Source organism: Trichomycterus rosablanca, chromosome 13 (assembly GCF_030014385.1).
Source record: "Trichomycterus rosablanca isolate fTriRos1 chromosome 13, fTriRos1.hap1, whole genome shotgun sequence".
Lineage (NCBI taxonomy): Eukaryota > Metazoa > Chordata > Actinopteri > Siluriformes > Trichomycteridae > Trichomycterus > Trichomycterus rosablanca.
This window is the reverse complement of record NC_086000.1, coordinates 3,431,147-3,574,634: the sequence shown is the minus strand read 5'-3', so window position 1 is coordinate 3,574,634 and position 143,488 is coordinate 3,431,147. Positions and strand designations below refer to the sequence as shown.

Sequence of the window (143,488 nt, the reverse complement as noted above, 5' to 3'; positions counted from 1 at the left end):
TCTCCCTTGTTGAGTGTTTGAGGAGGAGGAGGAGGAAAAAGAGAGAATTAATGAAGAAGGAAGGGTACGGAGACGAGAGCGAAGGAGGGTACGAGACCAACTGGTGCTACCCACCACCCACAGTTCGCAGATGTGCTGTCCAGAAAACAGTAGCTTCAGTAGGCAGCACAGAGAAAGCAGTGTGTGTGTGTGTGTGTGTGTGTGTGTGTGTGTGTGCCCAGTCACCAGCGCAGCACGGGGCCTGAACAGTGTGATACACTCCCACAGATGCACTATAACAATGCAATGATACCCATTCACACGTTCACTTCGACAACTGGACTCAACATCTGGTTTGCCATTGTAATCTACAGCTGTGCACTGATTGGCACATCTGGCCATCGCACGTTTCCACCAGGCACAATGTCACACCAGCGCAGAGGCTTTAGGTGCCAGTCTGTCACAGAATCAGGATAAAAATCTAATAAACGTGCCTACACACACACACACACACACACTCGCCTTATTTTAAATTAATTTGACGACATCTGGTACTTTATGGAGTCCATCTGTAATAAACATGCCTACACAGAGACACATGGACAGACACACTCCAGAAACAACAGTGAGTCTTATTCCAAATTCATTTGACATCTCCTGGTACTTTATGGAGTCCATCTGTAATAAACATGCCTACACAGACACACATGGACGGAAATGGAAGAGGTGTGCGTCTTATTCTATGTTCATCTCCTGGTACTTTATGGAGTCCATCTGTACACATACAGACAAACTGACACACACTCTCAGAAAAGTCTCAGAAAACCCATGTCAGTAAACACAGTTAGATGCTGCATCCACGTATGTAAGGTCTGTTGTACCATGCAAAACAGATGTCATTCATCAACAACATCCAGAAACGCTGCCAGGTTCTTGGCTCTTGAGATGAACTAATGCGAAGTGGGAAGGTGTGCTGATGCACCTGATATGTAGTCAGATACAGTAGTCAGTTGTGCTGCCCCAATATTTTTGGGTCGTGTCGCAGTCCTCGGTTTTTAAATGAGCTTATATGGTCGGGAGGGGCGTGCGCTAGTCTGTGGCTCTCCTCAGCCTAAACCTTAGTGCAAGTAGCAAAAGAATTGCAATCAGGAATTGGAAACCAGATTGGAAAAAACTGTCGCCCCCTTTTTATCAAAATTCCAGTAAGTATAACAATTGGTGTCCTTCGTTTAAAGCGAGACATGCCCCTGTCCCAATATTTTTGGGACGTGTCACTAGAATGAGCTTATACTGTTGGAAGGGTGTGTGTGCTAGTCTGTGGCTCTCCTAGGCCTGGTGCCAGTAGCAGAGGAGTTGCAGTCGAGAATTGGAGACCAGTAACGACAACAATTGGTGTCCTTAGATTAAAGCGAAACATGCCCCGTCCCAATATTTTTGGGATGTGACTCAGCTATTGATTTTTAAATGAGCTTATACTGTCTAAAGGAATATGTGCTAGTCAGTGGCTCTCCTGGGCCCTGGTGCAAGTAGCAGAGGAGTTGCAGTCGGGAACTGGAAACCAATAACTACAACAATTGGTGTCCTTAGTTTAAAGCGAAACATGCCCCTGTCCAAATATTTTTGGGATGTGTCACGGCCCTCGATTTTTGAATGAGCTCATATGGTCTCTATATGGTCTTATATTGGCCTGACCGGGGGTGGTGCAAGTAGCAGAGGAGTTGCAGTCGGGAATTGGAGACCAGTAACTACTGTAACAATTGGTGTCCTTAGTTTAAAGTGAAATGCCCTCCTAAGTGTCACAGCCCTCGATTTTTGACTGAGCTTATATAATAAAAACATGAAAGCTGATTGGCTGAAACTTGAAATATGAAGTGGACTTTGTGCCATTACAGTTTAATACAGGTCAAACAGAAATAGCACATGCTGTCCCAACTTTTTTGGATTCGGCTCTGTTTGTGCAGTTTTCGGTAACGTCTGCTCTGTACCTTTCTGTACCCCTCAACATTTTCGAAAAAAAATATATATCAAAGTGGAACGCCTTGTTGCCAGGAGAACAATGCAACCAGATATCAGCACAATGAGATGTTTTGATGTGTGGTTACACAGAAATGAGTGACAAATCTTACAACACACACACACACACACACACACACACACACACACACTTTGCACCAGGCTGCATGGTGCAGGCTGCAGAGATGCGTGGGCGAACCTCTGTAAAACTGCACTGCGTGGGATGTGTGTGTGCGCATGTGTGTGTCTGTGTGAGAGAGTAGGATGTGTTTGTCTCTATGGGTCAGGTTGACAGGGGTACGGGGTGCAGAGACTGCACCTCTACGAAAGCACCCTGTGGGGAGCTTTTTGCAAATGTGCAAGGCACAGTATATGTAGCACCCCTTCCTTTCTCCACAGTGACCTTTGGTCTGGTGTGCGTGTTTTACTCCTTACACCAGAGTCCAACAGTCTGTGCTTTACACCCCAGTCAGCTAAACTTGTTTTTGCTTTTGGAAAGCTTGCTTGACTGTAAACAGCAGCTTTTAATCCATGGTAGACGTTGTTTAATGAGTCTTGGAATACATCACTGTCACTATCAGTATCATGTGACGGGCTGTGTTTTCTTTCAACCTGGGTGAGAGACCACTGTTCCATGCAGCTCTATTGGATAGCTTCTTGTTTCCAAAGCTGTTGATGACAATTACAGCTTCGAGAAGTCTATAGCAAGAAAAAAAGAGCTTTCGCAGCATCGTGGTTCAATTTTGGCCCAAACGATTAATTCCTTTAATTGATTCCTTCGTGCATTCATTCATTAAGTGTTCGTCTGCTACAACGACATTACCTAAAACGTCAGTATGGTTAAAAAAACGTCAAAAGATTTCACATATCTCTCTCTCTCTCTCTCTCTCTCTCTCTCTCTCTCTCTCTCAGACATCTGATCTACAGGTGCCAGCTTTTTCTGAACCCAACCCACCGCTGCCCTCAGGTACAGATCGAGAGGTGGAAAGATCACACACACACAATCTTCAGTGCCAGTCTATTTTCTGTTTTTTTTTTCCCCCGACCTCAAAAAACATCCGGCGAGAAGAAGCTGGTCTGACATCTCGCGAATGGAAAAGTTAGAGGTGAGTGTGTGACCACACGTGGTGAAGTTTGAAGAACATCTCGCACACACACACACACACACACCTAGGCGTTCTCTGTTGCGGTCTGCAAAACGGAAGTTTCCATGACGACAACGACTTTAGTTTTCGAGTGAACGGTCATCTAACGATCTGCCTGGTTGGTGTACGGGACACTGTATGGCTGAAGGTATGTGGACACATGACCAGAAGCTTTCCGGCAAGGCTTTCCACAAGGTGGGAATACGTGTGGTCAGTCACTGATGTTGGGCGAAAAAGCCTGGCAGGCACTCGACATTCAGTTCATACCAAAAGCCGCCCTTATGGACAATGCTTTTTTTTAGAATGCAAGTGACACAGTCATGCTGGAACAGGAAAGGACCTTCCTCAAACTGTTGAGAATTTATTTGATTTGTATATGGCTAGTTTAACTCCACCTATAAGACTGAACCACAAACATCATGATGGGAACATCTAGGGAGCTTAGTATTAATGCCAAAAAGAGCGTGGAGCACTTTGTCTAGGGTTGGAAAGAAAACCAACCAAAATCCAAGAATTAGCATTAATAAAAAGCTGCTGGAACAGGTCTTACTGCCCACAGCCAAGCCAGCTTTACATTTCCACTGTATGTTAGGACAAAAGAAAAGAAATTGAACCAAATTTTGTGCTCAGTGCATCGAAAAAAAAAGAAATTTGTGAGTTTGGGCACCGAACGCCGGGCGCAAACGCCTGGCTCACAGTTGGCGTTCCAATTAATCCCCAAGGAATTTACTGTGGTGGAAGTCAGGGCTCAGTGTAGGTCTCCTCCCATTTATTTTTTATTTATTATTATTTTTTAAATCTTTTATTAATTCGCCCAATCGATTTGTGTCCAATTAGAGCTTAGATTTCATGCACATAGTCGGCGATCGCTTCTTTTCACCTACCAGGGACGTACGGAAAGCTACACACTGCCATCTGTGATCACCCACCCCCCGTGCAGGCGTCACAACTGGTCAGCAGAGGTCATATTTTCCCCAGCAACCATGAACCCTTCTCAGTTTCAGTTGTTGTCCCTCCCCCTACTGACACACAGCCTGTCTGTGTAGACACCAGATCGGCTGATAGCAGAGCTGAATTAGTTTTATATTTTACCTGTTAGCAGCCTGAATCACCTAAACTTACTAATTAACAGTGGTGTCCATATACTTTTGGCCACACAGCGTACACCTGTGAGCCGACTTGACAGAAATGAGTTATTTTTGTACGTGAGAGTGCGCGCCGGACCGGCAGCTCTGTGAGAAACGAACATGTGTGTGAACGCTGTGGTAAGCCGCTGATAAAAATAGCTGATGTACATTTCTGACACATGTGTGCACCCTCACACATGCACCGGCCCAGCTCGCGTCTGATGTGGGTGAGGGTGAGAGCGAGTCGGCGTCAGTTCCGCTGCGCTGAGAACGGGGGTTCGGTGGGCCGCGCGATCTTTCCGTCCTCTCAGGCTGAGTAACACTTGAACCTGAGGTTTGTTGCTCATCACATGGATGAAGAGGAGTCAGAGCCTTGAAGCTTGTTTGTGTTGTGATATAAAGCTTGCTTGACTGTAGACAGGTTCACCAGTGTTCAGTCTGCTTAAACTTACACCGAGTGTGGTTAAGGGCCTTGCACAAGGGCCAAACAGTGGCTACCTGGCAGTGGTGGGACTTAATCCAGTACCTTAACCCCTGAGCTCTGAGCTCCCACTGACCTTCATAATAGTGATGTCCGTCCTAAAAACATGCTGAAGGTGGATTGGCTATTCTACAGTACAGTGATCATAGGTGTGATTGAGTGCCTGTGCCTGTGTGTGTGTGTGTGTGTGTGTGTGTGTGTGTGTGTGTTTCTCACTCCTAAAACATGCTGTAGGTGGATTGGCTATTCTACAGTGATCGTAGGTGTGATTGAGTGCCTGTGCCTGTGTGTGTGTGTTTCTCACTCCTAAAACATGCTGTAGGTGGATTGGCTATTCTACAGTGATCGTAGGTGTGACTGTGTACCTGTGTATGTGTGTGTGTGTGTGTGTGTGTGTAAAACATGCTGTAGGTGGATTGGCTATTCTATAGTAATCCTATGTGTGATTTGAGTGTGTTTATCTACATCCTAAAATGTGCAGAAGGTGGATTGGCATTTCTGAATTGCCTCTAGGTGTGAAAAACACCTGCAGGTGGATTGGCTAGTCTAAAATGCCTCGAGTGTGTGTTGCCCTGTAATTAATTGACACTGTTTACATGCTGTATTCCTGCATGTACCCTCTGTTTCAGGTGGAGGCAGAAACACTGTGACCCTGACCAGGATGAAGCAGAACTTGATGAGCTTTTTCTGACTCCGTGGTTGCTGTTGCCAGGTGTTGGCCTTTAGGCGTTAGTTTCCATAGCGACAGTTTCCAGGCCTTGGTCCCCTTTGGGGACGGGCACCCTGTCATGCTGGCACAGTGGCATCATTCTAAAATGGGTATTAGGCACTTCCTGATGGGGCCGTTGGTGGGTGGAAGTGTGTGTGTGTGGTGTGTGAGTGTGTGTTGGGGTGGAACGCACCTGGCTTGCGCAGCTGTGGGTCTCCTAGTGGGGGGGAAAGGGAGGAGGCGAATGAGGCTCAGCACTGTTACACCCAGCATGCGTGTGTGTGTGTGCATGTGTGTGTGTGTGTGTGTGTGTGTGTGTGTGTACATCTCTTTAAATATCAATTCTCTTTTTGAAGAACCGGGCTGGTCTGATGTTCTAAACGTCTCTGATGGACGTGTCTCTCTGAGGTGATCTGGACATCATCGGGTCACCTCTTTTCTGTGATGTGGACACTTCCAGTACCCCCCAACCCAACTGTGCCCCCCTCGTGCCCCCCGTCATTAATGTTCATGGCATTTATCACACCAAATAAAGCACAAACAGAGCAAATGTCAGAAACAACACTGTCCACAGACATCCAGTGAATGTTCAGAGGTATGTGGACACCTGACCATGAGCTTCTCGGAAATCCTGTTCCAATTCAATAGGCTGAAGTATGGAGTTACGCTGGCTTTGCATCTATAACAGCACTGACTCCTCTGATAAGAGTTTTGTAATCTAGAACCCTTTGCATTGAAGATCCCCTTTGTATTCTGATCCCCTTTGGCTACCAGAACACTTTATATGCAAAAAGCCTGAATTCAGGAACCTTTTGTGTTCTGTAACTTTGTGCTCTAGAACTCTTTACATTTGAGAATATTTAGAACCCATTGCATTGTAGACCCCCTTACATTCTAGAACAGAAGTCTGTTCTGGGGGGGGTAAAGTAGAACTTTACCCCCCCCCCATCTTTGTGTTCCAGAATGTTTTGGAATCTAGAACCCTTTGCATTGAAGATACCCTTGTATTCTAGAACACTTTGTATACTGAATTCTAGAATTTTTGTGTCCTGTAACGTTGTATTCTAGAACTATGTACATTTTAGAACGTTGGATTCTAGAACTTTAACCCTCCCCCCAAATCTTTGTGTTCCAGAACGTTTTCTAATCTTAAATTCTTTGCATTGTAGGTACCCTTGTGTTCTGGAACAGAAGTCTGAATTCAAGAAACTTCTGTGCCCTGTAAATTTGCGTTCTAGAACCCAAACCTTTCTGTTCTAGAACTCTTTGAATTCTAGAGCCATTTGTATTTTAACTCCAAAGACTCTGGAGTCGTGTAAATTGTACACAACCGTGTTAAATTCTAGAACTCACACTCAGCTCTACATCTCTGAGCCATTTGTCCGCCTTCTATGGGAGCTAATTCAGCCTCGAGCGTGGGGGTCGTCCCGCTGACTGCCATTATTAGAGCAGATGTTCTTATCTTAATACACCAGTCTACACTTTCTCTCATCAGCCCCGTTAGCTCGGAGTTAAATGCCCTGCTGGGAGCTTCAAAACGTCTCCCACTACCACATGCCTGCCTATTCAAGACCTCAGCGCGTTAGCTGAACATGTTGGGCTGCAGAACGTGGAGTAATCACACAGAGTGTTCTAATTGTTTTGTGTGTATTTATTCAGATTCGAGAGGATCGGGGGAATGTGATACGACCCCTCGTGCACTGTGAGCAGCTTCTGTTATATCTAGCATGATCTGCAGAGCAGAGAGATATCAGTATTCTAAAGCGCCTCATGCACAGAGGACCACGCTAGTCTCTACAAATTCCTCCGCTGTTATTCAGCAAGGTGGTTAAACCTCATCTGACCCTCTCTCCTTCAGACACGGTCAAAAGTGTCCATTGATTGCTTGGCCAGGCTGATGGTACCACCTATACTCGAACCCCAGACTCAAGACTTGTGGTGGTGGGCTGGCGTTTGCTCTACATAAAGTGACAGTTTGAGGTTTTTTACCTGACTTTCCTTGCAAGTGACAACTGTTCCATGTACTTTTTGATAAGGGCTGTTAAACGAACCCTATTTAAAGTGTATGTGGACGGTTGATTCCAGATGTTTTTTACACTACACACCTCTCCTCCTCCGTTCTCCTACACGCTCAGCGCTCATTTTACACATGGTCGGACGCTCGACGAAACATCCTCGGGGCGCAGTGCATGACTGGGTCACAGGTCAAAGGTCCATCAGCTTGTCACCTGACCGTGTTGACCGGTGTAATTGAGGGTGGGTTTTATAGTGAAGTGCATGACTGGGTTTAAAAGAAAAATACAAAATCTTCACAACCAAACAGTGTTGCAGTTCTCGAGACCAAACCTCTGTACCATGATTTTTTTCTCGTCTCTGTCTTCAGCTCATTTTGGCTTAGTCTTGTCTCTGTCTTTTTTTAATTGTATTTAATTATACAAATCAACAAATTCATGTGAATCAAAAATAAAAGTGTAACCAATGACCATGAAAAGTCAAAATTAGTGCACATACATTCCGGTAGGGTCATAGTCTTGTCTTGGTCTTGACTTTTCTGTGTCTTTTACTTGGCTGGTATGGATCTTGGTTTTTATCTTGACTTGGACCCAGTTTGTAAGGGTCTTTTGTCTTGGTATAGTATGAGATGTGTCATAGTCTTATCTTGGTCTCAGTTATATGGGTCTTGGTCTTGTCTTTTTCTAGACTGGATCTTGGTTTTTATCTTGGTCTTGGTCTCAGTTAGTATGGGTCTTTTTTACGTCCTAGTATAATTTAAAATGTGTCTTGATCTCCATTGGTCTTGTTTTGTACTAGGTTTGTATGGGTCTTGGTTTTTATCCTGTCTTGGTCTCAGCTGGTATAGGTCTTTTGTCTGGGTAAAGTTTGAGATGTGAATTGGTTTTTGTCTCGTCTTGGTATCAGTCCCATGGGTCCTAGTCTTGTCTTTTTCTGGGTAGGTATGAAACTTGTTTTTTCTGGTTTTGGTCTCAATTCATACAGGTCCTGGTCTTGACTTTTGTGTCTTTTTCTAGGTTTGTATGGGTTTTATCCTGTCTTGGTCCCAGTTGGTATGGTTCTTTTGTCGGTGTAAAATTTGAGATGTGTCTTGGTCTTGTCTTGTACTAGGTTGATATGGGTTTTGGTTTTTATCCTTTCTTGGTCTCAGTTCAGACAGGCCTTGCTCTTGTCTCGATATAGTTTACTATGTTTTTGTCTAGTCTTGGTCTCAGTTAAATGGGTCCTAATCTTGTCTTTGTCTCAGTTTGTATGTGTCTTTTGTCTTGGTATAATTTGAGAATTGTCTTGCTCTTGTCTTGGTTTTTGTCTCGTCTTGGTCTCAGCTGGTATATAGGTCTTTTGTCTGGGTAAAGTTTGAGATGTGTCTTGGTTTGGTCTTGTCTTGGTCTTAGTCCCATGTGTCCTACAGTCTTGTTTTTCTGGTCTTGATCTCAATACAGGTCCTGGTCTTGACATTTTGTCTTTTACTAGGTTTGTATGGGTCTTGGTTTTTGTCCTGTCTTGGTCTCAGTTTGTATGGGTCTTGCTCTCATGTTGGTGTATTTGTTATGTGTCTTGGTCTTGTCCTGGTCTCAGTTTTATGGGTCCTGGTCTTGTCTTGGTTTTGGTTGGTACAGGTGTTGTTTTTTTCTTGATATCACCCTTTGATATATGAAGCTTGCATTGGTCTTGTCATGATCTTGGTTAAAACAGGTACTAGTCTTGTCTTGGTTGTGTCTAGGACTTGGATGGTAAGGGTTTTGGTCTTGTCTTGGTAGGAGCTGGTATGTGTTTTGATCTTGTTTTGGTCTTCTCTTGGACTGGTCTCAGATAGTATGGTTCTAGATCTTTTCTTTTCTTTTTTTCTTGGTCTTGTTTTGACAATTTCTGGCATTTTATTCCTAACCGTTTTTGAGGGAAAATGGGCGTGTTTCAGGCGCACTTTGCTTTGTATCTTCTCGCCTTCATACATCCAGCTCTGGAAGATTTATCAAGACGTTTGTTCCACTTGCCGCGGTTGAACGAGATTCTCTCACTCTTGTCTGAACGACCCTCTCTCTCCTTATCAGAAGATCCCTGCTAGGTTCACCAAGCCACGCCAGACTGTAACTCGTATTCGCTCATCCATACACAGAGTTCTTTTTCACAGTGGGCAATTACTGTGACCAAATGTTCCTCGTCACCCCCCCCCCCCCCCCCCCCCCCTTTCTCCTTTCCTCATTCTGACTTATTTGAAGAGGAGCAGCAGAGTGGGAGTCTGAGGGAGGGATGGAGACGGAGAGGAGAGGAGGCCCGGATTACGATGACCGATGGGGCGTTTAGATAGAGAGATAGTACGAAGTACTGAATGACTTTTGACCTTTGGTGAAGCCACTGCTAGAAAGATGAGAACAGCCTGTTTCCTGTGTGTGTGTGTGTGTGTGTGTGTGTGTGTGTAGGCATGACTTTGGGTCCTTGTAGGGACCCCATGATTGGGAGTTTGGAACATCTGGCTGATCTCCATGAATAAAACGTTGTTTGGATGGACAGATGAGAAAAACCTCTTAATTGGTCTATTTCAGTACTTTATTCTGGTCAGGGTCAGGGTGAGTCCAGGTTCACACATGTGCCCAGTGTTTCCAGTTGCCACTTGACCCACTGATTCAAATCATATTTTATTTATCCTCACTGACTGCTTCATGGACATCCTCTTGGTGTAAACAGTTGTATAATGTCATGAATGTTATGTGGTCACCTGACCCTAACACCCCACCGGACATCATATGACCAGAAGTATGTGGTCACCTGACCATGAGCTTGTTAGACATAAAATAGCGTGACCATTATGTAATCCTGTCAGCTATATTGACAGACACTTTTAGGGCTTCTCACTTCTTTGAAGTACAGTGTATCACAAAAGTGAGTACACCCCTCACATTTCTGCAGATATTTAAGTATATCTTTTCATGGGACAACACTGACAAAATGACACTTTGACACAATGAAAAGTAGTCTGTGTGCAGCTTATATAACAGTGTAAATTTATTCTTCCCTCAAAATAACTCAATATACAGCCATTAATGTCTAAACCACCGGCAACAAAAGTGAGTACACCCCTAAGAGACTACACCCCTAAATGTCCAAATTGAGCACTGCTTGTCATTTTCCCTCCAAAATGTCATGTGATTTGTTAGTGTTACTAGGTCTCAGGTGTGCATAGGGAGCAGGTGTGTTCAATTTAGTAGTACAGCTCTCACACTCTCTCATACTGGTCACTGAAAGTTCCAACATGGCACCTCATGGCAAAGAACTCTCCGAGGATCCTAAAAGACGAATTGTTGCGCTACATGAAGATGGCCAAGGCTACAAGAAGATTGCCAACACCCTGAAACTGGGCTGCAGCACAGTGGCCAAGATCATCCAGCGTTTTAAAAGAGCAGGGTCCACTCAGAACAGACCTCGCGTTGGTCGTCCAAAGAAGCTGAGTGCACGTGCTCAGCGTCACATCCAACTGCTGTCTTTGAAAGATAGGCGCAGGAGTGCTGTCAGCATTGCTGCAGAGATTGAAAAGGTGGGGGGTCAGCCTGTCAGTGCTCAGACCATACGCCGCACACTACATCAAATTGGTCTGCATGGCTGTCACCTCAGAAGGAAGCCTTTTCTGAAGTCTCTACACAAGAAAGCCCGCAAACAGTTTGCTGAAGACATGTCAACAAAGGACATGGATTACTGGAACCATGTCCTATGGTCTGATGAGACCAAGATTAATTTGTTTGGTTCAGATGGTCTCAAGCATGTGTGGCGGCAATCAGGTGAGGAGTACAAAGATAAGTGTGTCATGCCTACAGTCAAGCATGGTGGTGGGAATGCCATGGTCTGGGGCTGCATGAGTGCAGCAGGTGTTGGGGAGTTACATTTCATTGAGGGACACATGAACTCCAATATGTACTGTGAAATACTGAAGCAGAGCATGATCCCCTCCCTCCGGAAACTGGGTCTCAGGGCAGTGTTCCAGCATGATAATGACCCCAAACACACCTCTAAGACGACCACTGCTTTATTGAAGAGGCTGAGGGTAAAGGTGATGGACTGGCCAAGCATGTCTCCAGACCTAAACCCAATAGAACATCTTTGGGGCATCCTCAAGCGGAAGGTGGAGGAGTGCAAAGTCTCGAATATCCGCCAGCTCCGTGATGTCGTCATGGAGGAGTGGAAAAGCATTCCAGTGGCAACCTGTGAAGCTCTGGTAAACTCCATGCCCAGGAGAGTTAAGGCAGTTCTGGGAAATAATGATGGCCACACAAAATATTGACACTTCAGGAACTTTCACTTAGGGGTGTACTCACTTTTGTTGCCGGTGGTTTAGACATTAATGGCTGTATATTGAGTTATTTTGAGGGAAGAATAAATTTACACTGTTATATAAGCTGCACACAGACTACTTTTCATTGTGTCAAAGTGTCATTTTGTCAGTGTTGTCCCATGAAAAGATATACTTAAATATCTGCAGAAATGTGAGGGGTGTACTCACTTTTGTGATACACTGTATGTCTGTGGGAATTTGTGTCCATTCAATCAAAAGAGCGTTTGTATGGCTGGACCGAAGTTTTCTTCATGTCTTCATGTCTTTCTAGAACAGGATAGGACCTTCCTTAAACTGTTGCTGCTGCTAAGCTGGAAGCTTAGTGTAAACTCAAGACCCCAAGAACATTTGTCAATGTAGTGCAGGTCCCCTTTGTAACCCGACAAACTGCCATGTGGTGCCTATAAACTGACCTGGAACATTGATGATTTTGTGTGTGTGTGTGTGTGTGTGTGTGTGTGTGTGTGTGTGTGTTTGTGTGAGGTTTCCTGAATGTTACGATTTCCATGCTAGTGCTTTCTCCCCGGCAACACCCTCTCTGTCTCAGACCCCCTGCCCTCTCTGTCTCCTACGAGTCTGCCGTCACATCTGGATCCGCCATCAGAGGGTGAAGGAGAGAGGGTCGAGGCTCCTGTACCATCACCGGCAGACCGCCTGGGTCAAACAAACACTCCCATCTCACATTTATCATGCTAACACAACACACACACACACACACACCGACTGATGATGAGATCCACCCTTACGTTCTATCAAACACACACACACACCCATTCACCTATAGGGCAATTCAGTGTCTCCAGTTAACCTGACTGCATGTTTTTGAACTCTGGGAGGAAACCGGAGCACCCGGAGGAAACCCACACATACACGGGGAGAACATGCAAACTTCACACAGGAAGGACATAGACCGCCCTGCCTGGGGATCGAACCCAGGACCTTCTTTCTGTGAGGCGACAGTGCTACCCACTGTGCCTATCCCAGCTTTTCAACGGGCGCAAGGCACACAGTAACACCCTGCACAACACACACTAACACACCACCACCATGTCAGAGTCACTGCAGTGCTGAGAATGATCCACCACCTAAATAATACCTGCTCTGTGGTGGTCCTGTGGGGGTCCTGACCATTGAAGAACAGGGTGAAAGGAGGCTAACAAAGTATGTAGAGAAACAGATGGACTACAGTCAGTAATTGTAGAACTACAAAGTGCTTCTATATGGTAAGTGGAGCTAATAAATGGACAGTGAGTGTAGAAACAAGGAGGTGGTCATAATGTTATGCCTTATCGGTATATATATATATATATATATATATATATATATATATATATATATATATATACAGTATATACTGTATATATATATGTGTATATATATATATATATATATATATATATATATATATATATATATATATACAGTGTATCACAAAAGTGAGTACACCCCTCACATTTCTGCAGATATTTAAGTATATCTTTTCATGGGACAACACTGACAAAATGACACTTTGACACAATGAAAAGTAGTCTGTGTGCAGCTTATATAACAGTGTAAATTTATTCTTCCCTCAAAATAACTCAATATACAGCCATTAATGTCTAAACCACCGGCAACAAAAGTGAGTACACCCCTTAGTGAAAGTTCCTGAAGTGTCAATATTTTGTGTGGCCACCATTATTTCCCAGAACTGCCTTAACTCTCCTGGGCATGGAGTTTACCAGAGCTTCACAGGTTGCCACTGGAATGCTTTTCCACTCCTCCATGACGACATCACGGAGCTGGCGGATATTCGAGACTTTGCGCTCCTCCACCTTCCGCTTGAGGATGCCCCAAAGATGTTCTATTGGGTTTAGGTCTGGAGACATGCTTGGCCAGTCCATCACCTTTACCCTCAGCCTCTTCAATAAAGCAGTGGTCGTCTTAGAGGTGTGTTTGGGGTCATTATCATGCTGGAACACTGCCCTGCGACCCAGTTTCCGGAGGGAGGGGATCATGCTCTGCTTCAGTATTTCACAGTACATATTGGAGTTCATGTGTCCCTCAATGAAATGTAACTCCCCAACACCTGCTGCACTCATGCAGCCCCAGACCATGGCATTCCCACCACCATGCTTGACTGTAGGCATGACACACTTATCTTTGTACTCCTCACCTGATTGCCGCCACACATGCTTGAGACCATCTGAACCAAATAAATGAATCTTGGTCTCATCAGACCATAGGACATGGTTCCAGTAATCCATGTCCTTTGTTGACATGTCTTCAGCAAACTGTTTGCGGGCTTTCTTGTGTAGAGACTTCAGAAGAGGCTTCCTTCTGGGGTGAAAGCCATGCAGACTAATTTGATGTAGTGTGCGGCGTATGGTCTGAGCACTGACAGGCTGACCCCCCACCTTTTCAATCTCTGCAGCAATGCTGACAGCACTCCTGCGCCTATCTTTCAAAGACAGCAGTTGGATGTGACGCTGAGCACGTGCACTCAGCTTCTTTGGACGACCAACGCGAGGTCTGTTCTGAGTGGACCCTGCTCTTTTAAAACGCTGGATGATCTTGGCCACTGTGCTGCAGCTCAGTTTCAGGGTGTTGGCAATCTTCTTGTAGCCTTGGCCATCTTCATGTAGCGCAACAATTCGTCTTTTAAGATCCTCAGAGAGTTCTTTGCCATGAGGTGCCATGTTGGAACTTTCAGTGACCAGTATGAGAGAGTGTGAGAGCTGTACTACTAAATTGAACACACCTGCTCCCTATGCACACCTGAGACCTAGTAACACTAACAAATCACATGACATTTTGGAGGGAAAATGACAAGCAGTGCTCAATTTGGACATTTAGGGGTGTAGTCTCTTAGGGGTGTACTCACTTTTGTTGCCGGTGGTTTAGACATTAATGGCTGTATATTGAGTTATTTTGAGGGAAGAATAAATTTACACTGTTATATAAGCTGCACACAGACTACTTTTCATTGTGTCAAAGTGTCATTTTGTCAGTGTTGTTCCATGAAAAGATATACTTAAATATCTGCAGAAATGTGAGGGGTGTACTCACTTTTGTGATACACTGTATATACTGTATATATATATGTATATATATATATATATATATATATATATATATATATATATATATATATATATATATATATATTATATATATATAACAAAAACAAGCACCCAGAACCAACATCACTGAGGCCAGAGCAGCGCAGTCATGTGACATAAAGGTGTGGAAAAACTTAAAAGACTGAACCGCTAGCTTGCTTGCTTGCTGGTGTGTGTGTGTGTGTGTGTGTGTGTGTGTTATTAATACTCCACTCTGCACTAAAGCTGTTACTGGTTAGCTGCTGTGGTCGCGCTTTTGCAGAAGCAGGAAGCAACGCTGCCTTTATCTTTGCAAAAGCTAATGGAAAATTAGTTCGAACAGAAAAAGTGTGTGTGTGTGTGTGTGTGTGTGTGTGTGAGCGTGATAAGCATCATGCATCAAAATAAAAAGCTGAGCTGCTAGATCACTGTCGGGTTGTTTTGGACAGGGATGAACGGATAACGTTTTTTACTCACTTTCTGTTTGTATCTGTTTATATCACGTTAATGCATAAACATCGTAAACGTGACAGGGCCTTCCCCAAACTGCCACCAGTTTCTCTAGAATATTCCGTATTCCATATCCTACAGCATTAAGAATTGCTGTTACGGGAACTAGGCTGGCAAACTGTCCAAAAACATCCCAGATAATCATTCCTCCTCCACCAGACTTCGCAGTTTGCACAGTGCTTTAGTGTTAGCATTAGCTGTGTTTACTAGATTTGTCCAGCAGACTGAAGCATGGTTTGAGATAATGTTCCTAGATCCAGAGTCCCTATGCAGAGTTCTTTATACCATTACATGTAATTCTCAGCATTGAGCATGTTGAGCTTATGTTTTATCTTTCCTCCTCCACCAGACTTCACAGTTTGCACAGTGCTTTAGTGTTAGCATTAGCTTTAGGCTGTGTTTACTAATCAAAGCTTGATTTGTCACCTAAGATAATGTTCCTGGATCCAGAGTCCCTATGCAGAGTGCTTTATACCATTACATCTCATTCTCAGCATTGAGCATGTTGAGCTTAGGCTTGTGTGCAGATGTTCTTGTGCTCACATTGATTTCAGGTTGGAGCTCTAGGGACTGTAGCTTCTGTGGACCATCGAGCAGTTGTTGTTCTCTTTATAGAGATAGATTTGGATTTTCTGAACCTTTCAATAATGTTATGGACTGTAGATAGTGAAATGTGGTTCGACTTCAAACCGTCTTTGCTTATAAACAATTGAGATTTTTATTGATGCTTCTTTTTTTACTGTTAGTGTTTATTTATTATTCATTTATTTATTATTTATTTATACAGTTCTTGGTATTAAATTGACACCCAGTTTTTCTGGAATATGTGATTTGTATGAAATTAGTAATTTGCATATGTTTAATCATTCTCCCTCCACTAGACTTCACAGTTTGCACAATGCTTTAGTGTTAGAGTTGGCATTAGGCTGCGTTCTCTAGATTTGTCCAGCAGACTAAAGCTTGATTTGTCACTTAAGATAATGTTCCTGGATCCAGAGTCCCTATGCAGAGTGCTTTATACCATTACATCTAATTCTCAGCATTGAGCATGTTGAGCTTAGGCTTGTGTGCAGATGTTCTTGTGCTCACATTAATTTCTGGTTGGAGTTCTAGGGACTGTAGCTTCTGTGGACCACCGAGCAGTTGTTGTTCTCTTTATAGAGATAGATTTGGATTTTCTGAATCTTTCAATAATGTTATGGACTGTAGATAGTGAAATTTCTGTATTCTGTAATTGTGTGTGGAGAAATGTGGTTAGGAGACTTTTATTGATGCTTCTTTTGACTGTTAGTATTTATGTATTGTTTGTTTATTTATATATTTTGTTTGGCGATTTGATCGTCATTTTACCCTTAACTTTTTGGAATTGGGTTCATATAATAAAACCAGTAAATCCAGTGGGACTGAGTGAGAACTGAATGAGCACTCGTTCACCTTCTTTTTTATTGACTCCATTGTATCATGACATCCTAACAGCCTTTGTTCGCTCCTCGTGCTCGGCGTATGCAAATCAGGTGCTTCTGTTCTTAAAGTCGGCTGTTAGCAGATGTTTCTTGGCCCCCCGCCGCCCCGCCCCGTCCTCTCCCTCAACACACACATGCACTTCCCATCCCATCTTCCTCACAATAGCACTGATACAAAAGGACAGGAAGTGACAAGTCACTCGCAGCCGTCCAATCAAAGCCATCATTATTCCCCTGTGGATCCCTCCCACAGGAAGTGGCATCTCCAGCGCTCGGCAGCTGTGCGGGAGCGAGGGTTATTATGGGCTGCTTTTAGTTTTCAGTCGCTTGTGTCACTTCTGCTCTATTGTGCTCAGACTGAATGCTCCTGCTCTTAAAAATAAAGGTTCTAATTGGAACCTAAGACGAGTCGTTTGGGTCGACGCTTCAGAGGAATCCGTTTTGGTTCTTGAAAGAACATTTGAAGTGTTTTTGGTTGCTTGATGCAAAGAGAACGTTTGTCCAGATGGTCAGATGTTATCCAAGAACCACTCGGATGGTCTCACATGAATTAGAAGCTGTTGAGATAAGACTGACATTGTCCACAGTCAAGTAAGCTTTGTATTGCATTGGGCCTTGAAGGCCGCTGCTCCAAATTTGGCACCTTAGAGCAAGACTGATATTAGGTAGGGCTTCACTAATAAATAAATAAATACATACATAAATATTATATTTATATTATCAATTATATACATATTTATTTATATAATGTATTATAGAAATATATGTGTACTTATATTCATTCATTTATTTCTATGTACATTTGTTAATTAATTTATATATATATATTTATTATATATTTATTGGCGGAGCAGTCACAAAAGCATTTCACTGCCAGTTGTACTGTGTATGACTATGTATGTGACAAATAAACCTTGATTTGATTAGATTTTTTTGATATATATATATATATATATATATATATATATATATATATATATATATATATATATATATATATATACATATATATATACATATATAACATATAAGGGAACAAAAGCATATACTGTATATTTATATCATATGTATGTTATAAATATATATACTGTATATACGTATGTACATTATATGTACATATACATAATATAAACATAATCATTAAATATATACCCTTACCCTTAACGGCAGCATTATATATGTACAACATATACATTTATATATACAGTGTATCACAAAAGTGAGTACACCCCTCACATTTCTGCAAATATTTCATTATATCTTTTCATGGGACAACACTATAGACATGAAACTTGGATATAACTTAGAGTAGTCAGTGTACAGCTTGTATAGCAGTGTAGATTTACTCTCTTCTGAAAATAACTCAACACACAGCCATTAATGTCTAAATAGCTGGCAACATAAGTGAGTACACCCCACAGTGAACATGTCCAAATTGTGCCCAAATGTGTCGTTGTCCCTCCCTGGTGTCATGTGTCAAGGTCCCAGGTGTAAATGGGGAGCAGGGCTGTTAAATTTGGTGTTTTGGGTACAATTCTCTCATACTGGCCACTGGATATTCAACATGGCACCTCATGGCAAAGAACTCTCTGAGGATGTGAGAAATAGAATTGTTGCTCTCCACAAAGATGGCCTGGGCTATAAGAAGATTGCTAACACCCTGAAACTGAGCTACAGCATGGTGGCCAAGGTCATACAGCGGTTTTCCAGGACAGGTTCCACTCGGAACAGGCTTCGCCAGGGTCGACCAAAGAAGTTGAGTCCATGTGTTCGGCGTCATATCCAGAGGTTGGCTTTAAAAAATAGACACATGAGTGCTGCCAGCATTGCTGCAGAGGTTGAAGACGTGGGAGGTCAGCCTGTCAGTGCTCAGACCATACGCCGCACACTGCATCAACTTGGTCTGCATGGTCGTCATCCCAGAAGGAAGCTGACGCACAAGAAAGCCCGCAAACAGTTCGCTGAAGACAAGCAGTCCAAGAACATGGATTACTGGAATGCCCTGTGGTCTGACGAGGCCAAGATAAACTTGTTTGGCTCAGATGGTGTCCAGCATGTGTGGCGGCGCCCTGGTGAGAAGTACCAAGACAACTGTATCTTCCCTACAGTCAAGCATGGTGGTGGTAGCATCATGGTCTTGGGTTGCATGAGTGTTGCTGGCACTGGGGAGCTGCAGTTCATTGAGGGAAACATGAATTACAACATGTACTGTGACATTCTGAAACAGAGCATGATCCCCTCCCTTCGAAAACTGGGCCTCATGGCAGTTTTCCAACAGGATAACGACCCCAAACACAACCTCCAAGATGACAACTGCCTTGCTGAGGAAGCTGAAGGTAAAGGTGATGGACTAAACCCAATTGAGCACCTGTGGCGCATCCTCAAGTGGAAGGTGGAGGAGTTCAAGGTGTCTAACATCCACCAGCTCCGTGATGTCATCATGGAGGAGTGGAAGAGGATTCCAGTAGCAACCTGTGCAGCTCTGGTGAATTCCATGCCCAGGAGGGTTAAGGCAGTGCTGGATAATAATGGTGGTCACACAAAATATTGACACTTTGGGCACAATTTGGACATGTTCACTGTGGGGTGTATTCACTTATGTTGCCAGCCATTTAGACATTAATGGCTGTGTGTTGAGTTATTTTCAGAAGACAGTAAATCTACACTGCTATACAAGCTGTACACTGACTACTCTAAGTTATATCCAAGTTTCATGTCTATAGTGTTGTCCCATGAAAAGATATAATGAAATATTTGCAGAAATGTGAGGGGTGTACTCACTTTTGTGATACACTGTATAGACATATAACAGCAATACATTGGACTTGAAACAGCTAATTCCATATCTGACCGAGGCCCAAATCTTTACGTTGTGCTTCACTGTTTGAAACCCTCGTCTCTGTATTCACATCTTCAGTTTTATATTTAACTCCATGTTGACTTTGAGACGTGAATCTGTGAAGATCTTAAATATTCAGCTCTGGTAACCAGATCCAGTCTTATCAGTGTGTCGCAGACGTCTGGAGGCTGATAATTAACTCAAGACGTTGACACAGGTGAGCAGCCCTGAAAATTGATTGCACACTCAGTTAGACGGTGGGCAGTTTGTTTACTGAAGTTGTTCTTCACTGTGCATCTTATCTAACCACTCCAACTCTTTAATTATCTCTGTCCTTTATGTTCTGTGTCTTTTTTACCATTTGTTTGGTATGCAGGGGTCTTAGAGAACCCAGAAATGCTATAACCTGTGTAGCATTATATGCTTATTTTTAAATTTAGGGCTGGTTAAGCACTTTGTTCTGTCTTTAGTATTTTGGCCTTTCTCTTTATGCACAGAGATTTTTCCAGATTCTATGAATCTTTTAATTATATTTATGGACTGTAGATGGTCAAATGCCTAAATCCCTTGATTGTGCTTGGATAAACTTTGATCTTAAATTGTTGGGTAAATTTCTCACCCTTGCTCATAGACAAATTAGATTTAATGTCAATGTTAATGTTTCGTGGGTGGCACGGTGGCTAAGTGGGTAGCACTGTTGCCTCACAGCAAGAAGGTCCTTGGTTCGATCCCCAGGTGGGGTGGTCCGGGTCCTTTCTGTGTGGAGTTTGCATGTTCTCCCTGTGTCTGCGTGGCTTTACTTTGGGTGCTCCGGTTTCCTCCCACAGTCAAAAGACATGCAAGTGAGGTGAACTGGAGATACTAAATTTTCCAAGTCTATGTTCGATATAACCTTGTGAACTGATGAACCTTGTGTAATGGGTAACTACCGTTCCTGTCATGAATGTAAACTAAGTTTAAAACATGACGTTAAAATCCAAATAAACAAACATAATGTTTCGTACCGAATCATATTGTAATTGGTCTTGATTTTGTTTTACATTTCACAGCATGTCTGGTCTGAATTTTTCCCCTGTGCCCCCCTTCCCAAATAAAACCACTTCACCAATTGTGTAGAAAGTTCTAAAATGTAATTTACCTAGGACTAGTTGCACCTATTCGAAGGAGCTACTAGCACAGCAATGGGGAAGTCTAGAGAGCACTGTACAGATCTCAGAAATCATATCATATATTTACACATCTCACAAATGTCACTTTAACCTTTTCCTTGTCTGGAACAGTGGACTTTTGCCAAGGATGGGAAGAAAACCCAAAGTGTCACCTTGTGCTGAGTGAAAATGGGTCCAGATGGCCACCTTCAGAAGACCATCGTCTGGACAAATCTAATCTTTGACTGGAAAGACGAATCTTAACAACTGATACAAGATATTTTATATCATGTTGTTCTGAGAAGAGCCAGTTTGTTTTGGATTTCCTGACTGCAGGATCCTTTGCTTAATTGGTTAATAATTGATCCAAGTAGAGAAAGCTGTCCACCACTTTGACACCTCCATCAGTAGTGAAGTTATTGGTCTTTTCTGTAGTCAGAAAGCATGCAGAGAAACAGATGGACTACAGTCAGTAATTGTAGAACTACAAAGTGCTCCTATATTGTAAGTGAAGCTGATAAAATGGACAATGTGTGTAGAAACAAGGAGGTGGTTTTAATGTTATGTGGCACTTTGTGTGGTCAGTTGTGGCCCAAAAAGGTGGACAGGGCTGCATATTCCAGAAACGTTGGGTCTCAGCAGCGTGAGGATCAGGTGCCCTCGTGCTCCGCTCCGACGAGACAGAAAAACACGAAGGACAATCGGTGCTCTTTCTTTATTTCGGCGGAGGGGCAGAAGGAGGGGGGTGGAGAATTCCACGATTGGCGTCAGTGTGTCTGCCCGGCTCTGTGTTTTCCTCTCGCTCGTGCTCTCGACCTTCCGCGTGCAGCTGGACGCGCACAATCGAGCCATCGACAATCGGCGCGCATAATTAGTGCCTCCTCCTCCCAAAGTGAAACCTTTCAGGGCGTCTTAACCCTCACCCCGTACAGAGGGGCTCTCTATGTACCCCCGTCTTAGTACGGGACATGCAAGGCTGAAGGAAAAAGGGCATGAAGGGAGAAAGAACGGACACCAAAGGAGGTGGAAGAGCTGTTTTTTAAAAGGTTTCTCCAAGCTACAGGGTCATGAGCTGAATCTGATACTTGACTCCCGATTCACAGCCACCCAGTTTCGAAGAACTATAGTTGTTGACTTCTCTGTGCCCATATAAATAGGTGGCAGTAGTGTGGTGAAGGCTGTCTTTTGCTCTATCATGACTGTAACCATGTGCACAAAGCTAGGTCCATAAGGACAATGTTTGACAAGTTTGTTAACTAAATGTACAGTTAAAGGCCTGGTCTAGACATCGTGTCTGTAGTTTCAGTTTTGACTTCTTTGAGAAAGAAGAAGAAAGATAAGATATCCTTTATTTGTCATATATACATATACAGGTGTACAGTACAATGAAATTCTTTCTTCGCATATCCCAGCTGGTGTTGGAAGCTGGGGTCAGAGCGCAGGGTCAGCCAACTTACGGCGCCCCTGGAGCAGACAGGGTTAAGGGCCTTGCTCAAGGACCCAACAGTGGCTACATAGCAGAGCCTGGATTTGAACCGCCAATCTTCCGGTTGATAGCCCAAAGCCCTACCCACTAGGCTACCACAGGCCCCATTTGACTGCCATACACACTGTACAATATATGACCAAAAGTATAAGGACACCTGATTATGACCTGACCTTATTGGACAAATGATCCAAAACCATGGGCATCAATATTGAGACTACAATACTGAGATTTGGGACTGTGGCTGTGGGAATTTGTTCTAGATAAATATTGATACTATAAGATTTTGGAACATGTATGTGGGATTTTGTGCATATTCAATAAAGGAGTGAGGTTAGGTCAGGCACAGATGTTAGACAAGACGACCTTGCATTGTGTTTGGTCTTTCTGGGTCTCACACACACACACACACATATGTACTTCATTAATGAGATGTACTTTCCATTGAGAAGCTAACAGCTGATTTCTGTACCACATCCATCCCCCTCCTACCTCCCACAATTCCTGCATATCTAGGTCATCCTACCCTACCCCCCCCCCCCCCCCCCCCGCCCCACACACACACACACACACACACACATTTACACCTCAAGATGCTGTAGACAGACACACACTGACTGAAACATCAACTGACATAATTATAATTACAGACACATTAAATGGGGTGTCTGTGTGTTAATAGAGAATCACCTAATTTACAAAACGCCTGGCATGCTTTTCCATGTTTGGTGAAGCTCTATGGAGGAGTCTGCAGCTGGTCAGGGGGTAAAAACGGGCTGTACACGTGCCACACATGCAGCAGAGTTTGCAAGTGCAATGGGAAACTGGACATGACTTAACTGGGAGAGCAGCAATGCACACCCATCGAGCCACTGTGCATCCCAATGTCTACTGCGAACCGATCTTGGCTCGCAAATCATGGAACGTGAATCTTCTCACTGATCTTCTGCGGAATCTCTACACTGATCAAATGACCGAAAATGGACAAACAGACCGGGTTCCATCCACACTGGCACAGGAGTTAAACAAGGCTGTGAGAAGATGGTTGAGGATCCAAGATTGGTTGAAGTAACATTATAAAGCTTCAACAACATACACCGATCAGCCATAACATTAAAACCACCTCCTTGTTTCTACACTCACTGTCCATTTAATTAGCTCCACTTACCATATAGGAGCACTTTGTAGTTTTACAATTACTGACTGTAGTCCATCTGTTTCTCTGCATGCTTTGTTAGCCTGCTTTCATGCTGTTCTTCAATGGTCAGGACCCCCACAGATAAGTTATTACTTAGGTGGTGGATGATTCTCAGCACTGCAGTGACACTGAAACTCCATCAGCGCTGCTGTGGAGTCTGATCCACTCATACCAGCACAACACACACTAACACACCACCACCATGTCAGTGTCACTGCAGTGCTGAGAATCATCCACCACCTAAATAATACCTGCTCTGTGGTGGTCCTGTGGGGGTCCTGACCGTTGAAGAACAGCATGAAAGGGGGCTAACAAAGCATGCAGAGAAACAGATGGACTACAGTCAGTAATTGTAGAACTACAAAGTGCTTCTATATGGTCAGTGGTGCTGATAAAATGGACAGTGAGTGTAGAAACAAGAAGGTGGTTACTGTATGTATACTGTATAATTAGAATCAGTGTCAAGCAGATGCGTACTCTAAAGCGGAGGCACCAGCGCTGCTCTCAAAAAGTGCTTTGCATTCTTTATCCATAAAGAGATTGGAGTGCACGTGAGGTAAAGGACGACCCTCGTTATTATGGAACATCAAGGGCAGGCTATCACTACATCTAGACAAAATATTATGCTACATTTTTTGAGGGTTGCCAACTAGACCTATTAGAGCGAACGCTCTGGAGGACACTTCACTTTCAGATAAACACTATTCTGAAACGGACTGCGTAGAGTCTGCTACGAGTAAAAAAAAGCATATGTATATTAGAGAGGGTGCCGCTGGTGATTTAGGTCGTATGGATGCAACCATGTGATTGTCATCTCGATGTGGCGTCCAAGAACAAAGACGCCCATTCAAGTCACACTTTGGTCAATCCTACAGATAACCCAACCACTCGGGTAGGGGGGGGATGGGCTCTTGTGTTTAACATGTGTGTTAGGTTACAGGGCGTGACATATCATTTAAGGATAATTATCTTTGGGTACCTACGCTTATCCCACACTAAACCAAGAAGCGTGAGTCATCACATGCAGCTTTTGTATGGGTTTGGTTCACCTCCCAAACCAGAGAACCTGGTTTCACACTGATGTCTTTATTTACCAGTATTAAGTATAGGTGGTGACTTCTCAATGACCGTACACATTATACGGCAAAAAGTATGAGGGCACGCGCCTATAAGACAAAACCACGTGCTGTGGGAATTTGTGCCCACATTCGTGAGGTCATGCAGTGATGTTGGCTTGCAACCGACGTTCCAGCTCACTGAACTGACCTCAGGTCTTTGTGTGGTCATACCACGGCTTTGCTTTGAGCAAACCGGAACAGACCTTCCCCAAACTGTTACCACAATGACAGAAGCATATAATCTATTGTATTAAAGTGGACCCCTCCTCTTGGTTCCTACAGCCCTGTCTGTTTGAATTTTAATCATCTGTACAACTGTTTTCCTCTTTGACTGAAACAGATAATATTTATAGTATATACACTATATGGCCAAAAGTATTTGGACACCTGACCATGAGCATGTCGGACGTCCCACTTTAAAAATGAGGGGTAATAAAACAGAGTAACCTGTGTGATCTGTTTAGCTGTAACAACATCCACTCTTTGAAGAATGTCTGTGGCTATATATATATATGTGTGTGTGTATATATGTGTGTATATATACCTACACAAATATGTGTATATATGTGTGTATGTATGTGAATATATATGTACAGTGTATCACAAAAGTGAGTACACCCCTCACATTTCTGCAGATATTTAAGTATATCTTTTCATGGGACAACACTGACAAAATGACACTTTGACACATTGAAAAGTAGTCTGTGTGCAGCTTATATAACAGTGTAAATTTATTCTTCCCTCAAAATAACTCAATATACAGCCATTAATGTCTAAACCACCGGCAACAAAAGTGAGTACACCCCTTAGTGAAAGTTCCTGAAGTGTCAATATTTTGTGTGGCCACCATTATTTCCCAGAACTGCCTTAACTCTCCTGGGCATGGAGTTTACCAGAGCTTCACAGGTTGCCACTGGAATGCTTTTCCACTCCTCCATGACGACATCACGGAGCTGGTGGATATTCGAGACTTTGCGCTCCTCCACCTTCCGCTTGAGGATGCCCCAAAGATGTTCTATTGGGTTTAGGACTGGAGACATGCTTGGCCATTCCATCACCTTTACCCTCAGCCTCTTCAATAAAGCAGTGGTCGTCTTAGAGGTGTGTTTAAGGTCATTATCATGCTGGAACACTGCCCTGCGACCCAGTTTCCGGAGGGAGGGGATCATGCTCTGCTTCAGTATTTCACAGTACATATTGGAGTTCATGTGTCCCTCAATGAAATGTAACTCCCCAACACCTGCTGCACTCATGCAGCCCAAGACCATGGCATTCCCACCACCATGCTTGACTGTAGGCATGACACACTTATCTTTGTACTCCTCACCTGATTGCCGCCACACATGCTTGAGACCATCTGAACCAAACTAATTAATCTTGGTCTCATCAGACCATAGGACATGGTTCCAGTAATCCATGTCCTTTGTTGACATGTCTTCAGCAAACTGTTTGCGGGCTTTCTTGTGTAGAGACTTCAGAAGAGGCTTCCTTCTGGGGTGACAGCCATGCAGACCAATTTGATGTAGTGTGCGGCGTATGGTCTGAGCACTGACAGGCTGAGCCCCCACCTTTTCAATCTCTGCAGCAATGCTGACAGCACTCCTGCGCCTATCTTTCAAAGACAGCAGTTGGATGTGACGCTGAGCACGTGCACTCAGCTTCTTTGGACGACCAACGCGAGGTCTGTTCTGAGTGGACCCTGCTCTTTTAAAACGCTGGATGATCTTGGCCACTGTGCTGCAGCTCAGTTTCAGGGTGTTGGCAATCTTCTTGTAGCCTTGGCCATCTTCATGTAGCGCAACAATTCGTCTTTTAAGATCCTCAGAGAGTTCTTTGCCATGAGGTGCCATGTTGGAACTTTCAGTGACCAGTATGAGAGAGTGTGAGAGCTGTACTACTAAATTGAACACACCTGCTCCCTATGCACACCTGAGACCTAGTAACACTAACAAATCACATGACATTTTGGAGGGAAAATGACAAGCAGTGCTCAATTTTGACATTTAGGGGTGTAGTCTCTAAGGGGTGTACTTACTTTTGTTGCCGGTGGTTTAGACATTAATGGCTGTATATTGAGTTATTTTGAGGGAAGAATAAATTTACACTGTTATATAAGCTGCACACAGACTACTTTTCATTGTGTCAAAGTGTCATTTTGTCAGTGTTGTCCCATGAAAAGATATACTTAAATATCTGCAGAAATGTGAGGGGTGTACTCACTTTTGTGATACACTGTATATGTGTGTACATATATTAACAGCTGTATATATACATATGTATGTATATATAAATTATATATATATATATATATATATATAGCTGTATATATGTATGTAGACATAAGTGTATATTATATATATATATACATATATGTGTGTATGTATGTGAATATATATGTACAGTATTTTTGTGTACATGTATTATCAGCTGTATATATATACATATACACACACACACACACACACACACACACACACACACACACTAGTTCATCCTGGTGCAACTCTTCCATCTGTAAACAATGCATCTGGGAGATAACAGGTTTTGGCAGACCAGTTGGCCTTCTTCCACTGCTTTGATGTCCAGTTCGGCAGCATGACCAGGCAGTCCTACACACAGGAGGGTTGAATGAACTGTTCAGTCACCAGAACCCTCTTCATTCCAAAACAATTCCATCCTACTGCACACCCGTATCTGTAGATATAACAGTAAACTAATGACCACACCCTAAACTTTCTATCCTGTATCCTGTATTCGGGACCTCTTCGGTTCCATCCTGACCGACGTGCCGGCTGACCAATGAGCGCGGCCGCGTCCGGGCTCTGACCGGCGGGGCGCGCAGGAGCGGGTGCACGGCTGACGTCACGAGCCTGGCGCCAGGCTGTCTGGGACTCGCGCGTTAGATCAACACAGCTGGAGCGGGCCAGGACACACAGCTGGGCCGCGAGCGCATTCCTGCACAAAAACAGGATTGTGAGAAAAAGGGAAAATGGGAACAGAGGTGGTGGCTGGAAGGGGGGGGGTAAACTAAAAATGCTTGCGTTTAAAAAGAGAAAGGGGCAAATGTCTGTTTCTCTCTCACGTGAAAGTTGGGGGTGTTGGGGCTAATTTGGGTTGCGTAATGACCGTGAATGGTCTTCTTTACTATAGTGACATGCTTCTCTCTGTCTGTGAGCTTTTATACTGTTGAGAAATACAAGGATTTTGAAGAACCTTGCGATAGATGATCTTGTAATCCCTGTACATACAATCAGTGTGTGTGTGTGTGTGTCGGAGGAGTGTGTTCCTGACGCCAGGGTGTCTGCTGGCCATGGGAGGAACCGTGTTCTAACCATAATTGCTGGAGTCTGTGTGAAAGTGAAGCCTTTTGCAACTGTGCCATTATTGTTTGGGCTATTTAGATCACGAGTGTCCAGTTCATCATTCGTCCATCCAATCATTTTTAACAGACCGTTTAATCACGGTCCAATTCGCAGTGGGTTCAGAACCAGCACAGAAGATGGAATACACCCTGAATAGGGCGCTAATTCATCACAGAGCAACATACTTACTCCACGTACTGAATTATTTGCACACTTAGGCAATTTAGAACAGCCGGTCCACTGGGAAACACACTGGGAGAAGTATATGAGGAGAATATACCAAACTCCGCATCTGCAGTAACAGGAGACGGTATATGCATACTGACAGCCTTATCCTGCATCCTGATAAGGATCATGGTGTGCCCAGCAACATCTGGAAACACCCCAAACTTATCTAATTCAATCTATGGGCGATTTAAAGCAGCCAATCTACCTACTGCATGCTTTTTAAAGGTAAAAGGAAACCAGAATATCTGGAGGACATTCATACACACTTAAGGAGACTATACCAAATTTCTCAAATTCCTCACATTACATTCAGAATCACCATACCATGCACATATCATTTGCTCCGTCCCGATCAAGGTTGCAGGCCATCCAGTGCCGATGAAAATAGCTTTATGACAGGGTGCTGTAGCACACACTTGCATGTTTTTAGACAGAGGGAAACCTAGAGGAATCTCACTCAAACATGGGGAGAAAATACCAAATTCCAAACAGAAACGCTTTTAAAAGGTGAAAGGCGACCAGAATATCTGGAGGAAATTCATACACACTTAAGGAGAATATACCAAACTCCTCAGGAACCATAACAGGAGCTGAGGATCTGACCCAGCCCCCTTGGAACAGTTTGGCTGTGCAGCACCCACATTACATGCTGCATCCGCATACCATGCACATATCATTTGCTCCGTCCTGATCAAGGATGCAGGGTGTCCAGTGCTGGTAAAAATACCGTTATGACAGGCCACTCACTCAGTCACATGTAGGGGGTAAAAAGAGCAGCCAATGAATTTTTTGCATGCTTTTAGAAGGTGGGGGGGGGGGGGGGAGGGGGGTAGAGGAAACCTATTCAAACATGAAGAGGATATACCAAACTCCTTACAGAAAATGAATCCTGGATCCCGCAGCTGTGCAGCACCTACTCCACCACTTGTGCCACCCTGTTGCCCTGTCACTAGGGTAAAGCCAGTCCTGCCTATTGCTGCTGGTACAGTGGGTGCTGCACAGCAACGTGGATCCTGAGAACCTAGGTTTGATCCTCGCCCTTGGTCACTGGGTTTGAAGTGTTTTGCATTCCAGTTCACTTCCAGTCGTGCAGAAGGTGGATTGACTGTTCTAGGTGTGTGTGTGTGTGTTGTCCTGAGACAGACTGGCGCCCTATATGTGGTGTATGTTTAGACTGAGTCCAGAATGAAGCGATTATTAATAATGAATGACTGAATTGTGTCTTTATTCCTCCTTTATTCCATCAGGAACGTTTGACTGACGAGGCGTATTCCAATGGTGATTGAACGTCCCGCCCCTCATTTGCATAAAACGCTTTTCATTGGCCGAGTCTCACATGAGGGTTTGTTTATGTTCGAGAAGGGGCGTGGCTACAACCGAGCAGCGTATATAAACGAAGCTCGACGCGTCTTTGGCGTGTCACTTGGCGATACTCGGGTCGGATCTCTTCATCTCTGGATAATATCTGCTCGGATTCAGGGTTTAAAATGAAGGCTATCAGTCCTGTCCGCTCGGTGAGAAGCTGCTACAAGGCCGTGTGTTGTATTTCGGAGCAGAGTTTGGGTATATCGCGGAGCAGGAGCCCCGCGGAGGAGTCTCTGGACGACATGAACGACTGTTACTCCAGACTGAAGGAGCTGGTACCGAGCATCCCTCAGAACAAATCCGTCAGCCAGATGGAGATCCTGCAGCACGTTATCGATTATATTTTCGATCTGCAGATCGCTCTGGAAGGCCAGACGGACTCCGACATGCTGAAGGTACTAAAGGTGAGTCTACAAACCTACCCAGAGGCGCGTAATACGCATGCCAAGTCATGCCATGCCAGCAGTTTGGTAGATCTGGGATCTAAATCCTTGTTGTGTTTCGTTTTCTGTTTCAATCAGAGTTCCGAGATCAAGCGAAGTTTGGCGAAAGAAAACGAAGGAGCTCTGTGCCACTAGAAGAACCAACACCTCGTTTTCACTGGTGAGATCACTTTACCCAAAAGTTTTCTAATTCTTGAAAATAAACCTGCTATAAATCTGCAATCTGGTGCCACTGAAGAACCTTTTTGCCACCTCTGCTGCTGGAACTGCTGGCAACCATTAAATTAAATGATTCTCCCTTAACCATCACCTCCAACAAATTATTTTTTACTTTTTCTAAAGATGTTTCCACCAGCCAGTTCTCCAAATCTTGTTAATAAGCTTCTAGTATGTTCTTGTGAGAGCAGCTGAAGAACCAACCCTTCGTTTTCCATGGTGAGATCACTTTACCCAAAAAAAGTTGCCAATTCTTGAAGATAAACTTGCTATAAATCTGCAACCAAAGTTTTTTTTTTTTATCGTGGTGCCACTGAAGAACCTTTTTTGCCACCTCTGTCATGTATAATTATAATAACCTGCTAATAATACGATTTTCTGCTACTGGAACGTGGACACTGTCTACAGTCAGGTTAGATTTACTCTACTGCTGGGCAAGTAAGATGCTTTGCCTATTTGTAGGTGGTTCCAATTTAAAACGACAGGCCTGCGAAGAGTGTCACCGATGTCCCAGCTGCCATTTAATGATTTTCTTCCTGACCTTAGCAGGACAGTGCAACAATGAACTGATGTTCATTCAAAAGGTATTCTGTGGCACCAGAACCATCCCTGAAAAGAAATGTATCATTGTGTTTCTAACATGGTCAGTAATGACTACATTGGTAGGCATCTAAACCTACTTAGTTATTCAACAGAAAGGCTTTTTGTACATCTCTTATGGCCTGTAACCACTATAAATCCAACAAATAATGAGATAAAGATGCAGTTTAACTTTTCTACTGGTTATTAGTAAGCTGGGTTGCTTTGTAAATGCCTAGGATGTGAATTCAAGGGTGGTGGTTGGACTCAAACGTTAATGTCAGTCCAATCGAGGCTTGGGTGATGTGGTTGAATTTCTCTATCATAATACGTTCTCTATCATCATCCATGTCTTGTAGACGTTCTCCACATAGAGCCAACATTTAATATGGCAGTTGTCTACAAATGGTAGTAGTGGGTTTCTATTCATGTACTGACTTAAACACCCTAGAGAATAATAAAACTGAAAATAGAGAATATGCCAATATTAGCACATGTCAGTTTTTCCCAGGTGTATTATGTTCAGTGTTCTATCACATCTGGAAAATCTGGTTCGTTCTCTGTGAAGGATCTATTGGCTAATCTTAGTAAACCAAAATCTCTGATGATAAAGGAAAAACCCTCAACTGGTAGACAGTGTATGGCTGCATTACCAAACCTTAAGGCACTTTGACACTCCACCTGGCAACCATCAAATGATTCCGGCCTTAACAATCACCTCCAACAAATTATTTTCACTTTTTCAAAGATGTTTCTGCCAGCCAGTTCTCCAAACCTCGTCAATAAGCTCGCGGGAGCAGCTGAGTGCCGCGTGAGCTCAGAGTCCAGCTCTTATCAGCTTGGGTTAATGAAAGTTCTTCAGCCGGCGCCAGACTGTCTGCAGCTTGAATAGCTGGTGTGTGATTGAGGGGGTGGAGGGAAGGAGAGAGAGCGCTGACTTCACTTTTTTTTTTGCTCTTTCTCATCGTGTTGCAGGTGCAGGACAAACTTCTCCACTCATGGGCGAGAGCGAGGGAGTGAAGGGGTCGAACCCACACACACAAGGAGCGACGCTTTTCAGAAGTGTGGGAAAAGAGCCAGCTCTCCACTCGAACCGTGCAGCCTTTGGTCACGAAACACTTGAACACCAAAGCTTAAAGATTTGCTCTCATTTGGCGGGAAGAAGCTCTGATGTGTTACTTCTTTTAAAATCGTTTCTTTTTTTGTGATTCTACAATCAAGCCTCGTGTACTGCTGACCGATTACATTCCAAGCCGTTCGGACTACACACACTTTACATTCCATAGATCTTTTAGTGATGCACCCTCCACCGTGTTTTATCTCTGTGTTAACAATGTAGTTTTTGTAGTCGCCCTTTTTTTTTTATTTACAGATGATTTTGTTTTATTAATTCATTGTGTACATATTCTTTATCAGTTTGGGTATAAAGTGGGTGGGCTGGGGCATGATGTATATGGATTATAGACAGATTATGATTTGAACTCTATACATATAGGGTGAATTTTTAATGTTTGTGGGGATTCGATATTTCTGCAGACTGTAAAGATATGCTGAGTTTTATAAACTCCAGAATTGTTTTTGTATGCATTGAGATTTTTTGCATAAGTGAAATAAATATCTTGAAGAAGAAAATGAAGCCACTTGTTATTTTGCATATTTAGCTTAATTAGCGGCCGCAAATTAAAACGTTCATTAAAATATTTTACTGTAACATTTAACCAACGTGATCAACCACAGACGATCAGGCACCCTCTAGTGGTCTGTGGTTCTTCACACGTGAAGACAATGAGATGAATTGGGTCAATGATTAAATGGCAATATTGAAACACAAGCAAACAGTTTAGACTATCACAAGTGCAAATGAATGGTCCATTAATATCTTGACACATCACAGATGTTATTAAATAATTAGTAAGTCTACTACTAATCTCACATGGACTGACCATTACTTTGATAGGATTAAGTGTAGCCTAAAGATGGGTGGGTACAAATGAGTTTAAATTGAAAAGGCCAGTCAGGTAGAGCCCAGATGGCAGTAAAGTGGTTGTGTCTCGAATTGTGTATTGAAACTTCTAATTAGTGCACTTCAAATGAACTCTATAGCACACAATGCATCCAGACACTGATTAACAATATTTGCATGAACAAGCAGTTAAGGTCCTGGACTAGTAGTTGAAAGGTTGCTGGTTCAAGCCCCACTACTGCCTCTGTTGGGCCTCTGAACATGACGGTTATCCCTAAATTGCTTGAATTGTATATTATCACATTTGTGAATCACTTTGGATGAAAACATGTCTGCTAAATGCTATACACATTGTTTAGTCATAATTTGAGTCTAGACTGTGATGAAAAATTGCCATAAAACAACCTGGTTGGCCGATAGCACACTGTTATCAGAACAGCCCCCTGTATTGCATTTGAGCTAAATAGTGCATTGTTACTAATTAGAAAGAATAAAACAAGAATGTTTGCTAACTGTTGAGGCATTATGCGGTGAGTTTTGTGGGTTAAACGTTTTCTGGCTGAGGTTGGTTTAAGAAGAACCGTGGGCATGGCTGTTAGTGCCTTTTATAGTCAGTTTTTAGTGACTCTCTCCAGATGCCAGATCTAGAAGATGGGTTGCTGATCTAAGTAGACTAACAGGAAATGAGACAATATTACTCTTTGGTGTTTTCCACAAGTAGATCCATGAATTCAAAGGGTTTTTAAACAAGATTAATAGCTAAACAAAAAGTTCAAAATGAGGAGTCTGATTTGACTCAGTTAAAAACCTGCAGAACTAAAAAGGCCTCTCAAAACAAAACTAGAGTAAGAAAGAGTGGAAAAATTAAGTGTTGGATAAAAGCTATAGACCAGCTGAAAAACCCCTGCTGTGAATAATTACAATACAACTCTACAAAGCTTAATTTATACAGTTATCATTTAAGATATAAAGATGCATTATGGAAAGAGTAAGATTTAATTCCTATCAGGACCTGATACTTGTAAGATTGGGGTTGGATTTCTGAAAGCTGGACATTATTAAATGCATTATTATGTACATCATGTACATTTATCATGTAAATATGTATAATACAATCATTTTTTACTACAGTATTTTATTGCAATATAAAGTATTTGGCTGTATCCCTTGCCACTAAATGGGGATACGTTTAATAAATCAGAATTTTAAAAACACATAGTCATTTATAGAAGAACACCAGATATTGAAAATACAACACAAACAATGAATGTAGTTTATTAATAGCAGCATGGGTCCTGGGGATCTTGGTTCCATTATCACCTCTATTACATGTAAAGAGTTTTGTTCTTAGGGCACTTCATCCTACTTTACCTCATAGGGCTAAGATTCTCAATACTGGCAGCATTGTATTAAGTAAACCAGATTTAGTCATCTACCTTCAGTAACCTTTTCAGTGTGATCACGGTCACAGTGGGTCAGGAACCTAAACACACACCAGTTCAGTTGCTTAGCCAAGGGGCAATTTAGGTGGCATGTTGTTGGGAGATGACATGAAACTGGATAACTTTGAGGACACTCAGGTGAAAGACATGTCAAAAGAATGATCAAGGTTCCTGTCCCCTAAAACTTTCTAATACCAGCTGTAGCCTAGTGGTTAAGGTACTGGACCAGTGATCAGAGGGTTGCTGGTTCAAGCCCCACCACTGCCAGGTTGCTGCTGTTGGGCCATTGAGCAAGGCCCTTAACCCTCAATTGCTCAGACTGTATACTGTAACTGTAATGTAAGTCACTTTGGATAAAGGCGTCTAATAAATGCTGAAAATGTAAATGTAAATGTAATACTGTGTTAAAGATGGAGCAGGAAAGATAAAATGAGCCACTACCGACATCTAGTGGCCAAGAATGGAAAGCGCATTTAGAGGTCAATCCGTTTTTTACAACCTTTATTCAGGCTGTAAAAAACCTTTATATATTTAAAAAGTACTTCATTTTTATCCCTATTTGCTTAAAGTTTTGCCTGCGTTCAGTGTTTTTGGGTGAAAAAGGGTGAATAGGTTAGAAAAACATACAAAATAAACTAAATAAATGAGTTTTCATCACAGCACTGTGCAATACCTTGCTTTTATTCAGTGTTTTACTTCACTTCATCCTTTTATTCTAATGCATATTTGCTATATAAAACTATATTTAGACTAAAAGTAAATTATCTGCATGTCCACTAGTTTATACAATAGGAAATACAGAAAAATGCACGACTATGCACATTTTATTAGGAGCAAAAAGCAGCAAAAAAGAAACAAACTACATAAAGATAAATTCATGGAAAGATAAAATAATGATTTCAAATATTTCTATATGGAAATATGGAAATATTTCTATTTTCAGAATGATTAAATGAGCTGTGCACTTTAACAACGTTATATTGTTTACATACAGTCCTGTAGTTTGCACACATTTTGTTTTAGATCACCTGAATGCTTGTACATTTTACTTTTGTATTGTGTTATTCCTTATTAATTACTTTATGACTTAATAACACGACTTTTATTCGTTTATTGTATCCAATAATACATGTCACTGTATGGGTGGTATTTATTTCCCACCTGTTTTCTGAATGTTGTTTTTTTTTACCTACTTATTAAAGGTTGTTGTATTTTGTGAGGACTGCATAATCTTTATTTAAGCCCTTTATTTATAAATATAAACACAGATTATTATATATCAAGTGAAAATACTGATATATTTGAATGTTTTGATGTTTGAATGTGGGTGGTTTCTGAAAGAAAGACAGGCGCCATGTTTGGCTTTATGACTGGGCGGTCTATTCAAACTGAAGAGTTTCTGGTTGGCATAGATTTTGTAAACACAGCTGTTGAGCCTGTTTTTAATTCGGTTTTTATTTATATTGGAGCAAATTTTTCACCTCAGAACTGGTTAGAAATCGATGATTATTGATTATTGATATCGACGGAATTATGCTATGCTAACAAGCTTAGGTTGAAATGAACCGTTATGAAGCTAGAGGCTATGCTAAGCTAGCTACAGCTAACTGTCAAGCAGAACAGAAGCAGCTGGTCTGTGGTGGATATTTTGGTATAATTTTCTTTTCTCAGTGTTTTTCTTTTGTGAGTAAGTTTTTATGGACTAATCGGGTTAATAACTGTGATTATAAATAAGCAAACTACTTTATGAGTTGGGTAGCTGGTTGTTAATTCATATTGTAATTGTATTACAGAATACAGGTGGCACCAGTACCATCCAGATATGAAAAGAAAAAGCACAAAGGTGAGCAGACTGAGTCCCAATGAAGAGGCTCAACTCGTTCAAGAAGAACTACAGAGAAGAAGGAAGCTGAGATTGCAACAGGTGAGCAGGTTCACCAAACAATATTGGGTACATCACGATATTAAAAAAGTCACAAAGCGATAAAAAAAAGTTGCTTGGGTCCATTATTAAGAAACCTACACTCATCGAGCACTTTAAGGTGCACTGTTATCCTCTCAGCTTTGCTATTGATGTATTCAAAAATCCCAACAACACTGCTGCACCTGCTGCACCTGCTACACTCTACATTTATTGCCCCTGATCTGGTCCTGAACCTGTGGTGGAACTTTTCCTGTAAGAAAGCAAACTCGGACACAAGAGATTCCTTTTAGCTGGATTGAAGTTTAATGAAAGCACAATTGTGGATTCTTACATACAGCATTTCTATGAACAACTAAATAAATGTACATAGGTCTTTTATACCTCTATCGCCCTCTCCAGCGCCAACCCATCCTCCTCGGAGTCGGACGCAAGAGAATCATCAGGAAGATGATTCTTACATACACATGTGTTATTCAAAATAAGAAGATACATATTGGTGCCATAGAGTCTGCTATGTTCTAAATAATTCTGGTCTTGTTATTTCTTAGATATCTTTTGTTTTTACATCCTTGTTATGTTAATGCTTGCACGTTCACACTGTTCTTCTTACTGGATATGTGAAAACCATCTTACACTTCAAATATGTGAAATACCTTTATATATGATTTTCATAAGAAGCCCCTTACTCATAGTTTTCTATCACAAACCCTAAACAGATTGTTTCCCTGAATGTTGATGAAGTATCGTGAATTCTATTTTTTGTTTGCAGGTGCGGGAACAGGAGCGATACATCGCTTTCCAGGTTCGGCGGGAGGTGCAGGAGAGGAAGGAGAAAGTGCTCCAGAATCTGGCAGCAACTCTACAGGATGAATGGCAAAAGGAAAAAGAACAGAAGATACAAACCCTGGAGAAACTCTACAAAGAAAACGTCCAAGATGTTGGTCAGGGTCACCGCAATGCCAAAGAAAATGTGAGTTTTTTACTTGATAAAATGTTTTAATGTTACTGCAGTACGATGTATAACACGTATTACTGCATGCTATGTAGGTTTTGCCTCCTGCCAGAGTGACATAGTGCACGTTTTAATGTCTGCATGTGATTGTAGGAGCCGGACTGGGATGCTCTGGCTTTGAAAAGGGAGGGGAATGAAGAACGGGCAGCAGAGAGGCATGAGAAGGCGCTTCGAGAACTCATCACCCAAAGACAGAGCGAAGCGGAGCAGCGTAATCGGTCAGAACAAGCACAATTTTTATACTGTTTTTCAGTTGATAGTACAAAAAGGACACATCTGTAAGATGTACTTGATGTGTAATGATTATCTACATGCCGTTCTTGTTGTCACATTTGATTTTCCTTTCTATAATGATGACTTATCAGTGCTTGGGTAAATTATGCTAACTCACTAGTTCTGGGATCCAGGTTTCAATTCCCCAGTGGTGCTATCAACCAGTCAGGTGTCTACATACAGACATGGTTGACTATGTCTGGGAGTCTGGGGTGTTTTACTTCATTGTGCCTGGACACATAAAAATGAATAAATGATGACTTATCATTAATATAATTTTCATTTTGTAAAATGATTAGCTTTCACTTAGCATCCCAAGATGTTTACTACAAGACATGTTGAATATAAGCTTTTGATGAATGTTCTATTCCTCATACAGACCCCTTGAAGCTCGGAAGAAAGCTCTGAGAGTGGAGAAGGAGCGATCATCAAGAATTACCAGCCTTCCTCAGCCTGCTCCAAACCCCATAGAGGTACAAGCTTACCTGTCCTTATATGGGATCTTTAATCCAAAACAACTGCTGCTCAGCCTCTAAACCACTTGCCGCTCTCAGTTCATCCATGAAACGAGTCTAGAAAGCACTGTATTATTTATACTGTGTTTACATAAGGCCTAGCACTTTTGGGTTTAACTAACAGGTGTATAAAACAGGTGTATTATGTGCAAAACAATATATTCTTTTAGCCTGGTGGCAACAGTTTGAGAAAGTCCCTCTCTAGTTTGTGCCTGGCTGTGCACATAAAGCAGGGTTCATAAAGACATCCTGTAGAAGAACTTTAGCGACCTAGAGAGAGCCCTGATCTCAACCCTTAATGTAAAACCTTGCTGAATGCCTTTTTAGAAGAATGGAGGTTGTTGTTATAGTAGCACAGTCCGTCAAGGAGCTGAATCTGTGTTATCATCACATTAATGTCTCTTTCCTTCATGGCAGAATATTGGGATGGAGACTTCACTGCCACCCAAGACGACCAAGATGGAGCATTATTCAGTCACGCATCATCACATAACTGAGACAACAGTGGACAGAGAAACAGATCTGAAGCAGGTACACACACACACACACACACATAGTCACCCGTAGTTCATGTGTTTAATGCATGAGATGTGGGCAACCCTAAAGACCTGGGAGACTCTGATGAGCCATGGTGAGTTCCTCACGACAGTGGTCCGAGACAGGAAGCCGAGACTCATTTACATTTTACATTTGCATGGCATTTATTTTAATGGCATGTATGGCATTTATCCAAAATGACCTACAATTCATACAATGCAAGCAATTTAGGTTTGAGGGCCTTGCTCAGGGGCCCAGCCAAGGTAACTTGGTGATGGTGTATTACCAGACCACATGGCTGATCATTCATATGTCTGCAGTCAGGTGCGGAACAGGCAGCAGCACTGGAAGCTCAGCGACTGGAGGAGCTGGAGAGAGAGGGAGCCCGGGACAGGCAGGAGCAGCTGGAGAAGGCCCGCCTCAGAGGAGACCACGCCCTTCGGAAAGAAAAAGTCACCCAGGTGAAGTACCTTATCCACTAAGCTACCACTACCCATGTGGTAATGCCCTTGCGTTCCTCCCAGGCAGAGAACTGATGATAAATTCATGGTATTCTATTTAAAATCCCTTTTCTTTTTCTTTTTTATTTGCACATTTAACAAGAGCACGCTTGTCCGGTCTGTTTAAAGGACCGAGCACGGCTGCTGTGTGAGCTGGGCCGTTTGCAGCAAGCCGATCTGCAGAGGCGCAGGCACTTGGTGAGTACCGTGCCAGCGCAGATCTTCCAGCCTCTGTACAGACAGGACGACCTAAGGGCAGAGCAGCAGAGAGAGCTGGAGATCGCCTTCCAGGACTTGTGCACTGAAGAGAGAGGTAAGAGTTTTATGTACAACAGCTGTATAGTGCAGATGTTGCATCACTCGCTAATGCTTCCCATTCGAAACCACCATATGAGTGTTATGCATGCAGCTGAGAGGTACTACCTCAGTAATAAGGACTCCTAATCTAGTCATATCCAATTCGATGATGCTTTGATCTTTTTTCAGAGCTCAGAGGTGACTTGATACTCCAGCTGGAGTCCGAGCCTCTTCCTCTTCCTGTCCCATCTGCTACAAGTCACAGTGAATCAGGACGGGACCAGGACCTGGACGTGAGCTTCGATCCCGGCGTGACGCCAAGCGACGGGGCCGAGGCGCCAGAGGAACCTGTTGATGCTCGACCCATTGGTGAGAAAGTGCGTTAGTAAACTTAGCTGCAGCGCATGAGAATATCATTACTGTGAATGTTTTAACTGTTTTGTTCGGTAAATATTCGGGTAGGGAGTTCAGCGCCTGTACGGAGCACGGGCAGGCCGGCACTGCGGAGGCTGCTGGATCGCATTCGAGCTCAGAGGGACCAGTGGGGCAGACGGGAGCCTCTGCAGAGTCAGGGAAGGGTTGTAACGGAGAACACCAGCAACGAAATGGGACCTGTGATAGACCACGAGTGGCAGCAAGCGTCCAGCCTGGAGGAGGGCACAGCCGACACGTTAACGTCCGAGACGAGTCAGTGAGCTCAGAATTGCCTTGTTTTGTATCTTGTTGTATCTGTCTGTGAAATGTGAGTTATTTAAAATTGCTTTCTTTGTGTTTTTTAGGTTCTAAGGTGAGTGAAGGTTCTATTGTGGCTGGTACCATGAAGCAGCATGAGGAACATCTCACAGAAGTGGACAGGCAGGTGACAGTAAGTAAATGCTAGGAATCTTCTAGCCATTTCTGGTTTCATAATAGATAACACTGGCAAATACATTATATAGCTAAAAGTATGTGGACACCCCCTTCTAATTTCTGGATATTTCAGCCACACTATAATTCTATCATTTTTACTTTACTAAATGGGAACAAATTCCCACAGACTCACTCCTAATCCTCATGGAATACATGCTCAAAACAGTGTAGGAAGGTATAGCCGCAGAGGAGGAGCAACTTAATATTAATGCCCGTGATTTTTAATTAACTGTCCAACAAGCTCATGTGTCCACTTACTTTTGGTCACATAGTGCACTACAAGTTCAAGATCAAAGGATTGGCTAAATATGCACAATAGGGCGGCACGGCTCAGGTACTGGGTTCAATTTCCAGGTGGAGCCGTCCGGGTCCTTTCTGTGTGGAGTTTGCGTGTTCTCCCCGTGTCTGTGTGGGTTTCCTCCAGGAGCTCCGGTTTCCTCCCACAGTCCAAAAACATGCAGTGAAGTTTATTAAAGATACAAAATTCTCCATGACTGTGTCGATGTGTTTGACATGAAACCTTCATCTAATGAATCTTGTGTAACCACTAACTACCTGATCTGTCATGAATGTAACCAAAGTGTGTAAAACATGACTTTAAAATCCTAATGAATAAACAAATATGCACAATAATATAGTGGTTAAATAGTGATAGTGATTAAATAGTGCAAATAGTGATTTAAAACATCCATGCCTGACATCAAACATTCTCTTTTAACTGAATGGGCACAGATTCCCACAAAGGAGGAGGGCGGCACAACCTCAGATTAATGCCCGTGGTTTTAAAATGACACGTCCAGCTAGCTCATGCTCACGGTCAGTCGAGTGAACTGTTGTGCTTTTCCTCCCTCTTTCTGGTCCAGGAGGAGGATCTGAACAGGCAGCAACAGGAACAGCTCGCCCTGTTAGAGGAGTTAAAGGAGAAACAGCGTCAATTAGAGGTTCAGCTAGAGGAGGCACAACTGCACAGGCAGAGACTACAGGAGACCGTGCAAGTGCAGTCTGGAATGAGTACTGTACATGAGGCTCCAAGATCATCACAGGAACTGATCCCTGAACCTCCTCCTGAGGTGAGTCTTTTGGCTGGGGGTGAAATGGTTCAGCCTGTCTACAGGTATGGGTTCTATGGTAATATTAATCGTCTTTATTCATATACCATTGCCTAGAAATATCACAACAATCCATAAACGGTACCTGAAAGGACAAGAAATGACCAAGTATGTTGAGCTGAAGCAGTGAGTGTGGGTGGAGCTAGAAACAGTGCAGGCCATTGATTGGTCTAAAGATATTTGTGTGTGTGCCGTGATTTCATTTCATTCTCATCAACTTTATTCTGGTCAAGGTAGCAGGATGTGTTCCTTCAGAAAAAACAACTGGTGCAAGGAAGTCCATTGCAGGGCTTTAGACCTGATGTGCTAGCCCATCTCTGCTGTGCGGCTGACCGGCCGGGCGTCTACACAGACGCAGTTGGCTGTGTGTCTGTAGGAAGTAGGGACAACGGGGGTTCCTTATCACTGCTGCATTTAGCGCCTCTGTTGGCTGATTGAAAGGCCTCGGCCCCTTGATCAAGAGGCGGTTGATCACGGTTGGCAGTAGGGATGTCCCGATCCGATCTCACAGATCGTGATCGGGGCCGATCAAGGCATTTTTAACTGATCGGAAATCGATCATAACCCGATCTTTTGTTTTACGTCAGCATGTCCGCTGTCCAACAGCGGTGTAATGTCTGTAATGCGAGCGTTTCACGAGGCGGTGGGAGCAGAGCTGCGTTCATTACTGTAGAATTTTACTGTTTATACGGTGTGTGAGTCGAGGATCACTCCGGTTTACAAAACAATAACTTTTAATCCGAGTAGGAAAACTTCAGGACCATAACATACAGTTTACGTGTTACAAGACTGAACGACATCTCAGTATCAAGCTCTCTGATTGGCTTAGTTATGTAACCGAGCGTCGTAGTGATGCACTCGCTTAATAAAGAAATAAAATACACGCTATATTCACAAATTGTCAGGAGCAAAACACTTTATTAACTTCTTCTGTTCCGAATAGCGGACAGCCAGAGCCGAGCACGCTATCCCATGCACTATGGAAGCCCCAAAGGGTCAAAACACACTCACTTTGCGTAGAAACGTCCATCAAACCATTGTCACAATACAAGCACTTTAAGAACTGGCTTTCCTTCATAACAAAAGATTGACTTTCCATTTTATTTTGGTATTCAGGTTTTACTGTAAAGCTGCTACACCACTTGTGAGTGGAGATTTTTGTTCATTTTTAGTGTATCACTGCATTAAACAGAATTATGTTCTTTGAATATAAAGTTTTTACTACAATGCTGCACTAGGTTTGTTTACTTTTATTTTGTAAAAGAACATTAAGCAATAGCTTGGATGCAGGCAATTTTTTTCCTTCAGCACTGCAGAGCTGTTCAGTTGTTAAACATGTACATTGGATTAATTTGAATAACTGTAATGTACTTGAAGTGTGCACTGTGTGAACAGTATTATCTAGTTCTTATCTAGACAATATCTAGAAAATACAAGTATCGGTTTGAGAATCGGTATCGGATCGGGATCAAAATTAAAGATCGGGATCGGGAACAAAAAAACGTGATCGGGACATCCCTACTTGGCAGTGGTTGGCAGTGGTTGGTAGTATATTGTTACTTTTGTGCATCAGAACGTTAAAAAAGTATTCAAGAATTTCGGCTGTGCTGTCGATCGGCCAGACAATTACATTCACGGCATTACAGTTACAGTATACAGTCTGAGCAATTGAGGGTTAAGGGCCTCGCTCAAGGGCCCAGCAGCAGCAACCTGGCAGCTTTGAGGCTTGAACTAGCGACCTTCTGATTACTAGTCCAGTACCTTAACCCCTAGGCTACAGCTTGCCCTTTTATATACCACAATTAGCTGTATGTCTGTAGAAAGGTGGGACAACAGGGTTTTTTATTGCTGCTGCAATTACTGCCTCTTTAGGCTGGATGGCAGTGCATGTCTCTCCTGCACAATGTCTGGTGGGGGGGGCACATGCCAGTCTGATGTATATATGTTCTATATCTAATTAGAAAACCTTTAACCTTTGCTACGTGTTTCTGAGCAGGTGAAGGTGGCGGCTCCCGTGTCGGACGCTACACACACTCAGAGACTCCAGCAGTATCAGCAGAGACTCCTTCAACAGAATCGGTCAGTGCAGCGCGTCTCAGACTTGGGGTCGGGACCTCATGTTGACTTATTGGAATTATTTATTGATGGAAATGTATTATTTTATGTTTTACAGTTTTTCTTGCATCTTGTATTGACATGATGTTGTTTTAGTTCTCACATCCAGTTTACACAAAGTCTATGGCTGTGTCCCAATCCACATCATACTGTATTAAATACATGACAAATTAGAACACGGCAATTAGTGTTTGTTACTATTCTCTATACTATTTGCCACTGATGCATCATCCATTGTAATACAGCCTCAGGCTTTAAAAGCCGTTTGTTTTGTGTTTCAGAATTCATAAAAAGTCTCTTGAAGAAGGTTTCCGACGGCTGGACGAGTACAAACAAACTTTAAAATTACGATACTCTATCCCCACGACGGCACCACAATCACCACCATCTTCTACTGAGGACCAGACTAGTTTCCCTTTTCCTTCTGTCGATCAAACTGTCACCATGCACCCTTTGTACCCTGCTACTAGACACCCTGAGTCTTGCGAGACCGCAGCAGCAGAAGCTAAAGATCTTTTTGCAGAGTCTACAATCCGTCCTGACCCAACACTGGTGACTATGCCTTCTCGGAATAGTCCCACCCCCATCGTGACCATGCAAGATACGACCAGCCACCCTAGTTCCCCTGTGCCTGACATTGTCACCCATGAACTGGAAGACGACAGCTTGGAATTGATTCCAGTACAAGAAGCTGCCCCGTTATCGCACGATCTCAGAGAAGTGCCGCTACCGGCACCCTCCTTGTTTCTCGAACTTCTGCTGAGCAACAGGTCTTCCGCCTCCCACACACGGCCGGCTCTAAGCTCCGAATTATCCTCGCTTATGAGTTCAGAGCCTGAAAATGTCCAGCCGGAGGATGTCGGGTGGACCGGATCGCGTGAGGCGGAAAGAAATCGGCAGGTCAGAGAGCAGATGAGGAAGCAGAGAGATCTTCTGCAGGCTTTACTCAGAGCAGAACGTACAGCGGCAAACATGGTTGGTAGTGTGTTGTTACTTTTGGAATCAGAACCTTGAAGAAGTATTAACCCCCCTTGCAGTCTTAATTTTTTATTTTTACAGTTTCCAAACCCTATTAGTTCACAGACAAAACGAAATGGCTCAGCGGTTTTTAATTGCTTCACTGGGATAAATAGGTCTATCAGTATAGTAAAGATAAGCAAAATATAGATTAGCTTTATTATCCATGATGATCCCTGTCTCTTGGATCAAATTGGGGGTTTTGCCAGCAGCAGTTTCACAATTGTGAATTTAATATGACATAGAATTAGAGGAAAAGGGGTGTATTATTTTTTTCGCAATATACATTTCTGTAATATTATTTATTTTATTTATTATGGTGTTAGGACGAGTCAAGCTCACTGGAAACACAGGGTGATCAGTTTTCTCTAACGGATGCTCATCAAAAGAGTAACGGACCACATGTAGCCACTACGTCGATCCATCAGCCCTCAGACCATCCGCCCTCGACTGTGCCCAGCGGTGAGTCTGTGCTGTTTGCATAATTTGGGGTCATTCGTCGTATTAGGAGGAAAAACTGAAAAATTTTGTTCATTTGTGAGTCATTTGTCTCATTTCCAGCTTATCATGTCATGGTTCACAGAAACACATCCTTTTTTTTTTTTTTTTTTTTTTTTACAAGGCACATCTACAACCCACACCCCCAATTACTTGCATTATTATTTGGTAGTAAAGATGGTACAATAACGGCGTCTACCTTTGTGGCTTGCCTTCCTTATTCCTTGGTGTTGTTTCTGTGCTCAAAGAGGCTCAAAAAGCCATGAATTAGAAGCTGCTGGAACATTGGTGACACTGTCTATAGCCGAGCAAGCTTTAAAAGACTGTTGCGCAAGCATATAATCGTTGTATTTTTTTCCTTTTGCTACAGCCTTCAACCCCACTGCTATGAAGCTTGCTTGGCTGTGAACATCATCATGAATTAAAAGCTTTGTGTGTATTTTTGCATTACAGCTGACCATATGGCCAATTAAACCCCCCTCAGTACATAATGCAGCAATGCAGGTGATTCAGAGGGGTTCACAAACTTTTTGCCACTAAAACATCCTGACAGTTTTATACAGTCAACCAATTTTAAATCGAGACAGGAAACACTATGCTGCTTTTACCCATGAGGCACTTTACTAACACGTCTATCCTCAGGACCTTGTGATTTGACGAACGGAGTACGAATGAAGAACCCGGTCTCCTGCCCGCCCCGCACGTTTCATTACATCCTGCAGGACTTGGAGCAGCATAAACTCAGCACCATCCAGGAAGTGGACACTCCAGCCAATTTGACCCTGGATGCAGGTACACACACTTTTGTTGTTAAGGAATATCCTGGACAGGGCGTCAGTCCATTGCATACATAGCCGACACCCGAAGATCCTCAGACAAAGCCAGCCGTGTCAGTGCAGACACTTGGCAGGCTGATGTTCGAACCCAGATAACAGTGTTGGTGGGCTAGCGTGATAGACCACTGCGCCACCTGAGTGCCAATCATGTTCTGGTTTATGCTTATAGAAAATCAAGGCAATCTCATGTCACTGAGATGATCAGGTTAAACTAGCAGTGTTTTATTTACAGCATTTAACAATTAACCAAAATAAAAGGGAACATGGAAGCCTTTCGTATAATAAATACAGAGATGTACTGTATCTGCTTCGGATTCAGGTAACGAGCCCTGCTCGGAGAGGTCTCTGGCCGAGGATTCCGATTATTCCTACAGCGTCTCTCTGACTCCACCCGTCGTGGGATCTGGAAGCAGTCGGGGCTTGGGCTCAGGCTCGGAGATCACAGCGTCGCCGGACAGCACGTGCAAAACGGGCGGGCTGTCGTGGAGAGACATGTTACAGCTGGAAACGTCAGCTTCACACGCAGAAGAACACGGGCATCTGAACTCAAGTAGGTGAACGCCGAACGCTAGAGATATGTAGAAGTAGTCGAGGATGCACGTAGGGCATCGCGTGGTGCATCTGTATACAGTACAGCTCTCTGTGAGAATTCACTGCTGGCTGGTATAAAGAAGCATCTGGCAACGGCACGTCTCTGATCGGTCGTGTGTGTAAACTAGCTAGCTGTAGCCTAGTGGTTAAGGTGCTGGACCAGTGATCAGAGGGTCGCTGGTTCAAGCCCCACCACTGCCAGGTTGCTGCTGTTGGGTCCTTGAGCAAGGCCCTTAACCCTCAATTTCTCAGACTGTATAGTGTAACTGTAATGTAAGTCGCTTTGGGTAAAGGTGTCTGCTAAATGCTGAAAACGTAAATGTAAACTAATATGTACAAAAATGAGTTTTTTCTCTCGTTTCAGGTCTCATAAGTGAATATCAGGTTGACAAGGTAAGTTAATCACTCTGTAATTGTACTACTCTGCATGGGTGTGTATGTGTCTGTGTATCCATGTGCGTGTTCGTGACTGCCATGCGTTTCCAGTTGAAGACGGCCCTACCACAGGATGGAGTCTCACCTCAGTCAGATTGTCACACGTCCACCACCCTCTCAACGGGCAGCTATTTATCAAGTGACCAACATGACCCCAACTGCACCATCACAGGTGTGTTTTGTGTGTGAAGCAGTACGTACAGTTTACATCCGCCTACTGTCTTAGGGTTTCTGCGTCTGCCAAAATCATGAATCACGGCATTAGACTACACTACACTTATGTTGGCCGGTAGAAGGTGCTTTGAGGCCCTCTTTGCTTCCCTTGCTTGTGATAAAGAAACCTTGTAGAAGAGTAAAGGCGTAACTGTTTTGTTCATCATCTTTTCATAATCAGATTCGTCTGTAATCAGCGGTCAGTCTGGAAGGAAAGCCGGAGCCTCTCCGATCTGCTCCAGCGCCTCGTGTGCTTGTGGTCTGCCTGGGCCGAGCGAGTCCACGCTGCACAACAGCAGTCTGCAGTACATCATCGAGAAATACACTAAAGAGATGGATATATCACTCAGATCTGTTCTTTCAGGTACCACAAACTTCCTGTATTTACTTAAACCCTTTGATACAGCAGGTTATTAAGGTCTGATTGGGTTGGTTATATCTGCGTTAGGAGGCAGCGTGTCCCCAGGAGTAATTGGGAACACGGCTTTAAGCTCTGGACTAGAGAGGCACGATGATACTGGGACCTTTGCACCTTTACAGCTACACTCATCCCTTACACAGTGCCCCCTGGTGGACAGGAATTCTTCCAATACAACAATGCAGGGTAAGGCGTGATAAAATGTAGATCTTTCCTCCTAGTGTACTCTTGTATGCAAAAGTATGAGCAGCTCATTTTAAGTGATGTTTTTTTGAAGTAAATTGAAAATCGCACCCTTTGCAGTAAAGCAATGTTAAAATAAATGTATTTTCTTTCTGCTTTTGGAAATTTTTCACCAATCCTCTATGTCAAACACCACTACACTGCTCAAAAAAGTGAAAAAAAAAAAAATCTGGTCTCGATGAACAAAATATTCTAGTTGAAAATCTTTACTGATTTACTAATCTCAATAACTCACATAATTTGTAGAGAAGTGATGTAATAAAGATGTAACAACAATGTAAAATGATGTAACAACGGTCAGTGGAAACCAAAATCATCAGGATTTTTCAAACCCTGGGTCGCGACTCTTAGGTGGGTCGAGCCGAAACAAATGGGTCGCGGAGAAAACTAATAATTATTTTAAAAACTAGTACGCGAACACCCCCTTGTGGTGGCTTTATGTTACATCTTGTATAGAGAGAGTAAGATGCATTGTGTTGAGTAGGTCGCGTAAAAAAACATGGAAAAAAAGTTCAAAAAACCCTGACATAGCGGTTAATACTACCCTCAAAATGCCTTCTCCAACTATCACTGACCCTCTGCCAAGCCCGTCATGCTGGATGATTTTGCATACATGCCCTGTTGACTGCATTTCCTGGAGAGGATGTGCAGTTTAGCCTTAAACCCACATCGACCAATCAACTATCAAAACATGTTAGTTAGCCAGTGGGGTCAAAATCTTTGCATACAGCTTGTCTTGTACAATTTAAAGCCACTTAAATGTTTGTCTAAACACCGTGTTCTATGTTCTGCTTGTACGCAGACGTCTTTCAGTCTCTGTCTCCTGAGATGACGCACGACGACACAGCAGAATGTTCCATGGCTTTTCAGACCCCTGTGACTGAAGGACTCGGTTCTCCACCGGTGGAAGAAAACACCACGAACTCTGACACAACCAGCTCCGATTGGCAGAGTTTTGGCCTTCCACCGTACAGCTTCAGTACCAATGAGCAGTCAGCTTCTGGCTCTGCAGTCTTTCCCAAGTGGGAATGGATTCTGGTAAGATCATCATGAGGACAGCAACACCGATCATCGCTTTTGGCCTGTGATGTTGTGTCCACTGCATTGTGTTTCAGCCTGCTTGATCGTCAGATGGGCTTTTTAAAGTAGTCTCTTGCTTAAAATTGCTATGGACGTTTTAAACTAGATGCTGTTTTACATAAAAGTCTCCTTGTTCTGTCAAATTCTTTGCAGGCCCAGGACAATACACGTCTTGCTTGATGGTAAACAATGTACGCTTGCATTGTATGGCATACATGTTTACACTCTGGGCCTTCTCACCCAGCCAGTATGAGACTAAAATGGTGCAATTTCACTGGCCGACTTCTCAGTTTAATTCTTATTTCTGTGTGTATTACAGAGAACTGAGTCTGCCACATCTGTGCAGGACAGCAGTCAGTCCTTCCATTCAGTGGCACCTGTCTTACATACAGGTAAGAACCGGACTCCGGAGCACTTGTACGAATTCAACAGGGATTCATCTGACACCCAGTGATTCTCTCAGAAATGGAAGTACCAGAATGCTCGTCATCTTTTGTACCTAGTCATTTTGCAAACCTATTTCCAAAATAAATGGGACAGTAGGAAAATGTTAATCAGAGTTGCAGTGGTTTGTAATTCCTTCTGACCTGTATTTTGTTAAAAACAGCACATGAACAAGATATTTAATGTAGCTCGATGCTAAAACAAGCAGGGACAGCCCAGAGAAATGGTCTAGGGTACAGCATATGATGCTCCAAACATCATATATACAGCTTAGTATTAATGGTGCCTACACAGATGTACAAGTTACGCATTAACACACTGTCTAATTATGAGCTGTCGCCTCACAGCAAGAAGGTCCTGGGTTCAATCCCCAGGTGGGGCGGTCCAGGTCCTTTCTGTGTGGAGTTTGCATGTTCTCCCCATGTCTGCGTGTGGGTTTACTCCGGGTGCTCCGGTTTCCTCGCACAGTCCAAAGACGTGCAAGTGAGGTGAATTGAAGACACTGAATTGTCCATGACTGTGTTCGATATAACCTTGTGAACTGATGAATCTTGTGTAATGAGTAACTACCGTTCCTGTCATGAATGTAACCAAAGTGTAAAACATGACGTTAAAATCCTAATAAAACAAAACAAACACTAATTATGATATTTGTTGGCTTTTGAACTTTATGTTGGTTCTTCTCCTACTACACAATGCCCATGATTTACAAGGGTACAGTGCTGGTTCTTATACATAAGAGTGCACCGAGCATCCATTAAGTTCTTCTGAATGCCAGAACATGCATGTAATAGGTAGCTGTACCTAATTAAGTGGTTTGTTTGTTTGTTTATTAGGATTTTAACGTCATGTTTTACACTTTGGTTACATTCATGACAGGAACGGTAGTTACTCATTACACAAGATTCATCAGTTCACAAGGTTCTATAGAACACAGTCATGGACAATTTAGTGTCTCCAATTCACCTCACTTGCACGTCTTTGGACTGTGGGAGGAAACCGGAGCATCCGGAGGAAACCCACGCGGACACGGGGACCCGGACCGCCCCACCTGGGGATCGAACCCAGGACCTTCGTGCTGTGAGGCGACAGCGCTACCCACCCAATTAAGTGGTTGATATGTTTAGTAAATGTGTGTTAATGTGTTATTAACCTTTTTGTTTGTTTTTCCAACAGAAAGCATTGGACAAACGAACGACTAAACAAAGAAGCTGCATTTCCTGCTTGTTTGAACAAAAATGTAATAATGTGTATTTAATTATTTGTGTTTTTACTGACACTTTTTGTTACTGTATGTGAATGTATTTTTATTTATATATTAAAAATTACTACTATACAAAATGCTGCCTGAATTCTGTGTCAATATATTATACTCACTTTCTGATGTTCTTCATGAGCTGCCAGTTTGATATTTTTTGTGACACAACTTGCTGAAAATTGAATCCTAAACATGTATGGTGACCAATCAGGGTGTGTTGTCACATTTTTGAGCTTTATTACACGATTTATGACCTATTTATAACCTATTACTATTATGTAAGCATTTTACAAAGCAAACACAGTGAACTGAGCTTATTTACATTCTTCAGAGAAGAATGGTTGTTATTGTTGGGCCCTTGAGTCACGATTGTTTGAATTGTCCTTTCAAATTTGTAGTTGTTCAGTATATGAAGTTTCATACTGTCCCAACTTTTCGGATTTGGGGTTGTACCTTTAAAAATGCTCATTTAGAGTCAGAATAGCTTGTGATGAAATAGTTTTTATGGTTTATCTTCAGTTCTTACTCTAGTATGTAATATTTATTATACGGATGTCTAATGGCTGACAGAAACTATGTTTTATAGAGATTTTATTCAAACGTTGAATCCCCAGGTGGGGCGGTCCGGGTCCTTTCTGTGTGGAGTTTGCATGTTCTCCCCGTGCCTGCGTGGGTTTACTCCGGGTGCTCCGGTTTCCTCCCACAGTCCAAAGACGTGCAAGTGAGGTGAATTGGAGACACTAAATTGTCCATGACTGTGTTCTATAGAACCTTGTGAACTGAAGAACCTTGTGTAATGATAAACTACCGTTTCCTGTCATGAATGTAACCAAAAGTGTAAAACATGACGTTAAAATCCTAATAAACAAACAAAACATCAAACGTTGTGTATTTAGGACGGTTTTGAAAGTCTCTTTGTTGTGGGGAGATAAAGGGGGTGAACTGGCCCTTCATTTCATTTATTAATAAACATCCGATCCTGCATTTCAGGCCTGCAACACATTCCAAAAAAAGTTGGGACAGTAAAGCATTTACCACTTTGTAATGTTGCCTTTGTTTTTACTAATTTTTACATTTTAATAATTTCCTCACACATTTGTTGACAGACTGGAGATCCTCTGATCATCTTTGCTCATCAGAGACTCAGCCTGTCCTGGATGCTGCTTTTGTACCAAACCATGATCACATCATTATTTAGGTTTTTTTTCACCTCATTTCTAGGCATAAACTGCCCCCGTCCCAACTTTTTTGGAACGTGTTTCAGGCCTAAAACCCAGGAATGGATGTTTATTAACAAATGAAATGAAGTCGACCAGATAAAACATGAAATATCTCAGGTTCATTCTGTCTGCAATCAAATTGAAGTCGAAGTAAATGTTGGGAACACTGTGTTTTTATTTTATTTGCATGTTCCATACTGTCCCAACTTTTCTGATTTGGGGTTGTACCTTTAAAAATGCTCATTTAGAGTCAGAATAGCTTGTGATGAAATAGTTTTGATGGTTTATCTTCAGTTCTTATGCTAGTGCGTAAACATTTTACTACACTGATGCCTAATGACTGACAGAAACTATGTTTTATAGAGATTTGATTCAAACGTTGTGTTTTTAGGACGGTTTTGAGAGTCTTTGTGAGTCTCTTTGTTGTGGGGAGATAAAGGGGGTGAACTGGCCCTTTAAAAGGGGGTCCCGCCGTCCGCCAACTGCTCTATGTAAATGAGCGGAGTGGCGCGAGTGCAGCGTGCCGCGGACCAATCACAGCGCGTCTCCATCCGCGGCACATCCGAATTTCGCGGGACTGAATTTGGCGCTAAAACTGCGCTTCTGCGCTCTGGCTCATGTCAAACTGGAGCGCCGAGAAGACAGACAAGACAGGCAGACAGTCAGACAGGCAGGCTGCGGTCGGTCCGGGGGTTGTTCGAGTAAACTCTAGTGAATCAGATCTATTAGGAGGAGAATAGAACGAACCGACTGGAAGATTTAGACGCAGTTTAATCGAACTGCGCACTTGTAGACTCAACACTGCGATTATTACTGAGTTTGGTGTGTTCTGTGCCAGAGCTTGTCCTGTTGGAACAAAGGACAGCAGGGTGGACTCCTGTGCTTTTTAAATTCCTCCAGAATACCGAGCGACTTTTGCTTTGTTTGCGGAGATTTGTGCGCAGATTTTGTGTCTTCTCGTATTTATGCAGAATTATTGTGCGTTTTCTTACTAACTGAATATTGCTGATATATCACCATCTCGTATTCGATTGCACGGCACGCTTTATTGTCTGTAGTTTTGCGGGTTCAGTATTAAAAAGTGCCGCATCATGATCCGGACACCCAGGCGCATTTCTCCGGCCGCGACCCGCGGTCCGGTCTCACTGTCGTGCCCGCAGAAGAAGCTCTTGTCCGGATCCAGGGCGGATCTACTGAGCGCTGGACTCGCCAGTCCGCCCATGAACTCAGTACCTCTGGGTTACTTCACACAGCTCGGGAACACACCGGCGACCGAGCGGAGAACCACGGACTGCCTGTACGCCACTCCGCATGGAGCCGGAGCCCGGGCTCAGCAAGGCCGCCAGGCGTCCACTCGCCTCCCGGTAAGCCTCTTTCTTCTCCAGAGCCAAGCAGCGTACTAACGTACTACATAGTATACTAGGACTGTATAGGGATTTAGCGTAGCCAAGCATACTTGCGTACTAGTTAGTACGTAAGTGTCCACAGACGTGGCCTGTAAAGCTAATACGTTTCTATCCTAATCTTAGCTCAACATAAATACACCAAAACTGAAAATGTTTAACTGTTTTTTATTATATTTTAATCCCGAATGTTTGATTGTTTGGTTAGGAAGAACTTTTATACTGTTTTAATGTTCATACGAATTGAAATTAATGCTTATTTACACAAACAGTTAGTGTTAGCTAGCAGAAGTGACCGTTAACATTAACCTGTTAATATATTTAACAACAAAAGTCTAGTAATCATTTATAAATAAGCAAACAAAGTAACTGACAAAGAGTCTGAAATGAGATTTGCCTTGTATTTTCAATTCAGTTTGCAACACATTCCAAAAAAGTTGGGACAGTAAAGCATTTACCACTTTATAATGTTGTCATTCCTTTTCACCCCACTTAAAAGACGTTTTGGCACCCAGGAGACCAAATGATTTAGTGTTTCAGCTTTTATTTTTCAGTATGGCGTTGTTGCACTGAAATTCCTCCCGATTCCTTGAATCGTTTAATGATATCATGCACTGTAGAGGGAGAAATATGCAACTTCCTTCGTATCTTTCTTTGAGGTTCGTTGTTTTTAAACATTTTAATAATTTTCTCATGCATGGGCGGCACGGTGGCTAAGTGGGTAGCACTGTCGCCTCACAGCGAGAAGGTCCTGGGTTCGATCCCCGGGTACGGCGGTCCGGGTCCTTTCTGTGCCGAGTTTGCATGTTCTCCCCGTGTCTGCGTGGGTTTCCCCCGGGTGCTCCGGTTTTCTTCTCACAGTCCAAAGACATGCCGCTAGGCTAACTGGAGACACTGAATTGGTCCTATAGGTACCTGGCTGCTGGGATGCACGGACCAGTGCATTGTAGTGCCGGTCCCAAGCCCGGATAAATAGGGAGGGTCGGGTCAGGAAAGGCATCCGGCGTAAAAATTGTGCCCGACCCCGTAACCGAAAAACTGGACAAAGGCTGAGGAACAAGATGAAGATCAGTGTTAAAGGTGCATTTGTGGTTGTATTTTTCACCATGTTTGTAAAGACGCCTTTCTGGAGCATCACAATACGCCTTAACCCTTTTCTGAACGTTTTACCCTGTCTTTGAGAACTGTACATTCCTGTATGAGGTGGCTTAGGGCCTTCCAGATCCTTTCATTGAGGGTTGATCATAACTTTTTAATCGTTTTACAGTTTGACGTTTGCGTACAAGGATAATTTTCACGTCTCCAACCTTTTTTTAAGTAAACGATTCACTGTTGGATGATTTTAGTAGCGATTGTTGGCTCAGGGACAGAGGGGTCAAGGTTCTGGGAGAGTACTGGTTACCAATTTACCAACTATTATTTACATTTTTGGCATTTAGCAGACGCTTTTATCCAAAGTGACTTACAGTGCAGTGGCAGTATATTGTCTAAGCAATTGAGGGTTAAGGGCCTTGCTCAGGGGCCCAACAGTCGCAACCTGGCAGTGGTGGGGCTTGATTATTAGTCCATTACCTTAACCACTAGGCTACAACTACCAACCAGACATTGTCTGGATTTGGACCATTAATAGCACTGCAATAACACCACCCAGATGATACCTACTCTGTGGTGGTCCTGTGAAAGTCCTGACCATTGAAGAACAGGATGAAAGGGGGCTAACAAAGCATGCAGAGAAACAGATGGACTACAGTCAGTAATTGTAGAACTACAAAGTGCTCCTATATGGTAAGTGGAGCTGATAAAATGGACAGTGAGTGTAGAAACACGGAGGTGGTTTTAATGTTATGGCTGATCGGTGTATAGTCAACAATGTACACCAACGGCAAGTGCTAACGAGGTTTGTGTACAATGGGACAGTCTAGGAATCTCTGTCAAGACGTTTCAAAATAATGTGTACAAACAGTACATGAAACGTTGTTTCTTGTCTAACTAGACACATAACCCATAGGCATTTTTTCTTTTCAAACGTAAGATTTAATCCAAGGACTGGAAAAAACTGGTCTGCACAGTCGAACGAGTTTTTCTGTTGTTATTGGTTTTGAGGCTGCAGTGTAAGAAAGAAGCTCCTGCTCCTAAATCGGAACTATAAAGCTTATATAGTTCGTTGCTCATCGCATGGACACTAAAAGCCTTCTGGAGCTTTGGGGATGTCTTTTAAAGCCAACAACACTGTACCTACTGTCAAGCATGTTGGTGGTGGATGCCAGTGAAGCCAGTACATTCCATTGAAGCACAACAGCAAACCATTAGCTAGAATGTTGAAATGAAGGATTCAACCAGAGGTGTACCCGGGTGGCATAGCGGTGAATTACGCTAGTCCACCACCACTGGGATCCAGGGTTTGAATCCCCAGCGGTGCTAGTAACTGAAATCAAATAAAAACATACTAGACGTTTGTTGGTGGCTTTTAAAAGCAGCAGATTAGGTTTATTGAAGTTTGGGCCGTAAAAACAGGTTTTGGGTTTGTTGTGTGTGTGTATATTTGTGGCCCAAACAAGCGCGTGTGCTGACGGAGTGTGTGTATTTAAATATGAATGGTGGGATGAGTTTGAGATAAGAGGTTTATTTAGGATTAGTCCAACAGAAGGTGGCCAGAGCAGAAGAAGGGATGGGGGATGTTTTGAACATTAATTGAATCAATGATGTTAAATTCTGATGCACCAACATGCCGATACAGCAGTTGGATACGTCAGGAACATGTGGACCGTAAAAGAATACAAAGCTTTTGTTGCTCGGACGGACATAATTAATACCAAGGGTCAGTGCAGAGATCCATGTTCTTATTGACAGGATTTTAAGTTCCTACTTTCCACCTCCGAAGTACACAATGTGGCCAAAAGTATGTGGACACCTGTCATGACCTGAGCTTGTTGGGCGTCCCATTTAAAACCATATGCAGGAATATAGAGCTGGAGTGGCTTTGTGAGCATAACAGCCTTTACTGTTTTTGGAGTGTGTCTGCGGGAATATTTAAGGTCAGTTATTGATGGGTGAGAGAGCCTGGGTCACAATCTACATCCCAATTCATCCTAAAGGTGTTTCCCCAAACTGTTAATTAATCTTCTACACCGGTTAGAAATGAGTGTAGCTAAAACATCTGACCTGAATTTACTAATTAAAAAGGGTGTCCACGTACTTTTGACCTTATGGTTCAGGTCAGATGAGTTTGGTAGGTGCCTGGTGTGCTGTTACCATCAGCTTTCGATGCTTCTCTTGCCGCTCTCGTATTAAACAGCTCGGGTGTGGACTGGATCTGGTATTTGGAGCTCGTCCTAAAAGTGCAGTCTTTATTCCCCACCTGTCCCCTCACGTCCTCTCCCCCAGTGAACACCTGTCCTTCGGGTTCGGCTCCACCTGCTGGAGTCGCTTTGAAAAGGTCGAGTGGGTCACAGCTTCAGTTCAGCTGTAGGTTTGTGGGTGGGAGGCTGGCGACCCTAATGACCCAAAGAGACACCAGGCCTACTAACAGGTGTATAGAATCAATGATATCAGTATATGCCCTTTAACTTGGGGTGGCAGTTGTAGCCTAGTGGTTAAGGTACTGGATTAGTAATCAAAAGGTCGCTGGTTCAAGCCCCATCACTTCCAGGTTGCTACTGTTGGGCCCTCGAGCAAGACCCTTAACCCTCAATTGCTTAGACAATATACTGGCACAGTACTGTAATGTACTGTACTGAATGGCCATCAATTCCTAGTCCTCCAGTTTTCTATCTTGATAGTACACAATATAGCCAAAAGTATATGGACACCTGAACTAAGCTTGTTGAGCAGTCCATGCCTATATCCCTCATCCACACTTCACTTGTATGTCCCAACCCAGACACGCATATGTAGAATTATTAGGACTTAAGTCTTAAGGGCGCAGAGGTGTGAGGCGCTTTGTCCTCTGCTTACCCCACTGCAGGACCTTTATTGCTCCTTTATCACCTCTACATTTCTGTGATCCTCCGGTCCATCTGCATATCAAAGACACCCCCATTCCCCCCTCTCGCCTGAACTCGGGGTGTCACACACACTCGCTCGTTCATTTTGCACGGAAACCTTTGATGGTACCACCAGCATGGCAGGATGACCTTTTGCAATATGAATGAGTGTCTGCTGGAGTGTCATTACTGTAGGGTGTGGCACAACTCTTCTGTGTGGGAGAGCTTCAGAATAAAGAAGTGCAAACTGCAGAGGAAGTGCATTTCAGTCCTGAGATGTGTAGTATGTAGTAGTATTGGAAAATCACCCATCGATCCATCGCAGGGCTTTGATTGTTCCCCACCTACCTCCGAGGTACTAAGCGCCGATCTGTACCCGCCGCAGATTGACCGGTGTGAAGCATTTACATTTTTGGCACTTAGCTGACAGTACTGTGACAGTATACATCAACTGAGGGTTAAGGGCCTTCAAGGGCCCAACAGCAGCAACCCTCTGATTACTAGTCCAGTACCTTAACCACTAGACTACAACGTTTCCATCATTTGATGTGGCACCCCGTGGACTATGTGTAGTACCTTCACCTGGTCCAGGTCCACTGCCATCATTTTTTAATATTCATGGTTTTATTATTCAAGTGACTGACAACAATTTGCACCATTGTGTGTCGGTTGCTCCCGTATTTAGGGGTCGCCTCAGCAGATCTGGTCCGCATACCAGACTTGGCTTGGGACTGGCACTGAGAGGGCTTTTTTGGAAACGCTTGCCACCCCACACTTTAGTCATGTCCGTGTAGACGCCCGACAGGCCGTCACCACCACTGAAATTCGAACCTCGAATCTTTGGATCTCAGCGATAGATCTAGCATGTTTTTAAAGATTAGTTGCAGCTTTAATCACTCCATAGTGCTTTTTGCAAACAGTAAATAGGCAGATGTGTTTGAGCTTTTACTTGACATAGCAAGTTTAGGTTATTAAACCCATTTTTTTCTTATGATCTGTTTAAATATCTGATGCTTGTTGCTTCTGTCTTCTCGAATTTGGCAAAAAAAAAAAAGAAGTGCTTACTCATCTCCGCTGTTTTGGTGTGAGGAAATGATCTCAAATTTCCTCTCTCTTTGTGGTTATGTGCTGCTTTGACTCATTAACCTTTAGTCTACATTATTGGGGGGGATTTAAAGCTTTCTATATTGAACGAGCGGGACTGCGATACACACACTTGTACATTGACAGTTTGGAATGGCTCCTGAGGACCTTCCACCCTGCTCAGTTTAGTTCAAGCTAGGCTGGCATTAAAAATATGCCATACCGTTCATTTAGATGTATTTAGATCAGTGGAGCAAGCACCAATGGGGGTACAAGAAGCACAGAAGCAGGTGGTGTTTCAAATGACCTTGAAAACTTTGGTGGATCAGTAGTCGAAACAACAAGGATTCAGCCAATTTAGGGAAGGTTCTTTCCTGTTCCAGCATGTTGTGTTCATAAAGACAAGTTTTGAGTCTGGATTGGAGGAATTAAACTGGCCTACACACCCTCCAGTGCGCACATTTGGGATGAATTGGAATGTGGATTGCGAATTAGGACTTCTCATCACCTGACCCTGTTATAGCTGCAAAGGGGATCAGCTCCACGGGTCTGTCTCAACCTAGTGAGCTGCCTTGCTGCCCACTGCCTAACTAGGCAGCTAAGTAGTGAGGATTACAGAAGGCAGATTAGTTAGAATATAATAAGCCTCCCTCAAACCCTGTCGATCCACTTAGGAAGCTGCCGAATACACACGTTTGGTTTTATTTGGGGTCTTGAATGGCACCTCTGAAGACCAGGGCTCAGTTTAACCCTCTCCCACCTGCTCTTGAGTCCAGATGTTGGTGACAGGTGGAGAGCTCAAATTGCTGCAGAACAAAACCAGGCTTCTTCTGACCACGTGCACAGACGCGTCCACTCCATGTTTGCCTCCCACCACCCCCCTCGGTCACAATTGTTATGTAACACACATCGGTCAGGACACCAGTCCATCAAGGGCCTTGGTTGTTCCCCCTTGTCAGACATAGCAAGTCATGTTTGTATGTAGACGCCCAGTTTATTGCACCACTGGGGATTTGAACACCAAATCCCAGCAGTAGTGGACTAGCAGAATTAACCGCTGCACAATCTGAGCTCCCTAATTTAATGATTATTTCATATTTTTAGACATATCTTCTCATGGGACAAAACCCATTCAACCTCCCCTCCCTCAGACACAGCCAGTTATGTCTGTTGGATGCCAGGATGGCAGCTTTGCAGAGATTAAGCTTGAAAGCGTGAACACTCCACAGCAGTGAGCTATTAGCAGGACAGTTAGAAGTGATTTCCTGTCAGATCGTAAAGTGTTGGGACGTTAAGCTCTGCCACTGTATTCAGATGCTTCACAAAAGGCCTGGGTGGTTTTCCAAAGGAACGGGAATCAGTACATCATTCTAGCAACTGAAAAATTTCAGCATATAAACTATTTGACCAAAAGTTTGTAGCCACCTGACCATAATAATAAGTGTTTAGTAAAAAGTTCTTGTTGTTTTCCAGGCTAAGAGGCGGTTGGATTTGGAGGATCCGCTTTATCTGCCAGAATTTCGGACACCCAAAGGGAAGGGGAATGTGGTCGCAGCGAGACTCTCCAGTCCTAAGAGTGAGTGTTAGATATACAGTCCTGGCTATGTCATGTTTTCCCATGTGGTCAAGTGTAGCTGGCTGCATCTCGTTTTAATAGACTGCTAACTGACCAGCTCAAAATCTGCATGAATGCTGAACTAGCTTATAACTAGTCCTGTCATGTACTGTTACTTTACATGTCATGTTAAGCTGTTTATTTATTCAATAAAAGCTTCTGTTGATATAGATCTTAGCCCCTTAGCACATACGTTCTAGTAATATAGGCACTGGAGATTAGTCTTTTTATTAAATAAACCTTACACTTCTCTGTGGCCTTCGCACTATTTGGTCAGTAGTGGCTGCATATTGATCCAATTTAAGCAACAAAAATATATCAAAGGGAAATAAAACTTTAATGATTAAGAGTAGACGATCATAAGGCTTTAATTTGTTCTTCACTACCCCACAGCTCCGAAGTCCCCAGGCGAGCGGACGCGCTACGACACCTCCCTCGGCCTGCTCACCAAGAAGTTCGTCGGCCTGCTGAGCGAGTCGGCGGACGGCGTGCTGGACCTGAACTGGGCCACCGAGGTGCTGGAGGTGCAGAAGAGGAGGATCTACGACATCACCAACGTGCTGGAGGGGGTCCAGCTCATCCGCAAGAAATCCAAAAATCATATCCAGTGGATGTAAGTGTGCGAGGGGCCGATACTCCTGCTTACTGTCTCACCACGTGTCCTTTTTGTCTTCGTTGTCCCAGCCATGATACCTGCAACGAATCAGGGATTTACCAGCCATGCTAATTTAAAGCTAAGCTACCTGCCATGACTCACATATTGCTTGCTTGTGTTTGCAACATACAAGTCAGTAATAAGCTAGCGTGTTTATAGAACTTAGAATCCTTATAGTCCGATATTTGCTTGGTGAACACTGCCGACCCCACTTAGATACAGCTGTCGGAAAACCCCACTCAGATGGTTAGTGAGGGGATACTGAATCACAGTCCCTCACACATACACAAGTGTAACTAAAGTGGCTCTGTACCCCACATGGCCTTATATGGGTGGTGGGCCATGCTGTTCACTGCAGTGACACTAACATGGATATGACATGGTTGTGTATGTATGAGTGCAGCAGGTGCGGCAGTGTTGTTGTGATTTGAAATACTGTTTAAAAGTTCTGGTGTCTTTATTAGGAACACCTACCCTGTTAGCATTGACATTAAAGGGTTCAAATCTCAGCTTTTGCTGTCATCCCGCCAGGTGCCCACACAGACACGATTGTCTGTGCCTATAGGAAGGAGTGACTCTCCATACACAACAGTGCTTTTAGCGACACTTCATCTTTGGTCGGTGACAAAAAGTGGTCGCAATTGTGTACATGTTCGATGGAGCCACGTCTCGGCCTTCTCGTATTCCAAACCAACGTTTGGCTAGTGAGGTGATACTGAATCACAGTCCCTCACACGTACACAAGTGTATGTAAGGGCCAAAACAGAACCTAGACACCATGTACTGACATGCGAAGTGTCATATAAGATTAGATTCAAGCCACTTGGATTTTACCCCAGTAGTCCAGTTATCCAAGCAGTGCACATGAGCAGATCAGTAAATAAATAAACAAAGTGAGATGATACCTACATTTTACATGTACAGTCGAATCCGGTTAATCGGACCAGCCGCTTATTCGGACTGAATCCTAAAGTACCGAAACAAATCCTATTATGTACGTGTAACGTTATTCGCTTAATTGGACCAAAATTCCGTTTAATCGGACCAAAGAATGTGAGAGCGAATAAGAAAAAAAAGCCACAAGTCGCCACTTAGAGCGGATGCAAAGCGGGTCAGCGAGATATGGGAGGATTCCTGGGCTCCCCGGGAGAATTTATGCTTTTATCAAAGGTCAGGAAATCCGAAAAGTTGTGTTGACAAGAGCAAAACCAGCGGGAGGTGAACACGCCCACCACTTTCTTTCCCACAACGAAGCACCCAGTAGCCAGCAGCGTGGTTATTGGATCCATCTGCATCTCCGCTTTTCGGCGAAATGAAGTCAAGCGTAAACAAGAGTGTCCGGCAACACGTGCAAGGAATTCCCTCCCGTCAATCACGATTAAAGTCTACACGAGAAAGCGATCATTCCACTATCATTCCTTGTAACATAGGGCATGTTCGTGTAATCGGACCAGCCGGTTATTAGGACCAAAACGATCGCGTCCCGATGTGGTCCGATTAACCGGATTCGACTGTATTTGAATCATTTATCGTCATTGCTGACTCGTTTTCTGTCTGTTCGACAGGGTCGCCGGCGTGTTCGAGGGCTCGGGCAGTGGCTCGGAGCGGACGAGCGCCCTGCGGAGGGAACTGGCCGAGCTGGACCGGAAGGAAAAGGTTCTGGACGACCTCCTCCAGTCCGGCACCAATCAGCTCCGAGAGCTCACCGAAAACAAAGACAACCAACGATATCCTTTCAGCCTGTGTGTGTGTGTGTGTGTGTGTGTGTGTGTAAGTGTGTGTGTAAGTGTGTGTGCAGGTAAAAGCAATGGACCAATGAACCAAACCAATGAACCAATTAGTTTCAGATTCACCAGTCGCCCCCTTTCCTGACTTCAAAGCATCACCAGGGCTCCTATACTTACTATCAAAAATGCTTATAGATCATAGTCTATAAACGTCTGCTGAAGTGCACACTATTTACACTTACTGAGCACATTATTAGGTACACCTATCTGATATGTACTGTACATTCAATGATTATTTGTGGGTATACAATTACAGACTGTAGCATATGTGCTGCTCAGTCTCCCCCTCTGTACCCCATTTACCCACTGAAAGGAATCCCTGTAGACCGGATCCTGTTTGGGTGGTGGGCCATTCTCAGCACTGTGTGTAGTGCGTGTATGAGTGTAGCAGGTGCAGCTGTGTTGTTGTGATTTTAAACACACTATTAGGAATACCCTGTTAGCATTGCCATTAAAGGGTTTAAATGTCAGCCGTGCTACCGATTGGCCAGATGCCCACACAGACACGATTGGCTGTGCTTGTGGGAAGGGATGCTTGAACAGGTTCCTGGTTAATGCTCTGCTGGATATGACTCTCCATACACAACAGTGCTTTTAGCGACACTTCATCTCTGGTAGGTAAAAAAAAAAGCGGTCGCAACTGTGTGCATGTCCGACGAGACGTGTGATAGTCAAGTCTTCAAGGTCAGAGTTGGGGTTTGCAGTGGCTGAGTAAGTTAGAATTAAAGAATTATATGCAATTAGATTAGTGTTTTGGATACATCCAGCGTAAACATGTAAGCTAGCCAGTTATGCCTAGTTCACACTACACGATTTTTGCCCTGATTTTCGCTCGGCGACTGGTCGGCGATTGATTGATATCTGATCTCAGATGGGCAACTGGGAATGAGTGACATGTCGAACAGCCAATGAGAACACAGGATACGGTGTGAGGGGAAATGCAGGAGAGGATATAGTTTATATCAGGATACACCGGCACACACACACGTAGTATTTCTGATTTGATCGTCCGCTACAAAACATAACACCCACGCTGCATTACAAAATTATTAATTAACATCCACTTTACTGCAGAACAAGCCATATACTGTTTGTGTTGCCAAATCCACTCAGATTCATTTATTTTTCCTCTTTGATTTTACGCTGCACATCAGACCACAAACACTTTGATCACTCGCTACTTGTTGACGTGCATTTTTGGACGTGGTGTCATTAAAACCCTCGTCACTTCTCACGTGTGGTTTTGTTTAAAAGAAGAAAAAAAGGAGACCAGAGAAGCTCGCCTGCGATTCCAGTTGGTGATGGATCGTGTAGTGTGAAATATACACCGACTGAAAGACTCCCGGGTGCAAGAGATTCAGTCGTGTAGTGTGAACTGTACAGCGACCTGACGACTTGGAAAGTCGTGTAGGGTGAACTTGGCATTAGGGTAAATAAGGACTGGTTTTCTGGTGCTGGGAGTAGTGATTACTGATCTTGAGCGCAACCTTATTTAGATTCAGTAAATGTGCATCCCATACAGCCATCAATCCTTAACTCTGCCTCACATTCGGATACGTGACGTATCAGGACATCCGCTTCATAGAAAGTCTGCAGGACCAGACGGTGATCGCAGTGAAAGCTCCTTCAGAGACAAAACTGGAGGTTCCAGAAGCTACTGAGGTGAGTGAGAGACCTCGAAACCTCTCAGCTGATTCTACTGACAGGAGTAAATGATTTTTGATTGGTGTAAATACTTCAAAATCAGTTAAAATACTGTATGTATTTTTTTTTTCCCATTTTGCTCCATCAGCAAGGGTCTATGCAGATCTACCTGAAGAGTAAGAACGGCCCCATTGAGGTGTACCTGTGCCCGGAGGAGCTGCCCGAAGACGAAAGCCCGGTAAAAGCTTGCGCTGCCCGGGGGGACCATTCATACGGCATCGCACCCAGCACTCACTCCAGCACGCCGACACATCCAAACACTCCGAAACGGCTGCAAGGAACAGAAGGTGAGACATAATCGACCTCTGATCAAAAATATCCGGACGCCCCTTATAGTTACTGAGTTCTGATGTTTTAACCACACCCACTGATGTTCATTAACCCGTTTATACTGGGGGTGGCTCGGTGGGTAGCACTGTCGCCTCACAGCAAGAAGGTCCTGGGTTCGATCCCCAGGCGGGTCAGTCCGGGTCTTTTCTGTGCGGAGTTTGCATGTTCTCCCCGCGTCTGCGTGGGTTTCCTCCGGGTGCTCCGGTTTCCTCCCACGGTCCAAAAACATGCAGTCAGGTTAATTGGAGATACTGAATTGCCCTATAGGTGTATGTGTGTGTGCATCCAGGGTGTTACTGTGTGTTTTGCGCCCATTGAAAAGCTGGGATAGGCTTTTTTTATACTGGTTAATCACATACTGAAATTTTCAGCTTGATATTGGTGGTACGTCTGCTAGATTTCAGACTGGACATCACTAGTTGCCCGCAGTGAGGCCTGGAAGTAAAAATCTGAACACTTTGCAGGTGATAATTGTAAACATTTTATCTGATGTTTCTCCCCCATAGCTGCACCCTCTAAACCCCAAAACCTCGGTGGCACCAGCAGCGGCGCCGGTCTGCTCGACGTGGAGGGCATTCTGGGTCTACCTCCCAGCCTTCTCCAGTTAACCGAAGATCAGTTCTCGGGCGCCGCCCTAACCGCCGACCCCTCGTTTGTCAGTTTCTCGCCGCCCCTCGACCACGACGACTACCTCTGGGGGCTGGACGACGGAGAGGGAGTTTCGGACTTATTTGATTCCTACGACTTGGGGGATCTGCTGCAAAGCTGAGCCGAGAGAACGTTTTGGTCCTTCCCCAAATGTGTGAGAGATACTACAGTCGTTTACCTCCCCAGCTGTGTTTAAACACACGTTTTAAAAACTGAACTCTTCTATTGTTGCAGCTAAAATGAAGGACAGGAGCCGAGGAAGGAAAGAAGAAAAAAAAAAGCCTTTTTAACCAAACCTTTAGCTGTGAGATTTGCATTTTAGATTCTAGATGTAAATCAGGGATTGATTCCAGAATTTAGAATTTCTAGAATTAGGTCAAGAATTTTTTAATTGTATCCATTATTCTACAGTTGGATCCAGATTTCTGGATTATGTTTCTCAGTTCTACAATGAGTTCCAGATGATTCTAGAATCATTTATTTCTAGACCTGGATCAAGAATTTTAGATGAGAATTCTATTTTCTCAGTTCTACACACAAATCTAGAACCGTTCATTTCTAAAATCAGGATTTCTGACCTGGATCCCCAATTCTAGATTGGGTGCCAGAATTCTATTTTCTAGAATTGTTTAGTTCAAAAATCTGAATTCTTAACATTCTAATAAGTGGTCCTGAAAACTCTAGAATTGTGCAGTTCTGGAATCAAGATTCTTGACCTGGATCCAGAATTCTAGATTAGGTGCCAGAATTCTATTTTCCCAATTCTACAGTGAGGTCCAGACAATTTCAGAATATCAGACAAATTTAGAATCGTGCAACGATTCAAGATTCTTGAATTGAATCCAGAATTCTAGATTAGGTGCTTGAATTCTATTTTCTCGATTCTACAGTGAGGTCCAGACGATTCTAGAATTGTTCAATTTTAAAATCAGGATTCTTTACATTCTACAATGAAGTCCTAAAAACTCTAGAATTGTGCAGTTCTGGAATCAGGATTCTTGACCTGGATCCAGAATTCTAGATTAGGTGCCAGAATTCTATTTTCTTAGTTCTCCAATGAGGTCCAGACAATTTCAGAATTGCGGAGTCTAGAACCTGGATTTTACAGTGAGGTCCAGACAAATTTAGAATTGTGCAATTCTAGAATCAGGATTCCTGACCTGGATCTAGAATTCTAGAACAATTCTAGAAGTGTTTAGTTCAAAAAGCAGTGAGGTCCAGACGATTTCAGAAATTTGAAGTCTAGAACCTCGATTCTGCAGTGAGGTCCAGACCAATCTGGGGGGCCAAATACAGAATTCTGCATTAAGTCCAGAGTGCAAGAGTGTGAGCTAAATTCTAGAACCAGGTCCAGATTTCTGAATTCAGAATTAATTCCGAGTTTCTGCATTTCGAACTGCTTCCTACCAAACTAAACAGGGTATAAAACACTTCACTGGTGGTGTACTAATACGACATACTATACTACATAGTATGTGGTTTGTAACACAGCCATTATTAGAAATTGTGCAGTTATGCAACCATGAAAGGTTTTAGTTATGTAAGGACATATTTACTAAATAAGTGACTTCAGATACAAATGTTAACCCATAGATCTGTACATTCGAGAGAGGATCATCCTAGAGTAAAAGTCTCAGGTAAAAAAAAAAAAAAACACAGTGAATAAATTAAATGCAATTACCAGGCGCCTTAGGTGGACCAGAACTTTTGCTCCCTTGTCTCTCACAGACAAATGGCGGCTCTAGAAAGAGTATAACTAAGTGTATAACTCCTGTCTGGCACGAGCGGCGGTCCTCTGTGTGCGCTGAATTTGTAAGAATCCGCTGCTGGCCAGGGTAAAATACTAGCGCCCCTTTTCACGAAGAAATTAAATAATAGGGACCATGTAAAGGGGGCAGATTCCCCAGTTTATGATTCAGCTTTGTACCTCATGAAGGTCTTATGATGCGCCGCTCAGTTCAGTGGTGTTTGAGCTAATACTCACTGAAATGTGCAGCACGGGTAAAATATAATGTCTAGGGTTAGGAAATTAACATAATTTAGTGTAGTCTAGTTTTCATAGCAATAGATAGCTAGTTAGGTATTTGTAATAAAGCGAATATAATATTTTTGTACATTATAATGTATTTTAGCCCCTGTGTATGAAGTTTTGTCCCAAGCGGTAATTTAATAGTAGTTTATTTTGGTGCTTTTATTTCGAATTTGAATCGATACTCAGGAATGTTTTTGTTCAAGTCTTCCAAAGCTAAACACTCGCACTGTTTTTATTTTATTTTATTATTATATTTTACCAGTAGAGGGCAGAAGTGAGTCAGTTTTACTCTGCCCGGTCACACTTTCGATATTGGTGCTTGTTTTATATATATATATAAACTCAACCTTAACTTCCTCTGTAGTGAGAATTTTTAATTTCCAATCCAAATGTTGTATTGGATGGAGCCATATTCCATATTCAGGCAGATCTCACAATTCAAATCAAATTTTCAAAACTAAGTAGCTGGGAGGTCCAAATCTAGCTTGAATCCAGCTCTAGACCCTGTCTGTGCATGTGTCAGTATCTGGATGTGCATTATCCACGTTTAAGTCCAAATGTGAACGCAAGGTCTATTCGAACCACATTGAAATGTGCAGTAAAGCTCCATGTAAATGCATCTGACTGAGCTAATTAGGGATGGGTGATGAGTTTGCCAAATATTTAGTGTGTATATTCACATAAAGGGGGGCGTTTGGGTTCATGGTCCAGGGTTTATATACAGACGTGGACAGGTCTACATAGCCCCCCGGGGATGGATTGGTGTCCTGTCCGGGGTGTTTGGTTGGGTTGTTGTTGTTTTTCCAACTGAACCCATATTCACACAACTTGGATCTAGCTCATTCTTTTCCAACTCGTGGCCCTTGACTGAAAAGCTAAGAAATAACTCGTCCAGTGAAACCCTTGATGCAGCCTAATATTGCCAGATGAAACAGCTGGAGCTGGAAAGTACGAGCGAAAAGAGGAGATTTTCAATCAGCATTGTAACTCCAGCTCAGTACTGTCTAATATGTGACTATATATAGGTATGTTTCTATATAAAGAAATAATACACTAACATGTATTATTATTTAAAAAATTCAGGTAAATGTTTTTAGAAACATTATCATGTATTAATATTATTATTTAAATAATAATTTCACGTTGCGTCCAAGCAAGCTCATTAATAAATACATTGTTGATACCGTATTTAAAATTGAAAGCCTACAACGCCCACTAGATGGCAGCAGCCTTTAGCATAAAACACGCTTTTCTAGCCATACAGCATAACATGCAGTTAAGCAACAGCTTAATTAATGCAAAAAACTATAAATGCAGAACCCAGTTTAGTCCATGTTCTCCACACAGTAACCAGTTTTCTAATTGACTAACCCAAGACTATGAGTGTAGTTCAAACTTGTGTGGTTCAAATCCAGATACCCAGATACTAGACGCATAAACTGGCCGAATGTAAACAGGGTCTAGATGTAACGTTTCAGGCTCACTTTGGAAAACTGTGCCTTCCACTACTGTGTTAGTATTCTGTCTGTAAATGATGTCAGTCCCTATTCTGGCTTGGTCAGCTGGTCAGCGCCGTCTTTTCAGCAATGGTTTAAAGGGAAAACGAATCTGAACCCAACCTCCAGCATACTAGATCATTGACTGGAATATTAGCATTAGGTGCACTTCTAAATTGTCACACCCCCTTCTAGTAATAATGGACGATGGTAGCCAGTGGTTAGGTTACCGATTCAATCCCCACTGCTGTCAAGTTGTGGCTTCTGAATCACTGTAGGACGCAGTCTATCACAGGGTGTCAGTCATCCCCATCAGACATAGCCAAACATGTCAGTATATCTTGATGTCAACTGGCATTCGAACCCTGGATCCCAGCTTTAGTGGCCTAGCCTGCTTTACCGCCGTGCAACCTGAATGCTTTCTCCACCGTGTAGTTCAAAGTGTAATTATGGCAATTGTGCAATGATTTATTACTGGTAAATAATAAATGAATGCTAGTGCAGACCCAGAAAAGGCAAAACTGAACCCCTGTACATTTCCTGTCTGTTAGTATGTTAGAGTTTTAGAGTTGAGTGAAAAATCTCATTTGACCCCCCTTTCCTTTAAGAGACCTTACTCTTAAAGTCCAGTTTGACATTTAAATGTTGAAATGCAGGAGAAACAAAGCCGTTTCTGTTTCTCTTTCTCTGAGACGCTGAACTCTTGCCCCACCTGTGAGGCCTCTAAGCTTCAGACCAGAACCTGAGCCAGAACTGGTGTGTAGATGTGAACGTTTTCTTTCCTCTCAGGATTAAGCTCTCATGTGCTTCGGCTTTTACAGAAATCTGTGAAAACAGCCCTGTCTGAATAAATATGGACAGGCTCGGATATGATATTAAGCTCTATTGAAAATCACAGTACACAGTACGACAGATCTGCTTTTCAACTGACGTTTTTAGACTTTTTAACCTCTTTTTACTATGAGAAACGTCCGGGTTTACTGGTTTATACGAATGTTTCGATGACTTTTCTTCCCCAGGGCTTCTCGTTTACTCGTCCCGTTTACTCGTGTGGGACACGTCCTGTCCTATTAAACTTGAAAATTGTGTGCTTTTAAGCATGTGTGTGTATAAATATTGACTTTGTTTATATTGAGATCGTTCAGTTGAATTTTTAGCATTTCATATTTCAATTGATCTGTAATGAACAGAATTGTGTTGTTTTGTATTTATAATGTATTTGAGAGAATGAATGGATTCTGTGATGTGATCTAAGGCATCTGTACAGGCAGGCAGCACTTAATGTCGTGTGGTGTTTTTAATAAAGTCTGGTGTGATGAATTCAAACAGGTGATTGTGAAGTTAGTCTTTACGAAGCCAAGATGGGAAACAATTTTCGGTTCGTCAACAAATGCAGGAGAAAATGATTGAAATGTTTAAAAACAACATTCATTAAAGAAAGAAGCAGGCCATAGGATCTCGAATACATCGTATCAAGTCTCAGCTCTGCCTGCCGGCAGAGAACTAATCGTAATTATTTCAATTACAACCTCTGCTGGCTGATTGATGGCGCCCTACTATCTACAATCAAATAAAAGTCCAAGTAAATGTAAGATTTTGCCATACCGTCCCAACTTTTTTTCTAATTTGGGGTTTTCAAGCGACCAACATTCTGTCTATGATTTTTACGTGACAAACAATGCATTTTACACTCTCTGTTATTGTATTATACACCGACCAGGCATAACATTATAACCACTGACAGATGAAGTGAATAAAACTGATCTCTTCATCATGGCACTTGTTAGTGGGGGGGGGGGGGGGATATATTAAGCAGCGAGTGAACATTTTACCCTCAAAGTTGATGTTAGAAGCAGGAAAAATGGGCGAGTGTGAGGATTTGAGGGCCAAATTATGATGGCTAGACGACTGAGTCAGAGCATCTCCAAAACTGCAGCTCTTGTGGGGTGTTCCCGGTCTGCAGTGGTCAGTAACTATTAAAAGTGGTAAACCGGCGACAGGGTCATGGGCGACCAAGGCTCATTGATGCGGCCTTGAGAATATTTTAAATGAAAGAAGGGTGGTAAAAACATAGTGTAGTTATTTATAGTAAAAGAATTCCCTTTAAAAACAAGTGATGTACTTAGTTATATTATTGTGAGTATAATGTATACATAAAATATGAGTAATATATTACATATTGCACTTTTGTATAGTACTAATAGGACGTGTAAATGTAAATATGAGTTGTATTAGCGAAATGGATAAACAAGCAATTGGAGTTCTTTATTATTCAGTCCAGTCTGTGATGAAGTCAAGTACCGTTCATGTTTAGTAAAACGAAGTTCTAGATTAATTACAGTTACAGTTTTAGATTGCAAATCATCATTTCCTGAGGGTGTAGCGCTCATGACAGAGTTCCCACAGTTCCAAGGATGTGACAGATATGACTGTGACAGGGATGAGTTATCTGATTCAGACAGCCATCGTGACTCAACCCTCGCTTTTTCAGCCATAGCCGCAAGAACTGCAGGTGAACAGTTGCCTAAAGGCGAAGGTCACAGGTCAGCCGGATATTGCGTTCCATAGGAAACATCTCCAACTTTGACTTTGAACTTTTTCCATGCTAATTTATGTTTGTCTTTAAACTGGTCATTAAAAAATGTCTGTAGCTTCATGTGACATGCGATGACGAATGACCGACACCTGAAGCGAGTCCAGACCTGTCCTGACTGGACTGTTAGTCTCTCACATAGACCCACAGTCCATCAGAGGTTTCAGACCACCAGTGCTGCTTTTACTGTCACACGCTTCCACTATGTGTCCAAAAGGATGTGGACACCCGACCCAAAGCTTGTTACACGTTTGATTTTAAAATCTTAAGCATGTACAGAGTTGCTCCCACCCAACTCAATCCTTTAATCAATGTATTTAATGTTTGTGCACCTTTCCATAATATTTTGGATTGTATTAGGCCCATTCAGTTGAAAGAGCACTTGAGGACAGTCACTGATGTTGGATGTTGTCAAACTCTCAATCTGTGTTTCGGTGATTTTTAATACCTTTGTATGAAGGTGCACAAGTGTCATTTATTTGCAAATTCGGGCTTGTCAGTGACGGAGGAAGACGTTAGCAGGCGTGCTAGCAGGTTGCGCCGGCTCAGCCTATTAATTCGAATGGCCTAAGGCTAACTGTGTTAGCTTAGTAAGCAAAACTGCTGTGATTTGATCATCGCAATCGCTGCCTAAATAATAATAGTGCGTCTAAATAATCTGCCTTATACGTTCGATGTGTTATTAGAATCCTCTCTACTGAGGCAGCTGATCAGGTAGGCAGTCGGCAGCAAGGCAGCTCACTAGGTTTTCAGACAGACCCTGTAAATGATGATACCAACTCTCTCAGTAGTAAGAAAGAAATCAGATTACTGATACTGACTTGTGTAAACTAGGTTTTATGGGCAAACTCAGTACCAGGATCTGATTTCCTTAAATCATGTGACCCTCAGTTATTTCTCCTGCTTTTTGGTGTTGTGTTTTGTCATATGTGACAGTAAATTAGGACTCTGATCCTCTAGTCCTTCTCCCTGACTCAGCAGGTTTTGGCACTGAACTGGAAAGCAGTTGGTGTGCTGGGAAACGTGACATCTCTCCACTCACCTTTACCGGAACAGTGTTTTTTTGGTTTCCCAGACTTCCCCCCCCTGCTGTAGATCATTGGACAGACTCGGTTTACGCACCGCCTCTTTGTAAGGCTGGTTGGTGTGGTTGGGAGGCACGTCACATTGGAAGGTGGGGTTGAAAAGTGAGAAGAAAAAAAAGGGGAAAAGAAATTGGGAAGCTCACTGACTGTGGAGTTCATACAATGTATTTCTGTACCCTAAACATACAAACCATCTACCACCATCTATTTAAAGTATTTAAGTCTATTATACACTGATCAGTCATAACATTAAAACCACTTCTACACTCACTGTCCATGTTATCAGCTTCACTTACCATATAGAAGCACTTTGTAGTTCTACAATTACTGACTGTAGTCCATCTGTTTCCCTGCATGCTTTATTAGCCTGCTTTCACCCTGTTCTTCAATGGTCAGAACCCCCACAGGATCACCACTGAGCAGGTATTATTTGGGTGGTGGATCATTCTCAGCACTCACTGCCCACTCTATTAGACTCTCCTACCTAGTTGGTCCACCTTGTACGTAGATCGCTCATCTATTGCTGCTGTTTGAGTCGGTCATCTTCTAGACCTTCATCAGTGGTCACAGGACGCTGCCCACGGTGCGCTGTTGGCTGGATATATTTTTGGTTGGTGGACTATTCTCAGTCTAGCAGTGACGGTGAGGTGTTTAAAAACTCCAGCAGCGCTGCTGTGTCTGATCCACTCATACCAGCACAACACACACTAACACACCACCACCATGTCAGTGTCACTACAGTGCTGAGAATGATCCACCACCTAAATAATACCTGCTCTGTGGTGGTCCTGTGGGGGTCCTGACCATTGAAGAACAGGGTAAAAGCAGGCTAATAAAGCATGCAGAGAAACAGATGGACTACAGTCAGTAATTGTAAAACTACAAAGTGCTTCTATATGGTAAGTGGAGCTGATAAAATGGACATTGAGTGTAGAAACAAGGAGGTGGTTTTAATGTTATGGCTGATCGATGTACATATGTGTGTGTGTGTCTTGTGATGGACTGGCAACCTGTCTGGGTTAAAGGATTAAACCGTGGCAAACACAGACAGAATGAATAATGTAACCTTTATTTCTCACCAAGAAGTACAACCACATTCCATTTCAAAACCATGGGCACTATTATATAGTTGGTCTCTTTTTGAGGTTATAACAGTCTCCGCTCTTTTGTTAGGATATACACTAATGTTGGACGATAAGGTTTTGCTTGCAATAAGTGTACCAATCCAATCTGAAGCTGATTAAACCAAGTCTTGTAAAGCTTATACTGGACCAAACTGTTGCAAAAGTCTGAACTTAATAACTAGGAGGGTGTCTACATATTTGTAGCTGTATAATTAGCTTTACAGTGAACAAAACTACATGGAAATGTCTGAGAAGAATAAAGTGCTGTGTTGTGTCTGTTTGCCACTGGTTTGGTTTATATGCCATAAAATAAAATTAAAACATCATTTATTTTATTTGTTTACTCTCTCTCTCTCTCACACACACACACACACACACACACACACACACACCCTGTCAGTAACCCAGCCCAGCGATTAAACCACACCACACGTTTCCACCCGGGGGAAGAGGGAGGCCCCTTGTTCTCCAGAACCGAGGAACATAAAAAGAGGAGAGGCAGAGAGAGAAAACCATAATTACTTACAGAACTTCTTCAGGCTGAGCTGGAGCTGAGGAGCAGATACGTCCCACATGTGCACCGTTGCATTTTTCTTAGTCAAGGTTCACTTGGATTTAAAGGGACAGTTCCTGAATCTATTACATGACCTAAAAAACTCGTTGTCAATGCTGGGAGGAGAGAAGCAATACGACCAAAAATATGGAAGATATTGTACCAAAGATACAATTAGTCATTGTACGGCACCATTGGAGCCAAGAGGGTTAAAGGCCTTGCTCAAGGGCCCAACAGTGGCTGCATAGCAGAGCTGGGATTCAAACTCTCAACCTTGCAATTGATAGACCAAAGCTCTACCCACTGGGCTACCACTGTCTCTACATAATAAATAATAAAGAGGCCAGTAAGTTCAACCTCTTCCTATTTAGGGCAGTTAAGGTACTGGACTAGTAATTGAAAGGTCCCTGGTTCAAGCCCCACCACTGCCAGGTTGCCATGGTTGGGCCCTTAAGCAAGGCCCTTAACCCTCAATTGCTCAGACTGTATACTGTCATGGTACTGTAAGTCAATTGGATAAAAGCATCTGCTAAATGGTGAAAATGTAAATCTTCTATCTTAAGGCTGGACCATGGGGGGAACTCCCTACATATTCATCCAAAGGCCATTGTTGTTGGCCCATACCAATCAATTACTCAAATGATGTCTATGGAAATGTGTTCTTCCAGTAGATACTTATAGATATTTATAGATATTTTGGATCAACACTACTCAAAAATCCCAACAACACTGCTGCACCTGATCAACTCATACTAGAACAACACACGTTCATTGCAGAGCCGAGAATGATCCTATGGAGGAACTCTTTCCATTGGTCATTGGGGCACAGGGTGGTAACAAAGTCTACAGACTAACAGATGTACAGATGTACAGTCACTAATGGTATACCCATAAAATTCATTTGCATGCTAAAGGTACGCAAATGCCAAATTGGTGAACCTAAAAAGTCCACATACTTCTCTCACTTTGAGTGTCCTACCATACTTCTTATGCCAGTATGAGTACTTTATCTTTACCCATTTCAACCGCTGCTGTCTCAGTTTTTTTATATTGAACCTGGTTAAGGTGGATATTAGAGCACAACAGTCATTCAAAAATGCCACAGATCAAGCTTGACAGGTTGAAGTCACAGCTGAGGTGTTCCAGACACAGTTATTAAAATTAGTCACACATTTCCAAAGGTTTCCCACAACACCCATGTACAATTGCAAAATCTGCAATAAATATGTCAGCTCTTGTATTTCTAACTGGCAGAACCTCTGTTGGCTCACCAGGCATCAACATAGTAAAGAGGAACCTAGTGGACAAACTCCAGGTTCTACAGATCAGTGAAGGTTTTTATGCTGTTGCCTCTTGTTATTGTCACCTCCACCTTCACGCTCTTCATGTGATTCTTGCAAGACTACACTGATCAGGCATAACATTAAAACCACCTCCTTGTTGCTCCACTTACCATATAGAAGCACTTTGTAGTTCTACAATTACTGGCTGTAGTCTGTAGTTTCTCTGCATACCTTTTTAACCTGCTTTCACCCTGTTCTTCAATGGTCAGGACCCCCACTGGACCACTACAGAGCAGGTATTATTTAGGTGGTGCAGTGACACTGACATGGTGGTGGTGTGTTAGTGTGTGTTGTACTGGTATGAGTGGATCTTACACAGCACCGCTGCTGGAGTTTTTAAATACCGTGTCCTAGTTGGTCCACCTTGTAGATGTAAAGTCAGAGACAATGGCTCATCTATTGCTACTGTTTGAGTCGGTCATCTTATAGACCTTCATCAGTGGCCACAGGACGCTGCCCACGGGGTGCTGTTGACTGGATGTTTTTGGTTGGTGGACTATTCTCAGTCCAGCAGTGACAGTGAGGTGTTTAAAACCTCCATCTGATCCACTCATACCAGCACAACACACACTAACACACCACCACCATGTCAGTGTCACTGCAGTGCTGAGAATGATCCGCCACCTAAATAATACCTGTTCTGTGGTGGTCCTGTGGGGGTCCTGACCATTAAGGAACAGGGTGAAAGCTGGCTACAAAAGTACAGTCAGTAATTGAAGAGCTACAAAGTGCTTCTATATAGTAAGTAGAGCTGATAAAATGGTCAGTGTGTGTAGATACAAGGAGGTGGTTTTAATGTTATGGTGTTCTCTACCTTTCGGCCGATGAATTGTAATGTTGGCTTGCAATCAGTGTACCAATCCAACCAGAAGCTGTTCAAGCCAAGTCTTTATGGTCCTTGAATTGTACAGTCACATTCCTACTGAATACTGAAATAAAAACCAGTTTTGAGTCAGGACAACTGCAGCATCATTGCAAAAAAACTCTGCATGCTCTTTTGTTAGAAATGAAATAAACAATTGCACAACTGTGCAAATGATTGTGCATTTTCAAAACACGCACAATGCATCCTTTGTGCTTCCTCTCTGAGCGTGCTTGTTCGGTCTTACTGGGGTAACTTGGTGCATTGAAATGAATAGACTGAGCGTTTAAAAGGAGCGTTACATTTCTGCACTGTTGTGTATAGAAGACAAAGAAAAGGCTGGAAAAGGCGCCATGTTCAGCTCAACCCAAACATTCCCACGTGACGCCACAACTATGAGCTCAGACGCGCGCGCCGCACCCCCGTGCACGGGAGTGTAAAACTTTAGTGCGCGAGAGAGTGAAGAGAGAGAGAGCGCGCGCTGACTTTTACTCTCCACACCGCACTGTTTACAGGTTCATGTCGGCAGGTATGAGGCCGTGCTCGTGCTCGTGCTCTCTCGCGGACTTCTCTCAACGACTCGAGCCTGGATTATTTTAGACGATCGCGGTGGCAGCAGGACCTCAGAACCTCGCTCGCACAGCCATGCCGGAGAAATTAAGCATCTCGGATTTCGTCTCCCTGGCGAACGAGGACATCGCGTCTCCGGCCACGTCGTGTTTCCAGGCGAAGATCGGCGACTGCAGGAGCACCGTGACTGCGCTCGAGGAGGTGAGTGAGCGAGCGCGTGAGCCAGCGCGTGCCAGTCAGTGCAGTTACCTGTTCAGCTCTTCGCGCGAGCGAGAAACGTTAAAAAGCCGTTAAAAGCCGTTATAACATAAAAAAGTGCTTTATTTAATAGATTTATAGATAAAACTTGTACAAACTGATATTCTAACCTTAACAGAAGTAATATCTCAAACTCTGTTTACACCTTTAACTCCAGCGAACTCGTTTCAAGCGTTTATAACCAAAGATTTACACAAAGGTTTTTACACAAACATAAAAAGTTTTTATTAACATTATTTTCAATAACAGTGACACAATCTCATTTTATACATTCATAACAGCACACAAACACATCTCCAAACTTTCTAACTTGACTAAAAATATATATTTTAAAAATTCGTAATTTTTGTTTATAACTCGCTGTGTATATCAGTTCACTTTATGTTTATTACAGTATCAACACCTCATTTGAAAGATTTTGACAAGTACACTTTAAAAAGTTAAACTTTTACATCACATTTTATAATATTATCAATATTATGACCCTACAAATGACACTTTGGAGTAAATATTTTATATAGCTCAGTATTAAAGATATATAATATAACAGCACGTGACACTTCACTAAAGGCATTTTTTTTAAAGATATAACTAAACTGCTTCTTTTTAACTTAATAAAAGTTATATCCCATATTAACTTCTATATTCTATATTAATTTCTAAATGTTTTATCCTAGATAATCTTAAATGCTAAACTACTATAGCAGTACAAAAAGTCTAAAGTTTATAATTTGACCAACTTCTACTGTCCAAAATTTAAGAGCTAAGTTCATAACTTACTATTTAATTCATAACTGTAACAAAAACACATTTCTAAGGTTCTAACAATGTTTTAACATTAACAAACTCAAGATTATAATTCTGAGGTAAAACAGGATTTCAAAAAAATCACATTTCTTAAAATAAAAACAGCACTGAAAGCTTATTTTAAACATAATAACAACACAAAAATCACATTTCTTAAGATAAAAACAGCACCGAAAGCTTATTTTAAACATTAAAACCACAAAAATGACATTTCTTAAGATAAAAACAGCATCAAAAGCTTATTTATAACCACAAAAATCACATTTAAGTGAAATGGTATAAATATATACATTTAAATTTTCGGCATTTAGTTAATTATGACTGAACACAAGGGTTAAGGGCCTTGTTTAGGACCCCAACAGTGGCAGCCTGGTAGTGGTGGGGGCTTGAACCTGCAACCATCAGATTACAAGTCAGTATCTTAACCAATGAGTTACCACTGTCCACAGACATATCATTCATAAAACAAGTTTTAAAAGGCTAGTTTAGTTAATAACAGCACCAAAAGCTACTTTTTAAGCTAACAATACCAAACCTGTGGATTGGGTTGGTGGACGTCTCACCAATATGAAAATAAACGTGAGTATTGTTGATATTGTCAGTTTTAACATGACCAATCGTAGCTGATTATTATTATTTAAGTCATTAAATAATACTATACTGTTAAATTACTAACTGAAATGTGACTTTGCTGTTATCGTGGGCGTGTGAAGACGATTTTCTTTAACTTAAAACTACATACAACAACAACATAAAAGGATTTGTGAGTCAAATTTCAGCTGTAACACCTGACGTTCTTGAAACGCAGTATAACACATGGTGCTAGTAGTAAATCTTTGTATTATTATCACATTGTCATATCAGCCAATGCTACTAATACTGGAGTAAAAGGTTCAATGATTGTTGGTTCCATTAAGGATATAAAGAGCCGCTGTTTTTTTCTAAATTGTGTATTTTGGGGAACTTTATGTACCAAAATAAAACAAACCTGAGTGCTTAATAACGAGGCTGTTTCATTGAACAATGAAGGCACAAACTGGTCCAGTTTGCTTCTAAGGCAAACAGGCCACTCCTGTGTCTTGTATTTACTATGAACTATTTATTAAGGTTTGGCCGTGGATTAATCTGTTTAATCTCCATTAGTTCAATTAAATTGGAATAATAAATTTCATGCAGCTCAGGAAACAGTCGCTGTTAGAAAGAATAAACAGTGAGTGAATATGTGGGTATTTTCATTAAGACACTTTCATTACTGGTGGTTTTCATAACCAACCTCTTGTGTATACAGCCTCAGTCATGATAGGGCGGCTGTGGAATGTGTACTTGGATTACCTGGCCTGCTGACATAATGTGTGTGTGTGTGTGTGTGTGTGTGTGAGAGGATACTCAGGATTCTCACACTTCAGACTGAGGTAATATTTTGTGATTCTAAGCAACATGTACAATATTAGTGATTGCATCGGTGTTTTCACAGGGAAAAGGTCCAGGGTTCGATTCCCTAGCTCGGTCCTTTCTGTGTGAAGTTTGCATGTTCTCCCCATGACTGTGTGGGGTTCCTGCGGGAGCTCCGGTTTCCTCACACAGTCCAAAGACGTGCAAGTTGTCACTGTTGGGCCCTTCAGCAAGGCCCTTAACCCTCAATATACTGTCACAGTACTGTTAGTCACTCTGGATAAAAAGGTCTGACTTGATACCCCTTGTTCCATTCACATCCTCAGTATTTAGCGATGGCTTTTATCCAGAGCGACTTGTTTTGTGATCAAATAGGTCCAACAGTGGTATATTGCGAGGGGTGGGGTTAGAACTAGCAAGCTTCTGATTGTTATCCCAGTACCCCAATCACTAAGCTAACACTGTCGAACTGACGAGTTCTCGATGTTTTGCCGCTGCGCCACCTGAGCGCCTGGGACTTTTCTTTAAGGAGAATGTGAGGTCATGTGTCCACGACTGGAAGCTGAGGCGTAATTGGGTTACGCAGCAGAACAACCGTCCATAATACAAAAGCAAGATGACATTTATTATACAAAATAATAAAATAGAACTGAGGACTTGCTCAGAGGTCCAACAGCGGTGTATTGGGAGGGGTGGGGTTTGAACTAGCAAGCTTCTGATTGTTATTCCAGCACCCCAACCACTAAGCTAACACTGCCCAAGCTTTGCAGTTAGTGTGGCTGAAATCGCTGAACCTAATAACCGTGAGCGGTGTCCACATTGCTTTGACCTATTAATCAGTTATTACACAGTAGTACAGGTGTAGGTGTGGCGCGCACTTTCACGTTTTTGTTCGTTCCTACATATCACTGCATGTGTGTGAGCGCCGGCCACACGGTCGGCCTGATACAGCTGAATTAGCAAACTCAGCGAGGCCGATCGTACGTACGCGCTTCGGATCGTTTCCGCTCGGCCTGCTGCTCTGTAAACCCTCAGTGTTGACAGAGCGAGTTCGCTCAGCGCACGTGGCCGAAATGTGTCCCAATAATTCATCGTGCAATTTGAAGTGCGCTCAACTCAAGATTTGAACACGGCTCTGGTTCTTCTCAGCGTATACATTCTGCAAAACACCATATCCAACATCCTCAGAGCCCTTTACCTAACGGTTTACCCGATTATTTATTATTTATTAAGTCAGATTATTTATTAAACGTCTTGTTGAATATTAATCTCACTCAACCTGAACCTTCGCCTCTACATCAGGAAGTGAGAGTGTCTACAGAAACACCTTCTAACAATCTAAGAGATTTCCAGATATCAATGTCTGCTCATGCCAAGTTCACACTACACGACTTTCCAAGTCGTCAGGTCGCTGTACTGTTCACACTACACAACTGGATCTCTTGTAATCGGGAGTCTTTTAAGTCGGTGTGTATTTCACACTACATGATCCATCACCAACTGGAATCGCAGGTGATCTTCTCTGGTCTCCAGAACTACGTTTTGTCACCAAGTGACGAGGAGTTTAACGATACCACGTCCAAAAATGCATGTCAACAATAAGCGAGAGATCGAAGTTTTTGCGCTGATGTGCAGCGTTAAACCAAGGAGAAAAAATAAATGAATCTGAGTGGATTTGGCAAAACAAACAGCATGGATTGTTTTATAGTGAGTTGGAGGTCAATAAATATTTTTTGCAATGCAACATTGGTGTTATGGTGTTATGGTCCCATTTTTTAACAACTCCTCCCCTGCGTTTCCCCTCACCCCGTATCTTGCGTTCTCATTGGCTGTTCGACATAGCACTCATTGCCAGTTGGGCGACTCAGATCCAGATATTTGACAAGCTAGATATCTCTCTTCGGTCCGCTCGGATCGAGTTGTTGAGTAGTTCACACGTAGCGATTGAGAGCCGAGTTTCGATCACCGAGCGAACGAGTTGCTCCTGAGCCGGCAAATCTAGCGTCGACCGGTCGTCGAGCGAAAATCAGTGCAAAAATTGTGTAGTGTGAACTAGGCATTAGGCTCCAGGACTCCACCCAACCACAGTAAGAGCCACTTACAAATTCAGGAAACTTGGAACAGTAAATTCGTTAAAGTGCTTAGTGGCAAAATATTCCAAGAACAACCAAAGGACTCATTCATGTGAAGGAAGCAATAAAGAAATAAGTTTTTGCCAAAATAAACTTAGTCGTATCCAATTACCCGATTGCATTATGCTTCTCTTATACTGATGTTGACCTCCACTCTGACTGAGGAAAGCCGTGACTAACACACGCCCCCTCCGACACGTGTGCAGTAGCCGAACAACGATCCATAATAGAAAAGCAAGATGACATTTAATGGCTCAGAATAAACAAGGTTCAGGATTGGCATAGTCAGTGGGTGACATGACTGTTTGATAACAATTAAATAATATCCAGAACCATCCAGGGTGAAAAACGCAATAGCAGAGGCCACCCATAAAGGGGGTAATTACTTTTTCCCTCTCCACCGTACTTGTATGGCGAGCGTACCAGGACGTGCCCTCCAGTCAGACTGCTCTGCCTCTGTTACTGATTAGTGAAGGTTTAGATAAACCCTGATAAGGATGTTTGGAACTAGACGGCACGAGCTAGAGCTCCAAGGTTAAAGCTCAGCGCTGTAAACAGGGACTCACCCCCTACAGCGCGATCTCACAGCCTGGTGGACACAAGCTTCAGAGGAGCTTCATGAGGTCAGCGATCATCTCTAAGGGTCTGTCTGAAAACCTAGTGATCTCTCTACATCGAGTGTAGTTCACCATTCAGATGTGTCAGAAATAGACTTACTGTTTGATTCAGTTCAGTAAGGGTACAAAAGACTGAAGGTTTTGTGAGGTCAAAGGTCATGTGAGGAGTTCAACATGTTTTCCTAAACGAATACAGTTTCATTCCACCTGTCAAAAAAATGATTGACACATGTCCAGGGTGCTTCAGGGATGAACTGGACACACTGCGACCTTGACCAGGATGAAGCAGTATGGATGAACAAATAAATAAGATGAAAATAATGCTAAGGCAAAATGTGCTTGTTATTAGAGGTGGAATTGGACGTCGGGTCGTTTTGGTGCCGCGCAACATCAAGGTACTTTAAGGAGTTTGGTATGTTCTCTACGTGTCATGCTTTGGTTTAGTGACGGTGCACCGGCCGCTCTGACGTGATCACTGCAAGATTATGGAACTGAACGGTCGGATCCACGCCCTGTCGTGCCCAGGCGGGCCTTTAAACCACACTGGCCAAACCGGGTGGTCCAGACAGGCTGGTCAGTAAGCTGCCTGTGATGGAATGAAGCGTATTTACAAACCCGTCCCTGTTCATCATGGGAGGTTCAGATTTCTGCATGGCCGGACTGGTATGTTGCGCATGGACAAAACTCACCAGTCAGGACACGTTTGTTTTTCTCTCACGTCGCCAGAACGTGCAGCCGAGAGCGGGCAGCGTCTTCAGCGTAATGGATAAAGGGTACAGAAGGGGGCTCGGGGGCGCAGCAGTATAGTTGTAGACCAGGTGACCTCCTTGCAACTGCGTTAACAACTGCTACAGGGGAACTGAGTACATCCAAATTGGGACAATGCAAACAACAATAACAAAAATGGTCATCCTCTGTGCTCCTCATTTTAAAAAGCGTCCTAAGAGGTCAGGTTCTGATGTACAAGAGGTCTTGACTCACAGTTGACGTTCCAATGATGCACCTCCACCGCGCTTTACAGCACTGCATTTCTTCACCAAACAGAGACTCGTAGATTCCCGGCTGATTCCTTCACTAGACTGTTCAGAATGATGCCATCCTGCCTTGCCATGTTGTTTACTAACTGTTTTAATCTGTTGTGCTTCAGTCCCTAGAACAGGACCAGAGCTCCCTGCAGAGGATGAAGAAGATGATGAAGAGCATCCACAGCTCTGGACTTGGTGAGTGTTTCACAAATCTCAAACGTTTGTTTATGAGCGGCACACGTAGTGCTCTTGCTGTGATCTTTGCAGGACACCTTTTCACTTTCTGCACAGGAGGTGCCTTTCCTAAACTGTTGCCCCCTTGTTTTTCTGCCCCCTCCTCTCACCCCATCCTGCCTTTTACTATAACCGAACGTGGGGGTTGTTTCTGGGAAAGTGACCCCATTACTATCAGACCTGCTTCATGTTTAAGAGAGCAGCTATAATACATTACATGACTCAGAAAGCTGTAATTTGGCAATAGACTCCCACTCCCCCACCCCCAATTCTCCAGTCGTCTCTCTTTTGTTAACCCTCCCCACACACACACACACTCTCCCTCTTCTCTTAACCAAACTCAGATGGTTTATTCCGGTAAAGCCAGGGCAGAGAGGCCCCTGTTTCATGGCCTCATTTGGTTCCCCGCACCCCCCGGTATCTGATTCACCCCCCTCTCCCTTCCTCCAGTGTTTTCTGCTCTTTTTCAGGAGTGGTGGTCTGTCAGTACCGCTCATTATTCACCGTTCTGTGGGTGAGAGGAGCGGGACAGGATCCAGCTAAATATTCACGTGTTCTTTGTGAACCCTTTGGAAATACTTCTGGATCTCCAGCCAAGCCACAACTCACAAAACCGTTCTGTTTTCCTCTCCAAACAAGAAATTCCCTAAACTGTTCAGGTTTTGCCACATCTGTCCGGAGAACACTGTCCGAAAACGTCCAGCTGTTTTGGTTTTGGAGATTGACAGGGAAAAGGAGGTGGCACAGTTACAGAATGATGCCATTCTGCCTTGCCATTAAGGGTCTGTCTGAAAACCTAGTAAGCTGCCTTGCCAGATAGGGGTAGCTTAGCGGTTATGGTACTGGACTAGTAATCAGAGGGTTGCTGGTTCAAGCCCCACTACCACCAAGTTACCACTGTTGGGTACCTGAGCAAGCAAATGCTGCAGATGTAAATGTATGACCGGCAGAGGGAGCATGGAGGAGCGGATGATTTGATGTGTTAGGTCCTTGGGTGTTAATTCGCTCCAGGTGTGATCTTTGCAGGACGCCTATTCAAGGCCACAGTCATGCTGTAAGCGGAAGGTGCCTTTCCTAAACTTTTACCACAACTTGATAATTAATCAAAACATGATGCACCTCCACCACGCTTTACAGTTAGAATGAGGTTTTGATCTTGGCTTGCGCTGCATTACCTCTCCAAACAAGAAAGCGTGTTCTCTAAACTGTTAAGGTTTTGCCGCATCTGTCTGGAGAACACTGTCCGAAAACGGCCAGCTGTTTTGGTTTTGGAGATTGACAGGGAAAAGGAGGTGGCACAGTTACAGAATGATGCCATTCTGCCTTGCCATTAAGGGTTTAAGGGTGCCATTGAGGGTCTGTGGCTGCCTTGCTGCCTACTGCCTAGCCAGACAGGGGTAGCCTAGCGGTTATGGGACTGGACTAGTAATCAGAGGGTTGCTGGTTCAAGCTGGTGTTAATTCGCTTCAGTTGTGATCTTTGCAGGATGCCTATTCACAGTCATGCTGTAAGTGGAAAGTGCCTTTCCTAAACTGTTACCACAACTTGATACCTAATCTGTTATTAATGTGGTGAACTTAGTACCGTATGGGCAAAAGTATGTGGACACCCCGAGTAATTGTTAAATAGAAGGTACTATGTGGATTGGGATGCAGCACCTGCTTATTAATGCGCTAATTCATCATTAAACATTTAGCCACCTTTAGTGTTTAAAACAAAAGCTTAACCTTTTACACCAGACCGACTGGTTAATCAGAGTCTCCGGCAAACACGCGTCAACAATACTGACACATTCCTGACATTTCTATTACACCGACATGACAAAGACGACAGGAAGAATGACAGCGACGCCTGAGAACTTTATTCTCATAAGAAAATACCAACCTGTGTGTTGGGTTGATGGTGATTATCTTGAATATCTGGTGTTTATTTCTGTCCCAGTTTGCTGTGTTGTCCAGTCGGGCTCATTACTATAACTGCTGGAATTGCGGTGCTTTGTTAATGAACTGTGTCTGAACCCTCCTCCCACACTGAGGTGGGAACATCTCAACACAGGAAGTGCTGCTCGAAGATACCATAATATTAACGTCTGTTTAATGAATCGTTTAGTCACATTGTGTTATCTGGATGTCCGGTCTTCAGGGGTCTAAGGTGTGACAGTAACGTTTGGTCAACTTACTTAAACCCCCTGTTTCAAGGGGAGGGGTTCTATATCACTGCCCTTGTTTTTGGAATTGGATGTTTAACAAATATACAGTAAATGTGAAATTAGGGTGGCACGGTGGCTCGGTGGGTAGCACTTCCGCCTCACAGCAAGGCAGTCCTGGGTTTGATTCCTAGGTAGAGCGGTCCGGGTTTCCTCCAACAGTCCAAAGACGTGCAGTCAGGTTAGTTGGAGATACAAAATTGCCCTGTGTATGAGTGTGTGTGTGTGTGTGTGTGTGTGTGTGATGGGCTGGCATTCTGTCCGGGTGTTTCCTGCCTCTTGCCCAGTGAATTGTACCCATCGCGACCATAAATAGGATAAAGCGGTGGTAAAATAGACAATGAATAAATGAATAACCTCCAATTGATGTTGCCCCAATATGCCTATACTCAACTTCCAGATGGATAATTGAGTATAGGCAAATTGGGGCAACGTTAGAGACGTTGGACAGTCGCTAGCCTCTTGCATCTCATTAAATTCCCTTAAAATCCTCATTATGTGCAGACGAGTAAGACCAGTGTCTTGACCAGACTGTAGGTGTTGCTCTTGCACCACCAAAGAGCCCTGCCTCCCTCAGACACATCAGTTGTGTTTGCCGAGAGCCTAGCCAGACTGCCAGCATCGCCAAAACTCGAACCCAACCCGAGTTGAGTGCACAAATGCTCGATTTTAAAGGAAAAGCTAAAGCACATAAAGAGCGTTGTGTGCTATTTAGGAAAAATCTGGCAACCTCAGGTCTGAAGGCTGAATGTAAATGTTACAACCTTGTTTCAATATTGCAGACATTTCATTTAGGGTCACATCAGCTTCTGTCTTCTGAAAATGTCCTGAAGAGGCATCGTTATGTAACCTGGTCACATGACTTTTCCTCAGCATTTCAGCACTCATTGAGAAATCATGATAACTTAATCCCACTGTCCCACACCACGTCTAATTAATTGGTGTTTCACCCTCAACCACCTTGTGAGAACAGTTCTGACACTCATACTCATACATCCCATAATATACCGCACTCTGATGATCTCACTGATGATCGACGTCCATGATGAAACGTCTGTGTGATCTGTGTGTTGTGTTTCAGGTCATGTGGAGTGTAAGGAGCAGTATATCGAGGTCCTGGAGAACCTGGGGAACAGTAACCTGTCTCAGGACAATAACGAGATCTCCACGGGCTTCCTGAACTTGGCCGTGTTCACACGCGAGGTCACGACGCTCTTCAAAACACTGGTGAGATTTTTACAACGTCGTATTTCTCAGCACATCGACGGTCTTGGTCAGGGGTGTCCGAACTGCGGCCCACAAGGTATTTGCATGTGCATATTTTTTCCCACCTGGCCCCCTAACAAGAAAGGTTTGGACACACCTGGTCAGGGTACAAGCTAAAATCATATAGGTGAAGGGTGGTGTGGTGGGGAGTCCTGGAAGTTCGGGTTCAGACCTTGCCCTTGGTCACCGATTTCCATCATATATTTATGCTTTGTTCTACAAACTGCTGAATCACATCACATATGATTAGAAGAGGTGTCCAGTGCCCAGGTGGCACAACGGGATATTCCTCTAGCGCACCAATGGCGAGGTTCGGAACACCTTGGTTCTAATCTCGGCTGGGCGCCATCTAGCGGCCACCGTGTCTGTTGGGTGGGATGATCGGACTAAGTGGGTGGGGTCTACAAACGCTGTGTGAGGACCCTGGTTAGCAGATAGAGAGGCGCCTGTGCAGACAGCATAGGTGAAAAGAAAGGTCGGAGGAGGCGTGAGCAGCAACATACCCTCCTCGACTGCAATCAGGGATCCACATCAGCGGAAGACAGATTAACGACACTAAACTGGGAGAAAAATGGGAGAAAATGCATAAATAAATAAAACAAAAAGAGGTGTCTGTATACTTTTGGCCATATGGTGTGTATTGTACTTTCTCCCAAGTCTGTAAGTTCAGTTTCACTACTGGGTTCCTGCTCCAGATGTGAATTTTTTTGCTGTAAATGTGAGCGGCCCCGTCGCGCCCGGATTATCGACTGGACACATTCGCACCGTTGCTTAATCCCACCAAATCTCCAACCTCAACCAAGCCATGAGATCACTCCTGGAGCGGGACGCATTACCCAGCGTGCACCTGTACGAGCGCGTGTGTCCGAGGCCGGCGCTACATCTGACATTGTAGTTTATTTCGGAGTGAAATGTGTTGTGTTCCAGCTGTTCTGCAGGAGTGCATCAGGGGACAGGGAGGGACAGCTGTGTGTGTGTGTGTGTGTGTGTGTGCAGCTGCAGAGCTTGAATCAGTCCGGTCCAGATCTCTCTCGTCGGGTCTTTCCACGGTCATCTTAATCTATTACAGATGTGAGCAGATAGCGCCGGACCGCTAAGCCATATATCGAAAAATCAGCAGGGATCCTAGTGAGCTCAGCACGGCAACAACGGGGCTTTTTGGTTGGATTTAATGTTTGGTTATGGTGTTTTGCCATACCAGACACGCCTGTGTGGATGCCCAACCGGCTGTTAGTAGTGGGCTGGTGTATTTTACCACTGCATCACCTTAGCTCACTACTGTAGTGGTGTCGCAGGTCAGACGTCTACATGCAAACATGATTGGATATGTTTTGATTATTTCATGCATGTAAACACACACACACACACGCACAGAGGGTTCTTGTTTAGACTTAAAACTTAAGTGTGTGTGTGTGTGTGTTTAGCTGGAGGGAATGTTGGTCTTGGCTCAGAGTCGTTCTGTTGTAGGTCTTTAATACGTTAAGTGCATCCGTTCCGCTTTTCAGCACTTCGTCGCGGCTTGTCACGTCATGTCATCGATGCAAGACGACACAGGAGACAAGATAAAAAATGATAAGCTAATGCTAACATTTACGATTCACATCTGTAGAACCTTTATTTATCAGGCTAAGTGACCAGCGCTCCACCACCTGAGTGCAAGAACAGAGAAAGACTTGGATGCCCGTCAGCGCGGTTTAAAGATACGAGGTGTGCTATTTACCGTACACAGATTTCTCTGGACGGCGGCACGGTGGCTCGGTGGGTAGCACTGTCGCCTCACAGCAAGAAGGTCCTGGGTTCGATCCCCAGGCGGGGCGGTCTGGGTCCTTTCTTTGAAGAGTTTGCATGTTCTCCCCGTGTCTGCGTGGGTTTCCTCCCACAGTCCACATGCAGTCAGGATAATTGGACACACTGATTTGCCCCATAGGTGAATGTGTGTGTATGTGTGTGTGTGTGTGTGTGTCTGCCTTGCGATGGATTGCGCCCATTGAAAAGCTGGGATAGGCTCCAGCACCCCCCCTCGACCCTGACTGGATAAGCGGTTAAGAAAGTGAGTGTGATATTACTGGCGTGTTTACATTAAAGTGGGGCTGTGTTTCAATAATCTGGCTGTCACACACCCGGTCAGTGTAACATGGAATTATTGTCCACCCCCCATGTCCTACCTGACTCTTATTTAACTGTGGTTGTAGCCTAGCAGTTAGGGTACTGGACTAGTGGACTAATCTAAAGGTTGCTGGTTCAAGCTCCACCACTGACAGGTTGCCACTGTTGCCCTCAATTGCTTAGATAATATACTGTTACAGTACTATAAGTCGCTGAGAATATAGCTTTCAGACCTTGACAAAGACACCACTGTTCCATATATGTTGTGCATACAGACAGTATAATGCATTATGAGTCCAAAGAAGTCAATAGCCATTGAAATTATTCATGTACGTTTTTAACGTACCCAATTTCCCCCCAGTTTAGTCATAGCCAATTACCCGACTGTACGTCTGATGGACACCTTCATGTGCGCAGGTGCAGAACCTGAACAGTATCCTGACCTTTCCTCTGGAGAGCATCCTGAAGAGTGAACTGAGAGACAGCAGACTGGTGAGTCTCCCTCACACACACCATGTCCTCGTTAAAGCAGCAATAAGCTACGGGTTAATATTAAAGCAGCAGTAAGTCTTCTCCAGCACGTCCTAAATACCGTCTGTGCATGCATGATGCCACGTCGTTTCATGCAATTCTTTTTTTACCCTGACACGCCCATAGTTCTGAAACCACCTTCACACCATGTGATGTGTTTTTTTTATTTCCTCATTAGCCTCATTAACAGTTTTTTTCATGGCCAAATAGCAGTTTGCTCTCAATCCTTGTAGTTCTCGTTCCATTGGGTGTGTCTAAATGCTTCTACTTTCAAGGTCCATTTGATGAATGAATAAATGAATGAAATATTGAGGAATCTGTTGTTAAAATGTTGCATTTTATTTTGCTATTACTCATTTTGTTCATATTTTGTGTGTCTCAGGATCTGAGGAAGCAGATGGAGAAAAGCTGGAAGGACTACGATGTTAAAATGTAAGAATACACACACAAGAACCACAACATCTACACGTCTACACGAACTTGTACAGATGGGTAGTTTGCTCACCTCTCTCATCTTCCTCAGGGGGAAGTTAGAGAAGGAGAGGCACAAGCAGTACGGTCTGATCCGACTTGACTCGTCCGAGGACATCGAGAGAGAGAGGAGGACCTTCCAGCTGCAGATGTGTGAGGTATGTGTCTCTCGCCACACTCCATATATCCTAACGCAGCTCTTAAACAGATCCCACCTGTCGTCTGCGATAGATTCATATGTGGACCAAAAAGTCCCTGCAACTGGCTGTGTTCAATACAAAGTCAAAAACTATTACACTGGCACTTTTGAGTCTTATGTTTGGCTCTACTTGTACTTACCCATGATTCCATCTTTTAAAAAATCCGTTTTCCTCCCTACCCAAGTGGTTCAACAGATTTGCGTTCTCAGACTCTTGTCTACTGGTACTAAAGTAAGGAAATGTTTACTGAAGAAACATTTTCTGGATACGAGCGTCTGCTAAATGATGCGATTGTAAATGAGGGAGAGTTTGAACTTTAGCTTCCCAGAGCAGGAGGGGATTTCTGTTCTCCTGTAGCGTCTCTGCAGTTCTTCTCCGGCCACAAGCCTCCAGATGTTCCTCACTGCCTGTTTCACTGCAAAACATGGACGTTTGTTTTTGGTCCAAATTCATTCAGTCTCTCTGTTTGCTAGCATCTAGGTTAATGAAGCAACAGCTACGTTTTCATGCAGTGCAGGAATAAAAAGTGTGCTACTTAAAACGGAATAGTTCTTGGAACAGTTCAGAGGTGGTGTGGTTGTGAAGGTAGTTCAGGATAGAAAGGTTAAGGGTTCAAACCCCACTAGCACCAAGCTGCCAATTCATTTACAATGTTAGACATGGCCAATTACGCATCCCTGCATATGTGGTAGCCTTGCTAAGGCTCGAACCCGAGTGTCAGCAGTGGTGGACCAGCTGCACCACCTACAGCATTCTTTTTTTTATTTGATTGCAGTTCCTCAGTTAAATGTACCTACTAACTCAGTGTTGTGATCTGTGAACACACTAGCCTATGCATTATTCTCACTAACTCATTTCTGTGTGTGTGTGTGTGTGTGTGTGTGTGTAGTACCTTCTGAAGGTTCAGGAGATGAAGATTCGGCAGGGTCCTGATCTGCTCCAGAGCCTCATCAAATATTTCCAGGCGCAGCTCAAGTACGTCCCAAAAAACTGTCAACCTCCGTCAGTTTTATTTCTAACTCACCGAGTTCCAGGAGTGCAGGCGGTAAACAACGTCTAAGGATGTATGAGGTTGGGTAAAAGCACCAGTCGTGTTACACTATATAGCTAAAAGTATGCGGACACCAAGCTGGCATGGTGGCTTGGTGGGTAGCACTGTCGCCGATTCTCAGGTGGGGCAGTCCGGGTCCTTTCTGTGTGGAGTTTGCATGTTCTCCCTGTGTCTGCGTGGGTTTCCTCCCACAGTCGAAAGACGTTCAAGTGAGGTGAATTGAAGATACCCCAATTATCCCACTGTGCCACCTGGGGGCCCCAGATTCCCCTAATTTTTAGACAACGGCTCTCCTTGTGGTTCGGTAAAGTCCTAGCATTTCAGACAGGACTTTCCAGACGTATATATGTTTCGAAGACCACCAGAACACTAAAGTTTGTGACTGATGCTTGTTTTTGTTCCTAGTTTTTTTCAGGATGGACTAAAGGCGGCAGAGAATCTGAGTCCGTTCGTGGAAAAGCTCGCCACGTCCATACACACGGTACGTCTACCATCTGGAGAAATTCTAGAAGAAATGTATCACTATGAAAAGAAAATACATTTTCAAGTCACTCCCAAGGCTCCGTGACTCCACCGAACCATAGTGAGAGTCGTAATCCCCAATGGAACAGTGGTAAATCCATCCATGCTTTTTAAATCGGCTGTCCAAAAACCTGATGGTGAGGTGTCCACATATTTTTGCCCATTTAGTGTATAAATATTTCTCCAAAACCTGTGATCACTGGGCCCCGGTCATTTATTACCAGGCTGCACAGAAAGAATAAATAATTAGAGGTCACTACAAAAGCTTCATTTACAACACACTTCGGGTGTTATTGTCTTCTATCACCACTAGGTGGGAGCGTTTCATTGCAGCGAAAAAAGCTCAGGGTTCCCACTGATTTTCCATCGTTTGTGAGTAGTATTGTTATTCTCTTTTAAGTCTCCCCACCGGTCCATGGTGCATAAAAGGTTGGGGAGTGCTGTCCTAAACAACAGGGAACGTAGCATTTTTTGCTGAATTTATCATTAAACATTACATTTACATTTTACATTTTCAGCACTTAGCAGACGCTTTTATCCAAAGCGACTTACACACAATGAGCAATTGAGAGTTAAGGGCCTTGCTCAGGGACCCAACAGTGGCAACTTGGTGGTGGCGGGGCTTGAACCGGCAACCTTCTGTTTACTAGTCCAGTACCTTAACCACTGAGCTATCACTGGCCCTCGAGTGGTTAAACATATTTGTGAATGTTGATTTGCCCTGTCAGACATTTTCCAGAACCCACACCCGAACGTGATGAGCCTCAGGCTCGGCAGTGGCAGGTAATATCGGATAAACACGTCTACCAAAAATATTTCTGGTATTTTATCAGAGCACTGGAGCATTTTTGATGAAACCTGGGAGGTGAGACGTGTCCGGACGGATCGTTTTTCTTCGTAAGAACTGGTTTGAGTGCAGCTCATGAAAACACGGCTCTCCTGTGCGGACTTGCTTTCTCTTGATGAACGCTGAAGCAAAGCGTTGTGTGGTACATAAAAAAAACAGGGAAGTTAAAATGATGGGAGCCTGGAGGCGACTGGAAACACAATAAACCAGTGTTAACGTGTGGAACAGTTCAAAGACTTCTAAACAGTCGAACATGTCGAGCAGACCAATAAAACTCACGATTGCAGAGGGTTTGATTTGAGCTTGACGACTTGAATCTTAGCAGCGCTATTAACCTGGCTGGACATCCAACAGACTCATTTTGGCATGTCTGAGGAAGGGGAGGTGGGATGGCTCAATACGAGTGGTGCATAGTATGACTCTTCAGATGTGACACGGCTCAGTGTGAATTGGAATTCCAAATGACTAGATATGGTTAAAAAAGGGGAACAAAAACATCAAAACTATCAGGAACCAAAATTATTTTTGATCCTAAAAATGTAAACAACCTAAGTTCACTGATCTCAGCAACTGTGCAGATTTACCATGCTGGTACTGATTATTAAGGAGGTGGATAGGTGCTATTTCTGGGTCAAGGCAGTCTTTTTAGAATGCCAATCCATTGTTGGGCCTCGGTCCCTTCCTCACTAGACATAGCCAATCATGTCTGTATTTCTAGACTCAACCGGCCTATAGCTCCGCTAGGGATAAACCCTGGACTCCAGCTGTATTGGGCTAGAGTTACTTAATGCTGTGCCACCCGAGCGTCCTGATTTTACCAATAGCCACTCGAATTCTTCACCATCGCCCTTTGATTGGTTTGCAGATTCGTCAGGACCAGGACGACCAGGTGAAGCAGCTCTCTCAGCTACGCGACTCTCTCAGAAGTCAGTTGCAGGTGGACGGCAAAGAGGTAAAATCTCCCAGCATGACTCACTTCAGCTTCTAAAACACGTAGGACTCAACTTTCTGGTTCTACACTTGCGCTTTCGTTCCATACCAACAGTCTGATAGAACCCTGACACTGGTGTGTTTGGGCGTGTGTGAAAATAATATTCAAACCTGACTAGGTGCTGATCTCGTGTCTACCTGAAAATGGTACGAACCCAGTTCCCAAGGCCAGACATTGAGTAATATGATTGGGAGGCTGGAGGAAACCAGAGTACCTGCAAGAAAACCTCTCAAAAATGTAGAAAAAGCCCACGACTTTGGTGCTGTCCGACACCCACACTATGTTTTAATATACAGTATGTTTAGTGACCCAGTTCTATGGAAAATTAGTGCCTCTGGCAACCCTGTGTGGAGCACTGTCTGGTTTTACTGGTTAACACTGGACGTAAAGCAGGAACGTCCCGGACGGGCTGCTAATCCATTGCAAGTCTGTGTAGACACCTGTCCAGCCTTACAGCATCTAGTGGAAGGCAAGCATTGAGGAATCCCTATGACCCTCTCTCCCTCGGACAAGCAAGTCGTTGTCCGCATAGGTGCCCGGCCTGCTGGTAGCACAGCCGAGGCTCAAACTCGAGAGCGTGTCTTACCCCTGCGCCATCCCAGCACCTTCCAAATTTTAGAAGAAGGTGCACAGGCACGTAGATACTACGATACTGTGTTAATGTTAAGATGAAGAAATGATATGTGATCTGTTTGCAGGAGTACCTGAACAGGAAGAACTCGGGTCACGGGTACAGCATTCACCAACCGCAGGGCAACAAGAAATACGGCACGGAAAAATCCGGCTTCCTGCTCAAGAAGAGCGACGGGTGAGTTTCAGTGTAGCAGGATCTTTACCGCCAGGTCTCTACTGTCTAAAATAAATAGCTTACAAAGAAATGATAAGTGGCCAAAAGTATGTGGACACAAGGTCCAGTCGTATCCAGGTCCGCAATACAACGCAGACTTGCACCTACGCTGTCCGACGCATGTGGTCACTAGCAGTTGATTCTCGTAGACATAACACACCGTGTGACTGAGTGTGAAACTGAGGGTTCAGATTCGTCCAGAGTGCTAGACTGCCGAGCCCCCGAGCGCACCTCTCTTCTTTAACGAACCTGGCATTTCAGCCACACCCATCGCTATCAGGTTCCTAAAATACACTGAGCCCATCATAACACCCCAGCCTGCCTGTTTACAAGGGGATGGCATGACTCCAGGTTTCATATTCTTACTCATGATTAGCGGTGCTTGTTTCCGAAATCGCCAAACGCACTTACTAGAAGTGGTGTCCACATTGTTTTCAGGCGTACAGCGCAGCTAGAGTTGCTGCGGCAACACAAGTGACTATCAAGTGTGACCGCTGAGTAACTGTTGGAAGGTAACAGTGTGGGCTGAAAGCTTCCTGTAACTTGCTTTTGAGAAAATACCATCCAGATGTGGAGGAAGAACGTTTATTATGGTGTCACCAATATGACCAGAAGTATGTGGACACCATCCCATGAATTGGTTAGACACCTTGTTTTAAATCCATCAGCTTTAATACCCATTTGCAATTATAACAGTGTGCACTGGTTGGAGTGTGTCTGTGGGCATTTGAGCACTTGTGAGATCCCTGGAGCTCCTTCACACCCGGCTCATCAAATCACATCTTTAATGAACCTTGTGTTAATTTAAGCGATAGGTGTGACTGAAACATCTGAGCTTATTTTTAAGCAGGAGTGTCCACATACTTCATTTCACGGACCTTGAAAAGTGCCACATTTCACGACAGTCATTAAATTACACTCTAATTAAATGATATTAAATGATAGAATAAAGTAAAGCTACCTTAATAGTTGAATGCAAACCTAGAACATTGAGCGGCGTCAAATTGCACATGACATGGGAAACGACTCGTTTTTATCGTGTGTCTAAATGCTGAGCTGGAGATTCGTTCGTTATTCTAATGTGCTTTTTACAGAATCAGGAAAGTCTGGCAAAAGAGAAAGTGTGGAGTTAAATACGGCTGCCTGACCATCTCTCACAGCACGGTAATATTTCATACACACACACACACACACACTGGCAGATTGTAGCTGTAACACTGTTGCTAAAGCCAGAACACAGAATCAACACGTCACAGACACTCAAGTTTACATACGCTCGGTGGGTAGCACCTCCTCACAGCAAGAAGGTCCTGGGTTTGATTCCCAGGTGGAGCGGTCCAGGTCCTTTCTGTGTAGAGTTTGCATGTGCTCCCCGTGTCTGAGTGGGTTTCCTCCAGGAGCTCCGGTTTCCTCCCACAGTCCAAAGACGTTTAAGTGAGGTGAACTGGAGATACGAAATTGTCCATGACTGTGTTTGACAGTCAAAAACTTGTCATGAATGTAACCAAAATCCTAATAAATAAATAAATACATACGTTTGTGCAGCTGTATTTGTAATTGTGTTTTTGTTCTGCCGTCCAGATTAACAGACCTCCAGCGAAGCTCAACCTCCTGACATGTCAGGTTCGGCCCAACCCAGAGGAGAGGAGGACTTTTGACCTTGTGACCCGTACGTTGAACTCACAACCCTTTCACTTCAGACCATTCAAGCCCAAGTGCTTTTTCTTTTGGTTGGCATGTGTCCTGCAATGAGTGTGTATCACAGAAGTCTGACTGTGTGTGTGTGTGTGTGTGTGTGTGAGTGTGAGTGTAAACACAGTTCTTGGGTGTGGGTTAAACAAAAGCAGTTTCTAAGATGGGCTTGTCCAGGCTTGTTATTTCTTCCTACATTATCTTTCCTGCTTGTTTTTCCCAAGTTGGCTCATTATATTCACACCCGTCTTATTTCTCCTCCTCTATCTCACAGATAATCGCACATACCACTTCCAGGCAGAGGATGAACAGGAATGTATGATGTAAGGACTACTTTCTCTAAAATAGGATGACCATTTTTTGGATAAAAAAAAAAAAAAAAGGGTACTTGGTCCGGGGGTGAAGGAACGGGGGTAATTCTATGTCATTGGTGGCACCATGGCAGTGTGTATGGGGTAGAGGTTTAAATGTTTGACAAATGCATCAGTAACCATGCAGCTATGTTACTGAACTTTAATACATAAACAGCTACTCTTTAACAAGACCACTAACGAATGCCTTTATGGCTAGATAATCTTATTCCTTTCCATTCAGCGTTTAGTTGTCATCTATAAATAAAAATCCCTTTATTCTATTATTTATTATTATTTAGTTTCTTTAATGTGTTGCGCAATTGTATCAGCTGACTTATTTGAAGTGTTTTTAACTTAAATTTTTGTAATTTATTTATTTATTTTATTCTTTTTTTCAATTTTTATAATGGGGTACAAATAGAGGTGGGTTATGAAAAGAGGTGGGCTACCAATATAGGTGGATTATGAATAGAGGTGGGTTATCGAAAGAGGTGGATTTTGAATACAGGTAGGTTCTGAATAGAGGTGGGTTATCAAAAGAGGTGGGTTTTGAAAACAGGTGGGTTACCAATAGAGGTGGGTTTTAAATACAGGTGGGTTACTAATAGAGGTGGATTATGAATAGAGGTGGGTTATCGAAAGAGGTGGATTTTGAATACAGGTAGGTTCTGAATAGAGGTGGGTTATCTAAAGAGGTGGGTTTTGAATACAGGTGGGTTACCAATAGAGGTGGGCTTTGAATACAGGTGGGTTACTAATAGAGGTGGGTTATGAATAGAGGTGGGTTATGAATAGAGGTAGGTTCTAAAACACCTTTTTTCAAAACCTACCTCTATTTGTAACCTACCTGTTATTATAGCTCACCTCTATTCATAGCCCACCTGTTTTCATAATCCACCTCTATTCAAAACCTACCTGTTATCGAAGCCCACCTCTATTCATAACCTACCTCTATTCGCAGCCCACCTCTATTAGTAACCCATCTTTATTCATAACTCACCTATTTTCACTGCACACCCCTCTGTAAACAGGATTTCATTGTATTGTGCACCTGAAACGGCTCTTATCTTTAATTTTATTCTTATTCTTTACACAATTTTGATTTCCCTTCTGGTTCCACTTAAATGCAAAATACTGGGTGGATAATAATAGTAAATAATAATAAATGATTATTATTTTTAGCATTTATTTTTACATCTCAGTGTATACAAAGAAGTTGTTTTCACTTGCACACACTGCATACAGGGTCCACTCGCTCAAGGGTCCATTTGGCAGTGGTGAGGCTTGAACCAGTGACCTGTACCTTAACTGCCACTGCCACTTAGCTCATAAGATAATTGGACTAATTTCACAGTGAATGCAGGGCTAAGAAGAAATTGAGTCTGAATTGTAGCATGCATTATTAATAAAAGATCTTACAGTCTGCAGCACATGCCACACATCATCACTAAAATAAAATGTTGCTATTTTGTTGCTAAGACTGTTGATTAAAACACACCACTATAGCCCAGTCTGTACCAGCCTAGTGCCGCCTGTGCCCTGTCTGTGCCCAGTGCTGGTGTTAAAATAGTTATTTTTATAGTAGTTATTTGGTTTAGTCATCATTGTTAGACATCCACACTGTCTGAATGACAGCCTGCTATACACACCGACGAGGCATAACATTATGAGCACTGACAGGTGAAGTGAATAACACTGATTATCTCTTCATCACGGCACCTGTTCGTGGGGGGGATATATTAGGCAGCAAGTGAACATTTTATCCTCAAACTTGATGTCAGAAGCAGGAAAAATGGGCGAGCATGAGCGAGTTTGACAAGAGCATCTCCAAAACTGCAGCTCTTGTGGGGTGTTCCCAGTCTGCAGTGGTCAATATCTATCAAAAGTGGTCCAAGGAAGGAACAGTGGTAAACTGGCGACAGGGTCATGGGCGGCCAAGGCTCATTGATGCACGTGTGGAGTCCATGCCTCAACGGGTCAGGGCTGTTTTGGCAGCAAAACGGGGACCAACACAATATTAGGAGGGTGGTCATAATGTATATATGTTATATGTATATATGTTGCCAATTGTAAGATTTTTTTTATTGAAAGTCACTCCCAGCTCAGCAGTGTAGGTACTGAACTAGTAATCGAAAAGTTGCTAATTTAAGCCCCACCACTGCCAGGTGGACTCTTGAGCAAGGCCCTTAACTTTTAGTTGCTTTTATTAGATTCGGTCCCAAGTGTAAGTCACTTTAGATAAAAGTCTGCTAAATTTCACGTAGCACAATATGATAAAATGATTCAACACTTAAAGAACCAACTGTCCAATAATCGCTGAATTCTGCCATCTCTCTCACATTTCTCTTCTTCTCTCTCTAGCTGGGTGTCTGTACTGCAGAACAGTAAGGAGGCCGCTTTAAACACGGCTCTAGGAGGAGATCAGCTCCAGTACCCGGGCAGCGGACTGCAGGATCTGGCCCGTAATGTGATCGCAGGCCTGAGAAATCTTCCAGGAAACGAGGCCTGCTGCGACTGTGGTGCTCCGGGTACGAGTCACGTCTACACTGTGAAAAAGTCCATTATTACAATACTGTATTTCTTCATTATTTTACTCCCTACGTTCCTTCAGAATGACTCAAAATCAAAACAGTTTAGTTTGCTCTTTTGTTTTGGCCCTGATTTCATTTGGACCCTGAGTTTGGTTTGTTTGGATGGGTGGTTTGTGGTTTCAGGTACTGATTTCTGGTCCACAGCAAAATGCTAGGTGTGGACCGGACTATTTGTGATCTTCTCTCAGGCCCTGGTAGTGAACATCATGATTGGTCTGTTCAGTCTGATCTATGAACTTCTTTGTCTCCTCTGCAGAACCCACTTGGCTTTCTACAAATCTGGGCATCCTCACCTGCATCGAATGTTCTGGGATTCATCGTGAGCTCGGCGTTCACTACTCTCGCATACAGTCTCTCACCCTCGACATGCTCAGTACCTCCGAGCTCCTGGTAAACACACACACGCACACACACACACACACACCAAACACTGCAGACCTGCTACGGTCAGCAGCACACTGTGAATAAACACCTCATAGTTCTCAGAAGGTAAATGAGGAACGGTTGCTTTTCCAACCCCGCTACACTGACCATTTGTTACACTGACCAAAAGCTTCACGTTCTGTGAATGAGACGTGTGTGTGTGTGTGTGTGTGTTCGGTCCGTCTGTCTGCATCTGGTTTTGATTCCCGCTTGTTTTCCCACAGCTGGCAGTGAGCATCGGCAACAGAAAGTTCAACGATGTCATGGAGGCCAACCTTCGGGACGACTCGCTAAAACCTCTACCGCAGAGCGACATGTAAGACTTCAAAACATACTGTGGGAATCCGTAGGTTGAGCTGCCTTGCTGCCTTGCTGCCTACCTGGGCAACTGCCTCAGTAGAGAGGATTCTAATAAGACATCGAACTTATAAGGCAGATTATCTAGACGCACTATTATTATTTACCCTGCCGTGTTGATGTGCGTTAGGAATGCGAGGAAGGAGTACATCACGGCAAAGTACGTGGAGAGGCGCTACGTGTTACCCAAAGCGCGTTCGGAGCCGCTGCGAGTCTACGAGGCGGTGAAATCCAGAGACCTGGTGTCCCTCCTGCAGCTCTACGCAGAGGGCGAGGACCTTTCCAAACCGGTCGCCGTACCGGATCAGAAGGTAACGGCGCAGAGAAATAGAGAAACGGGAAGGGTGAATTAAAAGATATAAAACAGCCACGACAATTGATTCCACGATTAGGAAACATGGGATTGCGATAGGGACATAACATTAAAACAGCCTCCATGTTTCTACACTCACTGTCCATTTGATCAGCTCCACTTACCATATAGAAGGACTTTGTAGTTCTACAATTACTGACTGCAGTCCATCTGTTTCTCTGCATGCTTTGTTATCCCCCTTTCATGCTGTTCTTCAATGGTCAGGACCCCCACAGGACCACCACAGAGCAGGTATTATTTAGATGGTGGATCATTCTCAGCACTGCAGTGACACTGACATGGTGGTGGTGTGTTAGTGTGTGTTGTGCAGGTATGAGTGGATCAGTCACAGCAGCGCTGATGGAGTTTTTAAACGCCATGTCCTCTCACTGTCCACTCTGTTAGACACTCCTACCTAGTCGGTCCACCTTGTAGATGTAAAATCAGAGACGATCGCTCATCTATTGCGGATGCTGATGAGTCGGTCATCTTCTAGACCTTCATCAGTGGTCACAGGACCCTGCCCATGGGGCGCTGTTGGCTGGATATATTTTTGGTTGGTGGACTATTCTCAGTCCAGCAGTGACACTGAGGTGTTTAAAAACTCCATCAGCGCTTCTGTGTCTGATCCACTCACACCAGCACAACACACACTAACACACCACCACCATGTCAGTGTCACTGCAGTGCTGAGAATGATCCACCACCTAAATAATACCTGCTCTGTGGTGGTCCTGTGGGGATCCTGACCATTGAAGAACAGCATGAAAGGGGGCTAACAAAGCATGCAGAGAAACAGATGGACTACAGTCAGTAATTGTAGAACTACAAAGTGCTTCTATATGGTAAGTGGAGCTGATGAAATGGACAGAGGTGGTTTTAATGTTATGGCTGATCAGTGTATATGGCAAATGAAGGTTTCAAAATGTTTCAGAAATAACGTCATTCTTATGGAGATGAAGTGAGGGGGAGAGTTTCTGCACAAATTTAATCCGGCGTGTGTTTACAATTTGAATAACGTCTCCACGTCTCTGTAAGCTTCCTTTTACTCGAGTCACTCATTAAAACCAGACGTTACATTGCTCACTTCCCTTCCTGTTATTCTCCGTCTTCTGTAATTCCACGTTTCCGTTTAGTCTTTTATCTGTAGCTGGATCAGTTTCAGCCTCTCTGTACATGGGCTTTGTAATCCCGGGCTTTTGTGTGTGTGTGTGTGTGTGTGTGTGTGCTGGATTTAAATCCATTATTGCACTTGAATGATTATTGAGCACATAAAAACAGACAGCGCTGGTCTTTTCACCGCTGTAATCTATGTGCTGATCCTCTTCTCCGATTCCCAGGATCTGAAGGAGACGGCTCTGCACGTGGCCGTACGTTCGGCTGAAAAGAGTTCCCTGCCACTGGTCGATTTCCTGACTCAGAACTGGTGAGTTTGGCTGTGTGAGGTGCTGTTTTTAACCAGAGCACCTACACTGAGTACAGAAAATCGAGTCACCATACACGAGTATGCCATTTATTTATGCTGGTGTGGATGCGAAGGTGGCTAGGAGAGAGATAAAAAGAGAGAAATATTTCAGATAGCAATGGGAGCAACTGGGTGTAACTAAATCTCTCGGTTCATTGACAAGTTGCAACCCAAAATCTTACTAGCATAAGCAAGGAGACGCAGCAGATCGGGCAAGTACAGGAACTCTAAAGGTGATTGACAAAATTGATCGTAGGTGTCTTTGGTGGATACGAAGTGCAATATAACCAGGAAACATGCAGAAATAATGAGATACATATACAACGGGTGCCTGGGTGACATGCTGAATATTAGGGCCACTAATAATTAGTCCATTAAAAAGTGCAGTCAATGCTGTTATTTTAAATAGCTAAGGTAAATGTGATTTACTGCGTGCATTTGTTTACCTTAATGTCTGTTCCTTAAAGATAACCAAGAATACAGTTCTGTGATTCGATTCGGGTCGTTTATGTTGATAATGATTCGTTTGAACAGTCTTTCATATACAGTAGAGCAGACGCTTTTATCCAAAGCGATTACAGTACTGTGACAGTACATTGTCTAAGCAATTGAGGGTTAAGGGCCCTGCTCAAGGACCCAACAGTGGCAGCCTGGCAGTGGTGGGGCTTGAACCAGCGACCTTTCGATTACTAGTCCAGTACCTTAACCACTAGGCTACAACTGTGTCAACTGTGTCCACACAAACACACTTGGCTGCATTTGAGGGAGAGAAGGTCAGATCGGGGTCTCTAGTTGCTGGGACAGGCTGATGAATAAGAGGCACAAAAAATACGAAATACAAAAAAGGAACATACATAATATACATAATATTTGGTTGCATATGGAGGAAGGGAGGGACGCTGCTTCAGTCATCAGGCTGAAGTACTGTGTCTCAAACTGCATTCTGTTTGCTATACAACGTGCTGAAACGATTACATTTTTACAAGAGGCGTACGTGAGTGATGAGTGGTCAGGAGCTTCGGGCAGCAGAGGTCGCCAGAGTGCGCAGTGGAGTTTAGTCTTAATATTTGAGTGAATTAATAAATGACCCATGATACCTATGATGCATGTATCATATTACCAGACACACTCATTGCTTCTATGTGTTTATATATATGTGTGTTCCACACAGTGGGTGTCTGGAGAAGAAGACGGTTGAAGGAAACACGGCTCTTCATTACTGTGCAACGTTCAATAAACCCGAGTGTTTAAAACTGCTGCTCAAAGGGAAGGCCGCGTTACAGACAGGTAACTGTTATGCCTGGAGCGAGGCTGCAAGTTAGATACGACCACATTGGGTGGAAAATAGAAGTAGAAAATATAACATGCAATGACATGCAATACTAATTAAACTCTTGCTCACTCACTCACTCACTTTCTTAACCGCTTATCCAACCAGGGTTGTGCGGGGTGGGCGCAAGGCACACAGTCACACCCTGGACGGGGTGCCAGTCCATCGCAGGGCAGACACACATACACACACACCCATTCACCTATAGGGCAATTCAGTGTCTCCAATTATCCTGACTGCATGTCTTTGGACTGTGGGAGGAAACACGGTGAGGCGACAGTGCTACCCACCATGTTAAGTCTGCATTACTGATAAATAAATTGCAAACTGAAATGCTGGTGGAGTGTAGGATCTATTTTCAGCCATAGTTTTCAAATTCCTGTTCATTTGTTTAGAATGTGTGGGAGAAAAGTGTTAAATTACACTAGAAGTATTAATACATCATCAATTACTACTTAGAAAATGTAGATATGCTTAAGTTATGATTGCCAGTAGTCATATTCCAATATCACAAGAATACTGCTACAATGAAATGGTACTGGAAAGGCGTAAGTGCATCATTTGCATTGTATGACGTCCAAAACCCAGTTCTAGCTAGTTTAGACCAATTCCTATGCCCTGCAAGCTCACTGATTGAAGTATAAAGGCTGATTATTTTATTTCCTTCTTATCACATTCACCAGTCACTATGTAAGACTTTGTCAGTCCGATCCTTCTCTGCAGATCAGATTAAAACTATTTTCTACACATAATCAGTCTCAGGTATTTCACTAATTTTTTTTTTTCACCATAAATCAGTACATTGAGGAAAGCTGGTACAGAAAGAAACCTTGTGTGTATAAATAAACCCACTAAACCTCAAAGCTGCTGACAAAATTTCGATTTGATCGTCTGAACTGTTTCACTCTGTTGCAGGAAACGTGGCTGGAGAGACGGTGCTGGACATCGCAAAGAGACTTCAACACTCGCACTGTGTAGAACTGGTGAGCTTGATCTAAAAATACACACCACGTACAGCAAACACACTCCACCTAGAGAGCACATACTGTATCTCTAAGGCTGTACTGCACACGTGTGTGTGTATGTACACATAAAGAATTGCGTTTAATTACATAAAAAGGTCTGTGACCCACGTGTAAAAAACAACTCAAATCAAGGCTTTAGCAGACTGACCACCTGCTGCTTGGTAAACATCTCACTGTCATGATGTCCTCAGACTGCCCTCTCAGTGCCGGACCCATGAAGCGTGAGACGCAGCGTACCACAGCTGTATAACTGACCTCTTCTGTCCGGAACGGTCGTTTATCTCATTAACTTTTCCTTTCAGTGCTGCTTTTGTATTCAGTTTCTGTTTGTTTTCATAGTGTTTGGTTTCCAAAAAGTTACGACACTAGGGAAAGTGTAACTAAATACAGGCCTTTATTTAATTTAAAGCAATTCAAAACACTCACCACTTAACACTTAACCGCTTATCCCAGATCTTCAATGGGCGCAAGGCACACTGTAACACCCTGGACGGGGCGCCAGTCCATTGCAGGACAGACATATTGACACACACACACACTTATACACACACATACAGTGTATCACAAAAGTGAGTACACCCCTCACATTTCTGCAGATATTTAAGTATATCTTTTCATGGGACAACACTGACAAAATGACACTCTGACACAATGAAAAGTAGTCTGTGTGCAGCTTATATAACAGTGTAAATTTATTCTTCCCTCAAAATAACTCAATATACAGCCATTTATGTCTAAACCACCGGCAACAAAAGTGAGTACACCCCTTAGTGAAAGTTCCTGAAGTGTCAATATTTTGGGTGGCCACCATTATTTCCCAGAACTGCCTTAACTCTCCTGGGCATGGAGTTTACCAGAGCTTCACAGGTTGCCACTGGAATGCTTTTCCACTCCTCCATGACGACATCACGGAGCTGGCGGATATTCGAGACTTTGCGCTCCTCCACCTTCCGCTTGAGGATGCCCCAAAGATGTTCTATTGGGTTTAGGTCTGGAGACATGCTTGGCCAGTCCATCACCTTTACCCTCAGCCTCTTCAATAAAGCAGTGGTCGTCTTAGAGGTGTGTTTGGGGTCATTATCATGCTGGAACACTGCCCTGCGACCCAGTTTCCGGAGGGAGGGGATCATGCTCTGCTTCAGTATTTCACAGTACATATTGGAGTTCATGTGTCCCTCAATGAAATGTAACTCCCCAACACCTGCTGCACTCATGCAGCCCCAGACCATGGCATTCCCACCACCATGCTTGACTGTAGGCATGACACACTTATCTTTGTACTCCTCACCTGATTGCCGCCACACATGCTTGAGACCATCTGAACCAAACAAATTAATCTTGGTCTCATCAGACCATAGGACATGGTTCCAGTAATCCATGTCCTTTGTTGACATGTCTTCAGCAAACTGTTTGCGGGCTTTCTTGTGTAGAGACTTCAGAAGAGGCTTCCTTCTGGGGTGACAGCCATGCAGACCAATTTGATGTAGTGTGCGGCGTATGGTCTGAGCACTGACAGGCTGACCCCCCACCTTTTCAATCTCTGCAGCAATGCTGACAGCACTCCTGCGCCTATCTTTCAAAGACAGCAGTTGGATGTGACGCTGAGCACGTGCACTCAGCTTCTTTGGACGACCAACGCGAGGTCTGTTCTGAGTGGACCCTGCTCTTTAAAACGCTGGATGATCTTGGCCACTGTGCTGCAGCTCAGTTTCAGGGTGTTGGCAATCTTCTTGTAGCCTTGGCCATCTTCATGTAGCGCAACAATTCGTCTTTTAAGATCCTCAGAGAGTTCTTTGCCATGAGGTGCCATGTTGGAACTTTCAGTGACCAGTATGAGAGAGTGTGAGAGCTGTACTACTAAATTGAACACACCTGCTCCCTATGCACACCTGAGACCTAGTAACACTAACGAGTCACATGACATTTTGGAGGGAAAATGACAAGCAGTGCTCAATTTGGACATTTAGGGGTGTAGTCTCTTAGGGGTGTACTCACTTTTGTTGCCGGTGGTTTAGACATTAATGGCTGTATATTGAGTTATTTTTAGGGAAGAATAAATTTACACTGTTATATAAGCTGCACACAGACTACTTTTCATTGTGTCAAAGTGTCATTTTGTCAGTGTTGTCCCATGAAAAGATATACTTAAATATCTGCAGAAATGTGAGGGGTGTACTCACTTTTGTGATACACTGTACATACACCCATTCACCTATAGGGCAATTCAGTGTCTCCAATTAACCTGACTGCATGTTTTTGTACTGTGAGAGGAAACCGGAGCTCCCGAAGGAAACCCACACGGACACGGGGAGAACATGCAAACTCCATACAGAAAGGACCCGCTGCTTTTACATCATCACATGAAAATCTTCTTCCCCTTAAAGCTTCTTTGAGCCTCCAAAAAGGTGGAAATCAGACTAAATCCAGACACGACCGATTACTTCTCCTTCCACCCTCACCGTTCCAGTTATTTTATGATTCAACATATTTTCAGGTCCTGCACTGCCTTCGTCCAAACATTTTCGGAGTGTGTTAGAGACATTTGTTTAGAAATAATGGTGTACAATCTTCTTTGTGCTGTTTTTCCTACCGTCCCAACTTTTTTGCAACTGGGTCTGTAATACAGATGTGTGTGTGTGTGCGCATGTGTTTTGTGTTTTCAGCTGGAGCTGGCTCACAGTGGGAAGTTCAACTCTCAGATCCATGTGGAGTACACGTGGGAGACGCCGCAGGAGCTCCTGTACGACAGCGAGGACGACCTGGACGAGAGGGTAGGAACCCAGTCAAATCTAAACACCGTAACGACGGACGGCTGATTAAATACGAACACGAATACCTTTATTGTCAGAGCTTGTTGGTGAGAGCTGCCCTGAGCCTCTGGAACGGCATGAATTTCATTGCTGGTCACCCACACAAACACACATTGATCCTTGTTTTAGGGGAGGGAAGGTCGAACGGGTTTGTTCCTGTGCCTGTGTGAGTGGGGCAGGGACGGGTTGTGAGTCACATGGAACATGTCAGAGGGGTAAAGCAAATAATGGTTCTGTCTAAAAACCTAGTAAGCTGCCTTGCTGCCTACTGCCTACCTAAAGAGGATTTTAATGAGATGCTCCCTTGTTATTCAGTCAGATTATCATTTAGAATTAAGGCGCCTTAGTAGGAGCATTTTAATGTATCTGAGAATTTAGACATGCCCTCCTCTCTGGAGTGTAGAATTACGTAAAATGCACCTATGTAGAGAGATCACTAGGTTTTCGGACAGACCCATAGAGCATACACTTTCAAAACGTTTTAGAGAGTTTTAGGAAAGGACACCGTCCTACACTGGTTTCATTAATTTAAAGTAGCATTACAAGTGTAAGCAATGAAGTTCAAACCTGATATCAGTTAGCATGTCGTAAACTTACCATAAAATGATCCAGTTTCTCAACTGTAATGTGTATTTTCTAATCCTGAGTTTTGTGTCCTCTCATTTATTCGTGTAGGTCGGTCAGCCCAGGATCCCGCGCTCTCCTTTACTCTCTAATGACTGCAGCGGGAAGAGCTGCAACACCAGCAACGCTAACAAACATTACCAGAACGTGGATATCATTTACCGGAACTCGCAGTCTGGCAGCCACACGCCTCCCCCTCTTCCTGCTAAAGCAATGCAAAGAGGTAAAGAACACACCTGACCTATTTTACCCCACATTCACACGGGCAGTGCCTCATGTTGGGTGAATAGTTGTTTCTTGGGCCCTAGTGGGCTTTCTCAGATCTCAGATAGTTGCTGGTCACTTGGCAGCATGAGCGGTGGGGGTTAGGGTTTACGACTATTGCAAAGCAGACGTTAGGTGTGTGTGCTGTTTACATTCGGAACTACACTACAACAACGCTTTAATTTCCTTATTAATAAAGCTTTGCACCTAAATATTAGTGGCTTAGTTAGCCGGGCTTTTTTTGCGGATGATGTTGTCATAACCGTAGTTACCAGTAGCTTTTACCTAATGTTATTGTTTTATGTTTCATCATCACTTCATCCTGGTCAGGGTTTCTTTGGAATCACTGGGTGGAATCCTGTAACACACCCCAGACAGGATGTCAATCTGTCCCGGGGCCTCGGCCATCCCTTCCCCTTAGTCATAGCCAATCACGTCTTAGGGAGGGAAAGTCGGAGAGGGTCTCTTCCCGCTGTCTCTGTAATATACGATGATCTTTTGGACTGGTTCAGGTAGGGGGTTAGTGAGACATTTTTCAGTGTTATTGGGAGTTTTTAATTAACGTTTTAAATTTTAAATCCTAAATTTGAGATTAGATCAATGTGCAGGACACTTTGCTCAATTAAAAAATGTATTTCAAAGTTAATTTTTATATACATTTATACATATAATCTCCTCCGTGGATATGGCGGAATGGCCCAGAAGCCGATATCACTGTGGAACCGAAGCTGGAACGTTTTGCTTGGCATTCCAAAATCGGATCTTCTCATCCATCTTGTCCATTTTATCCTGTTCCAGGTCGTTCAGACCCCCAAATCAGCACCACGCCAAAAGAGTCTCACCCCATTTCCCGCCACAGCTCCAGTTCCTCGGCGGGTTCTTACAGAAACAGTCCGCCGTCGCCCTTGAGAGAGGTGGCGGGGTCACACCCCCCCTGCTCGCCCCGCAGCGGAGTGCTGAAGCGACAGACGGTCGTCTGGGAGGGAAGCTCGTCAGCGTCGCAGCACTCCATCGGACCCGTGGTGTAAGAGCTGCTTCATTACTCATGTGTTTGCTTCGTAAAGGTTTGGAGATCAACTACAGAGACCTGAAGAGATATAAAAACTGAGTTTTGATTTTGATTTTTTTTTATTTTGAGTTCAAGCATGTCAGCTCCAGTATTGTCCCCCCCTCCCCCATTTCATTTTATAAAATTTGTGTGAGAGTGTGGGTGCTAGTCTGAGTCCCTTTTTAGCCAGAGTGGGGATTGTGCAAGCCTAGATTTTACCGAAGCACCACCCAAGTGTCCTAAATGTATCATATACAGTATGTATACTGGTCAGGGTCATGGTGGATCCGGTTCACCCAGTAACACATCCCAGACAAGGTGCAAATTCACTGTGTGGCTTCAGGCACAACCAGCCCCAATATAGCCAATCATGTCTGTAAGTAGACGCTCAACCGATCAATAGCTAACCCACTACCACTGAGATCCAGGTTCGAATCTCAGCAGTAGTGAGCTGTTTACCCTGTGCCACCTAAGCACCCCTAAATTACGTATTCTAAATGATCGACACTGTATGTTGGACTAATTTCAGTACAATTTCCTGTGCATTTTAAAACGCCCTCTTTATCGTGTGTGTAGCTCTGAGAAGACGACCTCGTACCGGCGGACGAGCAGCGGCGGCGGACAGGCCAAGTGCGTATCGGGTTCTCCGAGCTCTGGAGGCAGCGTGGAGGAGCTCTACTGCAGTCTGACCAACAACGGCGCTGCCAAAACCACCGCTAATGCTAACGCCCCGGTGCCTGTTATACTGCCGCCACCCCGGTCACGCAAGAACGCCATGGTGGTAAATAAAGTCAGATTAATACATGCAGAATTTATGTTTGCTTAGTGTGTAACATGAAGTTAAGATGTGTGTGTGTGTGTGTCAGAGCGCGCGGCCTCGCTCGAAGAAGGTTCGTGCCCTCGTGGACTGTCTGGGTGTGAGCTCAGACCAGCTAGCTTTCTGTAAGGATGATATTATCATTGTGACTGCTGCTGATGATCCACACTGGTGGGTAAGTACACACACACACACACACACACACACACAACCTTCTGTGAACTGCGTGTCCAAACCATCCAAACCTGATTCCATTGTGTCGATTTTCAGGTGGGACACGTGGAGGGGAAGCCGTCCAGAACTGGAACCTTTCCAGTCAACTATGTAATGCAGTTGGGAGAGTGAAACCTGTGCAAATCTGTGCAAGCTTCTACCATACATGCCAAAACCCACATTGTGTTTGGTTACTAAGGGGTCTGTCAGTATGGGACGTCCTTCTTTAGTGCATCCGTAGTGCCATTCTGCTGCTTTTTCGCCGGAATACTGACACACAGCGCCAATATAGATTCGCTTTGCGGTACAAATCCAGTGCCAGTGATGCAGATGAATCTGAGACACGACAAACCGGCACTTCGGACATAACTCACAAAGCAGCACTTAAAATAACATATAAAATATGCATAAAGACCCATAACGGCAACCGAAACCTCTGCGTGTAAGTGCCGGGGAGATATTTAAAGCACTAAACGATAAACGAACCTTGGTGCCTCCTGCCAGACAGGAACACACTGGACGTTCTGGAGTCACCTGGTTAAATTGCTTAATGGATGTCGACCCTCGAGGCCGCGCTTCCTGCAGTTCAGCAGTCGGACAGAGTGTAACACGATTCCCACTGACTGTGGACCGATTACAGGTCAATAAAAGAGAGGCAGGACTGCTCACGCCTCGGATATCCCTAGTTCTGGATTTTAAGGATGCTCTGCAGATACATAGATAGCATTTGCATCAGTATGGAGTATCATTTCCCAGAGAGCTTCACTGTATTCCCCAGGAACATTTGGTCCTTTTGATTAAGGTGAAGCAATAAAATAAAATAAAAAACAATAGCAGCTTTAATTTTGGTAAAACTGGCATGTTTTTGCTGTAGTAATACCCCTTTGGACCACAGGAGGGTGCTTTTTTTTTTACCTTTTCCAGAATTTTATATCTGCAACTTTGTTTTTAAGCGATCTGCACTTCTGTAAGTATCTGACCTTGTGTCATTAAATATTACACGATTTTAAAGTCTCACACTTCAGATTTAGACTGAAATATGAACACAGCTCATCGTAAAGCAAACAGTTTGTATAGACGTATTTATAATAATAGGATTTTTTGTTGTTGTTTATGAGTTTGTTGATGTTGGAGAGTTTGAACCAGCACATTACTTGTGTACTCCACCCAGACTACTAGCTGTCTGCCAGCTGGATACAACAAAGTCTGAATCTCACCCAAAAAAGGATCATGTTCCAAGGAAGTCAGACCTGTCTGAGTGCTGCTACCAGGATTGCACATGGTGAATAAGTAAAGCTGATTAGATTTCTGCATTTGCTTTTAAACGCTGACTAGACTAGACTCGCATCTCTGATCTGTTTTTGAACACAAGCATTAACAATTTAATATCACGCTCAGATCCGGGTTGGGTGTCTAGACAGACACGATTGGCTGTGTCTGAGGGGATGCGGCTGAAGTCCTTGAAGTCTTGGGCCCGTTTTATTTATTAAATTTTTTTTTGGTACAACTGGCCCCCAGCATTTGGTGTAAATAAATTGAAATGAGATTTCTGTTACTTTATGGTAATACTATTTGATTTTGGGCGGCACGGTGGCTAGGTGGGTAGCACTGTCGCCTCACAGCAAGAAGGTCCAGGGTTTTGATTTCCAGGCGGGGCGGTCCGAGTCCTTTCTGTGCGGAGTTTGCATGTTCTCTCCGTGTCTGCGTCGGTTTCCTCCTACAATCCAAAAACATGCAGTCAGGTTAATTGGAGACACTAAATTGCCCTATAGGTGAATGTGTGTGTGTGTGTGTCTGCCCTGCGATGGACTTGCGCCCCGTCCAGGGTGTTACTGTGTGCCTTGCTCCAATTGAAAAGCTGGGATATGCTCAAACACCCCCCCCACCCCCCCCGTGACCTTAATTGATTAAGCGGTTAAGACAGTGAGTGAGTGAGTATTTTATTTTGACACTGAATGTCCAACAAGCTCATGGTCAGCTGTCCAGATACTTTTGGACATATAGTGTATGTATGCATGTGTGTGTTTCTTAAGGGGATATTTCCTTCACTGGTGCTCAGTGTCCAGGGTTCATTCCTGCCTTCCGCCCAGTGTTTCCTGTTCGGTGCTGGACTCACATTGACCCTGACCAGGTTGAAATTTGAGTAGAAATCAATTAAATTAATAAATGATTTTTTTTTGTTTTCATTTACGACCGACTGTAGGACTATTTTGTATTGAATTAATACAGCCATGATTATATTTAAGGTGGTTCTATTCTTTTCTTTTTTTTTACACTATTCTGCCAAAAGTATGTGGACATCTGAGTATGTCATCATATTTTTAATAAATAGACATTCATATTAAGTTATATTATATATTCATATTAATTTGTACCCACTCAGTAAATATAAAGCTTTTGTAAGCTCAGCTACGAATCCTGGACGAGAAGGCTGGAAGAGTCTAGGCAGTCCGTCAGAGTCAAAGCACGTCCTGATAACCCTCTATATGAGCACAGTGGACCTTTATTGTTCAGTATTTTACTAAGTAAATTGATTTGGTACAGTCAGTGTTTGAGTCCCTTTGTTTTTTATGGCTTCATCCCACCTTCAGTACTTCACTGCACTCGAGCTGCTCTCAGCAGTCAGTCTGCATTATTGATGAGTGCACAGGAAAAGTACTGAAGTGAGCACTCCTGTACTCCCTCCATGACTTCTGTGAAGCGATTAAGAGTGCACCAGCCCCCAGGTCCTAAATGTTCAGCTGACCTTGTTAAAAAAAATGCTTGTAAATGAACCTAAATCATCTTGTAAATATTAATATACATTGTGTGTCTTGTATTTTACTTTGTTGTTGTATGGATGTGTACTGCGTCTGTCTCCGTCTGTCCTCGTCTTTGTTCTGTGTCAAGCAGATGAAAAGCTGTAGATAAAAAAATGGAAGCTAGAATGGAATAATATAATGTGCTATTTTTGAACCGGTACGCGGTCGTCCTGGAAAGAAGAGCCGACAGACTCATTATGAATATTAAATGCTGTGCTTTTAAAACCGATCCCCCCGCTCAGCCTGTGTTATTGTTTTTCCACACTGGGTTTAATGGATTTTTTGTGTGTGTAAGGGTGCAGCAGTGTTGTTGGGATTTTTATCCATGACCCATCAAAATCATGACCTCCTGGTAAATCAGTGGTAAGACATTGGGTAATTATTTTATTCCTTTATTATTCAGTGAATAAAATAACTGATAATTTATTTCATCCAGGGCTTAGAAGTCAGTACTGTGCTTCACATCACTCGGACAGCAAACAGCGAGGAGTGAATTTTCACCCATTACATAACAATCTGGCTTTTTGGTGCTAATCCCAGATCATATGCATTATGCTGTTTATTCAGATATAGCAGAGCTGATGGATGCTGCTATTTCACAGTCAACATGTTACGCAACACATTAATGTCACATTAATATACAGTGGAACCTCGATTTAACGGATTTCGAGTTTAACGAACAAAATCTGGAAAACCGAACGTCCGGTCTGATTGTTTAAAATTCCCTCGAGAAGCGTACCAGTAATTGTCCACTAGTCAGCACACGTCTCTGTTTACATGAGTGATGGGCTTTATTTTGTCGGGAGGTTCACATCGTTCTCACCTTTTCTCTGTGTTGTATACTTCATTTTTGCAAGTTCTAGTGCTTAGTTATGCACCAGCAGTGCTTCAGACTAATAGAAACTCAGTCCCCACTATATGATCAAGGCAAAAATCTCCTTCACCACACAAGGTCAACATGTTACGCTCTGTGTCACATCAATATACAGAGGAACCTCGATCTAACGGACCTTCATTTAACAGATTTTGGAGTTTAACAAACAAAATCTGGAAACCAAATGTCCAGTCTGATTGTTTAAAATTCCCTCGAGAATCAAACCAAGAGCAACAGTTCAGTAGTTCAGTAATTGTCCACTAGTTGGCGCATTTCATCCCGCCCTAGCAGAACCGTGTCTGCTGCAGGCACCGTCAATTATGCCTGCTAGATGGGACCCAGCCGACCGGTGGCAACGCCGAGGTTCAAACCGAGGACTCAGTGGAATTTCCCGCTGTGCCACCTGGGCACCGTTCATTTTACTCTTTATCATTTGTGCATGTTTAGCACTTTTGTGGACCTTAGTGCTGAGTTTTTGTATATGTCTCACACCCCCTAAAAAATGTGCTGTTTTTTTACGGACCAGTGACCCCCCCAACCCCCCTCCCCTTTTTTTGTCTGTTCCACTGTATATTATAAGGATCAAAGCACAAAACTGTCAGAAATACATTATGTATATAATTATTGATTTGTGGTTTTTAAGCTACACATTTCTAACAAGTGTGTATTTTACGTCAATTATGCATATCGTTCCTGGTCAGATTTTCAGCAAACTGAGTGTTTAATCAGTTTTCCAGTGCAGAGAGAAGATAGCTGTGGTTGTGGACACAAGATATCAAATTTAATGTGGAACAATAAAAGATGTATAGGGGCCAGATCAAGGTAACCCTCCACCGACTCAAAATAGACCAGTCATCTAATTACGGGCCAATTTCTGGCTGGCCATGATGGCCCAGTAATGGACATCTCTGGTCAATTGCAGCTCACTTGAAGATCTATCCAGTTACACAGGTACTCTTTTTCCAGCTCGTTCCTAGATCGTATTAAATGAATGGTTGTGAGCAGCATGAGTTTCTTTTTAACCTACAAGGTTCAGAGAAATTCAGCTGTTGTAACAATCGGATGTTATTAGATTCTACAGCGTAATTCAGTTCACCACTGAATGTATTTTATTTATTTATTCATTCATTCATTGTTGCTGTTTTTCTTTTACTTGGTCATTTCTAATTTCCCTCATAGTAACTTCTCTGCTGCATACACCACCCCCCTCCCGGTACACGCTTCTTTTCACAGAGAACAACATCATGAAGAGTCATGCTGTGTTCTTCTGTGAATCACTCATGTTGGACTTGTTGGAGATGTCAACAGTGGTGGGCTAGAGAAGAACAAACACAGGCTTTAACGAATGAGTCCTAATAATAATTGTCAAACTTCAATAATTCTATTAAAATCACACAGTAAGCACAAATAGTAAATAGATTTTTTAGATGTCATATCTCTGTCTGTTAGCATTTCTTCAACTATTTATTACTTTGAATATGTATTTAAAGTAATACACACAAATCGGATCGAGCTTTGATGGTAAATTTGATTCTATGTCCAGAAATTTAAGATATTTTATGTAGTATACAGACTTTTTTCCCTGAATCGTCTCTTCATTTTTGTGATACATTTGTTGACATTGTGCTGTGTAATTCTGGGAACAAGGGTATAACGGAAGCTCTTAATTTAGCACACTGTGGTCAGTGATGTTTCTCTTGTTCCCTTGGCCTATCAGATTCTGATGATCCTCTGCTGCTCTGCGGTTAAATCACATGATGTGACTTTGCTTTCTCGGACATTGTGAAGGTCAGTCCTAAACATTTTATTATGGGTGCTGAATTGAACTTGACCAACCAGATTTCAAACACACAAAGAAAAAATAAGTACAGAAAAAGTCCTGCGATCGTGCCAGTGTGTTAAAAAGGCTTATAAAAATTGGCTAAAATAAAACGAATTCTGTTGACCAGTCCAAAGTACTTAGAAATTGACATATGAAATTGTCTTATTATTTTTATTATTATGTTCCAAGTGTCTCTAAACTGGTCTTTTTAGATAATTAAAATAATCTTTCATGTATACATTGATCAGCCATAACATTAAAACCACCTCCTTGTTTCTACACTCACTGTCCATTTTATCAGCTCCACTTACCATATAGAAGCACTTTGTAGTTCTACAACTACTGATTGTAGTCCATCTGTTCCTCTACATACTTTGTTAACCCCCTTTCATGCTGTTCTTCAATGGTCAGGACCACCACAGAGCAGGTATTATTTAGGTGGTGGACCATTCTCAGCACTGCAGTGACACTGACATGGTGGTGGTGTGTTAGTGTGTGTTGTGCTGGTATCAGTGGATCAGACACAGCAGTGCTGCTGGAGTTTTTAAATACCGTGTCTACTCACTGTCCACTCTATTAGACACTCCTACCTAGTTGGTCCAACTTGTAGATGTAAAGTCAGGGACGATCGCCCATCTATTGCTGCTGTTTGAGTCGGTCATCTTCTAGACCTTCATCAGTGGTCACAGGAAGCTGTGTCTGATCCACTCATACCAGCACCATGTCAGTGTCACTGCAGTGCTGAGAATGATCCACCACCTAAATAATACCTGTTCTGTAGTGGTCCTGGGAGAGTCTTGACCATTGAAGAACAGAGTGAAAGCAGGCTAACAAAGCATGCAGAGAAACAGATGGACTACAGTCAGTAATTGTAGAACTACAAAGTGCTTCTACATGGTAAGTGGAGCTGATCAAATGGACAGTGAGTGTAGAAACAAGGAGGTGGTTTTAATGTTATGGCCGATCAGTGTATATCTATTGTATGCCATAAACAAGATGGAATTGGATGCTTTAATTTGCCCCTACATGGGAAAGTACATGAGTTGGCCAGCAATGGATTAGATCCCTGCTCAAGGCTTGTGGCCCAAGTGGTGCTGGACCAACACAACCCTGATTATAATGAAGTGGCTAGTAATGAAGTACATTGGTGTTTTAAACCTCTTCACTAATCTGCCCTCATCATAACATCAGAACATTACAACATTTTTGCTGTGTCTACTCATTGTGTCATTGATACTGATTTACTATTCAGTACATAGAATTTTAGCCTTCGATTTTAGAAACCTATCATGTTGACCTAGCAGCTGACAGTAAGTGCAATTTCGCTGCTGGATTCTCAATTCATTTTTCTCAGAAGCTCTCAAAAGTATTTTAAATAGACAATAGACTCTGCTATTTCTGCACTTATGATTAATCTGACCCCAAAACCATTCAATCTTTTTCCAGATACACTCAAAACAGCCTACACAGGCTTAAAAAAACAACACAGCACAGAACAGCAAAGATCGAGTTCAGCCCACTCAGCTTGTTTATATATATTCATGAAAATGATCCATGTATTCATTTAATCAAGGACGCACATTAGCAGCAAGGTCATACAGAGACTTTCAGAATATGTTCGCTGCATTACGTCGTGGTTAATCAAATATCTGTCATTTCATTTTATTGCAGATAGTAAAAGAAAGCGCTTAATAAGTTCTATTAACATTTAATAAAAGAAAAATAGATCTTACAATATCCAACATTTAGAAAGGAAGCTTGAGACCAGATTATAAATTTAAACAACATACAAATGACTGACTGTAAATCATACCTGATAATTATACAATCATTTTAAACAGAAAACTTAAGTGATTCATTGGTTTTTAATTATTTAACACACATACAGACATTTTTGGACAAGATGTACAGTACACAGTACATTCATGCTGCAGAGTGGGCACACTGAAATCTTTGGGGGAAACTGTTTTCCTTTATAGTACAGTAGAACCTATAGTAAGCAAAGCTGAGAATTTGCCTACACATTGACATACATTATGTACATGTTGGTACACATATTGTACATACTAAGGCATTGAATGAGTATACACACAGTATTTATGCACCTGATCATGAGCTTGTTGGACATTCCATTTTAAAACACAAACGGCTTTAAAATAGAGTGATGGCTTTTCACAAGACTTTGGAGTATGTCTGTGGGAGTTTGTGCCCATGTAGTTCCATGACTGGGCACTGATACAATTGATGTTCCAGTTCATTCCAAAGCTGGTCAGTGGGTCTGAGGTCAAGACTCTTTGCTGGCCACTGGAGTTTCTTTAAATCAAGTTTTTCTTTATGAATTTATAGACCTTCAATCACAGTCTGTGATCATATCAGTATCAAAAACCATTTCTGTTCAATTGCAGTTGATATTTTATCTTCGTTTTTACACTTTCCTTGCTGTTTTATTGGCGAATTAGCCACCCACAATCTAACTTTATCATTCATATTATATTCACATTGATAAAAATATAACGTTTATGTTTATTTTTTAATGATTTTAACGTGATTTGAGTGTAGCTTTAAGCTTTAGCACTGTCTTCCCTCAGGTAACACGGAAACTACACTGCGCATGCGCATGTTTAACGGTCTTCAAGAGTCAGGCTGTGTCTCAAACCGTAGATATTAAGTGCACTACAAGGGCAACAAAATCTAAGCAAAAGATTTAAAAGTGTACAAATTCGGTGTACAGTAGTAGGTTTGACACACAGCCCTGGAGATAAAAGGGGCGTGGCTAACTGATGCAACGGTAACAGAAGGTTCTAGAAATTTGAGCTAGTTTTTATGCTGAGGTAATTCGATATATTATCAATAGTTTTATGTGTTTTTATAATAACTGATAATTTAAAACGTTTTAAAAGGTTAAAAATACACAAAGTACATGTTAAACAAGGTAAACAAGTCTGAAGTTCATGCACAAATGAACCAAACACATCAGTCAAACCAAGACTTATTTACATCCATTAGCAACCAGTTGCTGTTTCTCATCAAACAAGGTCTTCTAGGTATTAAAAACCTCAATTTGCACATTTTGTGTTCTAAATCATGATTTAAATAGACTTTTATCCATTTGCAGGTATGAGTGTAACAGAAAACAGGCACAGAATGAACTGCAGAGAGATTTCGCACTCGGGAGAAGGTAATTTGCAATGAACTTCAAACAAAAATCCACCATTTAATATGTAAATATTGGTCAAATTAAGTTTTGTCAATTGAGTTTTGTCCCTTACACTAGGTGTCTCTTGCACATCAAAATACAAAATACAAAAACCATCTCTTTGCCACCTTAGTACTTTAAAATTAGGAAATTTTGCCATGATCCCAATTCAGGTTTTTACCCTGAGATTTAAATCTGGATTTTGGTGGCCTTGCATAAATAGACTGCTGCGCCACCCAAGCACCCATCAGTGATTGTATACCCACAAAGTTCATCTGTAAAATAATCAATGAATGTATGTGCAAGATATCAGTGATTGCAGGTTTTAACTTGTGTTTGTGGTGGGTGGCTTGTGCAGAGGGAATAAATAACTATTTATATAACTAGGATTTTAATGAAAATGATTGATCCGGTCCAGATTTACAGTTTCCTCACTGATTAAATGTGACTTTTACCAAGTGTAGTCTGACCTGTATTGCTTATCAGTGAAAAAATACGATAATATGGTATCTTACCTAGTTGAGCAAATAGGAATGACGTGTTTTAGGTAGGTGGATGTATTAAGTGGCTTTGGAAAACCTGGCATCATATTTTCTTCACTGAATTATTTACACTACTGGCTATTCGTGATTCATGTAATTACCTAAGCTTCTTTGTTATCTATGTTTTTCATGTATGTGTTATTCCATAAAAAGCAAAATACAAAGCGGGAATTCAAAACCTGTCAGTTAATTAGCCTAAATTGTAGTATTTCAGCACAGCTAGTTAAATACGCCTGCTCGTTTTCTCTCTGCCCAGACCTGTACTTTCCGAGAATAGAAATCCCTGGTGACTTTCCTCTCTAAGCTTTATAAACAGTTCCTTCCAGTTCGGACAATGAAAAGCCATACATGCGCTCTTGGTGCATCAGTGAGGATCTGATGACGAACCTGATGTGTTTGTAGAACATTTTAACAGGAGCTGATCTAATGGCATACCCTGCTGAACCAGTTCACATAAGAAAACACCTAAAAAATACTCACTCATACTTAAAGCTTCCCGTATGCACCAGTGTCTGCATTTGCTAATACACTATACAAACAAAAATCCTATAGAAGCTGCTTATAGGTCTTTACTCACCAACTAATGGTAGAGACTCGCTCTGGTTGTTGTGGTTGCAGTATAATAATATAGCAGTATAATAATGCAGCAATACGGGCAGCTTTCACAGTACGGTGTCGGAAAGAAAGGTTCTCTACAGATGCATCCTTGTCTTCCAAGATATAAAGCAGTCTAGAATACAACACTGATACCTATACTGGGATCATGTTTCTTAATTGATTTTAAAGGTACAGCACATTCTATAGGAAAAGAACAGTTCAGTAACCTTTATCCAAAGTGTTTCGGAGGATCTTTTGGCATTACGGTACATTCTAAAGCAGTTTCTAGGCAGCAAAGACAAGAAGAGGCCACAGGTGGCGTATTTTTGAGTGACAGGAGGCTCCTGCTCATAGGTCCTTGTTCCCAGGGGAGAGGAGCAGCATCCACAACAACCAGTGCGAACTGGTAGCCGTGGAGGAGGCAGGTGTGACATCACGTGTACGTCTTTAGAGACCGAACCCGCCTGAGTGATCCTTTGAGACTTGTGTAAGAGTACTCGCTGTACATTCACACGTAACCTCACGTTACGCAACGTATCGCACCTGAGACTCTTCCTGGGATGAATAGTCTATCTCGGACTTCGTCTGCCGACAAAGACGTGCATTTAAAAAACGCAAATTGCAGTTGTTTAATCAAAAAATGAAGAGATGAAGCATCCCACACACACGCAGCGGTGTGGTGTCTCACACCAACGCACCACAAGCTTCAGGGTGTCACATTCAAGCAGCAGGAGTGAGATTAAATTCGTGTCCTCGTTCAAACAGCAGCAGAGCCACCACATGATGAATAAACAATACACTAATGCAATTTCCCTCTAAAAAAAAGCATCCATCTAGAAAGAATACCTGTCATACTTCGCTATTTGAGTTTGACGGGCCACGGCAGACACGTCCTCAGACCCAGCATAGAGGAGAACACGATGGCGGGCCGGTGCCGTTTAAAGCGCAGCCCCTTTTTTACCCTCTGAGTATTTTCCGCCACGTGAAGCTCGCTCTGCTGAGCGGTGGCCGCGACCCGCGCGACCAGCTCCCCGTGCTCTGCAGCCTCGCGCTCGGACCGCACGAACATCTCGCGCAGCTCCTCCAGGCGTCGCTCCATCTCCTGGATGACCCGCCGCCGCTCCTCGACCTCCAGGAGGCGCCGTCGGGCGGCCTCGAACTCCATGCTCGAGCTCGGGGTCACCAGTTTGGAGGACGGAGCCGTAGCGGGCGCAGACGGCGTCCCCGAGCCCGGTTGGGCGCGACGGAAGTCGCCCATGGAGATGGATCTCCGTGTCGGAGGGGGTGCCAAGCCAGACGAGCAAGACGCCGAAGGAGATACGGGAACTGTAGCGGAGGGAGATCCATCGGCGCTCTCGTCCTCCTGCTGCTGCTTCTTCATTTTGCCTCAGAGGTCTTTCTGACACCGCTCTCGCTGGTTTTAACGTCTGCAGCGTGAGAGGAATGAACAGATGAGGAAGGTTGCGATGCTGGCAGCCAGAATCTTCATTCATTAATAACAGTAGCAGAGCAGCTTGCCTGCAACGATTCAGCCTGCTCTGACGCTGCTGTGGGGGGGTCGATGATGTAACCGCTGCAGATTGGACGGCAGTCTCAGCTCGCCATCATCCATCCGTCCTCCTTCCCACCGTCTCATCCTCTCTCTGGCTCTCGTTCCACCATACAATATCCTCCCATTTTTCTCACGCTCGCATCCACACTCACTGCCAGCACGCTTAATGCCAGCCTCAGATGTTGACCTTTCACAGCACAAGCGATACAAGTACTGCTTGATGAATTTGCTGCTGCAATTTTCATCACCTGGTTCCCTTAAATATATTTAGCCTGTGAGTCATCTCACCTATGAGAATCCGTCTATCCACGTCATATTGTGTCTGTTCTCTTAGTGACACTCTTTGAATTCTCTCCCTTTGTGGTCAGAAATAGCGGTGTGTGTGTGTGTGTGTGTGTGCTGGACCGCTCTCAGATGTTAAGATTTGGCTCTGCACCACAGCTATTCAGTTGCTAAGTAACAGACGTTGGCACCGATACGGAAAGAGATGGGAGCAGCAGTCAGTGGCACATTTGCCTTATAGGTGGCATCGCTAATCGACGTGAGTCACACACTATGCTGGGACCTGGATGTAAAAGTCATTATATAACAATCACACACACACACACACACACACATCATAATATCTGGAATGTTTGTTCCACCTTTAATGTGACCTGTAAACAAAAATTTTGGTTGCATCAATCTGCACAGCGTTAAAATACTTGTTCATTCTTTTTGATTTTTATTGATTTTGTTTTTTATTGACTCTTTATGTTATTTTGTCCACCTGCAGTATGTACTAGTGAACCCAGACTTGTCCTCTTTTCTGGACCTAAAATACGTGTCCGGAAGTGATTTCTAAATCACCAGAAATGTCCGGGATTCGGGTTTTCTAGTCTGCACTCGCTATTTTGTGTGTGTGTGTGTTTTTGTCAGCACTGTGACATAACCCACCTCTATACATAACCTCTATTCATAACTGCATTCTGTCAAAATTGTTTAGAAAAGCACTAGAAGACACCTTACTGCGGGGTTTCTGCAAGTAAAAACAATTCCGTTATAACAATTAAAAATAAAAAAATTGATGCATTTGTCAAATATTTAAACCTCTACCTCATACAGATTGAACAAAAAGAGGTGGATTATAAAAAGCGATGGGTAACGAATACGGGTGGGTTACGAATAGTGGTAGGTTATGAATAGAGGTGGTTATATAAAAACAGGTGGGTTATATAAACAGGTGTAGTACAAATTAGGGTGGGTTAAGAATAGAGGAGGGTTTTGAAAACAGGTAAATTATAAAAAGAGGTGCGTTAAGAATAGAGGTGGGTTTTGAAAACTAGTGGGTTATGAATAGAGGTGGGTATTGAATTTGTAACCCACCACTATTTGTAATCCACCTCTATTTATAACCCACCTCTATTTGTAATACACCTGTTTTTATAACCCACCTCTATTTGTAATACACCTGTTTTCATAACCCACCTCTATTTGTAATACACCTCTATTTATAACCCACCTCTATTTGTAATACACCTGTTTTTATAACCCATCTCTATTCGTAATACACCTGTTTTCATAACCCACCTCTTTTTTCGTAATACACCTGTTTTCATAACCCACCTCTTTTCGTAACCCATTTGTACAGTTAAAGTACTGAGTTGTTTGTTAGTGAATTGGTTTGATTATTTTTTAATTATTCTTTATTATTACATATAATGCCAACATCATAAGTTTATAATTAGGCTAATCCACCTTTTAACAAAAAAATTAATAAATAAATAATAAGTGGAAATTGACCAATAATATGTCACGTTCAATCTTTTTTTGTGACTTAACATTTGGTATTAAATAATAAAACATATAAAACGGCATGTACATAAATATAAAACTTCTAAAATTACATTTGACATATTTTTTAATGATTTTTTTATTGTTCCCCATCTCTGATCCTCACTGTGTGCGATCTCATTCCCACCCCATTTCCACATATCTGCTCTGTGCCTTCATACACCAACCCTGCCTCAACGACACCCAGCCTCATTCCCACTTCGTCCCCTGTGTACGTTCCCCTTTACTACACTGTCATTTATCATAATGTTCTATATGAATAATGAGGCCAGATCATTTGGCTGCCAGTTTGTGTGAGTATATAGTTGATTCAGTACAAACCAGTATAACCACTATAGAAACCACTATTATTCATTCCTGCTTTTCAAGGAGACCTGCAACCCACATGTAACAAAACAGTGTAGTGCAAAACAGTTAGGGCTGGCTCGATACCACTTTTTTATGTCCGATACCGATACCAATACTGCAAATTGAGTATCTGCCGATAACGATACCAATCCGAGACCGTAATTTCTCCTCTCAAACAACTAAGCAGTAATAATACATGTCTCAATGTCTCAGTGCACCATGGTTGAACTAGCTATCTAAATAATAACGCTCAGACTGTGAAACAAATATTCTAAAGGAATAAATACAGAACCTACAACATCACACTTATACAAAACTGCTGTTTTTATTTTCACTTTTACACACAGAACATTTCGCAGCATTTTTGGCTCATTTAACAGCACCGTACAAACATTTACATTTACGGCTCTTAGCAGACGCTCTTATACAAAGCAGCTTACAAAAGTGCTTCCAGAGTGAACATTATCTTACTCTAGTTTAAGTAGACAACAGTCCAAGAATACAAATCTGCTGAAACCTTGTTAGAACCAAAGTGTTTTTTAAATGCAATAAATAAATAAGAGCAATAGTAAGTGCATGTCAGCTTAAGTGCTTAGTAAAGAGGTTGGTAAAGAAGAGGTGATGAAGGTTTTTTAATAGTCGACAGACAAGGGAAATTCGTTCCATTACTTGGGTGCAAGAAGAAGAGCCTTGATCCATGTCTTCCTCGAGATCTAGAGTCCTGATTTTGAGTCTGAGCTTTGGTTACTGTTTGTGCTGAGTTTTGCGCTCTATCCCCGTCTCTACACACAATACTGTTGTTTAAATAAATGTGTTTGTGATGCGCTATGATTGATCAGCTGTTTTTCAATCTCTGCTCTGGATCCACTGTGACACTAATCAGTAGGAAAACGTCACTAAAATAAAATAAATGAATATTTCTGAGATGCTCTAAACGTTTGTTGCTGATGCCGTAATTCTTTCTTTGCTTGCGTTTGCTTCTCTACTGACATAAATTGAGTCCAAAATGAAATAAGGAATTATTAATGTCTCAGCTGAGCGAGTGATGTTCTTTCCTGCTTCCTGAATTGAAGGTGTTAGGAGGATAAATTCTAGCTTTGTCTCTAATGAATTACTTATCTCTGTTCTCCATAGTGACAAAGCTAATAAACAAACAGAGGGCTTTCTGTGGCTATAAATAGAGGACACGATCGATAATGCTGTCCATTTTAATTTATTAGCCATTTAGTAAATACCCATATAACTACCGTCCACACCCTGTTCATCCTTCGGTTAAACGCAACAACTGCAAAAAGCCTCTGTCCGTAAATGATAAAAATCAATACTGTCTAGACATGAGGAGACCAGCTGTACTCCTGTACGTCTGTAAATCCTGTACATCTATAGCTCCTGCACATCTATAACTCCTGTACATCTGTAGCTCCTGTACATCTATAACTCATGCACATCTGTAATTCATGTACATCTGTGGCTCCTGTACATCTGTAGCTTCCTATCATACAAGTATAAGGTCATAAGGTGCTCGGGTGGCACTAGCCCACCACCGCTGTGTTCCGGTCGTCTATTCAGATTTGATTACATATGGTAATAGTCATATTTTCCTAAGAAACTGGACCTGCCATGACCCTGACCAGGATAAAGTGGTTATTAAAATAAAAACAAGTCATTAAAATTCCCCCTCATGCTTGAGATATTGTGCTATTTATTGGTGCTACCGTCTAAAGCTGACCGCAGCAATCTGACGCTCATCGAATAGCTCACACTAGGACAACCATTTATTTCTTCTATTATTTTTGCCCACCCAAAAACCCTGGCACACCGTTTCATCAGTAATACCTAAAAGAGAAAGAAGCAATGCACCAGACGAGCTGTCTCCATTCCATCTGCTCCGTACAGAACCACTGCTGCTCGTATCTCGGTGATTAAATATACAGATTTACAGAGAGTGTCGTTTTACTGCCAGCTGTCTTCTCGCTGAGGTCAGACAGATGGTAGGAGGGTGAGAGAGCCTGTTAGCTGACAAGTGCAGGAAATGCTTTTATCATTACACAACACATCACCTCTGCGCACAGACTCCTGTATTAGGCGCTTTATTAGGCACGTCTATCTGATACGTGCATTCATTGTTGCTCTGTCCACTTGCATTATCCCTGTAGGTCTCCACTGACCAGACGTTATTCGGGTGGTGGACCATACTTAGCACTGCAGTGACACTAGCTCAGTAATGTCATGGTTGAGCCTCAAAACAATGACACGTCATGTATTAGGGTCACACATTTTGAGTTTACTTGTAGGCTGAAGCATTTCTACAGGACCTTTTATGTGTCTTGCTAGTTTAGATCAGCCCTCATGTGCACATTTGTCTTACTTCAAAACACTGGATCTTTCAGCAGATACACAGATAAATGTGTGTATGCCTGTAGGTTTTCGTTGGGAGTGTGAGTACATGTGTATCCCACCCCCAGCATAAAACTGAACTGTTTTGATCTTCAGAATATGTTTAAGCTGGTGTGACACTGGAAATGTTATGTGCTCACTGTACAGTTTTTTTTTTATTTTGTTAATATCAAGAAAATTTAAAGGCCCAGTTGTCTTCTTTCATTTAATTTATGGATGACTGTATGAATAAATGTATAGTCCATTGTTAAAATCTGGTGCAGTCGTGGCTCAACTAGTAACAACTAGTAGTCAGTGGCTGATTCAAGCCCCATATCTACCAGGTTGCCACTGGGCGGCACGGTGGCTAAGTGAGTAGCACTGTCGCCTCACAGCAAGAAGGTCCTGGGTTCGATCCCCAGGTGGGGCGGTCCGGGTCCTTTCCGTGTGGAGTTTGCATGTTCTCCCTGTGTCTGCGTGGGCTTACTCCGGGTGCTCCGGTTTCCTCCCACAGTCCAAAGACGTGCAAGTGAGGTGAATTGGAGACACTAAATTGTCCATGACTGTTTGATATAACCTCGTGAACTGATGAACCTTGTGTATTAACTACCGTTCCTGTCATGAATGTAACCAGAGTGTAAAACATGACGTTAAAACCCTAATAAACAAACAAAACAAACAAACCAGGTTGCCACTTAATTGCTTGGATCTGTAAATCTGGACATGGTACTTGATGTAAATATAAATAGGTAAAGTGTGGCACCAAAGAGGCTGTCGTCTTCAGCCACATTAAGAACGGTGGATCCCTTATGATCTAAACTGATCTTTAAGAAGGTGAATCTGACGACTGATTGGAGAGAAAAAACAAGACCGATCATATGATTGCATATATATAAAGGGACAGTTACTATTTTACCTGGTGCAAGGTCATTGTTTATTAGGATTTTAACGTCATGTTTTACACTTAGGTTACATTCATGACCGTAACGGTAGTTACTCATTACACAAGATTCATCATTTCACACAAGATTATATCAAACACAGTCATGGACAATTTAGTATCTCCAGTTCACCTCACTTGCACGTCTTTGGACTGTGGGAGGAAACCCACGCGGACACGGGGAGAACATGCAAACTGCACACAGAAAGGACCCGGACCGCCCCACCTGGGGATCGAACCCAGGACCTTCTTGCTGTGAGGCGACAGTGCTACCCACTTAGTCACCTTGCTGCCCGCAAGGTCATTGAGTTGTTATGTTGGTGTATACTCGTGTGGCTTCGATTATATGCACTCTTGGGTTGTGAAAGAACATGTATAAAACAGTAATGCATGTGTTTTTAGGTCCGAGGGAGCAAAACGAATTGAGACTTTTAAATAGTAGATAAAGTCTGGCCCAACACATAGTACACACAAAGCTCACGTAGTGCCACACCTTCCAACACAATCTTTTTATTGGTCCAGGCTGTAGATTCAGTTCGACACAGGAACACAAAAAGAAACGTAATAAAGGCAGAAATCAACACAGAGCGGTCAGGGCAGAATAACGTGTTTAATAGAAAGGCATCAGGAACCAAACACTTCAGACCCGTCTCGTCTCATTAGAGGCACACACACACACACAACTTAGGCCCACCTTAAGCTACAGAGCAGAAACATGAACACCTTTATGTAGTAACACATTTCATCAGCGCCAATCCTCACCCAACAGCCTTTATTTCTTGTTAAAGGAAAGAAACGTCAGTCTTGAGCTTTGCGAGGACGTGCCATGTTGTGTCGATTCTCTTATAAGCAAATAAAAAGAAACAATTCAAGTCATAATTCAGAAACAGTACAGGAAAATAGATATATAATATACTTTACTAACATGTACAGTACAAAAGACGTTTCACATCATTATTGTCACACCTCGCTCATTTAATTCTGTATTAATGATTTCTGAATACAGGTCTCAGTCTCTTACAGTCAAAATGTGATTCAATGTGAAACTGTGGTGCTATTTTATAAACAGTCGGTATGTGAAATGAATCATTTAAGTGACACTGTTCAAATTCAGGTTTCCTGATACTGATTCTATACCAATCCGTGCTTTAGGAGCGATCGCATAATTACTTCAAATGAATTCATTTTGAGTCACGATTTCTGACACTAGGAGCCGAGACGGAAGTGTTTTCTCAATTCTTAGGGCAACTCCATTGTAGCACGGTAGCATCAGAACAATGAAACACATAACTGAATCAAATTGGAGACGTTTGCTGTTGATTCAGTCATTTAGTTGTAATTTAATATGAAAATAAGTCATTAAATTAATCTATATGGTTGTGCTGCAGTAATTTTAGTGAATTAAACCACTTGGGGGTGATGTAGGATTTAGTATTTACAACAGCGCTTGTGATTCTTGATTCATGTCGAGTCATTTAGGAGTGATTCCGTGTTAAAGACTAATAGAATCATCCAAGAGTGATTCAGGAACTAAATCTGATTTGCTTTACTGATTAATAACTTTATTTGCTCATGATTTAGTGGCTGTGCTCATGTGAGATGAAACTATTTAGTAAGTTGATGCATAAACCAAATTTAAAAGTAATTCAGTCTGTATTTTACTGGGTCATTTGTGACATGAGCCCCAGCTTAATTCTAGTCATTGTAAAGTGAATCAGTATGGAATTGAAACAGCTATTTGGAGGTAATTGAGTTAATACAGATTAACAGCTTAAGTAAATTTGTGCTATTTGCACAGGTTTTATTATTTCAGCTCATTTATTCGAGTCATTTATATAAAAATTTTACTTTATTATTGATTGAATTGGCTATCGTGTCTAATCAGTGTAAGTCTTTCTTCAAGTCGTTGGATTTCTCATCGTATATCCAGATAAATGTGTGTATGCCTGTAGTTTTAACGTGGATAGTGCGAGTACCTGTGTATTTTGTAACTGTTTTGATCCTCAGAATTAGTTAAAGCTGGTGTGACAACAGACTTATTCACCTTTCTTTCAACATGAGTAGGACAAATAACAAAAAAGAATCACAAACAGCAACGAGGACCTGCAGTCATCACTCAGGCTCTTACTTTTATATCAGTTGTGATCAGCATGCATTTATAAAATTACTTTTCTTTGACAGAACAAACAAAACGGCAGAACCACAATCGAACCATGAAAACACAGGAAACGGCAATCAATATCCAGAGAAAAAAGTACTTAGCAAAAATACAAGATCTCTAGCATGCCACTACAGAGGCTTTGCTTTGAGATTTAACACATCATCATATTCTGCTTCTTCCTGGTTTTGGACAATTAAAGGAAATGGAAACATTGAAAACACCCCAACCCTGTGCAAACCTGTGTCACAAAGCAATAATCAGCATGGCAAAGCAACAATACAGCACTGAACAAATCTGCAGCCATGCAAGACCACCCATCCTGTACCCACAAAGCACCCGGTCAACGTCTTACACTCATATCCGCGTGGAAAAGCTTGTTTCTAGTCTGTGTGTGGACTAGACTTAAGCTTGTGGTCAACAGAGTTAGCAAACAAGAAGAAAACAAGACACTTAAACAAAATGGAAACTTTTGTCTGAGACAAACAGCTTTTGATTTCGATAGTCTTTAGTTCTGTGTGGCTCTTCCCTACACACACAGCCACATTCATGTACACATTCACACTGAAGACTTCCCTAACAGAGCACTGCAGTCACAGCGCTCCATTCATCCACGTGCCAGTCATACTCATAGCCACCACCTATTCTGTTTGACAGCTTGTGCGAGCTCCGTTAGCCTGCTGATAGCACGTGCAAGTCGAAGAGAGCATTTTCAGTCCACAGAGCTTCACAGCATGGCTTTCATATGGCTTCTGTTCTTTTTTTTTTTCTTTCTTTCTTTCAAAAGCGCTCTCGAACTTTCTCCGCCGCGGTCTCGCCGTCCTTACAGAGAGGTGGAGGGAAGTTTTTTGACCCGCCTCTGGGCTAGGACCGAAGACTCGATGGGTTGGAGTTCGGGTGTCGGCTGGGAACTCTTCAGGGCCGAGTACGTGGCAGCCATCGCCCCCTGTCACAAAAATAGAAAGGAAAGTCAGAGGCAGGCACCCACAAACACAAAATAAACTGTGCACCCAGTAAGTAAAGTCACAACAGAACAAATACTGGTGGAACTAGAACTTGAGTGGCAGCGGTGGGGCTTGAACCAGTGACCTTTCGATTACTAGTCCAGTACCTTACCCGCTAGGCTACAACTGCCCTGTGTCTATGGGAATTTGTCACTCAAAAGAGCAGGCATTTCGAGGTCGCTGATATTGGACGAGAACGTGATGGTGAGCAAATGATCCTAAAGGTATTTATTCACTGGGACCAGACACTAGAGTCCCTCTACTCATGACTCTAGAGTATCCAGGTGGGGACCAGGATGATGGTAAAACTGTCCTTAACACTTTAATGGTTTGATTGTGAGTCTAAATACTCGATAAAAAAAAAACTGTATTTAAATAATCTTGTTCTTAATCTACTCCTTGGTTGACGTGTGTTAAACTTAAAAATATTGGTAGAAGGTTTTAAGAAAACAGCCTTTCTTTGGTGAGACCATTAAAGCGTTAAGAGCTATATTGTGTTTACAGATAAGATTGATTAAATCTGGAATATGGGTGTGGGGAATGCTGCTCAATTGTTGGTTATGTTTAGACACTAGTGCACCACTATAGGAGCACAAACAACAAGGTGGATTTAAGTTGTGGACATCACTCAGACTATACACTAACATGACTGATGGTTTCTGTGTGTGTGGGTGGGTGGTGCTTGTATGAGTGTGTCCGGTGCAGCATTTTTACACTGTGTACATCTTACTATACACAGCAACCCTGTACCTAATACAGATGTGTAAACAGCAGCTGGTCATCTTGGCTGACTGGTTACGTTTGAACATTTGGGTGAATGTAGGTACCTTGACAAGCTGGGCATCCTGGTGCTGCAGCTGGCTGTTGGGAAGCTGATCTCTCTGTACGATCCATGGATGTTTAAGCACCTGCTTAGCCGTTAGTCTCTGATGAGGGTCCACGTGCAGCATCTTCGACACCAAATCCTACATAGCAATCGGGGGGTATAAAATAACACTGGAGTTTTTTATTATTGTTAAATCGAGCAGACTACTTATAAAAAATGTCAAACATTCTTACTGATAGATAGACAGACAGATAGATAGATAGGCAGATAGATACTTTGATAGACGGACGGATGGATGGATAGATAGATATAGATAGACAGATAGATACTTTGATAGATAGACAGATAGATACTTTGATAGACAGAGAGACAGACAGATAGAAAGATAGACAGACAGACAAATAGATAGATAGATGATTAGATGAATAGATGAATAGATAGACAGACAGACAGACAGACAGACATGTGAGAATTGACTCTCTCAGGATCCTCTAGAAGTGAACTGTGAACTGAATTTTTTTTGACTGGTTTAGGCACTCTTATAGGATTGAAAGTGGGGTTGTGGTGAGGCCACTGGGGTGCGTGTATTTCACACACACACACACATATATATATATATATATATTACACGTGTACACTACATATGTGTGTAGATATCCCAGCTTGTTTGGGAGTTGGGGTCAGAACCATTGTACGGTGCCCCTGGACCAGACAGAATTAAGGGCCTCGCTCAGGAGCCCAGCAGTGGCTGCATGACAGAGCCTGGATTTAAACCGATAATCTTTCGATTGATAGCCCAAAGCTCTACCCACTAGGCTACCACTGTCCCTGTGGTTCAGGGACTTCTCAGACCATGAGTTTATAGACCTCGATTTGTGCACAGAGAGAGTCAGTCAGACATAATCACACTGAAATGGTTTCGAGTGACCAAAACGGAACCAGTGTGGGTGTGTTGGAGTCACCTTGGCGGCGTCAGACACTGCAACCCAGTTGCCACCGGTCAGGGTGAAATGGCCGTTCCCTATCCTGCTCAGAATCTCTTCTGGTGTGTCCTCTGGACCGTTAGCAAAGGGAGTGAAACTGTAAAAGAATGAGAGAGACATGAGACGACCAAAGCGACTTACAGTGATGACTGAATACAGTTTGAGCAATTGAGGGTTAAGGGCCTTGCTCAGGGGCCCAACAGTGGCAACTTGGTGAGTTGTGGGTACTAGTACTAGTCCAATACTGCTGCCCTACCACAGACCTGTAGCTTTGTGTTTAAATGTTAAAGTGTGAGCATGAAAACTGAATCCGAGGTGTGTGTGTGTGTCTTACCCAGCTAGCATAGTGTACAGCAACACTCCCAGACTCCAGATATCACAGGCCTCATCGTAGCCTTGCCTTTTCAGTACCTTAAAGGAAAGTTACATACACTCAGTTCTATCTGATGTAATCATCTGTTCTTTAACACGTTCCTCTGGTAAAACTGAAGTTCTTACCTCAGGAGCGACAAAGTTAGCGGTGTAGCAGGGAGTCATTAGGAGGCCGTTGTCGGCACGGAGTTGCTTGGCGAAGCCAAAGTCGCAGATCCTCAAAGACTCTGGGTTTCCAGATTCATCCACGTACAGAATATTACTGGGCTTTAGGTCTCTGTGCACCACCTAAAGAAACAACATAATTATTAATTAATTAATTCATTCATTGTTTTACCTTTATCCAATTGAGGGATATGATGGATAGAATTCACCAGGCGATTGGTGGGAAACATCCCGGACAGACGGCCAGTCCATCACAGGGCAAACACACTCACACCCTCATACCAAGGGGCAAGTTTATATCTCCAGTTCACCTCACTTGGACTGTGGGAGGAAACTGAAGCTCACACAGACACAAGGAGAACATGCAAACTCTACACAGTAAGGACCCGGACCGATTGCTGTGAGGTGCCAGTGCTAACAACCTAGCAATTAGTTAGACAAAATGTCCAAGATGTTGAAGTCTAAAGCAGCTAAAAACACGACTCTGGAAAACTATTATTTGGACACAGGATGGGGGCTTCAAAACATGGACATCATTCAGTTTATGAGAGTTATTTAATGACCGCCATGAAATGTAAGACACCTTTTCCCATGAATTTAGTAGGGCCTTACATAGATCCTATACATCATGTGCATGATCAGCATGCATGTTTGTACCCCTTGAGAGTGCAGGTATTCCACAGTCTTGGTAATGGTGTGCAGCACAGAGCTGGCTTCTCTCTCCGAGAAGAACTTCTGTTTAAGGATCCGATCGAGCAGCTCACCGCCTCTCATCAGCTCAGTCACCAGGTAAACCAGCTTCCCGTTATCATATACCTGCACACAGTGGTGGTAGCAGCGTGTTAAATAAAGCAATAAGCCATGAGAGGCCGTGCATTACTGTGATTTTAGCACAGGGATGACGTTTAAAAACTAAAACTTCTTTCCCCGTGCTAAAATCATAACAGTAATGCACGGTCTCGAGTGGCTTATTGCTTTTATAAAACGGCGGTCAACATAAAATATAATAAATACAACAATGTTTAATCATAAATGTATTTATCGTGTATAAACTTACAATAAAGCATTCTTCCGCGACGCAAAATAGTTCGATTAACAGTGTTGCTAGGCAACATGAGGGCGAAAATAACTAACTTTTTCTATTCAGTGGCGTATTAATATGGAATGATGTGAGGTGGTCCTAGGTGTGCGTTTATCGGGGATTTTACAACGGCTTCGAACGCGGCTCAGCCAATCAGATTTTAGGACCGGAACTATCCGTTTTATAACCTGCGTTTGAGCGTCAGGCTCACGTAGATGTAAAAAGGTTTCATGTGCACTTACATCTTTCATTGTGATGATGTTGGGATGTTGGCCGTATCGCAACAGAATCTCGATCTCTTCTGACGGATCTGTGCTGGTCTTATCAATGACCTGTAACAACAAAGTTCAGGGTGTTTAGCGAGCCAAACATTATGAGAGGAACCTGCTTATTGGAAAATATAATTATGCTTGGAAGATTTGAAGGTAAAAGAGGAAGATGACGGTCAACAACGAGAATAACAAATGCACATAGAGGAGCCACTAAGTAGCCCAAAGACCCAAACACAAGACAGGATGTTCTGGAGAAACACAATCCATATGGTCGCCAGTCAAAATCGATATGACGGCATTTAATATTACTAATAATACATCATTATCAGTAACAACAAAGCTCAGGGTGTTTAGAAAGCCAAACACATTTCATTTTGGACACATTATAAGAAGAACCTGCTCATTGCAAAGTATAATTATAAAGGTAAAAGAGGAAGAGGACAGCCAGCAATGAGATTAATCCATATGGTCACGTATCAAAATTAAGTAGCCATTAAGTAGCCCAAAGACCCAAACACAAGACAGGATGTCCTGGAGAAACACAATCTATATGGTCGCCAGTCAAAATCAATATGACAGCATTTAATATTACTAATAATACTCATCATTATCAGTAACAGCAAAGCTCAGGGTGTTTGTGTAAGGGTGTTTTATGCATCTTTAACGTAATTATAGACCAATTTTGATATTAATGCTGATAAAAAACCCTTTTTAATAATAATAAAAAAAAGCATCTGTACTACATTTATGTAGATAGATCACTTTATTGATCCCAGAAGGAAATTCGTGAATGAATATTAGATTGTAATGCTGTATTTAATACCTGATCACATTTGAATGTTTATTTTATCTTTAAGCAAAAAGATGAAATTTATCCAATTAAAAAAACCTGTTAATGCATTTCTCCTTTTATCTCTTAATCTAGTCGCCCAGTTTTAGCTCCTCTGCTGCTGCGGGCCTCTAGCCTGACCGTGGTGGCCCTTACCCAACACTCGCCCCCTCCGAAACGCGTGTGGTAGCAGAGACTGTAACTGCAGCCGTGATGAGAATCGGTCATTTGTGTCTGTGTAGGCACCCATCCGACCATCAGCAGGGATTCGAACCTGAGAGCAGTGGGCTGTATGACTTTTTTACATCAGTCTGTTTATACTGTGTGTGTGTGTGTGTGTGTGTGTGTGTGTGTGTGTGTGTACTAACCTTGACTGCATATTCAGTATTAGTGGCCTTGTGAACGCAGCGCTTGCACACAGAGAAAGATCCCATGCCGATATCCTCCTTCAGTACATATCCATCATTGAACGCAGAGTTCTTACCATGTAACTGCTGCACACACACACACATAATACTGTAATAGCAGTAATAATAATACTGTAATAACAATAGTAATAATATAAACTAACATGTTATTAGCAGGTTTCTAATGTAACACTGGTAGAGTTAAATCCATTTTCCTTGCAGAAACAGCTCCATCTAGTGGCTACTCGTTATTAGGATTTTAGCGTCATGTTTTACACACTTTGGTTACATTCATGACAGGACAGGTAGTTCCTCATTAAGTTTATGATGTCAAAAACAGTCAGTCTCCAATTAACCTGACTGCACGTCTTTGGACTGTGGGAGGAAACCGGAGCTCCCGGTGAAAACCCACACAGACACGAGGAGAACATGCAAACTCCACACAGAAAGGACCCCGAACGCTCCACCTAGGAATCGAACCCAGGACCGTCTTGCAGTGAGGCGACAGCGCTACCCAACGAGCCACCGTGCCCCTTTTATGGGTGTTTCTTCTGCATGTGTTGTTAATTATGGACAAACAGACCACTGACCTGCACCACAGGGTGCGGAGGGGGCTGGGTGAACTCCTCCGTGCCCTCCTCTTCCAGCAGCGCCGTGGCAATGAAGCTGAAGCCGCGGAAGAGCTGATGAGCGCCCGCACTCGGGGGGATACCGGGGGAGTCTTACAAAAACACACATACACACGTAATATGAATTAAATATATTTCATAAATATGTAGAGTCAAACTTAACTAAGAGTGTGACGTATTACACAAATTGTCATAAACCTGAATGAAAATAAATGCCCAAGTATGTTTATTAAAATAGTAAAACTGGCATTTGGACAGTAACCATCACGTTTTTACAAACAAACATTTCAGCCTAAATCTAACACCATGAAATAAATGAAATCACTAAAATTATCCAAACTTTAGATTTTTTTAATCCGGTGCTATTGCTACAACAATAGGATTGAGTTCATAGCAGCGAATTTTCCACACACAAAATGGTATTTACTTCATGATTTTTTATTTCTTACTGTCACTGGCGTAATTGCAAAAGAAATCTACTCAGAAAAAACATGGCAAGCTCAAAACGTAATAAGCATCCATTTCATTTCAGTACTGTACCACTGAACCTAGGCTGAGCGCTTACCTTTAGGGGTGCGGGAGGTAAACTCCGAGTCAAAATAAAAAGTGTCGTCCGGTCGGGCCACAGCAGGCTTAAAAGGAGGCTTGATCTCCATACGGAAAAGTTTCTGAAATGCGCACACACACACAGATTACTAACACTGAACAGCTATTAAACTATACAGTTTTTAAATGCTGATTGACAGATGTGTGTAAATTATCCCATTCCAGATGTTTCAGTGACTCGTTTGTATATTTTCTATGTTCGACAAATGACGTGTGGTGTTGCTGCAGTAGTAGCTGGATTGTGAGCTCAAGGTTTTAAACTTACATTCCAGTCGATGGTTGAGAAGAAAGCATGACGTTTAATCTCCTCTGCACCGTCTGGTCCAGAAGCTACAACACAGTCCATAAAGAGAATAAACACACAGAGAACAATGTGAGTTTTATTTTCATTATAATGTGCAAACACGCATTAACACAAGTGAATGACGTTTGTCTCTTACCCAGTCTGTTAATGGGGTTCCTCTTGAACAGAGCTCTCAGCAGACTCTGTGCTTCTGCACTCAAAAACTGAGGCATCCCCAGCCGCGCCCTGCACACACACACACACAGAGGAACAGGGACCTTTACAAACTGTATGAATGTATATTTATTTATTTATTAGGATTTTGGTTACATTCATGACAGGACAGACTCATCAGTTCAAGTTCTTAAAATCAAACAGTCATGGACAATTTTGTATCTCCAGTTCACCTCACTTGCACGTCTTTGTACTGTTGGAGGAAACCGGAGCACACAGACATGGGGAGAACATGCAAACTGCACACAGAAAGGACCCACACCGCTCCACCTGGGAATTAAACCCAGGATCTTCTTGCTGTGAGGCGACATTGCTACCCGACTATATGAATGAAGTGTATATTTCCAGCTTCTCACTTCTCTGCAACAGATAGTTCCGGAAGCTTATACACACCTGATTTATTTATTCTTTATTACTATTATTTTGCCCCTTTTGCTCTTAGTCTAATTATTTCCAGTTCCTGATTGCTACTCCTATGGCACTTGCACCACCCCCTGTCTAATTGAGGACAGCAGCAGTGTTTATTCACCTGCCATTTACCTGCTAAAGATGGACTTTTAGAGAATGAGGAGCCTTGTCAACCTCCCTCCCTCAAGACACAGCCGACTGTGCCTGTTAGATGCCCGGTCATGTTAATATCACAGCTAACAATTAGTGTTTGTGACCATTGTGCCACTTATAACGGGCCGTGTTGTACATTAGACTTGAATCTATGAGAACTTACTTCAGGATGAGGTTCATCGTCTCCTTACGATCTTTTCCTTGAAACGGTAGAGAACCTGTGAGCATCTCAAACTGGAGAAACACACAAACTGTATTATTATTATGAGACTAAACACACACACAGTAAATTCACTAATTGTTGCTCTTTTGCTGTAGATTGATGCTAGGTTGCAGGTCAGAGCTGTTTTGAAAGCATCGTCCTAATGCTCAGCTCAGCTGTGTTATGGGTAAAACGGTACCCACTCCACCTGACTACTGACTAATCTAATTACTTTTTTTTACCTGTAAGTGTGGTAATGAAATACAAGTTAAATGCTTGTAATTATGAAAAAGTAATATTACTTAAGGTAATATTATGCATGTAGGTGCACAATGACCAAGCAGTGTGTTTAGAATTAGTATTCTGTGTGGACTTAAGCCAGCTACAGAACACACACTTGGTTTATGTTTTATCAGCCTATCAGCCATATGAACAGACGTAATAGTTAGACAGGCTCACCATCAGCACCCCAAACGACCACCAGTCAGCGCTGTGTATGTGGCCCTGCCTGTTCACCACCTCGGGGGCCATGTACTCCACTGTACCACAAAACGAGTAGGCCTTCTTCTCGTGGTCTATAGACTCCTTACAGAGTCCAAAATCTGCACAGGAACGTCAGTGTGATTAAGTTACTTATACATGTAAGTCAGAGTGAAAATAGAGGAACAAGGGACTGATTAGAAGTACTAGACTGACATTATCTAATACTTGATGTGTTAGAAAAGTTTAAGAATTAATAGTGTGAATTCCTGCACACATACAGTGTGTGCGTGTGTGTGTTACCTGTGAGTTTGATGTGCCCCTCTTCATCCAACAGGATGCTGAAACAGAGCAGTACATTAGCGACCATCAGATTAACACTCAATTAGTTTATGCTGTAGTAATTTGGCTTTAAATTCACCAAACGACACTTCTCTACAATGTGTGACAACACAGCTCTCTGTCGGTCGATTTACTGTAAACTGGCTTTTTGTTGTTGTTTTTTTTTACAGGAATGGTATCTGCGGTCACTCTGAAGTAAAAAATGATGCTAGTTAATGGCCAATATACACTTTTGTGTGTCCTAATCTTTATATATAAAACAATAAATAATTAGGGTAATGTAGGCTGAAGATGAATAATGAATCTTCTAATTCTTCATGGGATAAAGATAATAAACGTAAAAGCTTGTGCTTCATGTAAAAATTTAATGTTAAAATTTACTAACAGGCGTTTAAACCATTTTTGACACATTACAGTGTATATGAGGCATCCTGAGGATATAAGGAACGTCTGTTTGTACCTGGTCTTACCATTTATTTATTTATTTATCAGGATTTTAACGTCATGTTTTACACTTTGGTTACATTCATGACAGGACAAGTAGTTACTGTCAAACACAGTCATGGACAATTTTGTATCCCCAATTCACCTTATTTGCACATATTTGTACTGTGGGAGGAAACCCACACAGACACGGGGAGAACATACAAACTCCACACAGAAAGGACCCGGACCGTTCCACCCGGGAACTGAACCCAACCTGGTCTTTCAAAATGTCATTGTACTACTAAATGGTTTTAATTACGTTAAAGGACCAAGCAGCATCCTTTAGACAAAATGAAACTTGTCAGATTATTATCCCCAAGCCAAACCCCCCCTTCACCACGTTCCGAAATTGTCCAGATGTCCTGCTTTTGTGCAGAGCTGAGATTCGAACTCACGAGAACCTGACAAAACTAGTCGTTCAGACTTAGCTAGCTAGTCTGGTCGGGTAAAGACGGAGGAAAATAAATACATTACAAAAACATTTCTAAGGAGGGTGGTCAGCTCTAGAGAAATTTGTCCCATCATTTTGTGAAGCATCATTACAAGTACAAGAGGAAAAAACTTAGAGTGAAGAATTAGTTCAGTACTTTTCAGGTTTCAGATCTCTGTAGATGATGCCAAGGCCGTGCAGGTGATCCAGACCCAGAGCCAGCTCCGCCAGGTAGAACTTCACATCCTCCTCTGTAAACATCACCTGACACACACACACACACACACACACACACACAGCAGTGAGTTATGAAGTATGAATTTAGTGTAGCTGAGTGTACAAGGTCAGCTCAGTCATGTGACTAATTCTGTTCTATGTTCCACTATCTCGGGTGTAGGGTTCGGATGCGAGTACCTCCTTTGAGAGTCTGGTGAAGAGGTCACCTCCACGCAGAAAGTCCAGGATCAAATAGAGCTTCCCCTCCGTCTGAAAAGCTGCTCACACACACACACACACACACAGGTAGAGACATACAGCAAGTAAAAACAATGAGCCAATAGGAACAGCTTCAGTTCAGCTCGGTATAGTGTAAGGAGTTCTGTCTAATACGTTAGTGCCATAGATGTTCCAAAGTGTCCTAGCATATGATTTAAACTGTTTTAATACTCAACAATCCTGTGGATGGGTGCGCTATCATCCTAATCAGCATAACATTAAAACCACCTCCTTGTTTCTACACTCACTGTCCATTTCATTACCATATAGAAGCACTTTGTAGTTCTACAATTACTGACTGTAGTCCATCTGTTTCTCTACATACTGTTTTACCCTACTTTCACCCTGTGCTTTAATGGTCAGGACCCCCCACAGGACCACCACAGAGCAGGTATTATTTAGGTGGTGGATGATTCTCAGCACTGTAGTGACAATGACATGGTGGTGGTGTGTTAGTGTGTGTTGTGCTGGTATGAGTGGATCTCAGACGGCAGCACTGCTGGAGTTTTTAAATACCGTGTCCACTCACTGTCCACTCTATTAGACACTCCTACCTAGTTGGTCCACCTTGTAGATGTAAAGTCAGAGATGATCGCTCATCTATTGCTGCTGTTTGAGTCGGTCATCTTCTAGACCTTCATCAGTGGTCACAGGACGCTGCCCACGGGGCGCTGTTGGCTGGATATATTTGGTTGGTGCACGGTTCTTGGTCCAGCAGTGACAGTGAGGTGTTTAAAAACTCCAGCAGCGCTGCTGTGTCTGATCTGTCTGTCCATTAAAAGAAATCTGTCATAATACCTCAGTAAATAAGACTGGACATATGTAAACATATACATTATCATTGGAAACTTGGGACAGACCAGTAAAATAGTGACATTCCTTTTTGCAGAGGTAAAAAGAAAGCTTTTACTCACCGTAGTGCAGTTTGACCACAAACGGGTGATTCACATCCGCGAGGATGTCCCTCTCCATCTTGGTCCGAACTCGATCACGTACTGCCAGGGGAGGAAAGATCAGCGGTCAGCGGTGGACGTAATTATTGAAGCACACGAGTCTCAGCTTTGAATTTGCCAGTCTACTGAAATGTTCCCTCACATGCTTGATTTGAGTTGACACTAAAGTACAGTTTGAAGTATTGGGTTTATTGTATTGGGGTTATTTCTGTTCTTCCCAATCTAGTCCACTCCGATTCTCATCACACACCCCTGTTCCATCAGTCTTGTATATTCACCTGCCCACAGTGGAGTCTCAGAGACATGCAAAGCTCTCCAGATCTTTCCTCGGCTGCTCTCGTTATCCGCATTGATTTGGCACAGCTTTTACGCCGGATGCCCTTCCTGACACGACCCTCCCTATTTATCCGGGCTTGGGACCGGCACTACAATGCACTGGTTTCTGCATCCTAGCAGCCAGGTACCTATAGGACGATTCAGTGTCTCCAACTAGCCTGGCTGCATGTTTTTGGACTGTGGGAGCAAACCGGAGCTCCCGGAGGAAACCCACACAGACACGGGGAGAACATGCAAACTCCACACAAAGGAATCAAACCCAAGACCTTCTTGCTGTGAGGCGACGGTGCCACTGTGCTAATAACAATAACGTTTTGGAATGCATTTGAGCATGAAGTGAGGCTACTCTTCCTCAGACAACCTGAGCAGACCTGCAGGACCCGTGTGATTCAAACCACCGAATGTAAAAATCACAGGTACAAGAATTTAATATTTATATTAAATATTTACGTTAATATTTCCTGGTTCTTGTATGTGAAGTTTAGGTGTTGCTGTTATTAAGGTGGATTTCTTTGGCTGCTTGGCCAAAGAAAATCAGCACTTAAGTGCACTTGATAGAATCTAAAACAACCGCATACAATGTGACTTCTCACACACTCTGGAGTTTATTTCCAGTAATATTAATCAGTGTTTCTATGATATGATCCTTATTGTACACAAATACACACCATCAGCTGATCACTGGGTGTAATAACAGATGCACGATCCTCTATAAAAGGATTCTCACTCTGCCGTGTGCTTATGTGACACACAGTCGCGCCTGGTGTGAATTTGCGCTCGAGGCGTCGCTGATGCATCACTTAATTCACACGTCCTGTGTGAATTCTAGGTCACGGCGCTTATGATGTCGTGAAACGGATCAGTATTAGAAGGGGGGGGTGATGTTTACATCAAGTTCAAGCTTTGTTTAAATACAGCTTTACATCAAGTTCAAGTTCTGTTTAAATACAGTCGTGTGAAGCTGAAGAGAAGTGTGTGTGTGTGTGTGTGTGTGTGTGTGTGTGTGGTTGAGGTCAAAGCTGCACCTGCAAAAAACCTCAGCAACAAGAGCAGGAAAGCAAGAAGCAAAAGAAGAAGAATAAACGTATGGGTTAACCACAACACTATGTAAACAACCTAGAGGAGCAAACAGCTCGTACTGAGTGTTCTTACAGAGAGCTTTGGGGTGACACTGTGTATTAATACAGAACCTCGTTGGACTCGTGTACCTACTTTGTTAGGCGGTCCAGTTTGTTGAGCCTGTGCCCACTGTAGCCTCAGAAACCTGTCGGTTGTTTTATTAGGATTTTGAATGGCATGAATATTAGTGGTCTTTAGCAGATCCTGAAGGTCCTGAGTTCCCTAATGGACTGTGCTGTTTGCCTACCTGTCGAGCTGGTGTGTATGTAGTTTTTGCTTATTAACTTGCTGCTAAAGAAAGAATCGTTCTTATCTTGTAGCTGGCAGATTATTTCTGTGCCTGCGTTTGTGTCTGTGCTCCTAAATTTATTCTCATGCACAGTTTCTTGTGGTGGTAAAAATACTTTTGACGGTCGATGAGCTGGTACACATTATTTTTGGCTCCTCTGCAAAAGCACTTCATTACACCTCATTTACATTTTCAGCGTTTAGCAGACACTTTTTATCCAAAGCGACTTACAGTACTGTGACAGTATACAGTCTGAGCAATCGAGGGTTAAGGGCCTTGCTTAGGAACCTGACAGTGGTGAGGCTTGAACCAGCGACCTTTAGATTACTAGACCAGCGCCTTAAATACTAGGCTAACTGATCTCAGTTTGATTTATCAAGCAAATCCACACATTGCTTAAATTTCTATGTATTTTTCAGTCATAATTACTGGATAATATGAATATGATTTAATATGATTGTGCATTCCTACATTAGTGTACAGACAGAGCAAATACAGGCTCAAACCTAAACACAACGATGTTTAAATCACTCGCCTGGCAGTGTATCAGCATGAGACTATTTTCAGTTTATTCAGCAGTTATATTGAGTGACGACCCCATCGGTGGCGTAACTAGGAGCTCATGGGCCCGCTCATATATATATAATATTGTAAAACGATTCACAATGCGGAGGGGGGTTAAGTTCATGTCGTGGAGGGCCCCTCCCACCATGGGCCCCAGTGCACCTGCCCCCCCGATAGTTACGCCCCTGGACCCCATTATACTGACATAAATGTGCAAGTGTGTACGTGTGTGTTTGGGGCTTTTACCTTTAAGCGTGGCCTTCTTGAGGACCTTCATGGCGTAGAGCTGGTTTGCATCAGGTTGGGTCACCTTGCGCACCAGGAACACCTGCATGCACACACACACACACACACACACACACTGATGAGTTTATAAGGTGTGTTAAGTGTGTGTTAAGCCTGGAGACAGACCGATTTCTAGCAGCTCCAACTGACCTGACTGCATGTTTTTGGACTATGGGAGGAAACCCATACAGACACGGGGAGAACATGCAAACAGAAATCCACACAGAAAGGACCCGGATCGCTTCACCTGGGGATCGAACCTGAGGCGACAGTGCTACCCACCGAGCCACTGTGCCGCCCTGCCTGGCTTCTCACACTTGTGTAAAGGAAATGATATGCTTTTAACTTTGCAGCAAGAGTTTAGCTCTTGGCTCTTTCCTGTTTCAGCATGACTGTGCACGTATGTCTGTGGGAATTCAGTCAGAAGGGCGTTTGTATGTCTGGCAGTGATGCTGGGCAAAAAAAACACAGTTGATGTTTCGGTTCAGCCCAGAGCTGTTCAGTGGGGGATGTAGATATAGGGAAGCTGTAGCCTAGTGGTTAGGGTACTGGATTAGTAAACGGAAGGTTGCCAGGTTAAGCCCCACCACTGCCACTGTTGGGCCCTTGAGCAAGGCCCTTGACTCTCAGTTGCTTAGACTGTATACTGTCACAACTGTAAGTCGCTTTGGATAAAAGCGTCTGCTAAATGCCAAAAATATAGATCTGGCTTTGTGCACAGGGGTACAGTCATGCTGGAACAGGTAAGGGCCTTCCCTAAACTCTTGATGCAAAGTTGAAAACATATAATTTACTTAAAAAAATAGTT

General features: G+C 42.9%; 5 protein-coding genes and 2 long non-coding RNA genes across 18 annotated transcripts in view; 5 read left to right on the top strand and 2 right to left on the bottom strand.

Moving 5' to 3' along the window:
- The first annotated feature begins 29,653 nt into the window (after positions 1–29,653).
- On the top strand, positions 29,654–32,458 carry id3 (inhibitor of DNA binding 3). Its single transcript, XM_063007155.1, has 3 exons — positions 29,654–29,992; positions 30,110–30,191; positions 31,802–32,458. Exons 1-2 carry the CDS (start codon positions 29,711–29,713, stop codon positions 30,164–30,166), a joined length of 339 nt encoding a protein of 112 aa, XP_062863225.1. The 5' UTR covers positions 29,654–29,710; the 3' UTR covers positions 30,167–30,191; positions 31,802–32,458.
- A 3,118-nt stretch (positions 32,459–35,576) lies between these two features.
- Positions 35,577–50,497, top strand: cep295 (centrosomal protein 295). Of its 3 annotated transcripts, none has more exons than XM_063007218.1 (24): positions 35,577–35,918; positions 36,025–36,155; positions 36,925–37,125; positions 37,261–37,385; positions 37,820–37,913; positions 38,373–38,486; positions 38,813–38,953; positions 39,122–39,305; positions 39,479–39,658; positions 39,752–39,976; positions 40,069–40,154; positions 41,062–41,268; positions 43,304–43,386; positions 43,704–44,397; positions 44,766–44,901; positions 45,580–45,729; positions 46,093–46,323; positions 46,729–46,757; positions 46,851–46,971; positions 47,194–47,376; positions 47,461–47,616; positions 48,476–48,711; positions 49,073–49,145; positions 50,374–50,497. In XM_063007218.1, the coding sequence occupies exons 1-24, from the start codon at positions 35,792–35,794 to the stop codon at positions 50,397–50,399; spliced, it is 3,933 nt and encodes a 1,310-aa protein (XP_062863288.1). In that variant the 5' UTR covers positions 35,577–35,791; the 3' UTR covers positions 50,400–50,497. The 3 variants fall into 3 exon arrangements, with proteins under 3 accessions (XP_062863288.1, XP_062863289.1, XP_062863290.1); XM_063007219.1 differs by lacking the exon at positions 50,374–50,497 and adding an exon at positions 48,907–48,944; XM_063007220.1 differs by having other exon boundaries at positions 35,874–35,914.
- A 2,240-nt stretch (positions 50,498–52,737) lies between these two features.
- Positions 52,738–65,059, top strand: e2f2 (E2F transcription factor 2). The gene is made up of 7 exons (XM_063007551.1): positions 52,738–53,039; positions 59,618–59,720; positions 60,153–60,372; positions 61,980–62,141; positions 63,749–63,863; positions 63,994–64,192; positions 64,742–65,059. The coding sequence occupies exons 1-7, from the start codon at positions 52,767–52,769 to the stop codon at positions 65,002–65,004; spliced, it is 1,335 nt and encodes a 444-aa protein (XP_062863621.1). The 5' UTR covers positions 52,738–52,766; the 3' UTR covers positions 65,005–65,059.
- On the bottom strand, positions 60,078–64,368 carry LOC134325379 (uncharacterized). The gene is made up of 2 exons (XR_010014288.1): positions 64,048–64,368; positions 60,078–60,452 (listed from the first exon to the last, which is right to left on the bottom strand). It is a non-coding gene; the product is annotated as an uncharacterized LOC134325379 (long non-coding RNA).
- An 11,380-nt stretch (positions 65,060–76,439) lies between the features above and the next one.
- Positions 76,440–112,438, top strand: asap3 (ArfGAP with SH3 domain, ankyrin repeat and PH domain 3). 2 transcript variants are annotated; one of them, XM_063006726.1, is made up of 26 exons: positions 76,440–76,742; positions 82,895–82,967; positions 86,294–86,439; positions 89,002–89,076; positions 89,498–89,547; positions 89,639–89,744; positions 90,676–90,761; positions 91,243–91,318; positions 93,072–93,158; positions 93,896–94,005; positions 95,139–95,208; positions 95,626–95,713; positions 96,011–96,059; positions 98,451–98,617; positions 98,937–99,070; positions 99,328–99,419; positions 99,591–99,771; positions 101,153–101,238; positions 102,449–102,564; positions 103,523–103,590; positions 106,296–106,403; positions 107,118–107,289; positions 108,129–108,354; positions 108,955–109,159; positions 109,245–109,366; positions 109,466–112,438. In XM_063006726.1, the coding sequence occupies exons 1-26, from the start codon at positions 76,617–76,619 to the stop codon at positions 109,521–109,523; spliced, it is 2,877 nt and encodes a 958-aa protein (XP_062862796.1). In that variant the 5' UTR covers positions 76,440–76,616; the 3' UTR covers positions 109,524–112,438. The 2 variants fall into 2 exon arrangements, with proteins under 2 accessions (XP_062862796.1, XP_062862795.1); XM_063006725.1 differs by having other exon boundaries at positions 109,245–109,370.
- A 5,194-nt stretch (positions 112,439–117,632) lies between these two features.
- LOC134325734 (uncharacterized) overlaps positions 117,633–143,488 on the top strand; it is a 29,538-nt gene continuing 3,682 nt past the window's right edge. The window contains exons 1-9 of one of the 8 annotated variants that reach the window (XR_010014331.1): positions 117,633–117,736; positions 118,021–118,083; positions 132,470–132,586; positions 134,076–134,269; positions 134,365–134,466; positions 135,853–135,994; positions 138,804–138,870; positions 139,037–139,161; positions 140,024–140,839. This is a non-coding gene — a long non-coding RNA (uncharacterized LOC134325734). Of the gene's footprint in view, positions 117,737–117,801; positions 117,950–118,020; positions 118,084–132,462; positions 132,587–134,075; positions 134,270–134,364; positions 134,467–135,849; positions 135,995–138,803; positions 138,871–139,036; positions 139,162–140,023; positions 140,840–143,488 lie in introns of those variants that run through there. The other 7 variants (XR_010014327.1, XR_010014328.1, XR_010014332.1 and 4 more) reach the window with 7 other exon arrangements.
- The window catches only part of rps6ka1 (ribosomal protein S6 kinase a, polypeptide 1), a 54,732-nt gene continuing 38,123 nt past the window's right edge, over positions 126,880–143,488 (bottom strand). For both annotated transcript variants that reach the window (XM_063007975.1, XM_063007974.1), the window contains 19 exons: positions 142,642–142,723; positions 140,049–140,129; positions 139,054–139,133; positions 138,797–138,903; positions 137,685–137,722; positions 137,361–137,503; positions 136,863–136,933; positions 136,062–136,150; positions 135,887–135,951; positions 135,581–135,683; positions 134,977–135,107; positions 134,348–134,473; positions 133,121–133,210; positions 132,455–132,613; positions 131,759–131,920; positions 131,595–131,671; positions 131,240–131,357; positions 130,279–130,416; positions 126,880–129,393 (listed from right to left, as the gene is read on the bottom strand). In XM_063007975.1, the coding sequence (XP_062864045.1) occupies positions 129,271–129,393; positions 130,279–130,416; positions 131,240–131,357; positions 131,595–131,671; positions 131,759–131,920; positions 132,455–132,613; positions 133,121–133,210; positions 134,348–134,473; positions 134,977–135,107; positions 135,581–135,683; positions 135,887–135,951; positions 136,062–136,150; positions 136,863–136,933; positions 137,361–137,503; positions 137,685–137,722; positions 138,797–138,903; positions 139,054–139,133; positions 140,049–140,129; positions 142,642–142,723 (1,983 nt within the window). In that variant the 3' untranslated portion in view covers positions 126,880–129,270. The remainder of the gene's footprint in view (positions 129,394–130,278; positions 130,417–131,239; positions 131,358–131,594; positions 131,672–131,758; positions 131,921–132,454; positions 132,614–133,120; positions 133,211–134,347; positions 134,474–134,976; positions 135,108–135,580; positions 135,684–135,886; positions 135,952–136,061; positions 136,151–136,862; positions 136,934–137,360; positions 137,504–137,684; positions 137,723–138,796; positions 138,904–139,053; positions 139,134–140,048; positions 140,130–142,641; positions 142,724–143,488) is intronic.

What these genes read in the sequence shown, in the direction of transcription:
- id3 (XM_063007155.1), top strand. Translation starts at nt 29,711, where the DNA reads ATGAAGGCTATCAGTCCTGTCCGCTCGGTGAGAAGCTGCTACAAGGCC. An exon ending in ACATGCTGAAGGTACTAAAG is followed by an intron (nt 29,993 to 30,109) that starts GTGAGTCTACAA and finishes TGTTTCAATCAG; the next exon opens with AGTTCCGAGATCAAGCGAAG.
- cep295 (XM_063007218.1), top strand. Translation starts at nt 35,792, where the DNA reads ATGAACCGTTATGAAGCTAGAGGCTATGCTAAGCTAGCTACAGCTAAC. An exon ending in TTCCAATACAACAATGCAGG is followed by an intron (nt 47,617 to 48,475) that starts GTAAGGCGTGAT and finishes GCTTGTACGCAG; the next exon opens with ACGTCTTTCAGTCTCTGTCT. An exon ending in CCAAGTGGGAATGGATTCTG is followed by an intron (nt 48,712 to 49,072) that starts GTAAGATCATCA and finishes TGTGTATTACAG; the next exon opens with AGAACTGAGTCTGCCACATC.
- e2f2 (XM_063007551.1), top strand. Translation starts at nt 52,767, where the DNA reads ATGATCCGGACACCCAGGCGCATTTCTCCGGCCGCGACCCGCGGTCCG. An exon ending in AAAAATCATATCCAGTGGAT is followed by an intron (nt 60,373 to 61,979) that starts GTAAGTGTGCGA and finishes TCTGTTCGACAG; the next exon opens with GGTCGCCGGCGTGTTCGAGG. An exon ending in AGGTTCCAGAAGCTACTGAG is followed by an intron (nt 63,864 to 63,993) that starts GTGAGTGAGAGA and finishes TTGCTCCATCAG; the next exon opens with CAAGGGTCTATGCAGATCTA.
- asap3 (XM_063006725.1), top strand. Translation starts at nt 76,617, where the DNA reads ATGCCGGAGAAATTAAGCATCTCGGATTTCGTCTCCCTGGCGAACGAG. An exon ending in CGACGCTCTTCAAAACACTG is followed by an intron (nt 86,440 to 89,001) that starts GTGAGATTTTTA and finishes TCATGTGCGCAG; the next exon opens with GTGCAGAACCTGAACAGTAT. An exon ending in TGCAGGTGGACGGCAAAGAG is followed by an intron (nt 93,159 to 93,895) that starts GTAAAATCTCCC and finishes ATCTGTTTGCAG; the next exon opens with GAGTACCTGAACAGGAAGAA.